This window comes from Caenorhabditis remanei, chromosome X (assembly GCF_010183535.1).
Source record: "Caenorhabditis remanei strain PX506 chromosome X, whole genome shotgun sequence".
In the NCBI taxonomy this organism is placed as follows: domain Eukaryota; kingdom Metazoa; phylum Nematoda; class Chromadorea; order Rhabditida; family Rhabditidae; genus Caenorhabditis; species Caenorhabditis remanei.
The window spans coordinates 2117635-2246511 of NC_071333.1; the positions used below are offsets into that span (position 1 = coordinate 2117635).

The following is a 128877-nucleotide window of genomic DNA, read 5'->3' on the forward strand; positions in this document are numbered from 1 at the left end:
TTTTTCAGTATTTCTTTTGACTTTAGACTAAAATCCGGGTAAAAATTTATAAATTTCCCATTTTTGCTGCTTTTTAGCTCTCGCCGCCCCGAAATATTCGATTTTTTTTGTGTAACCGCGAATTTCCAGTTTTCTGTCTTTTTCGTCGATTTTTTGCAGTATTTCTTCTGACTTTAGACTAAAATCCGGGTAAAAATTTATAAATTTCCCATTTTTGCTGCTTTTTAGCTCTCGCCGCCCCGAAATATTTGAATTTTTTCGTGAAACCGCGAATTTCCAGTTTTCTGTCTTTTTCGTCGATTTTTTGCAGTATTTCTTTTGACTTTGGACTAAAATCCTGGTAAAAATCAATTAATTTCCCATTTTCGTTGCTTTTCATTTGTCGCCGCCGCAAAATATGCGCATTTTTTCGTGTAATCGCGAATTTCCAGTTTTCTGTCTTTTTCGTCGATTTTTCGCTGTATTTCTTTTCACTTTAGACTAAAATACGGGTAAAAATCAATTAATTTCCCATTTTCGTTACTTTTTAGTTGTCGCCGCCGGCAAATACTTGAATTTTTTGTGTAATCGCGAATTTCCAGTTTTCTGTCTTTTAGGTCGATTTTTCGCAGTATTTCTTTTGACTTTAGATTAAAATCCGGGTAAAAATCAATTAATTTCCCATTTTTGTTGATTTTTAGTTGTCGCCGCCGCAAAATATGCGCAGTTTTTCGTGTAATCGCGAATTTCCAGTTTTCTGTCTTTTTCGTCGATTTTTCGCAGTATTTCTTTTGACTTTTGACTAAAATCCGGGTAAAAATCAATTAATTTCCCATTTTTGTTGATTTTTAGTTGTCGCCGCCGCAAAATATGCGCATTTTTTCGTGTTACCGCGAATTTCCAATTTTCTGTCATTTTCGTCGATTTTTCGCAGTTTTTGTATCAATTTTAACATATATGAAGTACCATCTCCAAGTCTCCCAGTGGAGAAGTCGGAGGCGGACAGCATGCATGAAGTACCAACTCAAATCTCCAAATGGAGAAGTCGGATGCAGACAACATGGATGGAGTACCGACACCAAGCCGGGTGGTTTTTTTTTACAAATATAAGTAGTTAAAACATCTGCTTGATAGGACAGAAGTTGAGCTTCTGTACTCATGCTCGAACCGAAGATGGGGGTAGAAGTACCTACCCCAAGCCTTCGACGGGAATCAACCGAAGATTTGGGTAGAAGTACCTACCCCAAGCCTTCGACGGGATATAACCGAAGATGTGGGTAGAAGTTCCTACCCCAAGCCTTCGACGGGAGTCAACCGAAGAGGGGGGTAGAAGTACCTACCCCAAGCCTTCGACGGGAGTCAACAGAAGATATGGGTAGAAGTTCCTACCCCAAGCCTTCGACGGGATATAACCGAAGATGTGGGTAGAAGTTCCTACACCAAGCCTTCGACGGGATATAACCGAAGATGTGGGTAGAAGTTCCTACCTCAAGCCTTCGACGGGAGTCAACAGAAGATATGGGTAGAAGTTCCTACCCCAAGCCTTCGACTGGAGTCAACAGAAGATATGGGTAGAAGTTCCTACCCCAAGCCTTCGACGGGAGTCAACAGAAGATGGGGGTAGAAGTACCTACCCCAAGCCTTCGACGGGAATCAACCGAAGATTTGGGTAGAAGTACCTACCCCAAGCCTTCGACGGGAGTCAACAGAAGATATGGGTAGAAGTTCCTACCCCAAGCCTTCGACGGGAGTCAACAGAAGATGTGGGTAGAAGTTCCTACCTCAAGCCTTCGACGGGAGTCAACAGAAGATTTGGGTAGAAGTACCTACCCCAAGCCTTCGACGGGAGTCAACCGAAAAGGGGGGTAGAAGTTCCTACCCCAAGCCTTCGACGGGAGTCAACAGAAGATATGGGTAGAAGTACCTACCCCAAGCCTTCGACGGGAGTCAACCGAAGAGGGGGGTAGAAGTACCTACCCCAAGCCTTCGACGGGAGTCAACCGAAGATGGGGGTAGAAGTACCTACCCCAAGCCTTCGACGGGAGTCAACCGAAGATGGGGGTAGAAGTACCTACCCCAAGCCTTCGATGGGAATCAACCGAAGATTTGGGTAGAAGTACCTACCCCAAGCCTTCGACGGGATATAACCGAAGATGTGGGTAGAAGTTCCTACCTCAAGCCTTCGACGGGATATAACCCAAGATGTGGGTAGAAGTTCCTACCTCAAGCCTTCGACGGGATTTAACCGAAGATGTGGGTAGAAGTTCCTACCTCAAGCCTTCGACGGGATATAACCCAAGATGTGGGTAGAAGTTCCTACCCCAAGCCTTCGACGGGAGTCAACCGAAAAGGGGGGTAGAAGTTCCTACACCAAGCCTTCGACGGGAGTCAACAGAAGATATGGGTAGAAGTACCTACCCCAAGCCTTCGACGGGAGTCAACCGAAGATGGGGGTAGAAGTACCTACCCCAAGCCTTCGACGGGAGTCAACCGAAGATGGGTGTAGAAGTACCTACCCCAAGCCTTCGACGGGAATCAACCGAAGATTTGGGTAGAAGTACCTACCCCAAGCCTTCGGCGGGAATCAACCGAAGATTTGGGTAGAAGTACCTACCCCAAGCCTTCGACGGGAGTCAACAGAAGATATGGGTAGAAGTTCCTACCCCAAGCCTTCGACGGGAGTCAACCGAAGACGGGGGTAGAAGTACCTACCCCAAGCCTTCGACGGGAGTCAACAGAAGATGGGGGTAGAAGTACCTACCCCAAGCCTTCGACGGGAATCAACCGAAGATGGGGGGTAGAAGTACCTACCCCAAGCCTTCGACGGGAGTCAACCGAAGATGGGGGTAGAAGTACCTACCTCAAGCCTTCGACGGGATATAACCCAAGATGTGGGTAGAAGTTCCTACCTCAAGCCTTCGACTGGATATAACCCAAGATAAGGGTAGAAGTTCCTACCCCAAGCCTTCGACGGGAGTCAACCGAAGATGGGGGTAGAAGTACCTACCCCAAGCCTTCGACGGGAGTCAACAGAAGATGGGGGTAGAAGTACCTACCCCAAGCCTTCGACGGGAATCAACCGAAGATGGGGGGTAGAAGTACCTACCCCAAGCCTTCGACGGGATTTAACCGAAGATGTGGGTAGAAGTTCCTACCTCAAGCCTTCGACGGGATATAACCCAAGATGTGGGTAGAAGTTCCTACCTCAAGCCTTCGACTGGATATAACCCAAGATAAGGGTAGAAGTTCCTACCTCAAGCCTTCGACTGGATATAACCCAAGATGTGGGTAGAAGTTCCTACACCAAGCCTTCGACGGGATATAACCGAAGATGTGGGTAGAAGTTCCTACCTCAAGCCTTCGACGGGAGTCAACAGAAGATATGGGTAGAAGTTCCTACCCCAAGCCTTCGACTGGAGTCAACAGAAGATATGGGTAGAAGTTCCTACCCCAAGCCTTCGACGGGAGTCAACAGAAGATGTGGGTAGAAGTTCCTACCTCAAGCCTTCGACGGGAGTCAACAGAAGATGTGGGTAGAAGTACCTACCTCAAGCCTTCGACGGGAGTCAACAGAAGATTTGGGTAGAAGTACCTACCCCAAGCCTTCGACGGGAGTCAACAGAAGATGTGGGTAGAAGTTCCTACCCCAAGCCTTCGACGGGAGTCAACAGAAGATATGGGTAGAAGTTCCTACCCCAAGCCTTCGACTGGAGTCAACAGAAGATATGGGTAGAAGTTCCTACCCCAAGCCTTCGACGGGAGTCAACAGAAGATGTGGGTAGAAGTACCTACCCCAAGCCTTCGACGGGAATCAACCGAAGATTTGGGTAGAAGTACCTACCCCAAGCCTTCGACGGGAGTCAACAGAAGATATGGGTAGAAGTTCCTACCCCAAGCCTTCGACGGGAGTCAACAGAAGATGTGGGTAGAAGTTCCTACCTCAAGCCTTCGACGGGAGTCAACAGAAGATTTGGGTAGAAGTACCTACCCCAAGCCTTCGACGGGAGTCAACCGAAAAGGGGGGTAGAAGTTCCTACCCCAAGCCTTCGACGGGAGTCAACAGAAGATATGGGTAGAAGTACCTACCCCAAGCCTTCGACGGGAGTCAACCGAAGAGGGGGGTAGAAGTACCTACCCCAAGCCTTCGACGGGAGTCAACCGAAGATGGGGGTAGAAGTACCTACCCCAAGCCTTCGACGGGAGTCAACCGAAGATGGGGGTAGAAGTACCTACCCCAAGCCTTCGATGGGAATCAACCGAAGATTTGGGTAGAAGTACCTACCCCAAGCCTTCGACGGGATATAACCGAAGATGTGGGTAGAAGTTCCTACCTCAAGCCTTCGACGGGATATAACCCAAGATGTGGGTAGAAGTTCCTACCTCAAGCCTTCGACGGGATTTAACCGAAGATGTGGGTAGAAGTTCCTACCTCAAGCCTTCGACGGGAGTCAACAGAAGATATGGGTAGAAGTTCCTACCCCAAGCCTTCGACGGGATTTAACCGAAGATGTGGGTAGAAGTTCCTACCTCAAGCCTTCGACGGGATATAACCCAAGATGTGGGTAGAAGTTCCTACCCCAAGCCTTCGACGGGAGTCAACCGAAAAGGGGGGTAGAAGTTCCTACACCAAGCCTTCGACGGGAGTCAACAGAAGATATGGGTAGAAGTACCTACCCCAAGCCTTCGACGGGAGTCAACCGAAGATGGGGGTAGAAGTACCTACCCCAAGCCTTCGACGGGAGTCAACCGAAGATGGGTGTAGAAGTACCTACCCCAAGCCTTCGACGGGAATCAACCGAAGATTTGGGTAGAAGTACCTACCCCAAGCCTTCGGCGGGAATCAACCGAAGATTTGGGTAGAAGTACCTACCCCAAGCCTTCGACGGGAGTCAACAGAAGATATGGGTAGAAGTTCCTACCCCAAGCCTTCGACGGGAGTCAACCGAAGACGGGGGTAGAAGTACCTACCCCAAGCCTTCGACGGGAGTCAACAGAAGATGGGGGTAGAAGTACCTACCCCAAGCCTTCGACGGGAATCAACCGAAGATGGGGGGTAGAAGTACCTACCCCAAGCCTTCGACGGGAGTCAACCGAAGATGGGGGTAGAAGTACCTACCTCAAGCCTTCGACGGGATATAACCCAAGATGTGGGTAGAAGTTCCTACCTCAAGCCTTCGACTGGATATAACCCAAGATAAGGGTAGAAGTTCCTACCCCAAGCCTTCGACGGGAGTCAACCGAAGATGGGGGTAGAAGTACCTACCCCAAGCCTTCGACGGGAGTCAACAGAAGATGGGGGTAGAAGTACCTACCCCAAGCCTTCGACGGGAATCAACCGAAGATGGGGGGTAGAAGTACCTACCCCAAGCCTTCGACGGGATTTAACCGAAGATGTGGGTAGAAGTTCCTACCTCAAGCCTTCGACGGGATATAACCCAAGATGTGGGTAGAAGTTCCTACCTCAAGCCTTCGACTGGATATAACCCAAGATAAGGGTAGAAGTTCCTACCTCAAGCCTTCGACTGGATATAACCCAAGATGTGGGTAGAAGTTCCTACACCAAGCCTTCGACGGGATATAACCGAAGATGTGGTAGAAGTTCCTACCTCAAGCCTTCGACGGGAGTCAACAGAAGATATGGGTAGAAGTTCCTACCCCAAGCCTTCGACTGGAGTCAACAGAAGATATGGGTAGAAGTTCCTACCCCAAGCCTTCGACGGGAGTCAACAGAAGATGTGGGTAGAAGTTCCTACCTCAAGCCTTCGACGGGAGTCAACAGAAGATGTGGGTAGAAGTACCTACCTCAAGCCTTCGACGGGAGTCAACAGAAGATTTGGGTAGAAGTACCTACCCCAAGCCTTCGACGGGAGTCAACAGAAGATGTGGGTAGAAGTTCCTACCCCAAGCCTTCGACGGGAGTCAACAGAAGATATGGGTAGAAGTTCCTACCCCAAGCCTTCGACTGGAGTCAACAGAAGATATGGGTAGAAGTTCCTACCCCAAGCCTTCGACGGGAGTCAACAGAAGATGTGGGTAGAAGTACCTACCCCAAGCCTTCGACGGGAATCAACCGAAGATTTGGGTAGAAGTACCTACCCCAAGCCTTCGACGGGAGTCAACAGAAGATATGGGTAGAAGTTCCTACCCCAAGCCTTCGACGGGAGTCAACAGAAGATGTGGGTAGAAGTTCCTACCTCAAGCCTTCGACGGGAGTCAACAGAAGATTTGGGTAGAAGTACCTACCCCAAGCCTTCGACGGGAGTCAACCGAAAAGGGGGGTAGAAGTTCCTACCCCAAGCCTTCGACGGGAGTCAACAGAAGATATGGGTAGAAGTACCTACCCCAAGCCTTCGACGGGAGTCAACCGAAGAGGGGGGTAGAAGTACCTACCCCAAGCCTTCGACGGGAGTCAACCGAAGATGGGGGTAGAAGTACCTACCCCAAGCCTTCGACGGGAGTCAACCGAAGATGGGGGTAGAAGTACCTACCCCAAGCCTTCGATGGGAATCAACCGAAGATTTGGGTAGAAGTACCTACCCCAAGCCTTCGACGGGATATAACCGAAGATGTGGGTAGAAGTTCCTACCTCAAGCCTTCGACGGGATATAACCCAAGATGTGGGTAGAAGTTCCTACCTCAAGCCTTCGACGGGATTTAACCGAAGATGTGGGTAGAAGTTCCTACCTCAAGCCTTCGACGGGAGTCAACAGAAGATATGGGTAGAAGTTCCTACCCCAAGCCTTCGACGGGAGTCAACAGAAGATATGGGTAGAAGTTCCTACCCCAAGCCTTCGACGGGAGTCAACAGAAGATATGGGTAGAAGTACCTACCCCAAGCCTTCGACGGGAGTCAACAGAAGATATGGGTAGAAGTACCTACCCCAAGCCTTCGACTGGATATAACCCAAGATAAGGGTAGAAGTTCCTACCTCAAGCCTTCGACGGGATTTAACCCAAGATGTGGGTAGAAGTTCCTACCCCAAGCCGTCGACGGGATATAACCGAAGATGTGGGTAGAAGTTCCTACCTCAAGCCTTCGACGGGATATAACCCAAGATGTGGGTAGAAGTTCCTACCTCAAGCCTTCGACGGGATTTAACCGAAGATGTGGGTAGAAGTTCCTACCTCAAGCCTTCGACGGGATATAACCCAAGATGTGGGTAGAAGTTCCTACCTCAAGCCTTCGACTGGATATAACCCAAGATGTGGGTAGAAGTTCCTACACCAAGCCTTCGACGGGATATAACCGAAGATGTGGGTAGAAGTTCCTACCTCAAGCCTTCGACGGGAGTCAACAGAAGATATGGGTAGAAGTTCCTACCCCAAGCCTTCGACTGGAGTCAACAGAAGATATGGGTAGAAGTTCCTACCCCAAGCCTTCGACGGGAGTCAACAGAAGATGGGGGTAGAAGTACCTACCCCAAGCCTTCGACGGGAGTCAACAGAAGATATGGGTAGAAGTTCCTACCCCAAGCCTTCGACGGGAGTCAACCGAAGATATGGGTAGAAGTACCTACCCCAAGCCTTCGACGGGAGTCAACAGAAGATGGGGGTAGAAGTACCTACCCCAAGCCTTCGACGGGATATAACCGAAGATGTGGGTAGAAGTTCCTACCTCAAGCCTTCGACGGGAGTCAACAGAAGATATGGGTAGAAGTTCCTACCCCAAGCCTTCGACTGGAGTCAACAGAAGATATGGGTAGAAGTTCCTACCCCAAGCCTTCGACGGGAGTCAACAGAAGATGGGGGTAGAAGTACCTACCCCAAGCCTTCGACGGGAATCAACCGAAGATTTGGGTAGAAGTACCTACCCCAAGCCTTCGACGGGAGTCAACAGAAGATATGGGTAGAAGTTCCTACCCCAAGCCTTCGACGGGAGTCAACAGAAGATGGGGGTAGAAGTACCTACCCCAAGCCTTCGACGGGAGTCAACAGAAGATATGGGTAGAAGTTCCTACCCCAAGCCTTCGACGGGAGTCAACAGAAGATGGGGGTAGAAGTACCTACCCCAAGCCTTCGACGGGAATCAACCGAAGATTTGGGTAGAAGTACCTACCCCAAGCCTTCGACGGGAGTCAACAGAAGATATGGGTAGAAGTACCTACCCCAAGCCTTCGACGAGAGTCAACCGAAGAGGGCGGTAGAAGTTCCTACCCCAAGCCTTCGACGGGAGTCAACAGAAGATGTGGGTAGAAGTTCCTACCCCAAGCCTTCGACGGGAATCAACCGAAGATTTGGGTAGAAGTACCTACCCCAAGCCTTCGACGGGAGTCAACCGAAACGGGGGGTAGAAGTTCCTACCCCAAGCCTTCGACGGGAGTCAACAGAAGATATGGGTAGAAGTACCTACCCCAAGCCTTCGACGGGAGTCAACCGAAGAGGGGGGTAGAAGTACCTACCCCAAGCCTTCGACGGGAGTCAACCGAAGATGGGGGTAGAAGTACCTACCCCAAGCCTTCGACGGGAATCAACCGAAGATTTGGGTAGAAGTACCTACCCCAAGCCTTCGGCGGGAATCAACCGAAGATTTGGGTAGAAGTACCTACCCCAAGCCTTCGACGGGAGTCAACCGAAGATGGGGGTAGAAGTACCTACCCCAAGCCTTCGACGGGAGTCAACCGAAGACGGGGGTAGAAGTACCTACCCCAAGCCTTCGACGGGAGTCAACAGAAGATTAGGTAGAAGTACCTACCCCAAGCCTTCGACGGGAATCAACCGAAGATTTGGGTAGAAGTACCTACCCCAAGCCTTCGATGGGAATCAACCGAAGATTTGGGTAGAAGTACCTACCCCAAGCCTTCGACGGGAGTCAACAGAAGATATGGGTAGAAGTTCCTACCCCAAGCCTTCGACGGGAGTCAACAGAAGATATGGGTAGAAGTTCCTACCCCAAGCCTTCGACGGGAGTCAACAGAAGATGGGGGTAGAAGTACCTACCCCAAGCCTTCGACGGGAGTCAACAGAAGATATGGGTAGAAGTTCCTACCCCAAGCCTTCGACGGGAGTCAACAGAAGATGGGGGTAGAAGTACCTACCCCAAGCCTTCGACGGGAGTCAACAGAAGATATGGGTAGAAGTTCCTACCCCAAGCCTTCGACGGGAGTCAACAGAAGATATGGGTAGAAGTTCCTACCCCAAGCTTTCGACGGGAGTCAACCGAAGAGGGGGGTAGAAGTACCTACCCCAAGCCTTCGACAGGATATAACCCAAGATGTGGGTAGAAGTTCCTACCCCAAGCCTTCGACGGGAGTCAACAGAAGATGGGGGTAGAAGTACCTACCCCAAGCCTTCGACGGGAATCAACCGAAGATTTGGGTAGAAGTACCTACCCCAAGCCTTCGACGGGAGTCAACAGAAGATATGGGTAGAAGTTCCTACCCCAAGCCTTCGACGGGAGTCAACAGAAGATATGGGTAGAAGTTCCTACCCCAAGCCTTCGACGGGAGTCAACAGAAGATGGGGGTAGAAGTTCCTACCCCAAGCCTTCGACGGGAATCAACCGAAGATTTGGGTAGAAGTACCTACCCCAAGCCTTCGACGGGAGTCAACAGAAGATATGGGTAGAAGTTCCTACCCCAAGCCTTCGACGGGAATCAACCGAAGATTTGGGTAGAAGTACCTACCTCAAGCCTTCGACGGGAGTCAACAGAAGATGGGGGTAGAAGTACCTACCCCAAGCCTTCGACGGGAATCAACCGAAGATTTGGGTAGAAGTACCTACCCCAAGCCTTCGACGGGAGTCAACAGAAGATATGGGTAGAAGTTCCTACCCCAAGCCTTCGACGGGAGTCAACAGAAGATATGGGTAGAAGTTCCTACCCCAAGCCTTCGACGGGAGTCAACAGAAGATATGGGTAGAAGTTCCTACCCCAAGCCTTCGACGGGAGTCAACAGAAGATGGGGGTAGAAGTTCCTACCCCAAGCCTTCGACGGGAATCAACCGAAGATTTGGGTAGAAGTACCTACCCCAAGCCTTCGACGGGAGTCAACAGAAGATATGGGTAGAAGTTCCTACCCCAAGCCTTCGACGGGAGTCAACAGAAGATATGGGTAGAAGTTCCTACCCCAAGCCTTCGACGGGAGTCAACCGAAGATGGGGGTAGAAGTACCTACCCCAAGCCTTCGACGGGAGTCAACCGAAGATGGGGGTAGAAGTACCTACCCCAAGCCTTCGACGGGAATCAACCGAAGATTTGGGTAGAAGTACCTACCCCAAGCCTTCGGCGGGAATCAACCGAAGATTTGGGTAGAAGTACCTACCCCAAGCCTTCGACGGGAGTCAACAGAAGATATGGGTAGAAGTTCCTACCCCAAGCCTTCGACGGGAGTCAACCGAAGACGGGGGTAGAAGTACCTACCCCAAGCCTTCGACGGGAGTCAACAGAAGATATGGGTAGAAGTTCCTACCCCAAGCCTTCGACGGGAGTCAACAGAAGATATGGGTAGAAGTTCCTACCCCAAGCCTTCGACGGGAGTCAACAGAAGATATGGGTAGAAGTTCCTACCCCAAGCCTTCGACGGGAGTCAACCGAAGAGGGGGGTAGAAGTACCTACCCCAAGCCTTCGACGGGATATAACCCAAGATGTGGGTAGAAGTTCCTACCCCAAGCCTTCGACGGGATATAACCGAAGATGGGGGTAGAAGTACCTACCCCAAGCCTTCGACGGGAGTCAACAGAAGATGGGGGTAGAAGTACCTACCCCAAGCCTTCGACGGGAGTCAACAGAAGATATGGGTAGAAGTTCCTACCCCAAGCCTTCGACGGGAGTCAACAGAAGATGGGGGTAGAAGTTCCTACCCCAAGCCTTCGACGGGAGTCAACAGAAGATATGGGTAGAAGTTCCTACCCCAAGCCTTCGACGGGAGTCAACAGAAGATATGGGTAGAAGTTCCTACCCCAAGCCTTCGACGGGAGTCAACCGAAGAGGGGGGTAGAAGTACCTACCCCAAGCCTTCGACGGGATATAACCCAAGATGTGGGTAGAAGTTCCTACCCCAAGCCTTCGACGGGATATAACCGAAGATGTGGGTAGAAGTTCCTACCACAAGCCTTCGACGGGATTTAACCGAAGATGTGGGTAGAAGTTCCTACCTCAAGCCTTCGACGGGATTTAACCGAAGATGTGGGTAGAAGTTCCTACCTCAAGCCTTCGACGGGATTTAACCGAAGATGTGGGTAGAAGTTCCTACCCCAAGCCTTCGACGGGATATAACCCAAGATGTGGGTAGAAGTTCCTACCTCAAGCCTTCGACGGGATTTAACCGAAGATGTGGGTAGAAGTTCCTACCTCAAGCCTTCGACGGGATTTAACCGAAGATGTGGGTAGAAGTTCCTACCTCAAGCCTTCGACGGGATATAACCCAAGATGTGGGTAGAAGTTCCTACCTCAAGCCTTCGACTGGATATAACCCAAGATAAGGGTAGAAGTTCCTACCCCAAGCCTTCGATGGGAATCAACCGAAGATTTGGGTAGAAGTACCTACCCCAAGCCTTCGACGGGAGTCAACAGAAGATATGGGTAGAAGTTCCTACCCCAAGCCTTCGACGGGAGTCAACAGAAGATGGGGGTAGAAGTACCTACCCCAAGCCTTCGACGGGAGTCAACAGAAGATATGGGTAGAAGTTCCTACCCCAAGCCTTCGACGGGAGTCAACAGAAGATGGGGGTAGAAGTACCTACCCCAAGCCTTCGACGGGAGTCAACAGAAGATATGGGTAGAAGTTCCTACCCCAAGCCTTCGACGGGAGTCAACAGAAGATGTGGGTAGAAGTTCCTACCCCAAGCCTTCGACGGGAATCAACCGAAGATTTGGGTAGAAGTACCTACCCCAAGCCTTCGACGGGAGTCAACAGAAGATATGGGTAGAAGTTCCTACCCCAAGCCTTCGACGGGAGTCAACAGAAGATATGGGTAGAAGTTCCTACCCCAAGCCTTCGACGGGAGTCAACCGAAGATGGGGGTAGAAGTACCTACCCCAAGCCTTCGACGGGAGTCAACCGAAGATGGGGGTAGAAGTACCTACCCCAAGCCTTCGACGGGAATCAACCGAAGATTTGGGTAGAAGTACCTACCCCAAGCCTTCGGCGGGAATCAACCGAAGATTTGGGTAGAAGTACCTACCCCAAGCCTTCGACGGGAGTCAACAGAAGATATGGGTAGAAGTTCCTACCCCAAGCCTTCGACGGGAGTCAACCGAAGACAGGGGTAGAAGTACCTACCCCAAGCCTTCGACGGGAGTCAACAGAAGATGGGGGTAGAAGTACCTACCCCAAGCCTTCGACGGGAATCAACCGAAGATGGGGGGTAGAAGTACCTACCAAAAGCCTTCGACGGGAGTCAACAGAAGATGGGGGTAGAAGTACCTACCCCAAGCCTTCGACGGGAGTCAACAGAAGATATGGGTAGAAGTTCCTACCCCAAGCCTTCGACGGGAGTCAACCGAAGATGGGGGTAGAAGTACCTACCCCAAGCCTTCGACGGGAGTCAACAGAAGATATGGGTAGAAGTTCCTACCCCAAGCCTTCGACGGGAGTCAACAGAAGATGGGGGTAGAAGTACCTACCCCAAGCCTTCGACGGGAGTCAACAGAAGATATGGGTAGAAGTTCCTACCCCAAGCCTTCGACGGGAGTCAACAGAAGATGTGGGTAGAAGTTCCTACCCCAAGCCTTCGACGGGAATCAACCGAAGATTTGGGTAGAAGTACCTACCCCAAGCCTTCGACGGGAGTCAACAGAAGATATGGGTAGAAGTTCCTACCCCAAGCCTTCGACGGGAGTCAACAGAAGATATGGGTAGAAGTTCCTACCCCAAGCCTTCGACGGGAGTCAACCGAAGATGGGGGTAGAAGTACCTACCCCAAGCCTTCGACGGGAGTCAACCGAAGATGGGGGTAGAAGTACCTACCCCAAGCCTTCGACGGGAATCAACCGAAGATTTGGGTAGAAGTACCTACCCCAAGCCTTCGGCGGGAATCAACCGAAGATTTGGGTAGAAGTACCTACCCCAAGCCTTCGACGGGAGTCAACAGAAGATATGGGTAGAAGTTCCTACCCCAAGCCTTCGACGGGAGTCAACCGAAGACGGGGGTAGAAGTACCTACCCCAAGCCTTCGACGGGAGTCAACAGAAGATGGGGGTAGAAGTACCTACCCCAAGCCTTCGACGGGAATCAACCGAAGATGGGGGGTAGAAGTACCTACCCCAAGCCTTCGACGGGAGTCAACAGAAGATATGGGTAGAAGTTCCTACCCCAAGCCTTCGACGGGAGTCAACAGAAGATATGGGTAGAAGTTCCTACCCCAAGCCTTCGACGGGAGTCAACCGAAGATGGGGGTAGAAGTACCTACCCCAAGCCTTCGACGGGAGTCAACAGAAGATATGGGTAGAAGTTCCTACCCCAAGCCTTCGACGGGAGTCAACAGAAGATGGGGGTAGAAGTACCTACCCCAAGCCTTCGACGGGAGTCAACAGAAGATATGGGTAGAAGTTCCTACCCCAAGCCTTCGACGGGAGTCAACAGAAGATATGGGTAGAAGTTCCTACCCCAAGCCTTCGACGGGAGTCAACCGAAGAGGGGGGTAGAAGTACCTACCCCAAGCCTTCGACGGGATATAACCCAAGATGTGGGTAGAAGTTCCTACCCCAAGCCTTCGACGGGATATAACCGAAGATGTGGGTAGAAGTTCCTACCTCAAGCCTTCGACGGGATATAACCCAAGATGTGGGTAGAAGTTCCTACCTCAAGCCTTCGACGGGATTTAACCGAAGATGTGGGTAGAAGTTCCTACCTCAAGCCTTCGACGGGATTTAACCGAAGATGTGGGTAGAAGTTCCTACCTCAAGCCTTCGACGGGATATAACCCAAGATGTGGGTAGAAGTTCCTACCTCAAGCCTTCGACTGGATATAACCCAAGATAAGGGTAGGAGTTCCTACCCCAAGCCTTCGACGGGAATCAACCGAAGATTTGGGTAGAAGTACCCACCCCAAGCGTTCGACGGGAGTCAACAGAAGATGTGGGTAGAAGTTCCTACCCCAAGCCTTCGACGGGAATCAACCGAAGATTTGGGTAGAAGTACCTACCCCAAGCCTTCGACGGGAGTCAACAGAAGATATGGGTAGAAGTTCCTACCCCAAGCCTTCGACGGGAGTCAACAGAAGATATGGGTAGAAGTTCCTACCCCAAGCCTTCGACGGGAGTCAACCGAAGATGGGGGTAGAAGTACCTACCCCAAGCCTTCGACGGGAATCAACCGAAGATGGGGGGTAGAAGTACCTACCCCAAGCCTTCGACGGGAGTCAACAGAAGATGGGGGTAGAAGTACCTACCCCAAGCCTTCGACGGGAATCAACCGAAGATGGGGGGTAGAAGTACCTACCCCAAGCCTTCGACGGGAGTCAACAGAAGATGGGGGTAGAAGTACCTACCCCAAGCCTTCGACGGGAGTCAACAGAAGATATGGGTAGAAGTACCTACCCCAAGCCTTCGACGGGAGTCAACAGAAGATGGGGGTAGAAGTACCTACCTTAAGCCTTCGACGGGAGTCAACAGAAGATATGGGTAGAAGTTCCTACCCCAAGCCTTCGACGGGAGTCAACAGAAGATGGGGGTAGAAGTACCTACCCCAAGCCTTCGACCGGAGTCAACAGAAGATATGGGTAGAAGTTCCTACCCCAAGCCTTCGACGGGAGTCAACAGAAGATATGGGTAGAAGTTCCTACCCCAAGCCTTCGACGGGAGTCAACCGAAGAGGGGGGTAGAAGTACCTACCCCAAGCCTTCGACGGGATATAACCCAAGATGTGGGTAGAAGTTCCTACCCCAAGCCTTCGACGGGATATAACCGAAGATGTGGGTAGAAGTTCCTACCTCAAGCCTTCGACGGGATATAACCCAAGATGTGGGTAGAAGTTCCTACCTCAAGCCTTCGACGGGATTTAACCGAAGACGTGGGTAGAAGTTCCTACCTCAAGCCTTCGGCGGGAATCAACCGAAGATTTGGGTAGAAGTCATTTTTTCTGCTTTTTAAATCAAAATACTTGCAAAAATCAATCGACACACACAAATGTGAAACCCCAGCATCAATTTCTACACCCAAACTCACTTTTGTTTTCAATAATACGCGATGAAATATTACATCCCAGTCAAGTTCTTTTGAGAAGATGATACATGTCTGGGTGTCTCACTGCTTTATTCAAAAACTGACTGTTATCAATATAAGAAAAGTTAGACAGAAAACTAAAAAAGACATTTAAAGATACATGGGAGGGCGGAGTCCACTAGGCGGAGTCAGCGTGTAGGAGCAGGAGCAGGAGCAACATTGAGTTGCGAGATCGAAGGCGAAATCTGAAATTGAATATTTTTTATCACTCAGTGTTATCAGTTGTTATTTAAAAACTTACTCGGCTCACATATTTGTCCGCAAACTTGCATGACGAAGTTGGCAACACTTCTACCACAGTGGCGACCACGAGGTCCTCCTGGAATTCTTTGATTCTTCACAGGACCTTGAGGTGCTCCTGGTCCTGAGCCATCATGTGATCTTGAGTAGCTTCCTAAAAACGCAAATCAGAACCCTCGCATTAATTTCTACATCCAAACTCACTTTTTCCACTAGTAAACGATGAAATGTTACATCCTACTCAAGATCTTGTGGAATAAATAAATAAAAAACTAGAATTCAATAAAAATATTGATACCAGACCACTTACACATTGTGATCGAAATATGATGTATACCTCTGACAACGGAGTTTATATACCTTTTCCATAGAAGGGCGGAGTCTTCTATATTTGATCATCAAAGCTCACCGAGCCACCCACCTGCGTATCTTTAACATTTTCAAATTATGATATCATGCATTTGGAATTTCTGGGAGTGTACTCATGGGGATTAGATTGGAGAAGAAGCATTGTGCAGTAAGAAGGAGACGCAGAACATAAACCCCGTATTAGGATTAAGAAGAAGGTGTAATTATTGAAGCGGATAATGTTAGTGAAAAGGGGATTTGATGTTGAGTCTCTAACATTTTCGAATAATGATATCACACGTTTGGAATTTCTGGGAGTGCAGTCATGCGGATTAGATTAGTAGAGAGACACTACGCGGGAGGAAGGAGACGCAGAGCATAAACGCTCGTATGAGGATTAGGAAGAAGACGTCATTAGAAAAGCGGGAAATGTGAGGGAAAAGGGGGATTTGAAAAGGATTTGAAGTTGATTGTCGGGAGTTGGGCATTCGTGCATGTAGTTAATAAAATTTTAGAGTAATCTAAGATAAAATATCTAAAAGATCAAAAGCTCATATTTCAAAACACTTGAATGACCATTGGCGAATTCATTCTAGTACACATCGGTGCGTTTTTCAAAATTTTGTTAGCATGCGTTAATTCTCTCTATTTTGTTCACTATTACTTTTTTTGTTTACTAGGGAAGGATCCCGAGTCAAGATGGAGTTACATGGCGAGAAAGATATCACTAGAACCAAAATTTTGCGTTGATTTCAAATCTGCATTTCAATTTTGCTAAACGATCTCGTGAAAAAAGTTATTGCCGTTTTTGTGGCTTCTCAGTGCAAAAATGAGCATTTTCAAGACTCCCAAAATTAACATTTTTCTTATTTTTTTTCAAATTTTTTTGTTTTGTACGTATGACTACGGATGTAAAAATGGTTTTGGCATAATTTGATTTCGGAATTTATTTTCAGAAAAAGTTTTGTGAAGTTTCTTAAATTTTCAAAAATGACGCATCTACAAAAAAATTGCCTGGAAATATTCTGAAGTTCCAACACAAACAATACAATTTACATGATTGGAACTGCACGTACAACACAAAAAATTTGAAAAAAATAAGAAAAACGTTATTTTTGGGAGTCTTGAAAATGCTCATTTTTGCACTGACTAAAATGTAGATGAACACAAGATAAAGAGAAGAGGAATGACCCTTCACTTCGGATTTTTGGGTTTCCTATGGTTAAGAAAATGGGGTCAGTGCTCAAACTTTGAGCTCATTTTTCTCCATTCCTAGAGGCGTTCTGCAAAATTTGAAAACAGTTTTGGAAGTTTCAAAGTTCAAGCTTTTCAACCATATAGGTCGTGACGCGAAACTTCATCTTGACTTGGGATCATTCCCTAGTGAGAAGCCACAAAAACTCGAATAACTTTTTTTACGAGATCGTTTAGCAAAATTGAAATACAGATTTAAAATCAGCGCAAAATTTTGGTTCTAGTGATATATATCTCGACCTGTAACTCCATCTTGACTCGGGATCCTTCCCTAGTTATAATATTTTCTCCAGTTCACTACGAAATAATTGTTTGCATCAATAATTAAGCAAAATGGATCCATAATGAAGCTCAAAACATTTTCCATAATTCTCAATGATGTGTCTTGATTGAAGGCTATCAATGTTCACATATTCCATAACGATATCTGAAAACATACAATTATTGATCAAGTAACTAATAAAATCACGATATATTTATGTATTCCTATCTTCCAACTTCCGTCTGTAGGTCTGTAGATGAGTGCAGAAATCCGAATTGTACACGAAAAAAATCCAGCACAAACAAAAGTAATAATTCAGAATAAATTTTTCCAGATGAAAATATCCGCTTGATTTTAATTCAAAAAAATAAATGGGAGTTTTAGAAAACTTTAAACTATCTGTAAAATTTACAAAAAGTTAACAAATCATGGCAGTTTTGGAATAATTGGTGAAAAACTGAAAGTAGACGTCAATATTCGTCATATTCAGACCAAAACATTATTCAATTTGAGAAATTGATTTCTTCATAATTTCAAACTACAATAGTCATAGCATTTTCTTGAAGACAAACCACCTCTTCCCACCAAAAATAATTTTTGAATGGTTTTTTTCACTCATTCGAATTTTCTATCTCCCATTACTCAAATACTTCATCTACTATACGAATCCCTATCACAAGTTCAAACTCAAAACTTTCAAATCCCTCTCTCACATACTTTGTGCTATTTTAATTATACCTTCTTCGTCTTTCAAATATGTAGAATTCGTGCTCTTAGTTTTTGTTTCTTCGAACTAACACACAACTTCCCGTTTCAAAAGCAGTCCTCTTTCCGTGAAGTGGTTTCCATGGAAACATGAAATATGGAAAACGTACGTACATACTTATTGCAAATATTTTTTTCTCTGTTGGAATCAGCATACAAACGGTATAAGGAAAAGTGTACATATGGTAGCAATTCTATTTAAAATTAAAAAAGATCGGAAATACAGTATCAACCAAAATGAGAAATTTTAATAAAGACTGAAATGTGATCAAAGAGTTTATGGTTCGAACTTTCTCATTTTTCGCAAAAATTTGATGGATTGAACGTGAAAACAGAGAACATTTCCTGCATGGTCAGGAAAACAAAAGAATTCTCCAAGAGAAATTTTCAGATATTTGTACTTATAAAAGGGCAAGCGCTCCATAGATTTGGCTTGGCTCTTTTTCACACGATTTTCTTTTTTTTCTTATTTATACATGGAGAATATAGCTAATTTTTGATCATTAGAACCGAGGGTTTTATTGTTTTGAGTCTCTGAATTGCTTTTAGCGTTTTTATTATGTTTGGAATGTTTTTGAATCCTGGCTACATGGCACAATTCCTGTTATTTCATATGTTTCCCACACGTTGAATCTGCAATCACCGGATATGAAGATGTAGTGGAGAGTAGGAGTCTGCATCTGATGTCGCCCGACTATTTCGTATGTAGTATGGTGTTTTCCAAATGAGAAACCTGAAAGTACACCTCAACCCCTAAATTATGTCTTGCGCTCTTTTTTCTGTTCCCAAATCTTGTCTGAAAAATCTATTACGTATTGGAATACGTGAAGATAGCCTAAACTGGAGAGACTCTGAAAAAAAGAAGATGATACACGTCTGGGTGTGTCACTGCTTTATTTAAAAACTGACTGTTATCAAAATAAGAAAAATAAGACAGAAAACTAAAAGAAACAGTTAAAGATACATGGGAGAACGGAGTCCACTAGGCGGAGTTGGCGTGTAGGAGAAGCAGCAAACCTTCTTGACAGTGTCGGCATCACATTTCTGAGAGCAGCACTGAGTCGCAAGCTCGTAGGCGAAATCTGAAATTGAATAGTTTTTATCACTCAGTGTTATCAGTTGTTAGTTAAAAACTTACTCGGCTCACATATTTGTCCGCAAACTTGCATGACGAAGGTGGCAACACGTCTGCCGCAGTGACGACCACGAGGTCCTCCTGGAATTCTTTGATTCTTCACAGGACCTTGAGGTGCTCCTGGTCCTGAGCCATCATGTGATCTTGAGTAGCTTCCTAAAAAACGCAAAATAGAACCCTTGCATTAATTTCTACACCCAACTAAACATACTTTTGAGCGGTACTGTACGTATAAGAGCCTATGGTATGCTGACACGCCCCGTCCTTCATCCCCCTCAAATTTCTATATATATATTTTTTTTTATAGAAACCAAAGAAACAGGCAAGTAAAATTTTTCAATCAAATACACATAAAGTAAAACCCCTCATCAATTTCCCCACCCAAACTCACTTTTTCCAATAGTAATCAAAATATGTCGGAATAAATAGATAAAAATACTAGTATTCAATAAAAATAGTGATACCTGACCTCTTACACATTGTGGTCGAAATATGATGTATACCTCTGACAACGGAGTTTATATACCTTTCCCACAGAAGGGCGGAGTCATCTATACTCGATGATCAAAGCTCACCGAGCCACCCACCTGCGTGCCTCTAACATTTTCGAATAATGATATCACATGTTTGGAATTTCTGAGAGCGCACACATGGGGATTAGATTAGTGGAGAAGCATTGCGCGGAAGGAAAGAGACGCAGAGCATAAACCCTCGTATTAGGATTAAGAAGAAGACATCATTAGAAAAGCGGGAAATGTGAGGGAAAGGGGGATTTGAAGGGGATTTGAAGTTGATTATCGGGAGTTGGGCATTCGTGCATTTAGTTAATAAAATTTTAGAGTAGTCGTAAATAAAATATGCAAAATTTGAAAAGCTCATGTTTCAAAACACTTGAATGATCATTGTCAAATTTGTTCTAGTGCACAGCGTGGTCACGGCGCCGTTTTCGTTCACTACTACTTTTTTTGTTTAGTTGTTTTCTGTAATTCACAACATGATAAATGTTATATTAATAATCAAACAAAAAGATTCATAATGAGGCTCAAAAGTTATCCTCATTTTTCGCATTTCACACTATTTCACACTAAATTTACACTAGTGGTCAAATTGACGTTTCTCAGTGAGTTTTTTGCTCAAAATATTTTCCATAATCCTCGATGATGTGTCTTGATTGAAGGATATCAATGTCTACATATTCCATAACGATATCTCAAAAAAATCATTTATCGATCAGTCAGATGACAAAATAACGTTCTATTTATGTATGCCTATCTTCCAACGTCTGTCTGTAGGTCTGTTGATGTGAACGGGCCTAAGAGTTGTTCACGCAGAAAATCCAGCACAAGAGAAAGTAATAATTCAGAATAAATTTTTTTTAAAGAAGACATCCACTTGATTACACTTCAAAAACATAAATGAGAGTTCTGGAAAAATTGGAATACATAATTGAGTGTATCATTCAACAGTTTTAAAGCATGATCTTGTGATTTTTTGTCTGATACTTTCAAAAGCCCAAGAAGCAATAGTCCTGTGAATGGACTCAGCATCAGTTATCACCATGACGGCACATTTGTTCCCTCAGGGCGGTGACTTTTCACTTATCTCACTGCAACTCCCGAAACTGTCCCACAGGATGATAACCCACTAATAAACTGCAGAAGCTTCACAGCTCATGACGCACATGTGTCAAAACTTTGTACCCTCATCACTCGGCTTGAACTCATTGTGCTGACTTTTTCAGACAGCAGAACAAAGATTTTATTTCAGTTTTATTATTATTATTTTGGAATTCCTTGATATCAATAATTACAGTTCAACAAATCTTAATTATTAATAGCCATTCGACCTCTGCTGCAAACGCAAATCTCCCTGCATTTGTGTCTATAAAGCTCATCCATAACCACATTATTGAAGTTTTCCGGCTATAATAGAAATCAATGTATTTTTGGACAGAAGAAAGTGACACCGACTACCTGTCAATTAGGATCCAGCATCGAATTCAAATGTCGTATGTATTTTGTTGCAAGTCGAGCATATTTGTATTGTGGAATTGGTTTGTCAATATTCCTGAGATACGGCATCGACCTGAAGTTGAATGTTTTTCGGAGAAACCTAAATCATACCCACACATAACGTCTTTGAATCTCTGATCTTCTTCTTCTTCAGTTTCTCTTGTTCAGCTTTTTCTATACCTCTCATGAACACTGTAATACAACACAATTAGAAAAAAATATAGAATTGATTTCCAGGAAACGAGGGGGACTACGAAGTCAAATCTGTAGATATAGATAACAATGAAATGAATGTAAGTAAGAAAGCGATGCTAACGCAAGCAGATGATGTGCATTCATCCGGATCCGTAAAACACAAGTTTTACAAGTTACAGGTTTTGGTTTGTCAATAATTCACTCATTTGATATCCCTGATTTTAATTGGAGACAATGATTGGGAATTGGGACGTTTTGGTATAGGTAAACTTCTCTCAAACAGATTGATCATTTAGAAACTAGGACGTTCTAGATAAGAATGTTTAAAACAAGGCAATTTCAAAACCAGCTGTTTTTGAACTGGTTTCCAAATCTAAAACTCAAAAAAAAACGGTAACAGGGCCCTCTCCTCACACGGTTTCTGAAATTTACACGAAGTCTACTCTAGACAGGATGCTCCAACCAGATTCACTCAAAAGTAAAACCCTACACCCTTCTTCCAGTCACAACTTACTCAATCCAATAGCTTTTTCCATCGATTTTGACATATCCAATCAAATCAGACCAAACAGGATTTTTAATATGCAGATAAGAATACTAGAATTCAATAAAAATAGTATAACCGGACCTCTTCTCACATTGTGGTCAAACTTGGTGTCCTCTCACAACGCGGGTTATATATACTTTCCATAGAAGGGCGGCGTCTTCTATATTCCAAGCCCAAATTTCACCCATTCGCCCACCTCCGTACCTCATTAAATCACCGGAAAAATATTGTGCAGGATGAAGGAGACGCAGAACACTAACTCCGCATATTTGAAATTGGAGGGAGGTATAATAAAGACAGCGTAAGGGAAAAGGGAAAAGAAAGGAGTAAAATTAGGAGGTTAACTTATTGTACTGAGTCCTGGGGGGGGGGGGGGTTGACATTCTTTGAGAGACAAACATCACTATCGAAGTAACTCATCGCAAAGGATAATGCGAGAAATGATGTTTGACAAGTTTTAATCAAAGAGAATTATTTGAAACCGATTTCTTTGTGTCGGCTAAGCGCGGAGAACCGAGAAATCATGAACAGGGTTAGTGAAAATAAAGTTGACGTATTTGCACATCCGACGGGCGCGACCCGGCTAGCGCGTTTCAGGTTTTGCGCGAGATGTTCTAATTTTGTTATTACTTGAAAGAGTTTGTATATTTATTATTATCTAATTGTTTACATGAAAAATCACAAAATGTGATGCAATAAATAGAAATAAATTTATTGATAAACAAAATCGCCTTTTCAAATTCTCGTCCTCTAGAACATGTGACTCGCAGTTGGTTGCAGTGCGACCATCGGCCCGTCGGATTGACTATCCGCAAGTGACTAGGCATGGTAACTCGTTGTGGCTGGAAATAGAGGAATTTGTGAGGAGGCTTTAGCATGGTGCATTTTCACAGCCAAATATCTCAATTGCTGAAAGTTTTTAATGGAAATAATATTCATTTTTAGGATCCTTATATTTGATTTAATGGTTTTCGCTTTTCTTAACTATTAGCGCTTACTATCAGCCGGAACTATGCAAGGTCGTTCTATTAGCAATGAAGCGCAGTTGGTGGTTAACAAACTCACTTTTTCAGTTTTCTGTTTACTCTATTACCCAATTCAGTGTACTTGATACCAGCCATAACATGTTCAGGAATAATTACCTTTTCTTGATGTACATCTTCTTCATCTTCATCTCCTCACCACTTGCTCCCTTCCATATTTTCAAGAACTCGTTGACTACAGTCGGCATGGTATTAGACTCTAGAAGAGTGACTGCATAGGCTTTCCGACTTAACGCATGCAACTGAGTCGGCCATTCTGCATTCCAATTGAGCAAATCGTCTACTTCGAAGTGAAGACGACAAATAGCAAATTGTTAGAATAAGTGGGAATAGAAGGAAAAGTACGACGTCTTCTTGCAGTGTTCCAGAAAATTTGGAGCGAATGTGGTGTTGACGATTGTTTTACGGACTGAAAATGCAAATTAGTTGTACTGTAAAGAAGTCACATTTCTCCGGAGTTGGGAAATTCCGGGCCGGGTCGACTGAAAAATTTTCCTCAGCCCGGCCCTACTGTAGAAATTTGAACTTTTTAAATCGAATTTTCGACTATGTTTGGGAATATCGATAAAAACTGAAGTGAACGAGAATTTTGGAGCATTTTGATTATTTTTTAATAAAAATTTCGAAAAATTATGTGAAAAAATTTTGCACATTTTTTGAATACGGGCCGGGCCGGCAAAAAATTTCTGTCAGCCCGGGATTTCCCAACCCTGCATTTTTCCACTCACTTTCTCTCTGGAACATTCCAATATGTTTTTCCACCGATTGTGACACATCCAGTCTCATCAAATAGCATTTGAAAAAAAAAACAAAATAGAATACTAGAATTCAAAGAAAATATTGTAACCGGGGGACCTCTTCACATAGTGGTCGAACGTTAAATGAAATAACCTCTCACGACGGGGGTTTATATGCGTTTTCCATAGAAGGGCGGAGTCTTTTTACTCCATGCTCAAATTTCACCCACCCGCACACTTTCGTATCTCAAAAGATTACGGGAAAAAATATTGAGCGGCAGGGAGGAGACGCAGAACACTCACACCTTAAATTTGAAATTGAACGAAGGTATAATAGCGTGAGGGGAAAGGGAAAGGAAAGGATTGAAACAATGAGGGAGAGTTGTTGAACTGGGAGGTGGGATAAGGCTTAACTTGAAATTCGAGAGGTTCGTTGAGTCAAAATCCCGGAATTATTGTTAAAAGTGTTGAGTGTCGACTGTTTTGTTTTGTTGTTTTCCTATTTTCTGTCATTTTCGTCGATTTTTCGCAGTTTTTGTTGTAATTGTATATTTAAGTCCAGGTAAAAATCGATAAATTTCCTATTTTTGTTTTTTTTACTTGCCGCCGCCGTTAAATTATCGCTCTTTTTCGAATAACAACGATTAGCCTATTTTCTGTCATTTTCGCCAATTTTTTCTATAATTTTAATCATGACATAATTGTTCTTGGCAGGAGAACACTCACGAAACATCCACCCAGCCTCCCACACTGATACCACATCACCATATGGGCAGCAATCCCAACCATGAGACTGCATAACACACTCAGTTACCCGAAATGACTGGTGAGTTCCAGCGATCGGCCCGGCTCTTGTAGAAATTTGGAATTTTTTGAAACAATTTTGAATTTTTTTGCAAAAAAAAAAAATATTTTTTTCGAGTATGTTTTGGAATATCAATAAAAACTGAGCAATGCACAAGGATGCCAAAACACAATCAATTCAAATTCTGAAAACAACGTGTTTCAAAAAATAGTAATACTGAATATCTTTAAATTCCGATAAAAATTACATTTAAAATGTGATTTTTTTCAAAACTTGACCATTTTTCCAAAATTTATCTGTCTCTGTGTCCAAATTTCCAAATGTTCAATTAATCAATTGGAAAAGATCTTTCCTCATCTTTCATCTGTCCGTGATACAAAGTTTGACAAAGTATATACTGATAGCGATCTATTTCTGTATACCTATCCTTCTATGTTTGTCTGTAGGTCTGTAGATATCTCCGGATGTCCACTCGGGGGAAACTTATCTGTAAACGAAGCTATGGATCCAGATGTCCAGGGTGACTCAAATAAAAGGTAGAAATATCTTTCTGTGTGTCCTAAGGTATCAAAGCGGAACGGTTGCGGCGGGCTTTGATACAGATGAGCTTTTCATTTCGGCGCAAATGATCACGTCAGAGTTTTTCACGAACTTAGCACATCTGTCACTTTTGCGGTAGTTCACACTTTCTCCAGCTGACATAACGTTATTTTCTTTTAAAATTCCATGTAAATTTTTTGAAATTTATTAAAACAAAATTACAACAAAATTCACGATTATGTAACATTATAAAAATTCATCCGCTTTACATCTTTTGGCTGCTTCACCTCCTTCCCATCTGTCTTTGCAAGACGTTCCAACTCCCAAATATCTCTCACCAGCGCTCTTTATACTTCCGGTTGTCTTCTTCAATGTTCTCTCGACTTTTGGCAAATAAGCAGTACTGAGTTAATAGCTTTCTAAACTTCTTCTTCCTTCTGCCAGATTGCTTCTGTGAAGTTCTCCTCTTCTCTGATTTTCCTCTTCTTTTTCTTGGCTCCTCATACTCCGCCTCTTCCTCCTCTGAGACTTCATCTTCCGTGTAGTCTTCTTCTGGGTTTTCTCGTTGTCCTCGAGTTTCAGACTCGATCTTTTTCTTCATCGATTCCTCCGTAACAAACAGACGGTACTTTCGAATCTGCAAAGTAAAAATTACAGAAAATTAAAATGTAAAGATGTATTTTACCTTTAAGAAGAACTCTTTCTTATCTTCGAAATTGTAGACGTAGTTTCCAATCGAGATGATTATGGTACCATCTTCCCTTGGTTTTGGAAACATGTTGAAAGGTTTTCCAGGGCATTGTGGTTGCTTTTCCTGCTCCTTCTCCCACTGTGCCACAATCTTTGATAGACGTTCCAATTCCCGAATGTCTATGACCAATCTCCTGAACTTCTCCTCTTTATATTTTCGGTTGTCTTCTTCGAGATTCTCCCGACTTCTGGCGAACACTTGGTACTGCTGAAACATGAGCTCAATTTTTAAAAACTTATGAATCAGAAGGGGTACTTACGTGATAAGGGAACTTGCTTATGAACTCCATTTCGTGGAATTGAAACTCCCGAATGACTTCCGATTCTTCTGTGTAGAGAGTGATGGTTGGAGTCCATCTTCTGTGGATTGCGAGCAGAATCTATAAGAAATAATTAAAGAATTGGAACGACAATTAGCACGACACACGTATGAACTTGACATACAGTACCGATCAATAGAGTATGAATTTTGGCAGTTTTCAATTAAACTTGTCCGATTTTGGGAAGGTGTCATTATAATATTGATTATTCCATCAAGTAAATTTTTGATGGATCATACAGATCAAAAGTAGAGCTCCCTTTTTGTAATTGACAACTTTTTTATACGGACAATCCCTAAAGAGTTATGGCCATTTTAAGACATTCACACTATTTTGAACTGAAATTGGTCGATTTGAGGAAGAAATTACTTTGCCGATACGTAACTTACTAGGAAGTATTCGTACAAAAAAGTTGCCAACTACAAAAATGAAGCTTTACTTACAATTTGTATGATTCATTAAAATCTACTTTATGGAAGTATCATAACTACCATGACACACTCTCAAAGTTAGACAGTTTCAATTGAAAACGGTCAAAGTTCATAACTGTAAGCAAGACCACTTACCACATTCGAACCCTTTGAAGTCTTGAGCCCAGAATAACATCCGGCAAAGCGCAATCCTCCAAAGTCGATTGATCTGTTCTCCAGGTCTCCTCCATATTGTAGCCTCATCCTGACTTCCATAGTGCTGACATGGTCGGGATGTACCACGTATGGCACCAACGATCCCATCTCATGATGGAAGGTGTAGGCTTCTTTCGGCTCCGCATTGAAACGTAGGCCCACAATGTATTGGGTCTCAGGTTTGAGTCCGGACACATTGAAGGAGTAGGAGTTCGATGGGCTGGAGAGGGGATATATATAGTGAGATGGTCGTGATGGTTTTTTTAAACTGGCTCAATCTTGATGTCATCGTATTCTAAAGGAAGGGAGGAACATACGTGGAAAACCAGAATTAACACTTTGTCGTGTTTTCAATTAAGACAAAGCGTGTTCAATTTTTGTAATTTGCTTATTTTGAAACTACAGTACCGCTCAAAGGAATATTAAGTTATGATTTTTTCAGTTGAAATGGTCCAACTTTGAGAGAGTCTCATAGTAAAACTAACTGTCTTAAAAATCATCTTTTTATGGCGTCATAGGGAACAAGAGTAAAACTCCATTTTTGTTGTTGGCAACTTTTTTGTACGGGCACTCCCTAGTAAGTTACGTATCGTCAAAGTAATTTCTTCCCCAAATCGACCCATTCCAGTGAAAAATAGTGCAATTTTTTGGCTGTTGTCAAAAAATGACCATAACTCACTAGGGAGTGTTTGTACAAAAAAGTTGTCAACAACAAAAATGAAGATCTACCTTTGTTCTGTATAATTCAATAAAAATCTACTTGATGGGACAATCAGTATTACCACTACACACTCTCAAAGTTGGACCTTTTCAACTGAAAAAGGCAAAACTAAACATACTTTTGAGCGGTACTGTACGTATAAGAGCCTATGGTATGCTGACACCGCCCGTCCTTCATCCCCCTCAAATTTCTATATATATATATATTTTTTTAATAGAAATTAAAGAAACAGGCAAGTAAAGTTTTTCTATCAAATACACGCAAAAGTAAAAACCCCTTATCTATTTCACCACCCAAACTCACTTTTTCCAATAGTAATCAAAATATGTCAGAATAAATAAATAAAAATACTAGTATTCAATAAAAATAGTGATACCTGACCTCTTACACATTGTGGTCGAAATATGATGTATACCTCTGACGACGGAGCTTATATACATTTTCCAGAGATGGGCGGAGTCTTCTCTACTCAATGCTCAGACCTCACCCACTCTCCTGCGTCTCTCAAAGGATTTGAAATTCAGATATTAATAGAATTTCTGGGAGTGCGGTCATGCGGATTAGATTAGTAGAGAGACACTACGCGGGAAGGAGGAGACGCAGGTCGTGCACGCCTCGTATTAGGATTAGGAAGAAGACGTCATTAGAAAAGCGGGAAATGTGAGGGAAAGGGGGATCTTGGAATGTGTGCATTTGCATAGTTAATGAAGTATATTAAATTTTCGAATGTGTAAGTTTCATCCAGGAAATGAGTAAAAGAATTGAAATATCTGAGAGTGCACTCATAGGTATTAGATTAGTGGAAAAACATTGCGCGTGAGTGAGACGTAGGATATGCACGCCTCGTATTAGGATTATCAAGAAGATGTAATTAGAAAAGCGGGAAATGTGAGGGAAAGGGGATTTCTACATTTGTATAGTTACTAATGTCTTGGAGTAATCTAAGATAGAATATCCGAAAGATCAAAATATCATGCTTCAAAAACGCTTGGATCATCATTGACGAAATAGTTTTAGTAAAAACCTTTCGATTTCATTACGACGTGTTTTTCTCTATTTCGTTTACTACTACTCTTATTCTTCAGTTATTTTTTTCCAATCCTCAAGAAAATAATTATTCATTTCAATAATATCAAACAAAAGAGACTCATAATAAAGCTCAAAATAATTTCCACAGTTTTTGATGATGTGTCTGGAGAAAATGAAATCTACTCCAAAACCACATCTGAATTTTTTTTAAATTGCAGTTGATTTGTACATTTGTAATTTTTATTGTTTTGTTCTATGCGACTGCACACAGAACTACTGCCGTAACAAAAACTTAAAGCACTGCTTTGAAACATAACACTTTTCCACATATCAGGACAAACTGTCTTGTGAAAAAAGAATTATATTCAAATCTCAGATGTCTTTTCTCACCCTCCAATATTCAAAGACATGTATCTCAAAAACGGGAGGAGCTATCAAAAAGTGGTCCACTACAAAAATGTGCAAAATTTTTTGAAGATCATTTTTGTAGTTGACAACATTTTCATAGCTCTTGCCGTTTTTGAGATATGCGCCTTTAAAAATGGCTGTTTAGAAACAGGAAAAGGAAGAAAAGAACGAGAGACGCAGAGAAACGAGACATTCTCCAATCTTTAAAGGCGCGTATCTCAAAAACGTGAGGAGCTATTAAAAAGTGGTTAACTACAAAAATGTGCAAATTGTTTTGAAGATCATTTTTGTAGTTGACAATATTTTCATAGCTCCCGCCATTTTTGAGATATGCGCCTTTAAAGATGGTAGTTTGGAGGTAGTAAGACGGAGAGAACGAGACAATTTCACCTTTTAACACGCCCCCCTACAATCTTTGAAGGCGTGTATTTTAAAAATGAGCGGAGCTATCGAAAAATGGTAAACTACAAAAATGTGCTGAATGTTTTGCAGCTCATTTTTGTAGTTGACACCATTTCTATCACTGCACTCCTTTTTCGGATATGCGCCTTTAAAGACACAGAGAAACGCTGGACGCGGAAAATATCTGTCACGCGTTTTGCTGCTGGGTGTTTACTTTTGTTTTTTCCAGATAAATTGGAACCCAAACGATCAAAAATCCGAATTATTTTGTTATTTTATACAGAGTAACTAAACATCTTGTTGTGAATAACAAATTTTTTATTCCAAGAATCCAAATCACCTTCAGTATTTTTTTTAACATAAATGAAAATAACAACTTGAAAAAAAAGAAAAAAAGTTATTTTCCACCGGCTCCATCTCGATGTCATCGTACATCGAATCATGATTTTCCTTCCATTTTTGATACCATGGGCTTGGATCTGTTGTCGTGAGAATTTTCATCTCGTTCTTCTCTTTGTACGGCAGGAATTTTGAGAGATCTGGAAAGTCAGGGATAGAGATAAATGGATACGCTATGACTCACCATTGTATTCCAGCTCTTATTCTTTTGGAGGATCGGGCGAAAGGATGACTTCTCTCGCTTCTTCGATGGCTTTCAAGAGTCGAGGAACGGCACGGGTCGAGTGCGTTTTCTTGTCGACTAGGTGCAGATTCATTGAGATCTGAAAATATATAAATTACGCTATCAGAGCAAGCTTTGCCTATTTCAACTCCTACAAAGAATGTCTACGTCACTTTCTCTACCCGTATCAGGCTACGTATAAGATCATATAGTATGCTGTCATCCGTAAAGTTTTTTAAATCAAATACACGCAAAATTAGAACCCCCGCATCAATTTCCCCACCCAAACTCACTTTTTCCAATAATAATCAAAATATGTCGGAATAAATAGATAAATATACTAGAATTCAATAAAAATAGTGATACCAGACCTCTTACACATAGTGGTCGAAATATGATCTATACCTCTGACAACGGAGTTTATATACACTTTCCAAAGATGGGCGGAGTCTTCTCTACTAGATGATCAATTCTCACCAAGCCACCCATATGCGTCACTCAAACATTTTGAAATTCTGCTATTAATAGAATTTCTGGGAGTGCACTCATGCGGAATAGATTAATAGAGGAGGAAAAGTAGAGGAGGAAAGAGACGGAGAACATGAAAACCGCGTAATACGATTAGGAAGAAAATGTAATTAGAAAAGAGGGAAATGTGAGGGAAAAAGGGACTGATGCATTTGTTTAGTCGATGAAGTCTTGGAGTCATCTAAGCTGTAATAAGATTAGATTAGTGAAGAAACATTGCGCGAAAAGAGGAGATGCAGCGCATGAATCCTCGTGTTAGGATTAGGAAGAAATGTAATTAGAAAAGAGGGAAATGTGAAGGAAAAGGGGTTTGAGCATACTTGCAACGGGCCGGGCCGGGCCGATTTGAGAATTTTTACCGCCCGGTCGGCCCGGGTCACAGTACAAAAATTTGAAAATTTGAATTTTTTTGAAAATTTTTTGATTTTTTCGCAAAAAAGTCGAATTTTTGACTATGTTTTTACATATCGATAAAACTCAAGTGTACATAGGATTTTTGACTATTTTTGATGAAAATTTCAAAAAATTTCGAAAAATGTTGTGAAAAAATTTTGCTCATTTTTTGACTCCGGGCCAACCCGACGGGCCGAGCCGGGCCGGGCCGATATTTTGCAAGTATGGGTTTGAGTGTTGAGATCTGTGCATTCGTATAGGTGATGAAGAGTTGGAATAATCTGAGATGAAATATCCAAAATAGCAGATGATCATGCTTCAAAACACTTCAATGAGTGTAGACAACTTACATGGAGTGTATTTTTACTGCCCCCTCCCTAAGGTACCAACCTTTTACCAATTCGATGAGAAGACATGAACCACAAATGGTTTTTCTGTGACGTGACTTGGTTTTTGAAAAATAAAACTTTTTCGGAAAAAAATTCAATTAAAAAAAATGTTTTTCCGGTCTACTCAAAAAATATGGGTTTTGCACATAATCGTGGAACATTTCATGTAGTTTAAGAAAAAAGTATAATACAAATGAAACAATTTTAGTCCTGAAAGGTGTGAAAATGCAATACTCTATCTTAGACTATTAAGAAACTTTCCACTATACAAATTCACAAATCCCATAATCCAACTTCAAATCCACTTTCCCTCACATTTCCCGCTTTTCTAATTACATATTCTTCCTAATCCTAATACGTGCACTTCCTGCGTCCTGCTCATTTCCTGCGTCCTCTTCCTATTATTAGTTCCATTTGCGCAGAATTTCCCGCCTTTCTAATTACATTTTCTTTCTAATCCTAGTACGAGTTCATGTTCTGCGTCTCCTTCCTCCCGCGTAAAGCTTCTCACTAATCTGATACCCTCGAGAGCACTCCCAGAATATCCAAATGTCAACTGACATAATTTGATCATCAAGTATAGATGACTCCGCATTTTTATAAAAAATGTATATAAACCTCATATTTTAAAGGTACAGTTTCCAAGCCGTCGAGTCTGCTGGAAATTGCTAGTCCCACCACTGCCCTGACGAGTTTATCGAAAAGCACTGCTGCAACAACAAATATTCTGTGAAAAGGTTTTCGGCCACTTGTGGTCGTTGGTCTCTTTCTAATCCTATCGCCCGAATATCCGTCATTCTTGTTGCACGTGCGTCATACATGGGCTCCACATGAGTGAGAGGGGCGAGGAAGGAAAAGACACGCGGTGTCACGTCTTTTCTTCAGAGTATTTCCGGTCTCTTCACGTAATCCGTTACGTAGGATTTTTCAAACAGCTAAAAGGAGAAAAAGGGGTTATGTCGTTTTCAGGGAATCCTAACAAAAAATATGAAATATAAGTATTCAAGATATTTTCCAGTTTCAGAATGGCTCTATCTTATTTTTCATAAGTTCCTACTGTAAAACGTTAAAAAAGGAGAAGATGTATCTTTATAATAATGTTAAGGTTTTTGAGAGGTGTTGCTTATTTTATTTCTTGTAATCCGGACAGAAATTGAGTAAGGACAACATAGGAAACAGGTGGTCAACTACAAAAATGAAGTTTTCTGTTGATCATTTTTGTAGTTGACATCAGTTTCATAACTTCACACACTATTGAGATATGTGTCTTTTAAGATCGTTGTTTGGAGACGGGAAGAGGGAAAGAAGAGTGGAGAGACGCAGAGAAACGAGACATTCTCCAATTTTTAAGTGTGCGTATCTCAAAAATGGGTGGAGCTATCAAAAAGTGGTCAATTACAAAAATGTGCAAAATGTTTTGTAGATCATTTTTGTAGTTGACAACATTTTAATAGCTCCCGCCGTTTTATAGATATGCGCCTTTAAAAATGGCTGTTTGGAAGCAAGAAAGGGGAGAAAAAAGGGAAGAGACGCACAGAAACGAGACATTCTCCAATCTTTAAAAGCGCGTATCTCGAAAATGGGTGGAGCTATCAAAAAGTGGTCAATTACAAAAATGTGCAAAATGTTTTGAGGATCATTTTTGTAGTTGTCAAAATTTTTATAACTCCACCTACTTTTAAGATACGCGCTTTCAAAGATGGTAGTTTGGAAACAGCAAGAAGGAAAGAAGAGGGGAGATTACAATGTAAAATGTGAGAAAGTGTAGTTTGACCTTAATGCTTCAAATTCTACAGCGCGGAACCGTCAGGCAGTTTTTATGGGAATTTGAACGTACGTTAATACAATATGCTGATCTCCTCTCCCTCTACTAGGACCAAGCAGCGAATGGAACTATCGAGAAGGTGGCAGTACGTTTGAACTGATTTAAATAATGTACCTTTATTATTATCAAACGTAACTATCTGTGTGTGTCCGGTTTTTAAATTCAAGAAGGATTTGGAGTAAGTCTACAAACTCAAAAACTTTTATTAAAATAAAATAGCAAAAATCAACAATATTAACAAAAAAACAATTCCAAACATCAGTCCTGTGAAATCGATTTGGCATTTCTCTAGGTAACTCCCGTATGTTTCTTCAAGTCTGACTTCCATTGAATTGAGACGCTGACAAAAGAACAAATCCTTAGGAAGCAACGCGTCGAGTGTTTCATTGAATGTACACTTACTTAGTCAGCTCAGAATCTCCGAAGAGAAGAAGTAGATGATTATTTGACCGTCTTCAGAATGTTTGAGGAAGATTCTGAAAGGCAGCTCCATGTCATCCGGCTGCAGTTCTGAGCCCGTCTCCCATCGCAATTGCAAGACATTTTTTTAAGTCGGGACAATCCCGAACGCGGCGCTGGTATTTCTTATCATGTTCGTTGCCAGAAATTGTAAAGGACAAATAGTAATATTTTTTAAATTAATCAGTATCAATTGTAAACATTGTTTGGTGAACTTCCAATAATGATTTGAGGTGTTTCCCGAATCAAAATCCAGCTGGTATACTTTTCAACTCACAGTATTCCTTTTAGTGATGGGGCATCCGGATCGGATTTCTTCTCAATTACATTCTCTTTCTAATCCTAATACGATTAATACAAATGGGTTTATGTTCTTTAGTCTTTCACTGGAAGAGCGAAAATGTAACAGACTTTTTTAACTATGCTAATGCACATATCCCAAATCCTAAATCCTCTTTTCCCTATTTTCTCCCGCTTTCTAATTACACCTTCTTTTATGTCCTAATACGTCTAAAACGAATGTAAAAATTCCCGTTTCCCTCACTTCCCCCTTTTTTCTAATGACGTCTTCTTCCTAATCCTAATACGAGGCATTCATTTTCTGCGTCTCCTCTTGTCCGCTCAATGTTTATCCACTAATCTAATCCCCTTGAGTGGGGCACTCTTAGAAACTCTTTACGTATTCCGTTACGTAGGATTTTTCTAATATGTCAAAAAGAAAAAAACGAGTTATATTATTTTCAGGGAACCCTAACAGAAAAATATGAATTTTAAGATGATCAAATATTTTCCAGTTTCATAGTTGTCCTATATTATTTTACATTACATCCTACTGTAAACTGTTGAAAAGAGGAAAATGCATTTTTATAATAGTTTTAAGGTTTTTGTGATATGTTGCCTCTTTCTCCTCTCACGTATTTCATTACGTGGGATTTTTCCAACATCTGAAGTTTAAAAGGAGTTAGACACCCTCAAAATTTTAAAGGCACGTATCTCAAAAGTGGTCGGAGCAATCAAAAAGAGGTTAATTACAAAATTGTGCTAAACTTAGCGTAGATAATTTTTGTAGTTGACAACATTTTTATAAATCCATTTTCTTTTGAGATACGCGCTTTCAAAGATGGTAGTTTGCAAGCAGCAAAAGGGAGGGAAGAAGGAGAGACGCAGAGTTTTATGGTTTTATTGAATTTTTATTATGAATCGAGATAAAGTTATACAACAAAATTTATTGCAGTTTTCAAAAAAAAAATAATAGAGACTCAATTTCATCACGTTTTTGATCCTCCGCCTCTCATATCCTCCTTATTTGTTTTTGTTTTGAAAATCCTTCTCCTTCTCAAGGCAGTTCCATGTCATCCGGCTGCGGGACCGCTCCCGTCTCCCATTGTCTGGCAATTCGAAGGCATTTCTTCAAGTCTGGATAATCGCGGACGTGCTTTTGATAGTCCTTATTATGCAACTCCTTCACGAATTCCGGCAACGCAGCTCGATTTTTACCAAAAATTCGGTATTGCTGAAATATATTTATTAACTGTTTTTGATGTCTACATTGATGACACTTACTGAGTACGTGTGTTTCAATTTTTTCCAGAGATGCTGACGATTGGGGTCCAATTTCGGCGAGTTTTCAGAAAATCTGAAAGATGTTTGTTTGAGAATTGAAAACTGGAAAAGTGCCAAGTTTTTTGAAAGCAGTAATGTAACAGATTAAAGTAGGAATAGTACACAGCACTAGCCATGAAGAATCCCCCTCTTATGTTCAGATGTAACATAAAAAACAGGGAAATTTAGTTTTTCAAAGAAATAAACGCAAAAGTGAAACCCCCGCATCAATTTCCATACCCAAACTCACTTGTTCCACTAGTAATCAAAATATGTCGGAATAAATAAATAAAAATACTAGTATTCAATAAAAATAGTGATACCTGACCTCTTACACATTGTGGTCGAAATATAACGTATACCTCTGACGACGGAGCTTATATACATTTTCCAGAGATGGGCGGAGTCTTCTCTACTCAATGCTCAGACCTCACCCACCCTCCTGCGTCTCTCAAAGGATTTGAAATTCAGATATTAATAGAATTTCTGGGAGTGCGGTCATGCGGATTAGATTAGTAGAGAGACACTACGCGGGAGAGAGGAGACGCAGGACATGCACGTCGCGTATTAGGATTAAGAAGAATGTGTAATTAGAAAAGCGAAAAATGTGAGGGAAAAAGGGAATTGTGCATTCGTATAATTAATTAAGTCTTGGAGTAATCTAAGATAGAAAATCCAAAAGACCAAAAACAATAATTTTTGGCAAATTACTAATAAGACACAGCATGGGTTTGCCGCGCTTTGAAGAATTTTATTAAGAGGCCTGGAAAATAAGGTGGTGATACTACATATCAATGGTAGCCGAGGTATGAACCGGAAAACCTTTTTTCAGCTTGAAAAGTTTTAGTTTTTTAGTGTTTTTTGAGTTTCGATTTTGAAGTTGAGTGAAGGAATTGGTGCATTCGTATTGTTGATTAAATCTTGGAGTTCTATATCTCAAAAGCGCATATCTCAAAAGTGTGGAGCTATAAAAATGTTGTCAACTACAAAAATGATCTGCAAAACATTCTGCACATTTTTGTAGTTGACCATGTTTTGATTGCTCCGCCCATTTTTGAGATACCCGTTTCAAGATTGAAAGATAAAAATGATAAAGTTTTTTTTCAAAACATCTTACATTTACATCCATGATTCCTTTTTATTGCTTTCCAGGAGCAGTTTTTGAGAAGAACTGTGAATTTTCAGTTGGTTGAGTGTGAGTCATTTTTGAAATTAAAACAACTTGGAACCTAATAAATGTTTCTCTCCATTTTCTTCAAATCGAATAATTACTGATGAGAATGACTACCCACGTTTATTTGGAATAGTCTATATGAAAAAACAAGAAGGAGGTATCTGTTATTGTATTGTATGGATTTCTATTAGCCCTCAATCTGTTGATCTGTGTCGTTTCATCAAGATGTCCTATCAATTTATAAGAATCCTTGAAGGAACTGATATAACGAATATTCAACCTTTTTCCGGGTAGGGTTATCTGGAGCCCTTGTTTTTTCAATATTACAGTCGGGGCTTTCTTTTGTTCGAATGTCTAATTAATCCCATGAAAAACGGGCTTTTTCTCATTTGTCCCTATTTTTTATTGTATTGTCACAATTTCAGATGTTTTGGTGTCAGAATATGGAAATTTGAAAATATATCGGGGGTTTATTAATTTCAAATATTCATTAGTTACAAAACATTTTTTAGTCCTTAACACAAAATATTGATGTAGAACTTTTTCCCTCTTACTTACCCCATACACAGTTACCTTCTAATGTTACTGACTGTATGCGTGTAAATTCAAAAACCATTTCATTTTCTCGTGTCAGTGGTTTCCGCCCTTCGATGAAATAAAGAAATTAAATTAAAATTTGAATTATGCACAATTATGTCTTATTGGACCACGCTAACAGAAAGGTAAAAGAGAAACAAGCCATGAGTCGCCCTCTTCATCGGTCATGTGTACGAATAGCATTGACACTGAATGACATTGGTTCTGGTCAACCTTGCTAACAAAACAGATCGACAGCCAGCAAATCACTCACTCCTCTTTCTGACTGTCTGCGTCTTCTATATTTTCTCTCTGTTAGTTGTCCTCCACTAACTTCAGTATACATCAAGACGACTATGTTGCTGTTGTCGACCCCTCTTTTCTGATTATTTTCAAATTCTAATTATCTTTTAATATTATATTTTATTTATTGGTTTCTCATGGAATCTGGGAATCCCTCAAACATCACTGGAGGTAAGCCACATTAAAATCGATTTCTGTTCGTCAAAACCATGTTTTTTTTCTGTCGCCAATTAAATGCCAACTTTTGACAGTAATTTGGTTCTTGTCGCATTTGAGTCGAAATGTTGAGATCTCCATAGGAAATTGAATGAAATTCATAGAAAAAGACTTCATCTTGTTTTCACAGTTTAGTTTTCGGCCGAACGGCTGAATTCAAAAAAGTTACGATGAGTCTATCGAGAACAACGAGAAATCATTGTTGAGCTAGGTTCATACAGATCACAGAAATATTTGTTAGCGCGTTTTTACCTAACTATTTGTAAACTTTAGTAGGTATCATGGGTAACATGTACCACTAAAAATTTATAACAAATCTATATTCGGACCTTATCCAGCAAATTGACTTCAGAATTAGAAGAAGAATCAAATGGCGAAGATCAAGAGGAAGTTGTTAAGAGCGGTGAGGGCCTTGTCTGCCATCGGCGAAGCTCGAGAAGGCAAATGGCTATGGCTAAGGCTCAAAATAATAAAAAAGATCAAAAGGAAAAGAAGAATGCAGTAGTAAAAGAAGAAGAAGAAGAAGAAGACAAAGAAGAAGCTCCAAAGCTCCAAGGCTATTTTGAAGCCGCCATGGCATGTTACCCAGGTCCACCAAAAGGTAAGCCTTATGACTGAAATGGACTAAAACTGTTTAATATCAATTGAGATCGGTTGAGATCGGCTAAAACCGATATTCTGAGCCTAAAACAGCAAAAAACTACATTATATTCAGCAAATTTTAGGTTAGAATCGGTTAAGGTCGGTTGAACTTTCAAAACTCGAGAATCAGATCAATAATCACTAAATTCTTATTTTTCCGCAGCAAGGTTAACATTTGGAAATTGCTAGATTCTAACCAGTTTCATATTCTCAGACTCCAAAATGAATTATTGGTATGAAGCATATCGCCAGGAGTACCAGACTTCGAATCGAGATCAGCCTGACACGTCATCAGGATTCGAATCAATTGAAATTGGATGCCGATTTTATGGACACCAGACCAGCTCGAGAAGATCTGAATCGAGATGGAGAGCAAATGGAAACCAGGAGAACAGAAACTTCGAAAATTAAGGTAAATTCTATTACAATTTGGTTACGGGAAAAGTCTGTTCAAAGCTAGTAATGCCAGAAAACTTAAGCTTAAGCCTTTTTCAAGTCCAATGTATTTTTATTTCAGCTTCCCAATCATCAGGAAGTTCGATAAGTTCGACGTGGAATTAAGAACAGAGCCAACAACATTAACGTCCACATCAGGAGCCACTCGACTCGAAATATCGCGAAAACTCCAGAAGTTACCACGAACAATATGAAGCATATATCCAGGGATTATAAATTTGTTTCTGTATATATGTGTATATTCGCAGTAGCCCTCTATATTTATTATTCTGATGTATGTATAATAAAAGAAGTAAAAAATACACTGAACTACACGTTCTCTGCTACTTCATCATACCGGGTTGATGGACATCTGGAAGGACATTTGAAGAGGACTTGAAATTAAGTGTAGGGTTTTTTAATGCATTTTTATAGTTGGTAAAGCCTTGGAGTTCTATATCTAAAAGCGCATATCTCAAAAGTGAATGGAGTTATAAAAATGTTTCAAGCTACAAAAATGATCTGCTAATCATTTTGCACACTTTTGTAGTTGATTACTTTTTAATAGCTACGCCCATTTTTGAGATACGCTCGTTTCAAGATTGAAAAGTAAGAGAGCGTGCTAAAAATGTGATAGTGTCTCGTTTCTCTGCATTTTTAAAGGCGCATATTGTCGAAATAAAAAAGTGCCGACATTTTTTTTCACGTCAGAATGCAGAATCAGTAGTAATTTTGCACTAAGTTCGCAATTGTAGTGAGAAAAAAAGTCGGAACTTTTTTGTTTTGACAATATCTCAAAATTATCTGCCGAACATTTTGCACATTTTTGTAGTTGACCACTTTTTGATTGCTCTCCATTACCTAAAAAGAATTGTGAATTTGCAAATGGTTGAGTGTGAGTCACTTTTGAAATTCAACCAACTTGGAACCTAATAAATGTTTCTCTCATTTTTCTTCAATTCAAACAATTTCTGATGAGAATGACTTCCCACTTATATATGGAAAAGTCTATATGAAAAACCAGGAAGAAAGTATCTGTTATTGCGTGTGTATTGTATGGATTTCTATTAGCACTCAATCTGTTGATCTGTGTCGTTTCATCCAGATGTCTCATCAACTTATGAGAATTCTTGAACCAACTAATACAACTTACATTTAGAATCAACATTCTTGCGTGTACGGTTTTCTTAATCTCTGTTAAATTTTGCTGTTTTTTCAATATTGCCGTCGGTGCTTTCTTTTATTCTAATTCTTAACAAATAATCCAAAAAAAACTGGCTTTTCTCACTTGCCTCTGATTTTTTTGGTACTGTCATAATTTTAGATGTTTTGGTGTCAGAATATGGAAATTTAAAAATTTGTTGGTGGTTTATTAATTTCAAATATTTTCCAGATACAAAACTTTTCTAAGTCCTTAACACAAAATATTGATGTAGGACGTTTTCCCTCTTTCTCACCCCCATACACAGTTACCTTCTAATGTTACGGGCTGTATGCACAATTATGACTTATTGGACAAAAGGAAGAGAGAAACATTAGAAAGCGTGTCGATGATTCACTCTCGTCATCTGGTGGGTGTCGAATTGCATTTAGACCGAGAGGCGTTGGTTCTGGTCAACCTTGCAAGCAAAAGAGATAAAGCGACAACCAGCAAATGACTCGCCCCTCTTTCACTGACTGTCTGCGTCTTCTTTGTTTTCTTTCTGTTAGTTGTTCTCCATTAACTTCAGTATATGTATACCAAGACGACTCGTGCTGTTGTCGACCCCTTCTATCTGATTATTTTAAAATTCTAATTATTTCTTCATATCATATTTCATTTATTGGTTCTGATGGGCTCTGGGAATTCCTCGAACATCACTGGAGGTAAGCCACATTAAAATTGATTTCTGCACATTTTTGGTTTGTATTTAGTAACGGGAGTGAAATTCGTGACGGTCTAAATACAGATACGTTACTGTTCTCGTAGTTTTTATTCATTTCGGACTCAAAAGTCACAAATTCAGGTCTAGGACGCATATATTGATATAAATGTTCGAAATTTTTTGTGTATGTGTCAGCCTGAGAAAACGTATGACAACAAAACGCGAAGAAAGATTGTGACACTTCTCTTCCTTCAATGAAGAAGGTTTTCACCTGACCACCAAAATATTATCGTGACGCTTCAGCCCAAAAACTAGTGAATACAGACCGCGTAGTCATTCATTCTGCCTTGATAGTCAAAAGTCTCTGATTTCACTGTGTTAGCTAATTAACCAATATGAAATACTGAGAAAATTTAAATTTTTGGGTCGGAAAATAGTTCTGAAACACTGTTCCATTTTTACAACAAAAAAAACCGACGATCTCATGATCTACGGTAGTACAGTATCCCATCAGAAACCATAACTTTGAAATTCGGCTCGTTGAGAGTTTTTCCGAAAGTATACTCAAGTTTAAGAACAACCTTTTATAAAAAAACGATTTTAAGTTTGAATTTTTTTTGAAAAACTGACTTCATCTAACAATTTCAACGGTAGAACTTCCGTAACCAGCGCTAAAGTAACTCAGGTTACCAAGAATATATTCATTTTGAATCGTATCAGACTTTTCATGAGGATTTTGGAACAATACATTAACCCGTCAAAAACTAAACATTTTTCAGACGGAAATTACAAGAGCTGAGCAATTGTGAGAAAAGTTGAGAAGTCAAACGACATCTGGAACTTCGACTCCAGCTCCCGCACAAACCAGCAACACCAATGGCAAACCTGGTGAGTTTTCTCGAGTTAACTTCCTTAAGCTCTGTCACAAAATCAGCTTTTATGTCCTTCTCAAATGGAATGTGTTTTGACCGCCCGAAAAATATATATTATGTACATATAATTGTAGCATATTATGTAGTTTTTGGAAAAAATATGAAATATTTTTCCAATTTCACCTTTTTCAGGACCAAAAAAACGTTTTTTAAATACATACTTTTCAAAAACCCACATGAAATTTGCTACAATTGTATGTGAAGCCTATTTCCTGAACAAAACAGAAAAAAATTACATTTTTTGAAAAATCTCAGTTAAAATACATTTCATGTCTGAGTCTATTGCCATGAAAAATGCCAGTTCTTTTTCAGGTGGGAAGTTGTCAAAAAGTGCCAAACGTCGTCTAAAAATGCAACGTAAAACAGTGGAGGCTTCAAAAATGGAGAAGAATGGAGAGCGACAAGGAAACCAGAACAATTGTAGGAGTGTGACCATGGACCGTGGCCAAGGACTTTCATCAAGCCGACACGATCAGGATTCCATAAGAGATCGAGAATGGTCCGAACCAAGGGATGGCTATCAAGACCACTATCCAACTGAGCCCGCATTTCATGGAGCTCCGTCAACTAGCAGATCAGAACCATATGAGTTTGGCTATAATGGAAATCAGGAGAATTGGTGGAATGACACAGAATATCGTCAAAACTTGGAAACATTTGGTCCCGGATTCTCACGAGAAGGATATCGGAACTCCAGAAATTATTGGGGAGATAACTACTATCAACATCAAGACCAATATGACACGAGGCGCCCAGAGTCAAATGATTATAAATATGTTTTTGTATATATATATATATGGCCAGTAGCCTTCTGTTTTACCTTATTCTAAATAAAAGATAATAAAAGAAGTAAAAAATCCACTCAACAGCACGCAACCTGCTACTTTATCATATCATCATTGTCGAAACGGGTTGTAGGACAGCTGGAAGAGGGATAAACGAGGAGCGGACGACGGGCGAGTAACTGTTGCGAAAGAGTGGGGTTTTCTTTCACGGTGGTCTCTTTTCGCGGTTGGAACATGGGTGTGCTTCAAAAAGTGTATTTGAATCATATTCGAAAGTATACTCACCTCTACTTTTCGTCAAAATTAGGATTTGCCACGAAAACTACGCTAACCCAAGAGCATGAGATTTAAAGTTACCCAACATTGCCTTTTATAGAAGTAAACTGCAGATAGACTCACCTCCTCCTCTTTCCATTTTTCAAAAACCGCAAAGTATATCAAGTGTGTGTGTGTGTGTGCGTGTGTGTGTCAAATGAAGAGAAGGGAAATGGAATCGTTTTTGTTGTGAAGAAAAAAAAGTTACAGAGGATTTCAAGAAAACGAAAAAGGACTCTATAGAGGAGATATGCAGACGTTTGGATAGATGTCAGTATGTTAGTTAGGTACTTCATGACTAAAATCTGAAATTTTGTATTATTTCATTTTACAACAAGTTTTTAGTTGAAAGACTTGAAATATGTACAGATTATTTATGAGAATTCTTGAACAAACTAATAGAACGAGAAGTCAACCTTCTTGCGTGTAGGGTTATCTTGATCTTTGTCAGCCTTTGTTTTTTTTTTCAATATTTCCGTCGCTGCTTTCATTTATTCTAATTCTTAACAAATTTTTTTTGTACTGTCATTATTTCAGATGTTTCGGTGGTATGGAAAATTTGAAATATGTTGGTGGCTTCTAATGTTACGGACTCTATGCACAATTACGACTTATTGGACCACGCAAATAGAAGGGTAGAAGAGAAACAGGCCATGAGTCGCCCTCTTCATCGGTTGGGTGTGCGAATAACATTAAAACTAAATGACATTGGTTCTGGTCAACCTTATGACTCACCCCTCCCTCCCTCTTTCTGATTGTCTGCGTCTTCTTCGTTTTCTCTCTGTTAGTTGTCCCCAATAACTTCAGTATGTGTATACCAAGACGACTCGTGCTGTTGTCGACCCCTTCTTTCTGATTATTTTTTAATTCTAATTATTTCTGAATATTATATTCCATTTACTGGTTCTTATGGACTCTGGGAAACCCTCGAACATCACTGGAGGTAAGCCACATTAAAAACGATTTCTGCATATTTTTGGCTTGTACTTACGTAAAATATTTTGGCTCTGTTTTGGAATCGGGTGCCGGCCATCAAAAATCGGGTGCCGGATCGGGTGCTATCTTGTTATCTCTGGTGACATCACTGTCAATGACGTCGTCGTTTCCGAGCCGCCCACAGAAGAAGAAGAACAGTAAAAATCTGTTTGATGTTGACTTGGTATTCTGATTTTTCGCAATAAACACGTGTATTAATATAACTTCATCTCAATGAACAAAAAGCAAAAAAAACAAAAAAGAAGAAATTCTTTGAAAAAAACGGCGGGCACCCGATTTTATGGGCACCCGATTTTTGGGCACCCGATTTTATGGGCACCCGATTTTTGGGCACCCGATTTTTTGAGCACCCGATTTTTGGGCACCCGATTTTTTTGACCGGCACCCGATTTTTTTAGGGCACCCAAGTTTTGATGGCCGGCACCCGATTCCAAAACAGAGCCAATATTTTTTCAGACAAAAGCTAGAAAAGAAAAGTTGAGAAGTCAAACGACTTCTGGAACGTTGACTCCAACTCCCACACAAACCAGCAGCATCAATGGCAAACTTGGTAAGTTATTTCGAGTTAATTTCAAAAATCTGAGTCACAAAATCGGTTTTTTGTCCTTCTCTTGGAATGTACTTAGACTTTCTCAGAAATTATGATTTACATATGATTGTAGCATATTTTATGTAGTGTTCGTAAATAGTATTAAACTTTTTTTGAAACTGTTTCAAATTTCAGTTTCAGAAAAATTTCGTGTGGTCCCTTATCAAAATTTTTACATTTTGTTCCCAACTCCATCACCTCCTGTCATGATTATACCTTATACACATTTGAAACCAGACAACCTTCTGAATTCACAAAAATCTCTTCAAAATTTTCAAATTTAACAAAATTTTCTTACAACCGATTTTTCAATGATAATGATCAAATGACACATTCTTGTCTCTTTCAGTCTCTCTCCTTTTTCGAGACGGCTTCTTTTATGACTCACGCCTACACAGAGAAAACAAACACAGCCTTCTGACAATTAAACATTTCGAAAACTATTCTCTTTTATTCTTTCATTTGAGGTGTTTGGCTTTGAGCTTTGTGGTAGAAAAATATGACAAGTACGTTTTTCAAGTTAGTACGTTAGAAGTGTAGCGATCTGTGAGGAGTGGACCTCAAAGATGAATTTTGAAAAGAATTAGTCATATTTTTAATTGTTATGTGCTTTCGAGCTCTGCTGTTCAGTTTTAGAAGATGTTATGATCAATTGGATTTCCACCACAAGAGAAAACTAGGAGTTTTTGAACGATAGGATGCAACTATAGTGCTAGGAAAATAATCCAGATCAGTTGTACTTTCTTATTCAGACGTTCTTGAAACAAAAATTTTTTTAGAAGAGTGTTACATTTTCATATTTTCAAGACCAAAAAAGGTTCTAAATAGATACTTTTCCAAAAACCACTTGCTACAATTGTATGTAAAGCCCATTTTCTGAACAGAACGGGAAAAAAACAAAACAATTCGTATTTTTTAAAAGATCTCAATTAAAACACATTTCATGTCTGAATCTACTGCCGTGAAAAACACCAGTTCTCTTTCAGCTGGCAAGTTGTCTAAATGTCGTCTAAAAATGCAACGTAAAACAGTGGAGGCTTCAAAAATGGAGAAGAATGGAGAGCGACAAGGAAACCAGAACAATTGTAGGAGTGTCGCCATGGACCGTGGCCAAGGACCTTCATCAAGCCGACACAATCAGGATTCCATAAGAGATCGAGAATGGTCCGGACCAAGGGATGGCTATCAAGACCACTATCCAACTGAGCCCGCATTCCATGGTGCTCCGTCGACTAGCAGATCAGAACCATATTATGAGTTTGGATGTAATGGAAATCAAGAGAATTGGTGGAATGACTCAAGATACCGTCATGAGTCAGCACCTCCCAGAAACAACAATGGGTACGATCGAGGAGATTGTCAGGATTCCAGAAGAAGCGAAGGAGTGAGGAACAACTACCAGGATCGTTCTTCTCAAGAACACGGGAGACCATATCAATTCAGAAATGGTTACAATGGAAATCATGAGTACTCAAGAGAGGAATCGAGATATTGCTACGATCCAAGAGAACAAGGTGAGACTTTGGAAATTGCTTCATTCTAAACAGTCTCATATTTTCAGACTCCAGAAAAAATCATTGGAATGAAGAATATAACCAGGAGTACCAGCCCTCGAATCGAGATCAGCATGCAACGTCATCAGAATTTGATTCAATTGTGATTGGATGCCGATTTGATGGACACCAGACCACCTCGAGAAGATATGAATCGAGAGGGAGAGCAAATGGAAACCAGCAGAACATGATGGATGACTCAAGAGGTCAGCAATAGCGATCGGAATTCTCACCGAGACTCTGGGAATGGTCAAGGATCTTGTCTGGCGTTACAAAAATTCCGAGATCACAGAAACTTCGAAAATGAAGGTGAATTTATTACCATTTGGTTAAGGGGAAAGTCTGTAAAAATCTAGTCATGCTCAGAAAGCGTACAGTTTTTTTCCAGTTAAATATATTTGTATTTCAGCTTACCAATCATCCGGAAGTTCGAACAATATGAAGCATATACCCAAGATTATAAATATGTTTTTGTGTATATATATATGGCCAGTAGCCTTCTGTTTTATCTTATTCTAAAGTAAATAAAGAGAGTAAAGAATCCACTGAACAGCACGCAACCTACTATTTCATCATACTTGTCACAACGGGTTGAAGGACAGGTGGAAGAGGGAGGAAAGAGGAAACGGACGACGGGCGAGTAACTGTTGCGAAAGAGTGGGGTTTGCTTTCACCGTGATCTCTTTTCGCATTAGGAACATGAAGGTCTATGAGTTGTTGGGAGTGATTCAAAAAGTGTATTTGGTTCATTTATTTTCGGGGCTTCTCTGTTATCAGTTCCCGAAGGAAAGCAATTATTCCGATTCTTGTTTTTTTCAACCCAGAAAGTGGACCTCTCTTCGTCTCTTTTTTGCATGCCAATTGAAGAAAATTTGAAAATGATAGTAACAGGGCAGCCGGAACATCTACCACTCGCTCGGTCTTTTCTCTCTATCCCTTTTGTGGTAACTTCTACAACTATCGCGAAAAAAGAGAGAAGAAAAAGGGAAACTGACCGGATTGAGGGAGGAAAACTACGATCTCCTGATCTACGGTAGTACAGTATCCTATCAGAAACCATAACTTTTGAATTCAGCTCGTTGAGAACATAGTCGAAAGTATACTCATCTCTACTTTTTGTCAAAATTAGGTTTTGCCACGAAAACTACCGTAACCCATGAGCGTAAGATTTAAAGTTACCCAACATCACCTTTTGTAGAAGTAAACAACAAATAGACTCACCTCCTCTTCCTTTTTCAGTTTTTTTAAATAGTTCCAATTTTGATATTTTTTGATAATCGATTTTTCCTCATCGTGATTTGAAAATTCGAAAAAAAAACTTTTTGTTTTTCTCTTGGAGTTATTGAGTATTTAATGCAAAACACTCAAATAAACAAAAAATTATGTTGAAGCGGCATTCTATTTTATGAGCATCAAATCAATCAAAACATGTACCAAAAGATGTGTCTTAAGCTTTTCTACAAACAAACATCAAAAAGTTACATTTTTAGACAAAAAAATTTCTAATTTTTTTCACTCAAAAATGTTTTGATTCCCATTTTTTCTTAATTTTCGATATTTTCTCGCTATAAAACGAACAAAGGATACACGTATGTGTTTTATTATCTGTGATGAAGCATTTTGTATCCAGTTTGTAAGAGGTATGTTCGTTTTATAGCGAGAGAATATCGAAAATTAGGAAAAAATGGGAATCAAAACATTTTTGAGTGAAAAAAATTAGAAACATTTTTTTTCTAAAAATGTAACTTTTTGATGTTTGTTTGTAGAAAAACTTAAGACACATCTTTTGGTACATGTTTCGATTAATTTGGAACATTTTTGATGAGTTATGATGATTTTCCCAAGGGCGCCACTTGTATATCAAAAACATGAAGAGTTCATCAAGGAAAGAAATCATATCAACTACATATAGGAGTGTGTGTTCAATGGAAAATTGAGAAAGACAGGTAGTGTTTCTGTTTCAAATGGAGAGAAGGGAAATTGAATCGTTTTTTTTTTTGTTAAAAAGAAGAAAAAATTACAGAAGTTTTCAGGAAAACGAAGAGGGACGCTATAAAGCAGATATGCAGACATTTTGATAGATGTCAGTATGTTAATTAGGTACTTCCGGACTAAAATCTGAAATTTTAGATTAGTCCATTTTAAAAACGTTTTTGGTTGAAAGACTTGAAATATGTAGAGATTGAAAAAAAAAACGTTTTGAATTTTCGCTAAAAGTTGACAATTTTTAAGCACTTATAATTTGAATCCAAAAACTTTAAATTTTTCAAAAACATATTTTGTTTATTTTCCCAATCTAGGTCCTAATTTTTGTTGTTATTAATAGTTCAGTAGAAGCTCTCCCTAGTCAGGTACACCGAATAGAAGTTGCGACCGCGGAGGTTTTTGTCACAGAGTGTTGCAACTTTGACAGGTGATATTTCATCAGACTACAGGGTGGCTAATAAGTATACAACGCTCTTACTTTTTGGATATTCGGCGGGAAAACGCTTGAATCAACAAAAAAACGTTATTAATAGTTGGAATGTTCAAAATAGATTTAGTATACGAAAGGAATTCGAAGTTGGATACTTTGCCTTTGATACAGGCCATCAGACGTAAGACGCCAAAATCGCCTGTGCGCCGCAGGTAGTCAACGTCGACTTCGTCTCATATCTTCTGAAGGGCGGTCTTGAGAGCAACGGCCGTGTTGTAGGAGATTCCTGATAACTCGCTCTCCAAATATTCCCATACGACAAAATCCATCGGATTGAGATCCGCCGACGAGGAAGGCCTAAAGACGTTGTTCCAGCAGCCAGGAAAATGAGAGAGATGATGAATTTTGTTGATTTGGAACTGTGGGACGTAGCCCAATCTTGTTGAAAGATGAAAAAGAGTCCAGTAGAGTGTTGAGCTGTACAGAGGAACAAAACATCCTTCAAAGCCAAGTTTTGGAAGACCCCGAGTTAATTTTCGCATTTAAAAAAATAAAAACTAACGAAGTTCTACCGTAAGATGTCACCGCGGCCCAGACCATCACAGTTTTAGAAAAAAAGTAATTAGGGGCCTGGTAACGTTAAGGGGGCCTACTATCACCTTTTGATAACAAAAGTTTCTGCTTTTGACGGTTGGAAAAAGGTTCAATAATACAATGTTTATCATAAGTCCAGATCACGCCCGATACGCGGCGCACAGGCGATTTTGGCGTCTTACGTCTGATGGCCTGTATCAAAGGCAAAGTATCCAACTTCGAATTCCTTTCGTATACTAAATCTATTTTGAACATTCCAGCTATTAATAACGTTTTTTTGTTGATTCAAGCGTTTTCCCGCCGAATATCCAAGAATTAAGAGCGTTGTATACTTATTAGCCACCCTGTATACAATCACAAAAAAGTTGTCTACTATGAAAATGAAGATTTTGTTTTGTTCTATAATGTTGCACAAGATAATCAAAATTTGACCATCGGTAGTTCCGGAGTCACCGTTCAACATTTCCAATTTTTGTGTCTCAATCACTACTAAACGATAATAATTTTTTTTCTAAGTCCAGATATGAATTCCTTTCCTTTACCTCAGTTCCTTCACTTTTCAATTATATTTGGCTATTGGATTATTCTGGTTTTTTACAGAATTAGTCTAGAAATGGAATTGATGAAAGGGAGGTACCGTCTTAGGTTACATTGTGTTCCATGAGTTGGCAATAAAAAAACTAAAAGAGTCGCTTTTTCTTATCTCGGTTCTAAACGACCTTGCATACAAACAAAATGAGAGACTGCTATCGACTGACTGATTCATCTTTCTCTGTCTTGGACTGTCTGCGTCTACTTTGATTTCTCTCTGTTAGTTGTCCCACACTAACTTCAGTATATACCAAGATGACTCGTGTTGTTGTCGACCCCTTTTTTCTGATTTTTTAAAAATTCTAATTATTGCTTTATATTATATTTCATTTATTGCTTTTTATGAATTCTGTCAATCCCTCGATGGGAATTCTATCAGAGGAGGTAAGCCATTTTAAAATCGATTTTTGCACATTTTGGCAGGTATCTGGTAACGGGAATAAAAATCTTGACGATCTAAATACGGATACGTTATTTTTCCCATAGCCATACGAGAAATGAGCACTCTGCAAGTAGTGCTAATCAAAAGAGGTCGCTTTCCCCTTTTTGCATTACTTAATCAAATGAAGAAATAGAGCCTCCTCGACACGGAGGCAACAGATGCTATTAGATAATAAGGGGGAGAGAGAAGGGGTGTCGCATTGCATCTGTTGTTGTCTCTATGTTCCCCCATTAGAGCAGATGGATGGAAATGAGACGAGGGGTCATTTCTCTTATTATTTATTCTCTTTGAGGGGGAATGTTCTTTTGGAAGCGTATGTGGTGGAAGAAGAGATGGAAGTGTAGGGATGTTTTAAAATTTGGTAGGGAAATAGATGGGATTTGACGTTATACAAAAGTTTTCTGGAAGAATTCTGTTGGGGGAAATTCTAATGAGTATAAAAATTTAATGTCATTATCCTGAAAACCGAGATACTTTAAATTCAAATTCTTGCAAAGTCTAATTCAAAAACACAGCGTTAGTGAAAGATGAAATTTTGTTCCACTGTGAAATTAGTAGATTTTGAGAGTTTGCCACGATTTCAAGGCTTATTAGAATAAATATTTCAAGGCTTATTAGAAAAAAAAACAATTTTGTTACATATTTTTTCAATTGACCACTTTTCCACGAAAAACCTCTCCGGTTAGTTATAGGCGCTAGAAGTGGCAAACTTCACACCCCAGAATTTGCGCACGTTTTGATTCAAGGAGGTTTCTTGCCATGGGACACACAGAAAAAATGTTGGATTCAAAAATAGAAAATTGGGGATTTTTGAATACAAGGTATATAAATTCAAAATAACAACGGAATAGTTTTGACATCGCGATTCCCTATCAAAATTGGAAGTTCCTATTTCATATAGAGAAACTCGATTTTAAAACCGTGTCCTTTTCCAGATCAAAACCTGCAAGAAGCTCACCGTTATTGCGACTTCAGATGACTTCCCATCAGTCAACCAACTTCTTCGTCTCCGAAATCAACACCTCCAATTAGAACATTGTTTGTGAAGGTAAGGGTGTCTAATTTGGAACAAAATTGAATCGATTCAATTTCAGGATTGGATTACCACTGGCCGTGAAATTGGGACACACTTCAGTTGTGAGAAGAATCGATGCAAGGACGTTGTTGACATTCTGAAGCATTTGAGGGCGCATTTTGATGCTGTTGAAGCGGGATCAACACTTGAGTATTACTTCTCCGACAAAATAATTTATGGTAGTATTATAACTCTCAAAATGGGGTAAGATATTTTCTATTTAAAAAGAGAATGGCAGTGTGTCAACTCCTGATGTCTTAATTTTTGTATTTTTCTTCTCTTTCAATAAAGAATCTGTAGTATAATTGTTTGCACAATCATTCACTTATTGGTGAATTAAGTTGGATTAGGCACGTTTCAAAACCAGAAACTGAAACATCTTTATACCAGTCATTTCGGAAACAAACTACAAAAATGTAAGTATATATCTACAAGAATATATGCATTTTCAAAAATTGAGAATCAGTGAGAGCACTGTGACGGGCTCTCAAAGCTAGCTTATAGTCACTGGCGTGTTGTTGACGCGTTTTTGATTAGAAAAATCTACGATATCAGGATGCAATCACGCTCTACTGATAAGTAACTGTTCTATAAATTGTCAATGGAGCACAATTTTTCTTAACTAAATATATATTTAATTTAATTATAGAACTTGAAATTGTTACAATTATTAAAATCGGTACTTAGGGAAAAATCGGAAAATAACAAAAATTTATTATATTTTCAACGACTTCTGAATTACCGCCACTTTTCTGGGAAACATGTCGCCAAGACGACCATTACATTCACTGCAGTTATCAGGAAAGAGACAAAAAAAGCGATTGAGCCGGAGATGAGATACCAGCAGACGTTGATGTGACGAACACTGTGCCAAATCAGGTACACCCGACAACCGATTGAGGTTGGCAACCCCATAGGTCTTTGTCACAGAGTGTTACTACTTGGACAGGTCATATCTCCGTTGTCTGTACAATGACAAAAAAGTTTTCAACTATGAAAGGGAAGGTTTTGTTTTGTTCTGTAACATGACGCAAAATTATCAAAATCTGGCTATCATTGGTGCCGGGAGAAATGGTCCAATATTTGTCCATCTAGGTACCTTCCCTGATAAGGTTGCGTTGTGCTCCATGGGCTGTCAATAAGAAATAAGACAGGTTGAGGGATGTCAATTTGTATCCAATCTTCCAAATTCTTCAGGACATCGAGGGTCTGCAATTGGCTGACAATCTCATTATGGTTGGCCTTGCAAACAAATAAATCAAGAGACAGCTATCAACAGACCCACGTTTCTTTCCCTCTCTTTTACTGTCTGCGTCTACTTTGATCTCTCTCGAATACGTGTCCCTGCCTAACTTCATTATTCACCAAGATAACTAAGTGAGCTGTTGTTAACCCTTTTTCCTGATTATTTTGAAATTCTAAATATTGTTTTTTATTTTATTCACTGTTTTTTTAGCACCAGGTAAATACTTGTTTTTCACTGTAGAAATATATTATTTGTCCTTGAAAAGCAACCCTTCACAATATAATTTCAGCCATTACCAACGAGACATGTCCGACTTTTACGACCGAGATAGGAAACAGCGGCTTCTACAAACTTCATTGTGGACACAGTGTTTGCCGATTGTGCGTCAATGTGATGATCAAGAATGAAGAAATGGTAAGAAAACAATATAATCATAAAATGTTTTTATTTATTCTGCTTTTCAGGATATTGTTCTTGGTGACTCGCGAAAAATTCGGGATTTCGACACTATGAAGCTGGAGGAACTTGTGATGAAAATGAAAAATGCTGTCATCAACAACAGTCATCTGAATCTCAAGCCGTGCCCAACACCAGACTGTCTCGGATTTATTTCGGAATCGAACGAAGCCAGCGAAGAGCCCAAACAATGCAACAATCGCGGCATAAGGAAGACGCTGGTTCCAAAAATTGTCCAAATTAAAACCACTTGGCCAACAAAACGGACGGTTGCAATCACATCCAGTGCCAGTGCAAGACTCACATGCAAGAGGTACGCGGTGGCCACGAAGGAAATTATGATAATTTTTATTTTTTTACATACGTGTTTTCCAAAATTTTTTCCCAAAAAGAGCAAAATAAAAAGTTTTTTTTTCAAATTCTCAAATCAAGATCAGGGAAAATTGATTATGATCGGACCGGCAGAAAATTTCAGTACTGGAAAAAACAACTTTTTTCGAAAATTTTCCGATTTTTTCAGAAAAAAATCAAAATTCTTCAACGGGGAAACAACTACGGTGCGCGTCATAAGTATAGCGCCCCCCTCCATTTTGGCGTTTCTGGAATTCCCGCAATCGGCATAAGAAAATGGTTGATGCCATTCGATCCGGCGTCTCAAAAAACTATAATGAGAAGTTTTTTTTCGAAAATTTCAAATCATGTCCCCAACTCAGTCACAGGTTTTCTGAAAATCAGCCGCGTCAAAAGTATAGCGTGTTTTTGGATTTTGTGGCTGGGAGCGCTGGAAATCGAAAAAAGATGGATTTGATTATAATTAGTTGTCGCTGACTCATTTCTGTTATTTCCTATCAAAATTCATCCGAAAAACTGACTTTCTCCGGCTGAAACTGCTCAATTTACCAAACTATCCTATTTGAGACATATCCTGGATTGTTATCGATTGGTAATTTTGTAAAACGTTTCCATCTACCTGGCTCGATCAGCGTGGCTCCTTGAGATCTGTTTAAGGAATCAGATGTGAACATAGGCTCATAGCGGAACATATTCATGATTTTTAATTTTCAAAAAAATTCGAAAAATAAACATTCATGAATGCATTTCGCGTACAGACAAGAAGAATTTCTATTGAAATGTACAGAAAAACTGCATGACGAGAAGCGATTTTTGGTATTTTGCTGTCTCATAACTCGCTTTAGACTGATTTTTCAGATATACCTGGCAAAAATATGGGAAATTTTCTGAAAAAAATTATTCACAAGTTCAAATCGTTCTTCAGTTTTTTACATTTTTTATTGAAAAATGACGTATTCTTCCGATTCTCGTCTTCTTTCAACCCAGCCAGTGGGCCTCTCTTCGTATCTTTTTTGCATGCCGATTGGAGAAGGTTTGAAAAGGATAGAAAAAGGGCAGCGCGAACATTCGTCTTTTTTTTTCTATCCCTTTCGTGTTACCTTCTCCAACTAAATACAAAATACAAAAAATACAAAAAAACATACAAAATACAAAAATACAAAAAAACAGAGAAGCAGAGAGGGCAGGGCAGTTGTCCGAATGGAGGGAAGGGGAGACTCAAAAGAACAGCGGTCTTCTCTTTTTCTTTCTCTCCCCCTATCTGCTACCCAAAATAAAAGATAACTTCGTTTTTCGGGGGTGAAGACGGAGAGAAAATTTGAAAAACAAAAATAGGAGTGATTTGTTGATAAAAACGTTTATACCTGGCGAGAGTTTGGAGGAAAGCATTTTTTAAGAGGGTGTGACTACCAGAGCTATATTTGCAACATGGTAAACTACAGTACTAAAACGACAACGTTTTTAAACAGTGTTTGATTATCTACAAAAAAATTGAGAGCTTTCCCAAAAAGTATACTCATTTCCACTTTCCTCCAAAGTTGGGTTTTCCACAAAAGCTACCGTAACCCGACCGCATGAAGTTCCATACTAACCACCATCAACAAGTGTAGATGTACTCTCATTTTCCCTTTCTTCTTGAAAATCGTGAATCGCGAAGGAAAGAGAAAATGTGTTTTTCCCTTGAAAGAAATTATATAAATTTGTAAGGAAATTGAGTTTCTTTGCCTTTCTTTCCGTTGTTATCAGTATCAAAAATAGTCCAGTGTTATCATTTTTTCTTTTTTATTATCATTTCCTCTGGAGATCGAATGTAGTGGGAAGATGAGGAGTATGTAAGAGAAAATAGTTCATTGTGTGCGTGTGTTCGATAGAAAAACGGATACCTACATGTGATGTTTCTGTTTCAAATGGAAAGTGGATTTTATGTTTTTGTGATGAAGATAAAGAGTAATGAAATTTTTTGAAAGAAGAAAGAGGGACTCTAGAGAAGGAATACGCAGTTTTTCGGATAGATATCAATATATCAATTGGGTACATTCGGAATAAATAAGTTGGAAGTTTTTTTGGTCTTCTAATCATCTTTTCTTTTTTATCATCATTTCAACTGGTGATCGAATGCAGTGGGGAAAAGGAGAGTAAGAGAAAGAGACATAGTTCAATGTGTGTGTCTATTTGATAAAAAAATAAGAAAGACAAATATTGATTTAAAAAAGTTTTGGTAAAAATTGGCCAATTTTAAGCGCTTATAATTTGAATCCAGAAATTTTAAAATTTTCAAAAAATGCTTTTCCTGTTGCACCAATTTAGAATTTTATTTTTGTAGTTGTGAATAATTCAGTGGAAACTCTCCCTAATCAGGTATACCCAATTGAAGATGCAACCCTGAAAGTCTTTGTCGCAGAGTGTTACTACTTTGACAGGTCATATTTCCCTAGACTGTACAATTACAAAAAGGTTGTCAACTATGAAAAGGAAGGGCTTGCTTTGTTCTATAACATACCACAAAGTGATCAAAATCTGACTGTCGATGGTGCCGGGAGACACGATCCAATAATTTCGATTTTCGCGTTTTAACCACCACATGACTGACTTTCACCATTTAGATTTTAAAAGCGTTCTCCAGTTTTAAAATAAAAATTTTTGAAGAAAAAAAGAAAAAGCGGTTTGACAAGTCGCTTTTTTTATCGGTTGGCGTACGCACTAAATGACGTTGGTTCTGGTCGACCTTGCACACAAAGAGAGATAGCTATCGGTCGACTGACCCACTCCTCTTTCCATTTTTCCCTCTTACTGTCTGCGCCTACTTTGTTTTCTCTCTGTTAGTTGGTCCGTCACTAACTTCAGTTTTTACCGAGATGACATGTGTTGTTGTCGACCCCTTGTTTTCTGATTATTATTGAATTAATTAATGCTATATATTATATTTTATTGACTGTTTTTTGTGGGTTCCGTGAATCCTTCGATTGGATCTCTAGCAGAGGAGGTAAGCCACATTGAAATTGGTTTTTTTTGAAATTTTTGGTTATTATTTGGTAAAAAGAATAGAGCCAATTTCAGTTGAAAATGCCCAACTTTGAAAGCCTGTCATATTAAAACTAACTGTCCCACAAAATAACTTTTTTATGAGATCAAAGAGACTAGAACTCCATTTTTGTAGTTGGCAAATTTTTTGTGCGGACGCTCCGTAGCGAGTTACATTACGACAAAGTAATTTCACCCTTAAATCGACCTATTATATTTCAGTGCAAAATAGTGCGATTTTTGACCTGTTGACTTAAAATGACTATAACTCCTTAGGAAGTGTCCGCACAAAAAAGTTGTCAATGTTTAAAAAAAAGTACTGTATATCTTTTTTTTTTCGTTTTGTTAATAATTTTCTTAAACAACGTTCTTCTAATATAACATTTTCAGACATCAACCAACATCGGAATGAATTCCCTCAAAGTTGTGAAAATCGAGGTCTCAACCAAAAGGAAACCAGTTCAAATCCCAGCAAGACGTTACCCAATCACCAACGTGGGATACACAGAGAATCAAAAAAACCGACGTGTGATGTCGGGAAGGACATCAAGGTGAACGGGGTTCGGAAGGAAAGCCAGAGATTTGGAAGCACGCGGCACGAGCGGAATACGGTGCATGGGACAGTGTTGGAATCGAAGTTTAGGAGAGAAAGTCCGTTTTCCCTTAGATCCAGACTCATTTTACAATTTGTATATCTTTTCAGTTATCCACCTCCGTCGAGTGTTCACACTCTGCAAATCAAGCGTCAAAAGGAAACCAAAATTTGGACACTCTGCGAACCGAGACAGCAATGTGGAGTTTGCCATACTACGGTGAGTTCAAATACTATCGGGTAAGTCTGGAAAGTTATAAAAAACCAAAAATAAAATTCAATTAATTGGATTCGGCTTACATGAAGAAAAAAAACAATTTAGCGCGAAAGACTTTTGAATACTACTTTTTAGTCACTCATCCTGTCTTAAGAGTCAGAAATCTGTGATTTCATTGTGTTAGCAATTTGCACGACATGAAATACTGAGAAAACAGAAATTTTCGGGTGGGAAATATTGAAATTGAGCTTTTCACCCCGCATTGTTTTACATTTTTCAGTTTTCAGTCCTCTAGTCTTTCCGGTTGAAATTTCGCAGCTTGAAAGTGTGTGCGAATAGAGTAATATCTACTTTTGATTAACAAAGTTGCAAAATACTCGATCAATGTTGACATTTTTGACTAAACATAGACAAGTAGTCAAAAACCTGGAAATGTAGAACATATACAATTTGAAAAGTCATACTTCCTTTTTTTCCCTTTTTCTGTAGAATCTTGCCCATAAAACACCGGCAAATCTTCTTTTTTCTCAAAAAACTTTTTAATCAGGTTCTAAAGAGACTAAACAGATTCAAAATCTCGCATCTCTTCTCTTGACCATACACTCTTCCAAAAAAAAAAACATTCACCCTCAAAGAGAGCAAAAAAAAGAAATGACACCCTCGTCCCACTTTTATTTCAATCTTTTCTGATGCGGGAGCGTAGGGACAACCACAGATATATTGCCCCGCTGAGAGAAAAAAAAGAGAGAGTAGCCGCTGTTCTTTGGAGTCTCTCCCTCCCTCAATCAAACCAACTGACCTCTTTTCTTCTCTATTTTCGCGCAATAGTTGGAGAAGGTTTCGCGAAACGGATAGAGAAAAAAAGAGGAGGGATAGAAAGGGTGTCGAATTACATCTGTGGTTGTCTCTATGTTCCCCCCATTGAAACAGATAGAAATGAAAGTGAGGCGAGTGGACGTTTCTCTTCTTTTTGATTCTCTTTGATGTGAGGGGAAATGAATTTTCGGAAATGTATGTGGTCAGAAGAAGATATGGGAGGTTTGAAAGGGTGTTGTGAAAATAGGGAATGTAGGGGTGTTTGATAATTTGGTAGGGAGAAGGATTGGATTGTTTCAATTTTTATTTTAAGGTTTACTTACATGTTATTTCTTCTCAGAGAACCTCCCCACGGATGGAATATTCCAAGACCGAGACCAGACCAAGAACAATATTTGGTGGATAAAGAAGAGCAACCAGTGGGAGTAAAAGAAGAGATAGAACCGGTAAGAGTTTTCGTTTAGAAAGGAAATTTGGAAAAGAATAGAAGTATTCAAATCGATACAAATCCATTTTAAAATGAAATCGGCGAACTTGAAAAGCTCGCCACGTTCCCATGAAAAGTTCGATCATTCTTATTTCCTGTTACGTTATAGAAATGATATAGGTCTTTATTTTTGTAATTGAAAACTTTTTTGTCTGATCCCTCGCCAAACAATTGTAGGTCAATGAAATAGATGTGCCATGTGAGCCAAGTAACAATTTTATTATTAATAATTTTAACATTTTCAGAGAGCTAAAAAACATCCCTGCAAGAGAAGACACCTACTGTAGATAGAGAGTGAAGGACGTTGATGATTTTGGAATCCAGTGGAAGATCGTCGATGAGAGATACGATGAGATTGAAAGAAGCGGAAAATATTAATATAATTGTTTGCATGTACATTTTTAGTTCAGAATTTTGTATGTTTTTACGGCTACATGAATATATTTTTTAATTTATCTAAATTTACAGAATGGTATTTGAAAAATGCATGTTTTAAGAAGTGACATATGGGTGGGTAGAAAAATAAATAATTTGATAGAAATCGAGAATATGTGGACATCCGGACAAACTGATAAATTGACACAAATTTGGAGCGTTTTCTAAAGGAATTCAAAACCAACTGGCGCACCTTTTACGCGTTTTCCAGTAAATATTAGACCTCCTGGTGCACCTTTGACGCTTTTTAGTGGATTTCAGAGCAAGCTGGCGCACTTTTTACGCATTTTTTGAAAATTTCAGAGCAAAATGATGCACCTTTGACGCGTTTTTTAGTGATTATTAGAGGTATCTGGCGCATCTTTCACGCGATTTCTGGAGAATTTGAAAGCAAACTGACGTACCACGGAGAACTGAAAATGGTAGAAAAAACCACGATTATTATGTTCTGTTTAATCATTAACTAGGAGATCGTCATATTGTTAGCTTTCTCTATCAAGAATAATCAAAATTTATCTTTGTTTTTGAACTTATGAAAAATCAGTGAATTTTTCAGAGAATCGAATATTTTGTGATAGTACAACTGAATCTGTTTCGGCCATTAATCTTGGACAGTTAAGTCAAAAGTAGGTTTTTAAAATGAAAGAGGGGCTGGCCTCGTCAGCAAGATACCCTTCTTTCAATAAAATTGCGGTAATGCACTTTACTAAAAAAAGGTTCTAATTTCTGTTTTTAGTTTTAGGGCAAAAGTTAAAGAGTATTCTCACGGATATTTAGTACATTTTGTTGTTAATTACTCACTTATTCTGCATCTTCTCATCCACTTCTTATCTGATTGCCAACCCTCCGACATCGTTTGCTAGTCTTATTATCCGTTTTTTCCCATTGCAATACCACCTCATCCACATGATCCCTCAAGCAATATCGACACTTTCGCCAGCTTTAGAAGCCCTCAGCTCTATAATTGAAGGATTGTGTACTCCCTTCAAGACTCGATGAGTACTGTATTCGTATGAGCGAGCATCCATTAATCTATTGGTTCCAGTAGGGAAAAATCGGGTTTTTTGGTTGATATTCTGAGCGTCCTGATGCAACTTTCCAATAAGTGCATCCATTTGTTGAAGTGTCATCGACTCCTCCTGCTTTGTTAGTCCTTCATACTGACCAAGTCCCGGGTGAACATCCAAAGTTGGGCATTGTCCGGAGCACTCGGAGTAGAAGTGCGGGCTACTGGCGCCGTGCCATTCTTCTTAGGGGTCACTGGCCTTGTCGGTGGCCCCGTATCACTCTCCAGATGTTCTTCTTCTTTTTCTACAGCCACCACCTTCTTATTGTTTTCTTCTTACTCCTGGCAGATCGAACCTCTCCTTCTCTCATTCAATTTTCTCTTTTTGTATCGAAATTTCCTCGAGAATCTTGTCAATCTCCGTAGCAACGTTACGAAAAGATAATCGAAGCTTTTTATTCACCGGTTAGGTGGTTGGGAGACTTTGATTCCTCGTTTTGCCTTGTCCACCAAGAATAGACACATCATTTTGCTGAAGTTTTCACGGTCGAGACTCATTTCACCGCCGCCTTGACGAAACCTGGAAAAAAGGTGTAACTTTAGAGAACTGGTACAGGAACCAAAGGCGCCAATCACCTAAACTCTATTGTCCTAGCTTAAAGACAATAAAGATGCACTTAAAAAAAACTTCTGTAGCTTAGGCTTACCGAAAGTGATTCACAAGTACAGTGCCCGAACTACAGTGTCCTCAATACTCACGAAATCAATTTTGTTACGGATACATACAGAAAATGACGTTGAAGCTACAGTAACCGACACGTTTGTAAACTTGACTGTCGAACTATCGTGTCAATGATCCTGACAGCAATGACTTACTGTAACCTAGGCTACAATAACCTCAGCTAGAGTATCCATTTATGGATTCAACTTTAGACAACAGTGACCTTAACAATATCCAGGCCACGCTATTCTTGGCTACAGCAACCCAAAAATTCTTCAAACTACAGTAACCCCTATCTCTACAAAACTCCCGCTTATTTCTTCTTGTTTTCCACTCCGGGAAACTCCTACTGCAATCTCAATAGTTTTCAACTGCAAAAACTCGTCGGTCTTTTCACGATCGTCAACCGATCGAGCACACCACGCTTTCAGCTTTACCTGATGTTTTGTGTAAACTCACCAATTCCTAGAACATATCCAACGTTTTGCACGTATTCATGAATTATCAGAGCGTCTGCGAATCCCTCTCTCTCACTTTACACTCATCCACTCCACTCAACGTCATTTGACTATTCACTTGCTCCTCCCCAAAATCATCGTTGAGCTTGATAGGGTCCAGTGGCTGATCCTACTTCTCGATTTTTGGTGGCTTTCTTCTTCTAAAACAGGTGAAGACGTCGACGCCACTAAAACTTTCGGAGCTAGTTTCTGACCGTTGAGTCTCGCTGATTCCTTGTTCACGTAATTTTCTGTGAACATGGCAAATTCTTTCTCCTGACGTGTCTTATCTGCTTCTGTTTTCTCCGAAACAATAAATTGTCCAAGGACTGGGCGGGTGGTGAAGAAGAAGTTGTCACTCGTGATGTAGTGGACGCCAAATTTTGTCAGGTACTGAAAAATTGAGATGTTTGGAATGAGAAAATCATGTTTGTTCGGGTGTCCAGCATCTTAATTCTTCAAATAACAGATACTTCGAAAACTGGTTCCTTTAAATTTCGAAATTTCATGAATTAAAAAGTTAGGTTTTGAAAATGTATCTGCGTGTCTGTCCAGACGTCCAGATTGTATGTTTTCAAAATGTTTGAAGACTCTATTGTTAGTTTTTTCTAAATGTTCAGAATTGAGAAAGTCTCTTTATGATTTTGAGTTTTCTCGAATCTTTTGTCTGTATATCCGTGTGTCTGTTTATCCGGATGCCCCTATGTCCTCATTTGTTGATTTTTTAATTTTATGGCCTATTTATATGTAAAGAATACAATTTCCAGAATCACAAATGTCTGTGTATGTTTGTATGTCTCTATGTCCAGATGTCCACAAAAAAGGCATCTGGACAAACGGGCACATTGATAGACGCTGACATAAAAAGTGTTTTTCGATTTGTCTGTTTTCCTGTACACCTGGATGCCCAGACAGGCACTCCAAACTCTGCTTTGGTTGAATTTTTACTGGTAAAAGCTTTTAATTAAGAATAAACATTTTTGAGAATGCGCATTCTGAAAAACGCAACAAAAACATGTTTTCAAAACACTTTCCGGAAAATTTTTTGCATTCTCCAAAATTCTCCGGTTCTCCGAAAAAAAGTCGGAAAAAATTTCGGATCAGGGTTGGGAAATTCCGGGCCGGCCGGGCCGACTGAAAAATTTTTTTCGGCCCGGCCCGGTCGGCCCGGCTCCTGTAGAAATTTGAAATTTTCTGAAAAAAACTTGAATTTTTTTTGATTTTTTTTGCAAAAAAGTGGATTTTTCGACTGTGTTTTAGAACATCGGTAAAAGCCTTAGCGTTCGAGAAATTTTGAATTTTTTTTAATGAAAATTTTGCAGAAATTTGTGAAAAAATGGTGCACATTTTTTGAATCCGGGCCGACCGGGCCGGGCCGGAAGAATTTTTGTCAGCCCGGCCCGGCCCGGCCCGGAATTTCCCAACCCTGTTTCGGATATCCGATACATTTTTTCCAAACAAGCCGGTGCTCACCTACGAAATTCTAGTTTTTCTAATATCAACTCACCTGACAACCTCCGCTCAACTTCTTTCCATACGGTGTAAAATAGGAGTTTTGGTTCTAGAAGCACTGATACTCCGGACACACGCTGACGTCTCTATCCCATCTCGAGAGGCAGTAGAAGCATAGCCACCGTCGTCCAATTTCCCTCCTCGGGATCTTCTGATTTGAGTGCAACCCTGTGTGCTGCAATGACTTTTGCGAGTGCCGCTTGCTTTTCTGGCTTCTTTTGATGCATTTTTTACCAACTGATCCATGTAAACATAGTTTTAAAACATTCCTAATTTGGAAGAATGTACAATTGTACACGTGATAGTTCAAATCGAATCAACTCCCACGATTCAGCCGTTGAAGGCGTTTTTTGAAGTTGTCTTTTTGTTGTTTTCGTCGTTTTTGGAAGAACTTGTTGTGACTGATTCCCACACGACCGATATCCGATTAGACAATGTTGAATTGATGACAATGGGCAAACATAGGTTCGACATCTTCGGCAAAGTCTTCTGGGAAGTCGTATCTGAAAATGGGGAGTTGACCCATTGTATTCTTTAACTGTGGAACTTTGGAAAATGGTCGGATTAAAAATGTTCTGAAACTGTGAATTATGTCTCCCTAGGTTTCTAGAACTCCTGGCTTCAATGTTTTTTTTTCCAAAATAGTCTTCTCTGTGAGTCTGTGAGTTCGGATGTCCAGTTTTCCAAGTGTTTGACTGTATGTCCATTTATTTCTGGGTTTGAAAAAACATCTGAATTACCTTATGGGTATTCTTTCAGTACGGTTTTCCTATACAACTTTTATGCGTTCATTTAGAAATCCGGATATCACATTACGTGCCTGTCAAACTATCGGTTAGTCCAAATGTCAAGGTATATAGACGTCCAAATATTTAGTTTAGTTTTTCAATACTCTGTTCCTTCTTGACAAGAATTTTGCGGGTTCGTCTGTCTGTCTGTATGTCACACTGTCCAGGCGACCGAATTTTGAATTGTCTGTCTTTCTGCTTTTGTTGCCAAATTTTTCGATGTCCGGTTCCACAAAATAAATGTAGATTGCCTAAAATTGAGGCTATTGTTTAAAAGATTGTTCATTTTTTATACTTCTATCTGTCCAGATGTCCGGATGTCCCATTTTTTGTCTAAATAATTTAGGCAGTGATATTTAAATCTCCTCCCCTTTTCTAGACTCCGCCCTACCCACCCGAAACCAAAAACTCACGTCAATGTATCATTCTTCTTCCGAATCGTCTTCAAGTTCATCGGCTTCATAATCACCATTTTGCACTCTAGCACGTATTTCGGATTGACTGGCTCCTGTTGCTGCTTCTCTTCTGCTAGCTCTCGTTTTTCTAATTCACTACTCAACAAGATTTGTTTCATAAAACGTATCTGTTTGTCATCTTGACAGTGTTTGCATCCATCATACACATACGTCTTCCAGGCCTCGTATAGTTGACTTGTGCTCTCATCGAAGGGGATTCTGAATTTCGGATCCACCATTTCAGATGTTTCAATTATCATGCGTCGGACAAACAGTTTATCTAGATTTTCCAGAATCATATCCGTCTTTCCGATGGCTTCTGAATTTATCGATTGCACATCCCATACAGGAACGGAGGGATTCGATGGAGCCTCTGGAAAAAAAGAAAGGGTTGAGACGGGAATTATTACTTAGAAACTGTGAGTACTTTCTATGTACTATTTTCTGTATCTCCTACTAATCTTTTCCAGAAATAACTTTTTTTGAACGAAAACTAGAATTTGAACACATACAAACCTCAACAAAGCATGAAAAAACGCATTCTTAGAAAAACTTTATCAAAAACTTGATAAAACGAAAATCCGAGGTGACTTGACGAATTATTGGAGATTATTCTAAACTGATTTTCGTTCTTTCTTAGTTAAAGATTTATTCGAATCATCCAAAATGTTTGATTTAGTAGAATTAAAAACGTTGGCTACTCGTTGAAATCGCATTTTTGGTAAAAAAAACGAAAACATACCATTTTTTAAATTGCGTTCTTTCTTTACGATTTGAAGAATTGAATAACTCCGTCGTTATTAGTGAAAATAGCGAATACTTTCATTATCTCCATGACGAATTCCACTTGTCGTGCCGAGACCCAGATTAGCAGGTGCGATGCGGTCGCAACGCGGTCTTATGTTGGCAGAGAAGAGAAAAGGGCCGAAAATGCGCACATAAAGATGAGAGGGATTCAATATGCCGTGGAGGCTACGGAGAACGAGAGGAAATGGAAGGACGCTCTTGGGGCGGTGTGCGATGGATAAGAAAGGAGGAGGAAGAGGGGGAGAAATGGAACGAGGGAAAATGAGAAAATAAGAAAAAGTGGTTTGAAATTAATGTGGAAGGTTTTTGACAGTCGAGTGCGTAGTTTTTACGTCGATTTTCTAAAGGGAAGTTGCAGGTGTGCTGGATCCACGATCGTCTTCATTTCGGTGGCTGAAATTAGGTTTCAGGGGTAAAAATGATGTGTTTTAATAGGGAAAGCTCTCTTAAATTCGTTTTTTAACAGGAAAATGCATTGAAACACGACAAAAACCATTGAAATCAATTAAAACTTGAACAAGTTTAGTTGAAAATCACGATTTTTCTATGAATAAGCTGAAAATTGAAGTTTTACTTATGAGAATACTGAAAGTGCGATGTTTTCAACGTTAAAATCAGTTGAAACTTGAAATATAGAAAGTTTTGGCAAAAAAATTTACAACAAACGTTATTTCCACTCTCGAAAATCAAACAATCTTCTAGTTTTCACCAATTTTTTGCAAAAATTCAAAGTTGTTCAACCTTTCTCGCTGAATAACTCACAAGTAAGGGTGATAGTCACTCCGGCGGGCGTCAACGAATTGATTCTGGCAAAAAGCTCTTTATAGAATGAGTCCACCGCACCATGAGTGTCCTTATACAAAAACTACAAATTTCTTCTACAGTCTACAGTACTCCGCTTGTCGCCAGTCGCCGATCCGTTCTGACTCGATTCGGCAATGCTCTATTTCTTCAATCCTTTCAGTTCATTCGCATTCTCCTCCGCATTAAAGTTTTTCGCCTGTTTTTTATCAAATCCAATTCCTTCTGCTTCTGTTGTTTTTTGAGTCCTTCTTTTCGTGTTGAGTCGACGATTCGACCGCTAATTTCGTTTTGTCCGTTGCGTGGTTTTTATGTCTATTCCCTATCAAAAGTTCTGCAGGATCCAGGATAGCCTTCATTCCGGTGGCTGGAATTAGGTTTTAGGGGTGAAAATGCTGGATTTTGATAGGGAAAACTGCCTAAAATGTGTTTTTGTTCAGTGGAATGCATTAAAACGCGTCAAAAACTATCGAAATCGATAAAGTTTCTGTGGAACACGTCATTTTTGATATAAATCGCAAAACAAACTACATCGGAATCGGCAAACGGTTGTTAAAACATCCCAATGCAAACGTTTGTCGCTCAAAAAAAAATGCAAAAATGCAAAATTATTCAATAAAAAGAAATATTAAGTCACTAAAATTTGAACAAAATCGGTCGAAAAACACGATTTTCTGCGAAGAAGCTAAAAATTAATCTTTTTTTAAATGAAACTTTCTAAAATTCAATTTTTCTCGCTGAATAACTCACAAGTAAAGATGATAGCCACTCCGACGGGCGTCAGGAAGTCGGTTCTGGCAAAAAGCTTCTTTCCGTCGGGATGTAGGGCAATTACACGTTCTCCGATCTGTGAATATAAAAAATTGGTATGATTTCGTAGGGAAAATGCAAAAATCCGGTGAAAACCCAACAACACAAGATTTTTTCCGTATTTTCGCTGAAAAGTCAATAATTTAACGTACCGTTCATTTATGAATGACTTGTGGTGCTGCCACTGCCTTTTGTGGTGACTCTTCCTTGTCTTCTTTTTGAAGATCCTCCTGAAAACTTTAATAATGAATTTTTTGCTGAAAAACTCGAAAAATTCAAGAAAACATTTCAATTTTCACTAAAAATCACGACTACCTGCAACGAAATGATATTGGTCAGATTCTCCTTCAACTGATGCAACATCGTGTTGTCTGAATCACCGATATGTGCCGCCTCGACTGTGGCGAGTTCGTCTTCAATTTTCTCGGCTGAAAATTTGTATTTTTGAGAGATTTTTATTGGAAATTGGAGAAAATGCCCGAAACTATAATAACAACACAAAAAGAACAAAGAAAATCGGTAAAAAACGGAAGAAAATAAAGGAAAATATTAAAGAAAGGTTTTTTTAAGTGAAAAACGAGAAATGCGTCAGGATGTCACGAGTTTTGCGTCAAGACTCGTGTTGACGCGTTTCTCGATTTTTGCAATGACGTCATCAGAATTTGCACAACTAGCACAATTTTGAGCAGAAACCATTAAAAACCATAAATTAGGATATAACCAATAAATCAACTGGAAACTACAAAAATCTGTTTCAAAATTTATTGAAAATGAAGATAATCGCGACAATTGTTACGTTTAGAAAATCGTATCGAAAAGATTTTTTCAAAGCGGATGAACATTTTCTATATGTAAGGTCATTTTTGAATTCAGCTCATCGAGGCGGTTCAAATGAGTATAATGATGACTAGGTTTCATGCTATTTGGGTCGGTAGATTTCGTCACTTTGCAGAAGCTATCTGTGACCATGATTTCATGATCCAAGCTGAAATTTCGGTAAAAAGATTATCAAAAGTTTCGATTCTAAAACTTAGAAAGAGCCCTGCTCATAAACAATCAGAGTTCCGCATCAATGGTGTCAAAATGTTTGGTGTCGAGATGTCAGATGTCGAAATGTTGCGGTGTCGATTTCAGAAATGCAGGAGTTTTGAGACGGGGTATATGAGTCGAAATAAAGAAAATATGGCGAAAATAGAAAATATATGGACATCCGGAAGTGGAAAATTTTGGAGAAACGGTCCCGCCGGAATATGGAGGATTCCAGACAGACGAGAAACAAATCTACAGTAATATATTACACATGAACAGTTGCCAACTTTGGAAATTCGGATGAGCAGACACAGTTACAGACAGCTACCATCTGGACACATTGAACTACAGACAAACACACTGATGTACAGCACCGGTCAAAAAGATATCATATTTTGCCTTTTTAAGTTGAAACTGTACAGTTTTGAGAGTGTCCCATAGTAAAACTGTTTCTCCAACAAAATACATTTTTATGGGATTGAATAGACCAAGAGTAGAACTCTATTTTTCATAGTTGTTTGGATTCCGGATTCCGGATTCCAAAATTCCGGAATTCTGGGTTTTTTTAAACATTCCGGTTCCGGTTCCGGATTCCGGAAAATGATAATTTTCATTCCGGTTCCGGATTCTGGATTCCGGTTTTCTGAGTTTCCTTTTTCCGAAATCCAGAAGTTGAAATTTTAAAAATTGTTTGGGTTAAAAAAACAACTAAAGTACTTCTTTTTTGGTTTTGATCCTCGAAATTCAGACTTGTCAAAAATCGGGCCGGCCCGGGCCGGGCCTCGGGCCGGCCCGTGACAAGTCTGTCGAAATTAGTTTTAAACTTCATTAGTTTTTAAACTTCCCCATTAGTTTTTAAACTTCCCCGGATCGTAATATTTTTTTCAGATTTTTGTAAATATCTCAGCGAGTTTGCGACAGATTTATTTCAAATTTTGGCTATAGAATATTTCCACTAAAAAACCCTTATGGTCCAAAAAGAAAATTCAGAATTCATGAATTTTCAGCATAAATAATCATGACTGGAAATTTCGTAATATTTTTTCAGATTATTATAAATATCTCAACGAGTTTGCGACAGATTTATTTCAAATTTTGACTATAGAATATTTCTACCAAAAGAACCTTGATGGTTCAAAAAGAGGGCACGACGCTAATTGGTTACAGCTGTTCCTCCCTATTGAATCCGGCTTCTCTGCGTCTCTCACTTTGACTAGAAAGGGACACGCAGACGGTTAGGGTGTGTCCCGACAGGGTGGTAGAGTGCTGTGAAGTGACGCGGTTGTGCGTTGCGTGTTTGCTTGTTTTGCGGGGGGTTTTATTGATTCTATTGCCTGTTTAGAGGGGTCCTGTTCTTTATTAAGACTGATTTTTGACATTCAGCAGTGACTTGTCTTGATAATTCTCTACTTTTCTCTTCATACCTTTTTGTTATTTTTGAGTTTATTTCCCTCCTTATGTTCTCAATTTGACGTATGATTTTTTAATTCTTTTCAATCAACGTTTCCAATCAACTTCTGTTTTCAGGTAATCTGGCCATAACAACCGTACAGCATGGCACGTGTGTATCTCCTCGACTCAGCCATAAGTGCAGTTTCCTGGCTGCCAGAATGAGACATTCATGAAGTGTGCTGTCAGCGCCAAAAACGGAAATTTTGCAATTGGAACAATGACTCCTGACAAAAACTACACACCTGTATACATATTCGACATCCGCAAGCTGTCTACTCCAGAGTTTCGTGTCGTGAGTTTTTTCACGTATTCAAAACATTCACTCTAATTTTACACTTTTTAGCCTGCAAGATCTTCTCGTCTCACAGCGATGAACTTCTCTAGCCAAGGAATTTTGCACATTGGCTACTTGGACGGAGGAATTGCTATTGCAAAGCCAGATAAATGCGTGAAACAATGGAAAATAAACAACTGGAACCACACAGAAATAAAGTTGATTGTATCGACTAAGGACAATAAGCCCATCGTACATCAGGAAAGCAGCATCACCTTGTTCAAAGGAGTCACGAGCCTGGACTCAGAGTTCGTTCCGAAACGAAGTGCCACGTGAGTCATCTAGGAATGAATTCACAATTGCAACCTGCTTTTTCCAGACTGTTTTATGATTCAAAAAGATATTGGTATGGATGTCTTTTTGAAGGTAAATTGGATGAATCCCCATTCATTGCGATTCGTGGGCCAAGAGACAGAAACTCGTCAAAGGTATCTAGTTTGTTAACTTTAATATCCAACATAGTAACGTTTCAGATACAGTTTGTCCGACATTCCAAAAACTTCAAGGACGAGGCAGCCATATACGAAAATGGTCTTGCCACTTCCGTTATTTTCGAGACCTGGAAGAACAAAGTGAAGAACAAAAACGGATGTAGTGTCTATAAATATATTTCATATTATTATATTATTATATTAATATATTTTATAACATGTATAGAACAAAAATAAATATATAAATATATACAAACTCTTTTTTTAAATAAAATTTATAAAAATGAAATATATGAACTAGGAAAATAAAAAATAAGTAAAAATAATGTTCATTTAATTTTATATATTTTATTTTATTTCATATTCAAAGGAGCTAAACTTAAAATTTTTCTATCAAATCGTAGAAGCCCAATTTTTTCATTGTTGTTTATAGATGTTTGTTATAGTTTTTTTTCGAAGTTTCAAAAAATTGCATCAAAAGTTATCGTGTTATTTGCAAAAATCCAATTTTTAAATGAACAAATAAAACACCGTTCATAGCGAGATGACTCGAGCTTTTTTATTCAAAATTGGGTAAAATTTTTCAAAAGCAACAGCTCAGAAACAGAATTGAACACAAAGTTCTGCAAAATGAATGGTTTATTGATTAAAAATAGGTAATGGTTAAGGTAGAATAAAGTTCGTAAATAAAATGTGGGGGAAGAAAAAGGGAGGAAAGCTGAGAGGGGCGGGAACTCGTCTCCAAAAATGGGACTAGTCCCATAGCCGCCTTAATGCTAGGGGAAACAAAACTGGCGAGATGAGAAATCGGAGAACATTGAAAAAATAGAAAAGTAGAAAAGACTTCGTCGCCAAAATGGGACCGGTCATTGTCTCCTTATTCAGCAAAGCACGTGAAAATGGCGAAATTGGATGATGGAGAACATTAAAAATAAATTGGAAGAGAGGAAATTGGGAAGTTGGGAGGGGATAAGGGGGAAGCACGAATTGCATAACTCTGAAAGGGGCGGGACCTTGTCGCCAAAACAGGGACCGGTCCCATAGCCTCCTTATTTCTTGAAGAAAGAAATACATAGCAAGATAAAAAGACGGTGAATATTAAGGTGAATAAAGAAAGATCTCGAGTCGAGATGGAGTTACGTTTCATTACCACGAATGTTTTGCCAAACTATCTCATAAGAAAAGTTAGCTTCTCAATGCAAAATGAGCATTTTCAAGAATCACAAAATTAACTTTTATAATTTTTCAAACTTTTTTTGTTGTTCGTGTATCTCAAACTATGTATACAATATTGCTCATGCTGGAACTTTTGAAAATTTTAGAAAAATTTTAAGGATTATATCATTTTTGAAATAATAAGAAACTACACAAATGTTTTTCTGAACGAAAATACTTTCGTATTCGCTCGTACAATACAAAAAAGTTATAAAAAAATGACGAAAACAATAATTGTTCGAGTCATGTAAATGCTCATTTTTTGTTTAATCTTTGGTCAATAACTTTTTTTAAAAGATCGTTCAGCAAAAACAAAGTACATATTTAAAACCAGCGCAAAATTTGTGTCCTATTGATTTATAATTCGGCCTGTAACTCTATCTCGTCTCGGTATTTTCCCTAGTTAGTTTTCTCAAAGGATGAAAAATAGCGAGAGAGAATAGTAAAGAATAGGGAAGTGGTGGAAGCTTATTTGAAGAAAATTATATAAATACTCGATTGTGCATCTCATGATCTGCTTTATGGTGCTGACCCCCCCTCGTTCAAGGATTCCCTTATGATCCTGTCGAAAAATTGAAGTACTTCTTTTTCATATCTGAAAATCGATTGTTCGGTTCTTGTTGTTTTTTTTTCCCTCCAATAATTTATCAATTCTGATATTTATGAAAACAACTTACTTTTCATACACCGTGTGTTTGGAAAGTTTCTTTTCCGAACAATCGCTCATCTCGCAGAGAAAATGAAGCTCGCCATTTTCCTTTTTGACGGATTTTATTTTCTTGAAAGCCACATTTCCAGAACGTCGGGGGACTGGAGAGGTCGCAGTTTCAGTTGTTGCAAGTGGGCGTTTCACCGATTTTCTCGGCAATTCTGGTTTCTATAATTTTTTAAAGTTTAAAATAATTGGCAAAATTTGAATTCTTACTGGAGCTCCACTATTATCCTCCTCATATTTTTGCACAAGTTTCGGGCAGTTCAAATTTCTAATTGGCTCCCATGTATTCGCCGATAAAGAGTATCCCTGGAAATAAATATTCATTGTTTTTTTTTCAAAAATAATTTTTAGCATTAGAAAATTCTAAACTTTTAAGACACATTCTCTGTGAAACTCAAGCACCAAGCTGTTAGCCACTGTACAGAAAAAAGTCAAACCGGTTTTTGTGGGTTGGTATCATGCATAGCGGGTACCTAGACAACTAATAACACAATGGTCCATGTTTCATTTGGCTCCGCCCCCTACCGTCTAAAATAGCCCATATGAAGAGTAAAAATTCTTTAAAAAATCTGAAAGTTTTTTCAATTAAATTTTGACGGAAACAAATAAAAAACGTTATTTTATGCATTTTTGGTGTTTTGACCATATTTTTAGCGCCTCATTTTAACCGAGAAAAAGTGTCATTTTTGTAAAATTTTCGGGTTTTTTTCAAACTTTTGCTTATATCTCAAAAAAACATTATTTGTTTAGATGAGATCTTTTCAGATTCGGAATTCACATTAAATTTGGAGTAATATAGGTAGTGTCTAGTCAAAAATCTCGGGGCACGTATTTTCGCTAAAGAGCAAAATATGCGATTTTTTGAAAAAATTCAACGTATCCCTACTCATGAAGCAAAAATTCAATGTCACCAAATCGTCTGAGATTTTGTCAGAAAACTACACTATATGCGATCTATTCGTTCCCAGAGTTTCAGCTCACACGGTTTGATCTCCGCCTCTCGGAGTTGTAGGATTTTTTTCGGTTGTAACATTGAAAACTGACACACGGATTTTCAAAAAAGCTGCGGATTGAAAAGTATGAGCTGAAACTCTGGGAACGAATAGATCACATATAGTGTAGTTTTCTGACAAACTCTCAGACGATTTGGTGACATTGAATTTTGCTTCATGAGTAGGGATACGTTGAACTTTTTCAAAAAATCGCCTATTTTGCTCTGTAGCAAAAATACGTGCCCCGAGATTTTTGACTAGACGCTGCCTATATTACTCCAAATTTAATGTAGATTCCGAATCTGAAAAGATCTCATCTAAACAAATAATGTTTTTTGGAGTTATAAGCAAAAGTTTGAAAAAACCCGAAAATTTTACAAAAATGACACTTTTTCTCAGTTAAAATGAGGAGCTAAAAATATGGTCAAAAGACAAAAAATGCATAAAATAACGTTTTTTATTTGTTTCCGTCCAAATTTAATTGAAAAAACTTTCAGAGTTTTTTAAAGAATTTTTAGCCTTCATATGGGCTATTTTAGACGGTAGGGGGCGGAGTCAAATGAAATATGGACCATTGTGTTATTAGTTGTCTAGGTACACACTATGCATAAAACCGACCCATAAAAACCGGTTTGACTTTTTTCTGTACATCGCCATGGTCGAGTTTCACAGAGAGTGTGTCTTAAAATACTTACCTCCCACTTAATTAAATACTCCGTTCCTTTGTCTCCGGCTCTCTTTCCAACTATTTTCTCTACGTTGTAGTCGTTTCTCGCAGACTGAATTCAATCGTTTTATTAGTTTTAATCAATTAAAAATGTTAACTTACGGCTTTGTTTGGAGCTTTTTCTTTCGTTTTCGCCTCTTTTTCAAATTTAGCCACGAGTCTGGGGCAGTTGATGTGTGAGATGGGCTCCCAGGTGTTGGAGGAAGGTGCCCAGCCCTGGAAATCAATATTCACTTTGTTTTTGCATTAAAAAAACTTGTTGAACATTAAAAAGTTGCAAAATTTTAAAATACTTACTTCCCACTTTACTAAGTACTCTACGCCGTAGGTTCCGGATCGTTTCGCGAGGATTTTCTCGACCACATACTGAATTTAACCATTTAATTTACTTCAGTCAATACAACTATTAACTTACTTCATTTTTCGATGCTTTGGTTGGAGCCATTTTAGAAATTGGTGAACTGAAAAAAAGGAAGTAGAACACGAAAAAAGTAGAAAAAACGAAGAAGCTAAGAAACGAAGAAACCAAGAGAGGGAAAGAAAAAAGAGGCGAATAAGTGTTTGTGTCACTGCCATCGTTTTTTTGACCTAACGCACACACCCTCTCTTTTTTTGAGGCAGACAAAAAGAGAGCGAGAGAGATAGAGAGTGTGAGAGAGAATAGAGTGAGAGAGGAGTGACCTCCGCTCGGAGAATTATTTGCTGTGTGTGCGAAGAAAAAGAAAATGAATGAGGGGGGAGTCTCTTGACCTCGTCTAGGTGGACAGATGTCATTTAAAAAAAGGGACCTCACGGAACAAATAGAACGTGATGATGAATTAGGGATTTCTTTGAGTACGTTCGAAAAAATATTCGTTTTAAAAATAGAGTACACCACAATCACAGACTTGTGATAATTAATATATGTACTGAGCATAATTTTCAGTACTGCAAAACAGATATTAAAAATTTCAAATTCGAAAACTTGCTCATTGACATTTCTCAATTTTTCGAATGAAAACGTTTTGTTAAAATTTTATATTATCTGGCGCACCTTTGACGCATTTTACAATAAAGTTCAATGCTGACTGAGGCACCTATGACGCGTTTAGAAAAAGTTACCTATCAATCGGATACAGAAAATCAATAACAATTTTGAGATAGGCTAACAATTCAGACATTTTATGAAACACCAGACGGGAAAAGACCGGATAAAAATATCGTCTGCACTGGGCAGAGATGGAGGGAATAATGAAGAGAATGGAGGGTTGGAAATGTGGATAAAGAGAAATTAGTACGTATTTTGTTTGAATGACCTAGTTGGTGAACACCGTATGGTGCACCCCTGTCGTCCTCATAGGTGTGCAACGGCTGAGATAAATGATTCCATCTGTCACTCTCTGGGAAATTAGTGACGTCATCGCTACATTTTGTATTTGCAACAGTTTTTCAAAAAAAATTCCAAAAAAATCTGCTGTTTGCTTCGATTCAATCTTTTGAGTTTCAATACTTCTTATATAAAATATTAAGCCCAGTGTTCAAATATTCTGAAATACGTCATGAACAATCAAAAAATTTGGCGAAATAATTTATTGTTAAAATTGATAGAAAAGAGTAAAATAGACATAAAAATAGAAAATCCCACTGGGGGATCTAGTTCGAATGTTCTGAAAAAACCAAGAACAATAAAACAATTTCGCAAAACCATTATTTTGGATAGTTGGTAAAAATGAATTTACACCAAATTGAAAATAAGAATTATCATTTTTTCGACTTCTTGTAAGAAGGCGAAAAATCAAAAAAAAAATTTACCAAAAAAATTTTTTGATCGAAATGAGGTATAAACAAATATTTGAATGAAATCATATCTCAATTAGGTTGTTCTCGCCTTCTTACTGTCAACGGGATTAACTTCGCTTCCTTCTCTCTTCTGTTCTCTTGTCGATACAACTTTGAGAATGATTTGTTGCTCTTTGTCGTCTTCGAACACACAAAAACTGACTGCTGCATCAGCAATTGGAATAATAAAAAGGGGAGATGTACGAGTCCAATTGTAGCTGAAAATTAGAGCAATGTACTATTGACCTGGTTGTTTATACTAACTTTTTGTTCTTGTATTTATTGAGTGTTTCCTTCAATTCAGGCAACTTAGACATTTCTTCGTCTTCTTCATAATCGAGAAACTTGAACGTAGTTTCTAATTTTTTTCCATTTTTCTCCCATCTTCTCAATAAGTTCAAAATATCCAGAACTGGAACTACATCAGAGAGAAAGGTCACATGTTTGCATGGGGTCTTTTCATCTATGAGTTGGAGCATTCCATCAAATCCCTCTTGTACTTCAAGTTTCTCAAGTGATTGTAAAGCTAGATGGTTCAGATGAGCAGGCTCAGTGAGTTTGGCTCGCAGATATTTCAGAGGAAAACCTCTGGGATCTAATAGTGAAAGGTACTCTTCAAAATGATTCCCGTAAGTTTCAATTCCTTTGGTCGATACTTTGAAGTCGTCAGGTAGAGATAGTTTCAAGAATGGGTTGCGAAAAATGACAGACGCTGAGTAAAAATTTGACCTTCCCCCCAAATATAAATGTTTCATCTTCCGAGTTTTTTCTTCCGTCGTTAACTCCAACGGGATCGAACGGATCCAACTTTTTCTATGGTATAATTCTCCTCTCAATCTAAACTCTATTTCACCAGTTGCAATAAATGATACTACCATGTCATTTAGCCATAAACTGTCGGATTCAATGAACAAAGTCTCAACCCGAATAGGTATCGATTTTTCATATGGTTGCAAAGAAGCACTTCGAGCAGTGATGTGAAAACTGGAAAACAGTCATGGTTGGTGTGATTTTGAAAGCGGGATATAACTAACCGTTTGATTGGATCCAGAAACTCGAGAATAACTTTTTTTTTCAGGATAAGATAGTGATTCGGTCATTTTGTCCGAAAAAGGATTTGAGAGGAGAGAAAAGGATGCCTGCTCTGAACAGAGCGTAAAGGAGTAATGAAGAGAGTGGAGGGTTGGCAGTGTGGACAAACAGCGATTAGCACGTATTCTGTTTGAGTGGCCTTGTTGGAGAACAGCAGTATGGCGAACCCAAACAAGTATTCCGCCGGGAAAAACATATATTATCCACCATCCACAGTAGATCAGCGCTTGCTTTAATTAATAAACGGCTTAAATGTAGGTCTACAATTCCCCATCTATCTATTGGCTCAGACCTCATTACTTCAGATTCCTCCAAAGCGTCCATATTTGCTGCCGAATTCCTCTCTAACTACAACACTAGCCCCCACACTCCACCTTCCTCGGTTCCCAATAACCCCTCTTCTTCCGCCCACCCGCAGTCTTCCAGAGACACTTTCTCCCCTTGAGTAATTAAGCAAGTCATCTCCAAAATCCCTCCAAAATGTGGGTTCTCCCTTCACCTAGCCAATTACTTTATAATCAAAAACTGCGCCACCAGCCTTGCCCTACCTCTCTCCATTATTTATTCTGAATCCCTCGAGTCCTCTGTTGTCCCCAGCGCTTGGAAACATGGGACTATTATCCCAGTTTTCAAAAAAGGAAGCCCCTCATCCCCGCAAAACTATCGCCCCATCACGCTCACCGATCCATTCGCCCGCATTTTTGAAAGAATTCTTTGCCGTCAAATTAGAACGGACCTAGGTCACCGATTCTCCATCCACCAGCACGGATTTCTTGCTCGCCGTTCCTGCCCTAGTTCTCTGGTCTACTCCACCGCAAACTATAAAAGAATCCTGAAAACTCACCATTCTCTAGACGTTGTCTTCTTTGACTTTAGGAAAGCATTTGATAAGGTAGATCACATTATTTTGATCAAAAAACTTGCTAACTTTGGTCTGCCAAACCTTTACATCTCCTGGGTAGAAGCTTTCCTCAATGAACGCACCTTCTGAGTAATGGTTAACGGATCCCTAGACAATAAAATCTCTCCTATTCCCTCGGGTGTTCCGCAAGGAACTGTATCAGGTCCCTTTTTATTCCTAATCTACATTAACGACCTACTCCTGAAACTCCCACCAAACATTCATTTTGCCGCTTTTGCTGATGATATTAAACTGTATTCCCACGACCCAGTTCTCCTCCAACACGGTATAAACCTAGTATCCAATTGGGCCTCCGCCAACGCTCTCCCGCTAGCCCACACCAAAACCTCTCTTCTTAGGCTAGGTCCCGAAAACTCTCGTCACCCATTTCATGTAAACTCCATCCCCATCTCCGAATCTACAGTAGTACGGGATCTGGGTCTATTAACCGACTCAGATCTCAAATTCGACCTTCACATTTCCAAATTATCCTCTTTAGCTTTACTCCGTTGTAATCAACTGCTGAAAGCCTTCAAGTCTAGATCTATATCACTCTACAGGCATCTTTTCAACACCTATGTTCTTCCCTTGCTTGAATATTGCTCTGTTGTTTACTCTCCTACACCTTCTAGCATTCTATCTCAAAAACTTGAAAAACCACTCAGATTATTCACTAGAAAAGTTCTACAACGATGCAACATCCCTTATTCTTCTTACCTCGACCGTCTCGAAATTCTCGATATTTACTCAGCCCGCCATCGCAGACTTAAATCACAATTAATCTTACTTTATAAATTTATATGCGGCGCAGCGTATTTTCCAAATATCCAATCGTTTGTCAGACTGTCCAATTCGGCTAGACGACCCATGACTTTAATTTGTGTTAGGCCTGACGTTAATGACTTCTTCTCTACTACTATTCCCATATGGAATTCTATCCTATGTAATACCCATGACTTCCTCCCCCCCCCCCCCGGTAAATTTGTCTCCCTGCTCAATAATTCAATTAATAGACTATGATCTCCCCCCTGTGAATTTGCTTTTCACCTTGCCCCCTCTCCCCCTTTTCGGTTATTTCATCCATTTCATTCATATCTTCTCTCCTCATGTCAATTAATTCTCGTTCCCCATTTTTCCCCATTCTTTCGGACTTAATATCTTGCTTTCTCTTTATTTCGCCCTCCTACCAGGTCTATAGCCTCGTGAGGGGCATGATCTGGTCTCCTGTTTAATATTCATGATTTATATTCTAGTCAATAAATAAATTAAATTAAAAAACAGTTTTCCAAGAAAAATGCCAAAAAGTTGCCAGAGTACCGAATTTCTGGAAAATAGAAATTATTAAGCGTAGTTCCATTATAGAGATTGAGCAACTTTACCGAAGTGAAATTTCTTGAAAATTCTCGCTGACCAAACTTTCCGTTGGTTTTTTTTCAGTATTCTGCTATTTCTGGCGCTATTTTCGATAGTTTTTAGTGTTTTCTATCAATATTTGCAGTATTCTATCAAATTTATTGAAGAAATACAACAAAAATTATAGAAAATACCGTTAAAATTAACAAAAATCAACGATTCCAAAGTCGATTTTCTAGGCCACGGCCACCACCTTTCTTTATCTCAATGACCAAACTTTCCGGCGCTCGCTCTCAGCGGGTTGTGGACCGAATTTTAAAATTCTTGAACTATGAAAATGAACGAAAAAACGCAAAAAACGATTTCTGGCCATTGGAAAAAAAGAACTGTGAAATCGCCCCCGTTCTCCCTCCGTTTCAAAAAAACACCGACATTGAAACTGCTTCCTTTCCCATAGCATATCTGGGAAACAGTCGCAATTCCCATGTGTTTCCCACATAAAAGCATGTGGTGTTTAGAATGAAACTGTCCATTTTGTCTCAAATAATGTGGTCGACCACATCTGTCGTCTTTATATTTGCCATATTTGGCGCCACTGCTTCTTTGGCGAATGGTTACCGTTATCAGAAACCGAGCGCCAACACAGTCGTCACAAGTTTTCAAAAAAAGTTTTTGGATACATTCATAGCGGGAGATCAGGAAGCTCTGTCGGAAATGTTCATGGATGCTTATTTTGCTCATAATTGTGAAGGACTCATCAAGAAAGGTAAGACAAAGATAAAATTGAATTTCAACTAAAGGAAATGTGTAATTTTCAGATGAGGCTGTTAGAGAAATGATGAAAGCACGCGAGAAGTATGCGGAAACCGAAGAAAAACTGAAATTTCCAATTGGAGACACCCATGATAACGGTAATTTCATAATATTTCTCCATAAGTCGCCAGTTAGTAAACGTTTGACGGCATGGGCGTTGGACAGAAAAACCATGCAACTTCAGTCTTCAGTCGAGCTATGTGGAATTTATTAATTTTTTTGAAGAGATTTCCGGATATGCAAATAAAAGTTGAGTATTCTAAAAAGGTTTGTTGGAACATACATCAAAACCAATAGGACCATTGTCGTGCTATACCTCTGTTATGTGACTTCGAAAACAATGTATAGCTAAAACACAGGAAACATCTGTTGGTTACTAATTTCTTTTGAGATTCGCGGGGAGAGAGTGAGTAGGAAGTGTGTACTTTTCATAACGTGAAATTGATGCAAGAGCACTCGGAAAAAACATAGGTATATTTTTTTTTGATTTTTGATCACTGTACTGCTTTTCTTGAAAGCCATCTTCTCAAACGAAAGCCAAATAGAAAAATATATTCTTGATTTAAATAAACATTTATTCATCACCTGGAAGATGAACGTAATAAATGGCTACACTTATTCAACTAATACTGAGCAAGTTGAATTTAAGAGAAAATGGAGAATATTAAGAATCTCAAAAGTAGATCAAATAATTAGAGATGACTGAAACCTACTTCAAATTAATTTACTTGATTGATGGTTTAGACATACAGAAACAGTGACTGGAGGTCGGGTGAGGTTTTTCACGAGACTAAAATTGATAAAGAAAAAATTTATGCTGAAAATTCATAAATTCTGAGTTTTCTTTTTGGACCATAAAGGTTCTTTTGGTAGAAATATTCTACAGCCAAAATTTGAAATAAATCTGTCGCAAACTCGCTGAGATATTTTTAAAAATCTGAAAAAATATTACGAAATTTCCAGTCATGATTATTTATGCTGAAAATTCATGAATTCTGAATTTTCTTTTTGGACCATAAGGGTTTTTTAGTGGAAATATTCTATAGCCAAAATTTGAAATAAATCTGTCGCAAACTCGCTGAGATATTTACAAAAATCTGAAAAAAATATTACGATCCGGGGAAGAGAGAAATCTGGAAAATAAAAATATCAGGAAAAAGAAGTGTTTGCTGGGCACGCCAGTGCCATGTCCATATGTTTGTCCAGATGTCTGCACTCAACGGAGAAAAATAAAATCCCGGAAATAAGAAATTTGAAAATACGGGATGTTCAGTTTTTTCAATAATACATGTTTATTACAGGTGTTTAATGTAAAATAAAAATTTAACAATTTAACAAAATGAGTATATTTATAAATATAACAATTAATTAAAAATTAAAATCGCAATACCCATTTGCTTGAGATCGTCATCCAAGTAGATGACGCCATTGCCATAATCGGGCTGAAAATGAAGAAAAATAAAGAAATCGCTATGATAAAACTGAAAACCCCCGTAAAACTGAATTTTGAGTCAAAAATGTTCCAAAACTTTTTGCGCTGGACGAGATTTTCAGTTTTTGTGTTTCTAGGCCACGCAAAATTCCACCACCCGCCTGCGCATTGTTTTTCCAGATGGATAATCTGTTACCTCTTAAAACAAGAAAAAATTCAAGAATTATAGCAAAATGGACGGGGAAGTACTCTCCGTGGCCGTGAAACACAAAAAAAAATACTTCGGCCAAGGCAATGACCAATCACAACCAGTATACTGTTTTTGTAGTTGACAATATCTTGGTAAGAAGCATTCCCTAGAATTTTATAAGCCTTATAACTTTCCAGGGAGGACTGGTACAAAGAATTGGTCAACAATAGAAATATAGCTCTTCAATTTGAGTTTCCAATTAATGTGACTTACAATGAATTCCATAATTTCCTCAGAGGCCATTGGCGGTGTATCCTTTCCGTGCTGAAAATTCAGAAAATCAGTTTTTAAAAAAAAATTCTTGATTATTTAAAAACTGTCGTATTGATCCCAGTATTTTGTCGGCAAAAAAAAATAAAAAATTTAGGTCCTGTCACGAAAACTACAGTAACCTATCACTACAGTAGACTTACTAATCAGCGATTTCGTCAGTGGGGGTCTTGTGCCAAAAAATACAACAATACTTACGACTACTATAGTTTCACTTATGAAAGGCAAGGTTAGTGGAATCTTGTTACAATAGCTACAGCAACCAAATTCTACAATTCACAGTAGCCTAACGAATCAGTGACTTGGTTTCCAAAGTTTTTTCACGATAGTAACAGCAACCAAAAGAGCTACAGTAAGTTATCACATTTACAAAAAATCGTATAATAGGGACAATCAATTTTTTCATAAAATCTTCATTAAAATTGCCCCTAAACAGGAAAATTCAAGAAAATTCATTACCTTCACAGAAGTTTCTTCATTGGTGGACTCGTCTTGATATTCCCTATTGTGATTATTGTAGTTACTGTGGCAAAAAATTATTGTAGCTATCGTGACAAGACCCAGCGTACCTAATCCTTGCTTTCCAAGACTATTTGCGTTTTTGGGTTACTGTAAATATCTGGGTTACTGTAACTTAAGTAACAAGAACTAAATAAGCCAGCCAGTTAGTAAGAATACTGTAGTTTTATGGGTTACTGTAGTTATTGTGACAAGACATAGCCAAAGTTCACAACTTTTTGGCCGGTACTGTAACTCCCCAAGGACCGCCTGTGCAAAAATGGTCAACTACAATAGCGAAGCTTTAGGTGTGATCTACAATATATTATGACTAGTGGACCACTAAGAATACCGTGAACCTTATAACTTACCGTCAGGGTTCCTACATCCTCTTGGTTTTGGGCTGGAAGTGGTGTGGAGTTCTGAAAAAACAATTGTATTTTAATTGATTTGAACTATTATAACTTACCAGCGCCATCCAGAGACAGGCGAGAAGACCAAGCCGGACCGAACGGGCCGGGCGGAGCGGGCCTGAATAAGATAAATCTGGGTTTGGCATAGTCCTCCTTATTTTAAGACATTTATGACTATTGTCACTAATAGCGACTCACTATTTTACATCATAATGAACCAAACTCACCTTAACAGTCCATTCGCCGCCAAAATTCGTAGTATCGATAAAAAAATAGTTAGAATTCAAAAAAAATCAAGTTTATGTTGTCGAAGCTTATTCAGTAAAGCCTCTAAAAGGTCCCATAATAATTGGAGAAGACAAGGGAACGTCTTCTCCAATTTTTGTGAGAATGAAGGGAAATGAGAAAATGAGGAAAGAGGGATTAGGAGGCGGAGCAAAGAAACGGGACTCACATATCTTATCTGCTTAATTTCTCTTCTTTTTTTACAATGTCTAGTTTGTGCATCATTTGGCGCAAATATACGCAGTAATATTTTGCAATTGTTCTAAGGAAATACGAGTGTCACCTGACTCTTTCTCGTTCTCCTCGGGTTCTATCTCTCAAGTGAGAAGATTAATTACAATCGGTTCCGCTAGTTGTAAACAGCCATGGGTTGCTCGACGCGTTTCCTCTTACACATACACACGAGGGGGGGGGGGGGAAGAGTTTCCTCAAGTCTCTCTTTTTTATACCTGCAAAGAAACTATTGCAATCATACATGAATGTTGCCGTAAACAGACAGAAATATTGAAAATACAGAGCAGACACTCATTAGCATTTTATACGAATAATATCGTCGTGAAAAATAAAATATTTCCGATACGGTATCAATTATAAAAAACTGCGGGAATAAAAACATTTTTTCAAGTTTTAAAAAGTGCAACTCGTTATGGAAAACTTTTGAAAAAAGAGTGGGGGAAAAGAAACAAAATTGACTATACACTATCTTTCTAAACTTTTGGTACTTTTCAAGAGCGTGTCACGGTGTCAAGAATAAATTCACAGTATCAATGCTTATAGTGAATGTTGACAGAACTTAGAGATCCACTTTTGTAGTTGACAAATTTTTTCTACAAACCCTCCCGTTAAAAATACGGATCAGCAGAGTGAAACGATCTTTATATTTTCAATTTCACAGTTGTACTGTTTGAAATGTTGCTAACTTTCCAGAGGGAATTTGTTCAAAAAATTTATTAACAATACTGATACTGTTGGCCTGTTGGCACACTGTCAAGCTCTCAGCAATGTCAGTTCTTTATAAAAAAACATGCGGAAGTCAGGTCGGCCGGTTTCTGCACAATATATCGAGAACGGGCAATTATTAATTAGCAGAATGAAGTACATTTGGAACGTATAGGAAAACAGTACAGTATGATACTTGTTTCAAACGCGGTAGGAAAAAATACAAAGCAAAGACTGAGTCAATTTTATTGTAATAAATGCAACACAGTGCTGACTAAATATTTGAAGTTTTTAGACAATAAGAAATGTTACGGGAATAATGCATTTTAATACAAAACGGAATATACATAAGTATAGCAAAAAAAATCGACTGACTTGAATTTTGAACAGTGTAGCTGAAAATGGTACCAGGATTAGTTACATAAAAGTTTGCTCCACAAATTTGGGAAAAAAAGCTAACTAGCAGTAAGCAGCACAAAATCTAAGCGAGTACTGTATGAAAGGCAAGATATTAATCGAATTCAGGTTTGCACCGACAAGTGCACACAAAAATTAGATATTTCTTTACAGTAATCATCTCCTTGCAAAGTATTTTAGCATGTTCGTTGATAGTATTATTCATTTCCGTCATCTTTTTCTTCACCGATTCCTCGTTGCTCTTCTCACACATGTCACCAAACTTCGCCATGAAATTGGCCCGCTCCCTTCCACTAACAGGATCCTCGGGATGATTTTGGCGCCAATGAGTTACAAATAGAGCTTCTTTTTGTTGAAGAATTTCCTCTTTCTGAATTTCGAGAAGAGAGACATAATGAGGTATGATTTTTGATTTCAAGTAATTTCCCGCGTTTCTCTGAAAACAAAAATGGAATTTTCAAGTTGGAACTGTTGAACTCACTCGGAACGTCTCTCCTTCAACTGTATGTATGTAAATGTTTTCATCGAGTTTGCTAGTCTCACAAACCAAACATGGAGTAACTTGTAAGAGATAGTTTGCCACAAGTTGAATTTTGTATTCATTGAGTATACGGTTCCTTTCTTGAGCCAACACGTCATCAATTTCTTGTGATGAAAAACGGATAGTGAAGATGGCTTTGTGGGTCTAAAAAATAATAGGTCAGTTTTACGCACATACTTTGTACGAGCTGCAAAAGAAATATCTGATTTAAATTTTGAATGCAACTCTTTTTTTTATGGACCAATTCTGGGGCAGCAAAAAATAGTTTTTTGTTTATTTTTTGCTATTCAGAAAGTAGCAAAAAAAGCAAAAAACTCCTCGTTTGGAGGTATTTTTGCTTGACCTTTTCTAGGCCAGCCCGCGATTTTCTAGGCCATTCGCTGCAAGACCTGTGCTTGGTGTAGATTTACGGGAGATTTTTTTGGGATTTTTTCAGCAAAGTTCGGAAAAAAAATTATTAAACGATTACAAAGCATGAAATAAATCAATAAAATTAAGAATTCAGTTCAAAAGTAGCGATAAAGTACATCGATGCTAAAAAAATCACAAAAAATTCTCCCGCAAATCTACATATGGACTAAATATCCGCGGGCTGGCCTAGAAAGGTCAAGCAAAAAATACCTCCAAACCAGGAGTTTTTGCTTTTTTTGCTACTTTCTGAATAGCAAAAAATAAGCAAAAAACAATTTTTTGCTACCCCAGAATAGGTCCATTAGGATTGGGACCACGGCTCTGCAAAAGAAAGTTTCCGAAACATTTTTCGAAAAACCTTTTTTTCGAAAGCTTAGTACCGAAAAACCGAAAAACTTTTTTTCGAAAACTTCGAACCGAAAAAAATTGAAAAACTTTTTTTCGACAAATTTTTATCAAAAAAACCGAAAAATTTGGAAAAAAACAATTCCAGAAAACTGTCTGAAAAATGTGTTTTTCGGTGGCAAAAATCTTGCATTTGTATGAAAACTGTAAGTATTTCAAAGAAAGACATATTGAAACCTGTTTTTGAGTACAAAATTAGAAAAAATTCAGCAAATCAAATTCCGGCAAAAATTAAAAAATCACCATTTCTGTTACTTAATTTTTGAAAACTTCAGAAGAAATTTCCAAATTTTTTTGCACGCTTTTTCCAAAAATTATTCAAAACTTTTTCGTCCGAAAAAACATTTCGCGCAGCGCTGATTGGGGCTGAGATTAGCAAAGTAAGAACCAGTCAAATACTTTATTCTTGTAGTTGACCAGGTTTTGGTGTATGATTGCTGCTCAAGTTCCAAAAACACTCACCTCAATAGTACTTTTGCCTGTTGCACGAGCACATTGTTCAATATGATCCTCAATCAAATAGTTACGACGTTTGTGATGACAGAATGGGCATTCGCGGTCTATTTAACAAAAAGTTAGATAAGCCACAACTGTTTTTCAACTCACTATCCACCGAATTGATGCATTCTTGTCTATGTTTCAGTTGAACCACTGGACTTTTATAGTCACAGATCAAGCAGTGAAAGGTGAACTCTTTTGGCTCGAGCGTGTTTCCGTTGGCATCAATTGCAGTGGATTGTTGAGAGTTGTTGTTTGAAAAGTTGAGATAAAGATTTCTGGTTGGACTATCCGAATTTTTTGCAGCCAAACTCTTTGTTTGAAACAGCTTGAAAACCGCACTCATGGGTAGAATCGACGTTATTGAAATGATGTCTGAAAAATAATAATAATGAATTATGCAAAAAAAAACATTGTTCTGAGAAGTTTCAATATCTGATTTCAAACTGATTCAATTTACTTTTAAACAGACCGAAAATATTTGAAAGGAAAAAAGCCAAAAAAACCTTAATTTGGTAAGAAAGCACCAAAATTAAATGAAGAGCTATTGAGAAAAAGTGTGAAAAGTGAGAGAAAAAAGGAAGACAAGGAAGAAAAAAGAGGGAAAACATATCGGTTCAAATTTTTCATTTTTCGGTGGCTCTGGATGCACCATTCCTCATTTTTTCGATTTCGTTTTGGGTCCCAAGACAGAAAAAAAAGACAAATGAGGATTCGAGACAGGTGACATGATTGACAAGTTATTTTTGCAAGAAATTCTCTCATTAATCAGATCCCCACTAGATTCAAACATCAAAAATCGGGTGAGACCTCAAATAGCAGTTATTGTTATTACAGTGTATCACAGATTTTTAAAACAATGAAGCTACCGACCTACAGAAGCGTGGTATAATATACACAATTTTGGTTTTTTAGTGCAACATGTCCTACTTTGAGAGTGTGTCATGGGGTAAAAGATTTTCATAGTTGTCAAGAATTGGCGCGAAAGTCAAATTTTCAAATTTTTGGAATTTTTTCGCGAAAAAGTCAAATTTTCGACTGTCATTCAGAATTAGAAGAAATTCTGAAAAATAGTCAAAAATGGTCACATTTCCGATGAAAAATTTAAAAGCTTTCGAAAAAAAATTGGAAAAAAAGGATCATTTTTTGAAGCCAGGCCAACCTTGAAAATTTTCTACCAGCTCTGCCCGGCCCGGCCCGGGACTTATTTGAAAACTATGCAGATTTTCCTACGAAATACACATTCTTGAAATTGTTCAGATCGAAGGTAGAGCTACAGCATTAATCTTTGAAGCACTTGAATAGAAAAGTTGTCAACTACAGAAATGAAGTCGTAAGCCTGTTGACCAATATCTCTGAAAAAAGGTTGTGATTGTTGTCTTTTTTCAGTAAATGTCAGCCAATTTGGCGAATTTTCTGGATACCGCACAAAAAACCGTTTACAGCTTCCTGCACGACACAACTTGAGTGAACCTTCAGTGAATTTTTCCCGTTTTTCACTATTATTCCAATATTTGGCTTATTATCTATTCTCGGTTTCACCTTTTCCGGCTTCTTTGGGGAAAAACGAATTTCAAAAAATTGAGTATTGGTTTCAAACATGCAATTTTACAAATATTTTCAAATGTAATTCGTTTCTCTTAATTTTAATTGCAGTGATTATTTTTCAATACTGATTTTTTCAGTATCAATTGTTGATCAAAATTTAAATTTTTGTTCAAATAAATAATTCACCCAGTGTCTGTCTGTGAATTTTTATCATCTATGTGAAATTTTCACCAGGAAACAATTAAGCCACTGATAACTCGGTCAGTTCTGAATAATAATGAGAAGTATATGAATTTTTCAAAAATTCATTCAAGCTGCACTATTTTAAGCATGCAATTTGTCCTATTTGGAGCAAAAACTTCACAAAATTTGTTTTGAAATCACCAGCGCTACCAAAATTTGTGGTCATCTCTTCTCTTCTCTATTCTTCCCTTCTCTTCCTCTTTCAGTTTCCTCCTCCCTTCTCTATTTCTTCGGTGCGGCGACTCTTCGTGCCGTCGATAGCTCAGTTGGTAGAGCGGAGGACTGTAGAGTCAGTGGGTATCCTTAGGTCGCTGGTTCGAATCCGGCTCGACGGATTTCTTTTTTTCTTGTTCGACTAATTTTAAAAACATCATGACTGAGTGAGGATGGGGGCGGGGTCATTCATTGAATTGGTACATAAAAACCGGAAATTGATTCTATACGAACATTTATTTCGTAAACAAAATTTTTTTAAACTATCATCATATTGGGCAAGATTGTCTCTATCAAGGTAAAAGATAACTTCTCCATATCCTGTCGCCTTGGGGATCGGAATCAACTGGGTCTCTGGCTGGGGCGGCATCTTCTTGGCCAGCTGAAATAACGGAAAATGAGAAAATAATTATCTGTGCATTTTTATTACAACTGCGCCCAACAGCAAACGAAATTTCTCGTGCCGACACAGATTTTCACAGTTTTTATTCTATTTTAGCTGTTTTCCATGATAATTTACAAAAAACAGCGGACATAGGTCTAAAACTGTGAAAATCTGTATCGGCGCGAGAAAAAACTCTGCGTCTCTCTCGCCGATACTCTCTCGTTGGCGGTGGGGCGCAGTTGCAAGAGGTTTGGAATGCTATTAGTTTAGAAAGGAAGTTTTCGACATACATATTTATTCAGCGCCTCATTCATCTCTTCCAGAATATCCACCTTCTCCTTCTTTATACCAGTCGAATTCTGGCTCCATTTCCTTGTCGAGATCCAGCGACTCGAGACATTTGTGCAGGTCATTGGCAATAATATAGGTGCCAAATGCTAGTCGAGGATCTGGAAAAAGAAATTTATAAATTGAAACCGAAATTATTGGGAAACTCACTCTTCAAATTCATGAGCAAAACTTCATCGGCGTATTTCCACATTACATTGTAGAAGCAGCGGAACATGTTGCTCCGAACAATCACGTCGAGTTCCACACTTGTTTTTTCCATTTCAGTGAACCTGGAATTGGATTTAGAAAAAACGAAAATTCCAGATAATCATGGCTAGGAACAAATTGGGTCTCATCCCAAGTATGCACCTTTAAATTGGGGGGATACTGATCATCTTCAAATCCATACTGATCATCTTAAAATCCATACTGATCTATATCTGATTTCAATCCTCCATTCTTGTTGTCTCGTTTAGCAGAATCCGGATAACAGCCATGTGGATATTCTTTGAAAGGACCAATTGTATATTCCATGTCATCAATCTAAAATGAGTACTCCTTTGGCTCAAAACAATCAATTGTCAGAGGGACTGTTTTGTGGAACGAAGGATTCCCAGAGTCAATATTTCCTTGAACTTCTTGAAAATCTAGTTGTGAGGAAAACTTACACTTTGAGATCAATTGTTTTCCAATCGGACTAATAGAAAATCCATAACAGCAATAAAAAAATAATTCAATTAAAATCAGAATACATAGGGCGACCAGCCATACAGTAGGCAGTCTAGAGTGAAGGAATAATGATTTCTCGTTGGTTCTTTTATACCGTTTTTGCGCGCGAACGACCCTGCGTATTGAGTGCCCACTCCGGTTCGCCCCGCCCACCGCCCGCATTCGGATCGATAAAATTCCTATCTTAATGTTTGGACCGTAGCAATGAAGCGGAAAATTGAAGAAGGAGAAGAATAGAGAGAAAACATGTTGTAAAGTGAAAACAAACAATATGAAAAGCAAGGGCATATAAAATAACTTCTAAAAAAAATTAACAAAAAATCAAACAAAAAGCATCAACTCAATATATTTCCTGGCACATGCAAAAGTTATATCGATGGTTTCGGAAAAAGCTTTCATAATATTTTCTCAAAAGAACAGAGATACACTACTTTTTGGAACTTTCCAATTTCTCAGCAACCGCAACAGCCTTATACAGTATCAAAATATTTTGTGAACTATGAAGTGATAAATTTAAACTTATGAGATTCTCTTTGATTGTTTTTCGACCTAAGTTACCAGAATAATATTCTGAAAGCATGCGTCAGCAAACAAGGTATTCGAAAACATAAAACACAGCATCTTTGTTTTTTTTTTTTCATTTTTCAATGCTCTCAATTTTCAAATCTGAATAGTTTTGTATTAATATCCCCCGCATGAAATTAATGTACAAGATTAGTGGTGATCGGAGACCATTTTTGAAAAGTACTAGACAAAGGTCATAAATTCCTGTCGACGTACTCTTTGTTTAACCTCGGAAAGCGGTAACCTGTTTGATGTTTGAATGGTAGACAGATAGAGAGAGAGAAATTTAGTTTGGAGCAGGCTGGTTCGGAAAAAAAGTCGGAAAAAGTCGGAAAAAAACTCGTGTAACTCTGCGCACTCAATTTCTCAGAATCAGTCGCTTATCTACAATTTGTAGATATTAACGAGTTGAACACTTTCACACTTTATTTACCGTTTTCAGTCGCGTTTATAAGAAGTTATAAAACTTTTTTGCGACTTTTTTTCGGAAAAAATTCGGAAAAAAAATTTCGGAAAAAACCGCCATAACTCAAGGGACACTTTTTTGATTCAGACAAAGTGTGGGTAAAAATCAATAACTCAGTGATGTACACCCAAAAGTAACACTCTTGAAATTTGAATGTCATTCCCGACTATACATTCCATCAAAAGCAAAACTTAATTTTTGTAGTTGACTATTTTTTTGTACGACCACTCTCTAGCAAATTACAGATTCGGCCAATTTATTTTTTCTTTTTGAATTAAAGGAGGTGAGAACTCAAAAAAAATGTTGGCTCAAAATTCGGTAATTGCTTGCTCTGTGGGACCCGAACACATGACCGAATGGGTGCAAAACCGCAACCGGCTGAGCTACACGCTCGAGAACGCAGCCGCCCACTCGGGGCTGTGATAAATGTGGGCGCTTCTCAATCACAATTTCGATCACAATTTTTTTGCGTTCTCACCTCCTTTAACATATTTGAGTGCAAAGTAGTGCGATCCTGGACAAGTGTTCTTCAAATTGACAGTAACTTGCTTCTCATTGAGTTTTCCATTCCGGTCGTTTTCCCATCCACGATTTTATTATAAAACATCATCGTTGCTCATGTTGCCCATTTTGTCTCCCAATTTGGATATCTCCTCAATATTAATTATTTTCAATTTTCTTCCAGCACCAACATGTTCACTGTTAATAAATCTATAACATGTTTCCTGTTCTTTTTTCCTTGTTCAATTTTTCCCGGCATTTTCTTTCTAACATGGCTAGTCTATCTAATATGGTAAAATGTTAAGTTTAACCTTCATTAGTGTTGCTCATTCTTATTCATTCTTTGTATAGAAATAATAAAATGACTAACACTACATTTGATTGCTTCATTTTTATTGTAGTCGTTCGATATCATCATCACATTTAATGATGGGAAATCTGACGGATTACTCATCAATTCATCAATTCCAATGTGACATTCACACTCATTTTCTGTCAAGAAAGACTACCTGTCATGAAAATGTGTTAATGAATAAAATATGGTGGAGGTAATGTGGTAAAATGTGGTGATTGACTACAATAAAAATAAACCAATTGAACGTACTGTTAATAAAATATAAAAGCAAACTGGACTATGTTAGTTACTAGATGGGACTTAAATTCGCTCGGGACAGATTAAAAAAGATGCATATTTAGTTAAAGCATTTCAGATATTGTAATCGAGAAAAGGTGAAAGAAATTATGATTTATACAGATGAGATATATTGGACGACGGGGAAAAGGAGGTTAGCTTGAGGTAGACATCAAGATTAGGAAAATAGGAGGCGCTAGTTATGAAGTTATATAAAAGGAGTAGTTGCGCTATGAGCCTATGGGGGGCGCACACCGGCTAACTGCCATTTCACGGCTAACTCCCGAAATTTGTTACTAACTCCTATATACCTGCCGACTTTGTGCCAAAAATTACCTGAGTTTTAAATTCTGCCATCTTCCTCTTTAGTGAGCAAGATGACAAATTTCCTGCGGGAAAAATTTCGAAAAACGTTTGCATTTACAAAACGCTGCGATGACGTCACTTTTTTTCCCAGAGAGTGACAGATGGTATGGATTATCTCCGTCGTTTTACACCTATGACGACTACAAGGGTGTATCATACTGGTCATCACCATACGGTGTTCCCCAATTAGGCCATTCAAACAGAATACGTGCAAATCGCCCTCTAACCACATTGCCAACCTTTCATTCTCTTCATTATTCTCTCCCTCTCTGCTCAGTGCAGACTATATTCTTATCCTGTTTTCTCCCATCAAGTTTTTCATAAAATGTCTCAACCGTTAACTTATCCTGCTCTAAAAATTGTTCTAGAATATCTGGAACTGATGAAAAGGTCAGTTTTTCTTTAAATTCAAGATCTGATAAATCATCATTAATATTTAGATTTCACATAACAAAACGCAGTTCTTCTCTAAAAAGAATCGAAAAATTAGTACCCATTAGGGTTAAGGAGCTGTCAATATCTGAAACTTATCTGTTTTTAAACGACGAGCAAATATCAATCGATACAGCACCTGAAATGGACTTCTATTTAGCAGGAAGACAGAATTATGTCTGTGACAAAGTTACTCTTGGTGGACCGTTCACAGATATCACTCTTCCTCCAGATTTCAAGATATTAACCAAAGAGCTAATTTCTCAGATGAGATACTTTGTAACGTACTTACCAGTAATAGATCCAAGAAGTTTTCCATTGAGAAAACTTTTCACTCAAATCGAAGAACCTGCACACTTTGACCATCCCATTCTACGATCAGTTGACGAACTCGAAATAGAAGATGGATACGATGGAATGCTTCCGTTCATTGATGAAAATATCACGAGTAAAACGGTGGTTTTTTCTTCTTGTGATGTTCCACATGATGATGTTTTGAAATTGATAAGAAACTGGGAGAAGAACGGTAAAGAGTTGGGAACAACGTACAAATTCGACGACTACAAAGCTGGTTCTCAAATGTCTACAATGTGTCAATTGAAGAAAAAGCTCAGTGAATTCAAAAACAAACGGTTAGTGTTATTACCACAAGTCAAAAAGTCATCAAGTAAATTTTCAGATACAATGGAACCACAGAATCTCCATTTCTAATCATCCCAATCGATAACACAACTTCCTGTATTAATGTATACAGTACCGGACAAACTGAAGAATTTGAAACCATACTCAAAGTGGAACATGCGAAACAAAAAAGACAAAAAAAACAAAGAAGTGAAGATGCGCCTGTTACTTGCAAGAAGGCAAAAAGATGAGATTCTTCGTGAAACGGGAGGCAGAAGAAAAAGAAGCCCTTACTTGTGTGTATTTGTATTTGTATATGTAACAGTATTTGTGTGCAACATTTGCTGTGGCAGCAATCGTTGTATAGGTCGTTGATTCCCAAAAGATAATTTCTGAACAATCCTTCTTGTTTTTCCTCATTTATTTCTTATACTCTCTCTATTCACCTTACTCCAATAAATCTGTTGTTTTACTGCTACTAAACTCAGAAGATCTAGGTCCAACAAACATTTCCTGTTTTGTTTTCAATTTGTTAAGTCAATAGCTACTACAAATTCTCTAACAATTAGTAGCAATTACGAGCAAATATAACGAGAAAACACACAAAACGAAGGAGAGACGAATAATCAAGATAAAATTAATCTAACGGTTGGGGCTGGGCCGGGCCTGGGATTACCCAACCCTGATCTGACCTATGTCAAACCACTTTTAACATGAACTAGAACCTGAAACGCGCACAAAAAAACAAAACACAGTTTTTTCGAAGGAGTAACCAATTTATTCACAGCCAAACGGCTTTAAAATGCAATAGAATAAATTAATATAACATAAATGATTAATAATAACCCAATAGGAGGTAAAACAGAAAAAACGGCACCTGAATTGCGCCAATCTTTTCATAGAGGAGTACTTGGAGTGTTTTGGACTTTGCGAGAGAATTTAATTGTCTTTTTAAAGAAAATACTACAAATAACAGAATATTCCGGTGAAGGGCAATTTTTATCAATTATCCCAATCTCTGTGTTCTCTGTGAAATTTGAGCACCGAGCTGTTACCCACTGTACAGAAATAAGTTTAATCGGTTTTTATGGGTTGATGTTATCCATTACAGTGATTGAACCAGAGAAATTGGACCATGACTCAAAAGATGCTCAAGAGAGGGAACCAAGAAGTTGTATTGCCCTTCAACTTTAGATTGCTACGATTCTGAATTCTATGAATTATCCAAATGACGGTGACCCGTCGTCAGGATTTGTGCTCATGTTTCAATATTTATCTGAATTGTTTCTACAAAGAAGCAAATATTCCCATTTGTGTAATCGGAAGAGTGTGCGGAAGTTTTGAGAAATACGACCAGAAAATGTGAAAACATGTAAGATTCCATGACAAAGGTTATTCAAAATAATTTCGATTTTTTCAGTGTGACGGCAAACGCGGTTGTATGGTATATGTCAGACACCTTTGTTCTCATTACTTGTGGAATGATGTCAATTGAGTTTAAACAACACGCAAATTATAACGTGAGTCAGATTAGCTTCGGCTGAAATACATCGGTGGACAACGTTACTTCAAGAATGGATACCCACAAATGAGAAAAGGCCAGTAGGAAGACCACCAATGCGATGGGCCGACTCCCTGAAGAAAGAAATCTCAGTGCGACAAGGGACTCAATTGGTCGAACCTTGGAGCACAATCGTCAAGGATCGAAAAAATGGATAGCTGTGATACGCGCCTACACCAACTGGCGCGAAGAACGAATCGACTAAGTAACTAAGTAAGTAAGTTCATTGAATCGGTACATCCACTACTCAATAGAGCGCATTTGCTGTGTACACAAAGATTACGGACAGGCGAATACCGTCTCCTCGAGTGGGTATGCCACGTCATACGCGGTCTTACGCGGATTACTGTAGTTTTCTTCGCGAGACCTTGAATGCGTACAAAGTCAACAAGCATTATTCCCAGCGGCAGAGAAACTGGCGCGCTCAATACTGCCCTTCTCCCACCTGTCTCCTTTTCTCAGATTGCCCATTTACACAGAATATTCATTCATTCCTCCTTTTTTTCCTATCATGTCTAATCCCATTTCTTCGGAGTTTTTCGAGCTTTTCGATGAATCCCTCAGCTCCAAAGTATTCGATAACCCCTATCTACTCGAAATCATTGTCTGCCATCTAACCTGGAATTGTGAGAGTAATTTGAGCACCCGATTAATCAATAAATCATTCAATTCCATATTTCTTCAAATAATTAGAAGAAATCATCGGAAAGTGAAAATAGAGTTTATCGGAAGAGCAGAGAGATGTGAGGAAACTGCAAAAGATTGGATTTTCATCAACTATCGGAAAATGAGAAAATCAATAATTCCCGGATATTTCAAGTGAGTTTTTTATTAATTTTTTGTGATTTGTATCAAAAAATTTTCAGTTTTCTCAACAAAGTGGCCGGTGTGAAAGTGGAAGAAATCATTACAAAGAACTTATGGAAACCTGAAGAGATGTTTGCTCGATATCTCCATAAAATCATTCATTCGGATTTAATTGGAGGGAATCGTAAGTTTACAGGGTCATACTATATTTTAAAAAAAACTAAAGTTCTATATGTTTCTAGCTTCATGTTCCAATTCTTCTTAAAGTTTTAAGAAACTTTGATCATTGGCGTCTATGCTAAAAATCGCTCCAAGAGTTGTTCATCATATTACAGGAGGAAGTGTCCGCAAACTGATCGGACTGGAAGAAGTGTGTGAAGGATGTGAGAGGTGTATGGATATGGCGAAACAATGTGTGGAGTATGGACCAATCAGGTTTCGAGTGTTGAAAAGGATTAAGAATCCAATTCATTACAAAAAACTGCATATTTCTGATAAGTGAGTGTGAACTTTCAGTGAGTGTGAACTTTCATTAATTGATATTAATTCAGGTTACTTGAAATGGTTGCCAATGAATGTACACTGAAATCGATTACAAAAGGGATGTGTTTCAAGCAGTTAGATGACATCATACGGCCCTATATTTCATGCGAAACACTGGTTCTATGGATATGCGAAATGCGATTATACTACGTTGACGGAGTCAAGATAAATGCTCATGTCGCGATGCCACGAGAAGTGTTGGATCTTATAATCAGGAAATGGAGTGTAAAAACAATACGAATGAATATGATTGCATGCACCAGTGAGATGAACCTCCATGAGAAATGGATAGATGCCGGATACTTCACAAAGATCAAGGTGGACGATCCGTACTGGAAAACTGGTAAATCCGATGACTTGAAACTCCACCATGTTTCCGTCAGAGCATCGGATTCCTACGATTGTGCTGGTGGCCTGATGTACAGTAACCCGGAAACAGTTCACGAAAAGAGTTTCGAGAACTACATTGCAAATCTACGAAGACTATTTCGAATGGACAAATTATCGATTGATTTCGGTCACTGGAGACATAAATGCATCTTTAGTTTGGAAGAATTCATGAGGAATATGTTGAGAGTGATTCAACTGGAGAAACAACGGAAACTCGAAGTGAATATTCAGTTTTTCGCCGAGATTTCCAGTTTTCACGTGGGAAATTCTGAAGAGTTCGCTGGAATTCCATCAGAATACTCATTGCTTAGTGATCGAGTGGAATGTATTCGGAAGTCTGTCCCATTAGATGTTGTCGAACGTGGTCCAGAAAGATTGCATATGATTAAATGGATTGGGAGACGATTCCAGGTGAAGGATATGGATAATCATTTCACACTCAACTTGAATATTTATGTGAAGGAAACCGAATTAAGGGAGTTGGATAAGGGATTGATGGATAGACATCCGAATAGCTTGATTAGAGTGTTCCGTCCAAGCTTGTGACAACTTTTCTAAAAATTGGTTGGTTTTCTTAATAACTTTGGTGTAAAGGCGTTTTTTCGACATTCTGGAGATGTTGTTTGTCTTTTTGTTTTGTAACTACTGAAAGGTCTCACAAGAAGATTTCGAGACCTTTGGTTTTGTCGCTGACCAACTTACACTGACCAAATTACTACAGTGATAAAATTTTCTTGTGTTATTAACAATTCTTGTGAAAAGAAGTCGGAAACACCGTGCTCTAAACCAAGCAGATAAAAGATGATCAATGGATCAAGTTTGATTGAAGTGTTCTTGCTTGTGGTAACATAACATTCCCTGAAATTGGCTGGGCTTCTTCATAACTTTGTTGTAAAGGCGTTTCCTGAGGAGTTGTCATGACTATTGTAAGCCTCAATTCGTCACTCTAGAGCTGACTCTTAAATGACTCTCCTTTTTTAAGTGCATTTCCACTTTTAAATGTATCCCGCTTTATTTATGTATTCCGCTTTCTAATGTATTTTCCATTTTTCAATGTATACTCCATTCTTTTCAAATTTTTGAGAAGCGAAGTATTTTCATGTTTCTGTTTTTCAAAAACTACATGAAGATTTTCACAATTATGTATTTTCTAATAAAAAAATTTGTTTCAAAATTTTTCGAATAGTCTTAACAAATTCTAGGTCACTTTACAGAAAATTCCGCGGTAGTTCTGGTATTCTACGAAAAACTCATTTAATGAACAAATATAGTCGCAACAAGTTCAATGTGAGAGACCATGATCATCCACCATCCGACTAAAATCTCTAAAAGGTGATCGGAGTAGGGATGCGAAGTAGCTTTAGGATTCTCACAGCAATCCACTGCGACATTTCGTGTAAGGCTACAGCACCCGATAGCGACGGCATCACAACTCTCAGAATAGCTACGATGTTAGGTCGGCCGCTGCCAGGCTTTCCCTTCAAACGGTTAAAATGATTGTCCATGACGTTGCCTTACCTTCTTCCTGTGAAATACTCTCATATCTATCTCTTTGCAATCTCATTGGTGGTCTGGTACAAAATCTCTCCATGTCTACGCCTCATGACTTTCTATCTTTTCTACTCTCTATCTTATCTTTATTCTCTGTCTTATCTTGTTTAACTCTTCTGCCAAAATTGTATTGCTCATATTCTACTTAGCCTCCTCTCTCACGGTGTCACTCTTCGGATATTCCTTTATACTGAAGTAGCATGAATAGCATGCCCCTCCTACAATGGAATACGACTATGAAAAAAATTATTCGGTAGAGCGCAGTTGTGAAAATCGTGCTGCACATATAGAGTACTAACTATAGAGTACTAATATAGAGATCTAACTATGTCAATCAAGCAATGACAACTAGGAAAATCTGAAATAATGGGTGTCTATGGTACTGTAGTAAACTGAAAAACTTAAACATCTTGTTTTAAAATTTATTTATTTATAAGGAAATATCAAACAAAAAACAGTATGTAACGTTGTAGGCGTCAATGTAGAAAATACTCTTGAAGTGTTGAGTGAGATCTTCCATAAGTTTTAGATCAGCTGCCATTGTGTTACCACCAATCTCAAATTCCTCCGGATTCTTTCGTTTTCTCATAGCTGACGGCGCTTTCACTCCGTTGATAGTTCTCACATAGTCCTGCTTGATACTCTCGTCTTCCAAAATGTAAACATTGAAATTCTGCTTTTTCTCATCATTTCGGAATGTCAATGTTACAGTCATGTAAAAGCAATTGAGCTTCATGATTTACTTCGGGCTTTGCCTCTTCAACTTCTTCGGCACCTGGCTGTCTGTCTTCGACTTGATCTGTTCCAATCTTCACCTCACACAATTCTTCATTATTTGTCTGATCTCCATCATTACTGTCGTCTTCTGACCAATTTGAACAAATAGTCGCATTGAAGTCTCAATGATCCATCGTTCGATTGGAACTCCATAAGGTAACCTTTTTCAATTGATGAGATTCCGATCAGGGCTGTGCGAAAAATTTTTCGGACGAAAATTTTTTTCGGTTTTTTCGGTGGTTTTCGAAAAATTTTAGGACGAAAAATTTTTCGGTGCAAACTTTTCGAAAAAAATTTTCGGATAGTTTTCGAAAAAACCGTTCGGGAAATTTTGAGAATTTCTCCTGAAATCTTAAAAAATTAAGTAACATAAGTAGTGATTTTTTGAATTTCCTGACGTTTTGTACTCAAAAACAGGTTTCTGAGTGTCTGTCATCGAAAAACTTACAGTTTTCATAGAATTTCAAGATTTTTGTCTTCGAAAAACTCATTTTTTCCGACAGTTTTTTGAAACTTTTGTCTTTCGAATTTTTCGGTTTTTTTCGGTCAAAACTTTTCGAAAAAAAAGTTTTTCGATTTTTTTCGGTCCGAAGTTTTCGAAAAAATAATGTTTTTCGGTTTTTTCGGTACAAAATTTTCGAAAAAAAAGTTTTTCGATAATTTTTCGGAAAAGTTTTTCGCACAGCCCTGATTCCGATGCCATCCAACTTTTGAGAAAATTGCTCGGCTTTGCAGTGGTCAAAATCTTTGTATTGACATAGAGCTGAGAAGCATTCAAACTGAGAAATTTTTGGTAAGAGGGCGACCAGCCATCCAGTAGGCAGTCTTGAGTAAAGGAATAATCATTGCCCGTTGGTCCTTAATTGCAGAACATCCACAGAGGCCCCGGGCCGGCTAAAACTGCTGTCGGCCCGGCCCGGGGCCTCTGTGGATCTTCATGGAAGTTTGTTTTGCTTTTGTATGATGACAGGTCGAAATACTCATCTTTTGAGCTATTAACCAACCCGATATAATTTTTTTAAGGAAAGTTATTCAATAAAAACCGTCGGCCCGGATCGGCCCGGATTGCAAGTATGCTAGTCATACTGTAACAGGCTCATAAAACTCAGATCCTTATCGACAGATTTGAGTTGGTTGATTTGATGAGTCTCAATATTTAATTTGTGTTATTGTCTATAGATTTCTAGTGTGCAGTCTATGTTTTCAAATAATAAGACAGATGGTGAGCAGAGGTCAGCCAAATAGTCATGTCGTATGAGAACATCTCATTCGCTTGCTCATTCACTATTCCGAGGTCGACACATACGCCTCTCTTTCCCCTATTCTTATTTCGTCGTTTCCTTCTCACTTTACCATGTCCACATTACTTCCGATTTATTCACTCTCTCCAGACGCACGTTTGCAGGCAGCGGAACTGTTCAAATCAATAGCAAACGTTTGAACCTTTTTTACACCGTTTTTGCTTGATTTCTACTCCTATTTCTTCATTTTAATTGTTTCCTACTCGTTAATAATTTTAGTATACTATATTTATTATCTTTAATATAAATTTCCCTCCTTGTTTCGTAGCAAATTGTGAAAATTTGAATTAATCGCTGGATAACGCAAATTTCATCAGTTATTTTGTGTGCGCTTTGAATCAAATCCCGCGCTCGTTTCCTTTCATTCAAATTTTTGTCTTCAGAGTTCTTTCATAGAAAAAATGCTTATATTTCTCGTTTCCTTTCGTTTAGTCTTGCGTTATTTTCAATATTCTTTCTCATTTTTTCAGTGTCACTACTTGGGAACATGTCTTTTGAAAACCAGGAGAACCAAACCAACCAAGTTATATCTCCAAAAGGTACATAATTCATATAGTTCTAGATGAAAAAAAATTCTTTTTTCAGCTTCCTCAAATAAAACTGAAAGCCACAATCCTGTTCAATGTCGTCTCAGCGAGCTGTCCTCTACAGAGCCAGTACCGAAGAAGATCAAGCCCAATCCAACAAAGGAATCAAACTTTAAGGTATATTTATTTCTAAGTGTGTTCTTCTTTAAAAGCAAAGCGTTTTACTGAAAATAAGTTACATTGAATTTTTTTCAGACCACAAAATGCTGCAATCTCAATGATCTACGATATGGGACCTCGTACAAAATTTGCATGGCCGAGGAGTGTCGCATTCCACCCGGAGCCAAATATATGTGCTCCAAGGCGGAAGTGGGGAAAGAAGTTCAAAATTATTGTCTGAAGTGTTTTGAGGATGCTGATTTAGATGTGAATGATTGGGAACAAAAGGAAAACACGAACCCAGCACTCGAGGAAATCGAGGAATGTGGAATATGCAGAGAGCTGTTTCACAGAGTATGCGAATTGAACATCAGAAGCAAATCGTCTTTCATCTGTACAACATGTTCACCACTGCGACTACTCAACATGATGAGAGAAGTTGGAACCGTCAACAAAGATGCATGCGCAAAGTTCATGACGAAGAAGCTCAACGAGTTCATTGTGGCGAATAACCAGGAAGAGAGGCACCAACAACCAGTAACTGTCGTCAGCTTCAGCGAACAGAAGGAAGTTGACACAAGTGAAATGTGTCCAGAACTTGACGCTTCCGATTTCACCACTAAATATTCCGAAACTGTGAAATTTGTGTATCGTGCAATCTACGTGTACTACAGGATCGATGGGATCGATGTTCCATTTTTCTCCATGTTTGTTTCTGAATACCCATCACATGCTGGACAAAGCTGGTGTATCATCAATTATCTGGACACGGTGCCGTATTTCAAATCGGAAGGTATCAAAAGAGGCGCAATGCACGGAGAAATAATACTTATATATATCGATTATATGAAGTCTATCGGATATGAAAATGCTCATATTTGGTCGAATCCACCTGAACAAGGCAATGATTACATTTTTAATTTACATCCGGACTATCAAAATTTCCTGGGTCAAAATGGATTGAACGACTGGTACATTCGAATTCTCCAGAAAGGAAAAGACGATGGAATTATTCAATCATTCAAAACTTTTGAAGAGAAAATGGGAGAAAACGCATTCAAAAGTTGTGTTGACATTCCAATTTTTCCGGAATCGTTGTGGTCTAATGTCATGATAGAGGCAAATTTTGAAACATCCTACAAGAAATGCTTCATGAAGAAACTGCAAGTCCTATACAAGAAACATGCCGTCGACAATTTCTGGATCAAGTTGAACAAATCAAGCGGCCCCCAACCGACTATTCCGGCACTCTACCCACATTCGATAATGGGCGATCGAATGATGTTCCTGGACAAATGCGCGGAAATGAATCTGGAATTCTCCACTCTCCGAAGAGCAAAGTTTTCATCTGTATATCTCATTGAACTTATGCATGATGCTGATTATTTTTAACAGTTGTACAAATATTTTGTGATTTTAGTTATTTTTTCAATAAAAAGTCAATGAATAAATAGTTAATGCTCAAAAAATCAATTTCATTAAAGTTCAGAGCCAGTTACACAGAAATTTAAAAAATAATTTTATTTTAAAAACTCTTGAAATTCCTTCTCTTGAATATCAATAGTAGAGTATGAAATTCTTTTTAATGCTCAGCCATTGCATAATTCTGCCAAGATCATTTCGATTTTATCAGTATTTCAATGGGTATTGTCTCTTGACTAGGGTGCTCCACCAATACTTCAGAAGCGATTAAAATCGGTTACTGGCAAAAAACCGGAAAATATTCGCAGGTCTGAAGAAAAATATATCGGTTTTTCTCCAGGGAAAACCGGTAAATAATCTATTATCTTCGATTGTGTTTTGAAAAAATCGTTTTTTCAATTCTCATCGGTTTAGAAACCGATCAAAACACCGACTATTCTTCGATTTTTATCGATTTTCATCGGTTTTTGTTTCTGAAAAATCAGGTTCTACTGTAGATTCTTCATAATTTCTTCATAGATAGCTTCAGACGGAAATATGAGAACGAAGAATCCGTCCTTTCGTATGTATTTCTGTCTAAATTTCTGCTAGTAGTTGTTTTCTCTCTGAGCCGGTCTGTATGTTCATTCATTCGGATGTCCCATGGAGGAGGCAAGAGGGGGAAGATGCAGCAAATCAATGGTAAGAATGATAAGTTTTCAAATAGAAATTTCAGACACACTGGTCACGGGAGCATCGTTTGAAAGTTGCTTTAGAGGCTTTTGAAAAATCCTCTTTCGACCTGTATAGTCGTTTTTGCTGGAAATAAAAACCACTTTAAAAGTTCCCTTGTTAGTCAACTGACTGTTAAATGGAAACAGTTTCATTACAATTAAATTAGGTGGTTATTCATCATTTGTTGGTTTTTAGAACTTGCAGGACTTCAGAATTTTTTCGAGACAACAAAGATCAACTGTTTCTTTGTGAATGCTTCTTATTCAAAGAAGGAAGAAAAATCGAATTTCAATTTTTTTATATGCCCTCCGTTTTTTTTGCTGCCTCACCGGAAAAGCCATAAAATATGGTTTCAAAAATCCTATTTTATTGCTGGGAATTCCCATGACGCCCACAAACATAAAAATTTTACGACCCTGAACCCCTATAAATATGTATTCTCGCTGCTCTGTTTTCACCACGTTTTCTTCATTCTCTCCTCACCGGTAATGAAAATCATCCGGAATATTCTTCTGCTTCTTTGCCTTTTGGCATCGTTCGCAATCGGCAAAAACCCGTTCTTCATCCATTTGAGATTCTACTGCGGTCCACAGGTCGGCCCATGGTGCGGAACTCTATTTGTTTATGTGTGGAACCTTTTGTAAGTTTCAGAAGAAAAACTCCTGATGATAACATGAAACGAAATTTTAGGGGTGATCATAAATTGAAGGTCTCAGATCGGTTCTGCACAACAGGTGATATCAAGAAATTAGATTATGATATTTATTATGAAGGAAAAACTGAATGTGAATATATGGTAACAAAAAACTACTCCGGAAGAATTCAATTTTTTTTAATCTCAGAGATACAACTGGAACTATATGTTGGGTCACAACTGCTCCTCAGATGGACAAAAATATTGTCTCCACCCAAACAAGACAGTGAGTAGTCCTATGAAACCATTGTGAGTCAAATGATATTTAATTAACTTTCCATAACACTGAATATTCCAGAAGCGATGTTTACTTCGAAGCGGAAGTCTTGGATGCTGAACACCTCGATAACGAATGCGACGATCCGTCCAAGTATCCGAGTTCCGATTAATAATATGTTAACTGCAATAAAATATTTGAAGAGCATCACGGTGTTTTTTTACAAGTAAAACTGATAAATATATGCACAGCCAACTTTTTCTCTCTGAGTAAGATTTCTTGAAAACCGATTTTGTCATTCGGTTCAAAAAATTTCAGAAGTTTAGAGGAATTCACAAGCAATGATTCTGTTTTCTCTTTCTCGGGTGTCATTCTTATTTTCGTCGTTGCGTCACCCACTTCTGTCAGTAGCGGATTGTCGTTCTCTTCTTTTTCTTGATTATTTTCGAAGGCGGATTTCGGTAGAGCGCAGTTGTAAAAACCGTGCTACACACATAGAGTACTGGTTCCAACTATATCAATCAATCAATAAGAACTTGGATAATCTGAAATTGTGGGTGTCGTACTACACTGCAGTACTGCAGAGAACTGAACAACTCGGAAATCTTGTTTAAAATTATTTATTTATAAGCAACGACTCAAAACAAACAAAACAAGAGCCAAAAAAACAAAACCCACAATTAAGTTTAAAAATTAATTTCTCATCAAATTATCAACCACCTTCCACAGCAACGCGGCGAGGTTTTCTACAAAGGGACTGGCGAGACAACAGAGAAACTGTGACTCCCCAATTTTCACAGTATTCTTAAACTTCGGTCCTTCAAGTGTTACAGTCCATCCATCATCGGTTTTCACAGCCGCGTTCTTTACAAGAAAATTGATTTTCCAAGATGTTATGTCCTTTGGTGGAGGAGAAGGGAATTATAAAACCATTTATTTACATGGTGAGAATCAACAACTAAGAGTTCTCTACATCTTATATAGGCAGATCTTCTTGCCACGTGTGACCTCGGGGTTGGACGTTCACTAGGCTAGGCCATGCTAGTTCACGCCACAACACCTCCCTTTCTTTAATGAAAGTTCGTTTGTCTACTGTCTTGCATCTTCGGTTCTTCCACGACAGCCGCTGCCTAGACTCCACAGCATTTCTTCTTTTGGACCCATGTCCGCATCATGGCTTCGATCTTCTGATCTTCAGCCAACGATCTTCAGCAGATGTCATTTCGCTATGCATCTCACAGCTTCCACACGAAATCTACCATTCGAAATCGTTGAACACGAGTACCTCGATCCATCTTCACTCGGTGCTGCTGCTGCTGGTTCTTCAACGGTGTCTTCCTTCCGGGTGATACCATGATCTCGAGCTCGTCACTCTCCAACCCTTCTTACCGCTGGTTTGTTGTCGATGTTGTCCACCGGCTAATCCATTGGGGTTTCCCCGCGTGAGTTCGAATCTCATCCTGATCGCCACTGTTATGTCCTTTGGTGGAGGAGAAGGGAATTATAAAACCATTTATTTACATGGTGAGAATCAACAACTAAGAGTTCTCTACATCTTATATAGGCAGATCTTCTTGCCACGTGTGACCTCGGGGTTGGACGTTCACTAGGCTAGGCCATGCTAGTTCACGCCACAACACATTTTTCTTTTGCTGACGGTAGTTCTGGTCATCATGAAGTTGTCCCGTTGCAGATGATGCTGAACTAATAACAGATCAGAAAAATAATGAGAATGGTTAAAAGGGATTCACATAGAAAAAAAACTTCGAAGCGCTCGATAAAACATCAAATGGAAAACGATCAGCACTATAAAGAATGTCAAAAGTTGGCACACGTTTGATCTGCTCTAGATGAGAAATTTTGTGGAATGAATCACCGGTACGTTCCCAAGACAAACTGATTGATTGAAACTTTTCTTAAAATAGGAAAATGTTTCAAAAGATTAGTGAGATGGTTCCAACTAACCGGACTTCAAATATGACAACAGTGTTATAGTCTGATTTTAGTTGCGGCAAAATATGTATCAAATATAATTTGGTATATTACTGTTACTAAAATTGAATTGTCTAAGAGGCGTCTTACAAATTTTTCTAATTTTCGTGGTAGGATTACAAAACCTAGAAATAATCAAAATTTCCTCAAACTTCTAGAAAATCTATTTTCGATAATAACTTACACAATGACATCAATTTTATCCGAATTGAACTGATAGATAACAATAGCAAAAAAACTCTAAAAGAATCAGAGAGTAGAGGATGAGAGGTGCTTCCGTGAGAGGTGCTTCAGGGCTTTCGAGTAAATCACCATTACAATCATAAAAGTCAACAATTGAATTTTGAAGTTTTTAGTGATAATCACGTGCATCGGTACCCGTTCAGCTAATATTTTGAACTTACTGAAAACATTTTTCTCAAAAACACAACATTTTTGTTAAAAACACACTTATTGAATAAACTTTTCTAGAAAACCCAGTTTCTTCAGTCTTCATATCAGCTAAAGTAGGTCATTGACCTAATTCTAGTAGTTCAACTTCTCATATTCGATTTCTCTCCAAAAACAAGTCTCATTATGAAGTTTGAGATGAAATGATAGCTAACTGAAAATCTAGGTCAACACAAATTGTGGTTTATTGACCGCGGCCCCGAATACAGAACGCCACGTTTGCCACGTGTCGCTGTCCAAGTAGGGGCAAATTGTCATCAAAAGCTCAGTCTTCTCTGTTTTCGCCTTTGAGAATGGTCAGTTCTTCAAAAGCTCGCCCTTCTGGACAAACCGCAGTGAGTTTTTTGTCACTTTTTTGAGTGGGATAACTGGTTTTTGGTCAAAGCTTGAATTAAAACCATTTGTCACGGAAACTCCCTTTTTGTGACCAGATCATTGAAATTCTATTTTAGAACATATTTGTTGCCGCCAGTTTGTAGAGAAAAATAAGGACATTCTATTGGTATATAATTCTTCCTGATCCGTTTAAAATTGACAAGGGCAGCTGGCCCGCGACTCCCGGAGCCTCGTTCTCTGCCTCCTCCTTGATGGAGGGGCGGAGACTCGGCACGTGTCTTTCCCGCCTAGAAGTTCCCGGCGTGTCACAATATGATCGAAAATCAAAAGTTTAAAATTTCTGAATATGTTCAAAAATTTTAAAATTTGTATTCTGATGTGAATTTCTTTTGTACATTATTTACGTTTAAAAAATTCTTCTTAATATTCAATCTCGATTATCGAAAAATAGAGAATTTTTTTTTCAATTTTTGCAACAACACTCCGTTATTCCGCTCTCGCGCTTTGTTTAGCAAAGAGTTTTTTCATTATTTTTTCTTCGCCGAAATTGTTTTTCTCACATTTTTCGCTATTATTCGTTATTTTTTCAATATAATTTGTGAGTAGGAAGTTGATCATATCAATCTTTATTATTTTAATGTGATTTCCTTCTTTTTTTTCGATTTTTAGCCTTTTCGATTGGTTTTTTGTTTTTGCAACGACACTCCGTTATTCCGCTCTCGCGCTTTGTTTAGCAAAAAGTTTTTTCATAATTTTTTCTTCGCCGAAATCTTTTTTTTTCATTTTTCTCGAGTTTTTGTTTTTTTTTCTTAATTTTCCGATACAATTTGTGAGTGGAAAGTTTTTCTATCAATCTATACTATTTTAACGTGATTTCTCGTTTTTTTTTCCAATTTTTAGCGTTTTCGATCGGTTTTTTTTGTTTTTTTTTCTCTCCGTCGGCACTCCGTTCTGATTTTCCTTTTTTTCTTGCGTTTTTTCCCTCTTTTATCCTGAATTAAATTCACAATTGCAACATGCGTTTTCCAGGTTGACATTTGACTCGTACAAGTACTGGTATGGATGCCTCTTCGAAGGAAAGACGGCTAAAGCCCCGATCATAGCGATTCGTGTGCCGAAAGACAGGAAATCCTCGAAGGTATCTATTTTGTTATTTTTAATATCCAACATATACATACAATTAACACATTGTGATTTTTCTGAGCTAATAAACATGTGCATGTATTATTTCAGGCACGACGACCTCTACTGCCATATGCAAAAATGGTCTCGCCACTTCAGATACTTCCGAGACGTGGAAGAACAAAGAGAGGAACAAAAGAGGATGGTGTGTCTGGAGCATCGACGCTGGAAGTCCGGAAGACCGCCTTCATTCTCAATTCACAGAGGAAAATCTGACGCTCTCAGAACAAATAGGAAAAGGAGCGTTCGGAGCAGTTTTCATTGGTCAAACGAGTGCGAACACCGCTATACTTATCACGGGCCGGGCCGGGCCGGCCCGATTTTTGATAAGTATGAACACCATCAAAGTTGCTGTGAAAAAAATGCCAACTTCGGCAGCTACTCTCAAGCTCTGGGCAAAGTGACAATCAAGACTGAGCAAGTTACAACTCGTAACGTCCAAAGCGTGGACCCGTCATTTAGGAACGAAATCAAACTTGAGACCATTGACAATGGAAAGGGCGACTCGAGTACAGTCAACAGAAGACCGACGTTGAGGAAGAAACAACAAATTGATTACAAAAAATAATTGTTTCGATCATTTATTGGGTTGTTACCGTTTGTTCCATCCATTTCTCAAGCTTGTAAAGAAGTTCAGTCCTGAAAAAACTCAATGTTTTTATTTTGGAAAATTTTCCGATTTGTTTTGGTAGGTTTTGAAAATTTTTGAAGAACATACTTGACATAAATGTGGAACATTTTCAAAAAAATCGTAGCAACAAAAATTCTAGTGAAAAAAATTCAAAAATTCAAATCAGGGCCAGCCCGACGGTCCAATCTTTAAACGTGCGTATCTCAAAAATGAACGGAACTATCAAAAAGTGGTAAACGACAATAATGTGCTAAATGTTTTTTTGATTATTTTTGTAGTTGGCAACATTTTTATAGCTCTACCGTCTTTTGAGATATGCGCCTTTAAAGAATGTGGTTCAAAAGCAGCAATAGGGAGAGAAATGCGGAGAGACGCCGAGAAACGAGACACTTTCCTCTTTTCGCACGCTCTGGGGGTGTGAGAACCACCCTCCAATATTTAAACGAGCGTATCTTAAAAGTGGGCGGAGCTATCAAAAAGTGGTCAACTACAAAAATGTGCTAATTTTTTGGTGGATTATTTTTGTAGTTGACAGTATTCTTACAAAAACTTTCCACTTTTGAGATATGCGTCTTTGAAAATGGTAATTTGGAGTCAGCAAGGGAGAGAGGAAGTAGAGATACAGAGAAACAAGACATTTTTCTCTTTTCCCACGTTTTCTCATCCTCCAATTTTAGTTTTTTGAACATTTTAGTTCCGAAGAGCACTCGGTGCCAACCGTACAAATTAAAAAAAGACACATAAAATATACTTTAAAAAATTTATTTAGTTTGTTAAAATAAAATAAATTATGCTGCTTTTCGCGGGCACTTTTTCTAAGCCCTTCTGCTAGAGAAACCTTAAAAAATAAGTTTTACAAACGATTTTTGGAAATTGAACTACCTGCGGCTTCTCATCGTCCATCTCCTGATCGTTCTCCACATTGTCCTCTTGATCTTCGTTTTGCAGAGGAGCCATATCATCGTTTTCCTCCGTTGGCTCTTTTTGGACCACTTCCAGTTGCTCTGGTTGCTCTTCCAAGTGTGGCAGAGCAGTCACTTACTGAAAAAAACGCATTTTCTCATTAAAAAACATTATATTAGAAAATTACCTATGTGTGACCAGCAGATGACATCTAGACGGAACCTTCCTTGCCGCTAACACCGCAGCCATCGCCATCGTCATTGACTTGCCACTCCCGAACGGACCACTTCCGATTATAATCGGATGCCACTTAAGGATCTGGTCGACATAGTGAAGTTGTTCAGCGTTCAGCTGCACAGATCTGATTTTTGACATGATCTGGATACCTCGTATGTTGAGAGTGAACTCCGGTGGGATTTTGGAGCCGCCGTAGAAGGCGCTGATGACTTTCTTGGCGTTGCAATCTTCCTGCATGGAGGTGAAGAAGCGGGAGTGGAGATATATGGGGATGGGTTTTTCGGCTTCGAATATCATGTGGTCTTGGCCATTTGAGAATTCAAATTGGCGAGAATTTGGGGAAAGTCTCGCGGTGATTATAATTTTGAATTGTTCTTCCTTTGCACTCTCAATCCTTGCATATCCAGTTGTCTTCCCACAAATCACGATATTCGTTCCAGATTTCCAGTTTTTTGGGATCTCTGGTTTTCCAACCGTCTGGGATATAGTGAGCTCCAATATTAGCCCGCGAGACCAGCATAGAGAATAATAGAGAAAATAATAGAGAATAATTAGAATTCACTAAAAATCAGTAAAGACACGTAACCAGACACGTATCGATGGTGGATTTACATAAGAAATGGAAATGAAAAGAAAGCGATCGAAGAGGGAAGGCGTTTCTCTGCTTCTCTATCGCTCTGTTCAATACACACACTATTTTCTTATTTATATTGAGACGCTTGTTCTCTGTGTCTCACTGTTCTCATTCACTCTCGGTGGAGACAGAAGCCCGTGGAGAAGGTCAGTTGTGTTTTTGGCTGTCGACATTCATAAGAAGGGGACCGATTCGTGAAACAGATTGTGAAAAGAAGGAAACACAATGATTCATCAGGATTCCCTCGGTTTTTGTTTTTGTTTTTGATATTTTGGTATAAATTTAATAATCAAAAATCAGAATTTCTCCGAAGTTCAGTACTGAAAAAAACTTAATTTTTCCTAGTATTTTCCGATTATTTTTGGAAAAAAACCAAAAAATGCTAGTGCAATAATTTCAAACCTTCAAATCCGGGCCAGCCCGACGGTCCAATCTTTAAACGTGCGTATCTCAAAAATGGGCGGAGTTATCAAAAAGTGGTAAACTACAATAATGTGCTAAAGAAGGGGGGAGGGGGATTGTGAAATAGAAGAAAACACAATAAGTCTGCTGGAGGACTTTTTGTTACCGTTTTTGATACTGTGGTTTTCATTTAAGAACTAGAAATCAGAATTTTCTCCGACCCACACGTTTCTCAAAAGTGGGCAAAGCTTTCGAAAAATAGTGAACTACAATGAGGTGCTGCATACTTACAACGTGCCGGGCCGAGCCGGGCCAATTTGAGAATTTTCACCGGCCCGGCCCGGTCGGCCCGGGTCACAGAATAAAAATTCGAAATTTTGAATTTTTTGAAAATTTTTTCGATTTTTTGTGTTTGTTTTTACATTTCGATAAAATACAAGTTTACATAAAATTTTTTGACTATTTTCGATAAAAAATTTTTTAAAGTTCGAAAAATTTTGTGTAAAAATCGTGCACATTTTTTGGCTCCGGGCCGATATTTTGCAAGTCTGAGGTGCTGAATGTTTTTTGATTATTATTATTGTAGTGATCATCGTTTTTATTACTCTTCCCACTTTTGAGATACGCGATGCGCCTTTGAAGATGGTGGTTCGGAGGCAGCAAGAGGAAGAGAAGAGGGAAGAGACGCAGAAAAACGAGACACTTTTCTTTTTTGCACGCTCTCTCACCTTCCATTATAAACGCGCGTTTGACTTCCTTTTTTTTGCAAAATTCTGTTCCGAAGAGCACACGGTGCCAGCCTTACAAAAAAAACACATGTAATTTAATTTTTTTCAAATTTATTCAGTTGGTTAAAATAAAATATATTATAAAGGTATAAACAGATAGCGTGGGGGTGGCTCCTGGTGGCGCGGCTGGTGGGCTCTCTCCTTGATCCGTGTATGGAGACATCTGCTCTCGTTCCATTCCAGCTCCTGGAAATTGAGAAACATAGCTTTTTGATGACGATTTTCTTCTTATCCAAAATATGTTGAAAAGTATTCAACCTTTTTGAAAGGATAAATTACCTTCATCTTCCTCTTGTTCTTCCATTTTTTCTTCTTCTTGTGGAGCATCAATATCTATTTCCAAATCTTGATCCGTTGGTGGCGACCCAGAAGGCTCTTGATTGACCTCTTTTGCTTCTTCAAGTGCTTTTTTGAGAAGCTTGATTTCTTCATCTGAAAATGATTGATTTTATAACTTAAATTCAAAATTGATGAGACATTAGACACTCACTTTGTTCCTCTAGAAGCCTTTCCAACTCCTCGTTCCTTCAGCCTTTTGATTTCCGCATCCTCCATATTGTCCGTTTGTGTGGACTTTTCAGCGTTTTCTGAAATGAGAATTTAATCTTCCATTGAGAATAGTTACAAGGAAATACCTTCAGCTGTAGGAGCTGCACCAGCCACGACCTCCATTTGATTCTCCACTAGCTTTAACACGACTGGGATGACTGCAAATTGGATTTACAATTTTCACTTGCTATCATACTTCTCATTTCACGACCCGGGCCGAGAGAAAGATTTTCTAGCCGGTACGATCGTCCCAGGTGGAAAAACAAGCACTTTTAATCACTAAATCCACTCTAGAATTACTTAAATTATCCTATTCAGTTTAATTTTTGCACAAAATGCTCCAAAAACTACTTTTCCAAAAATAACTGCTGAACATGTTTTTCGGGATAAACTCGCTTCACCCGAGCCGGTGAAAATTTGGAAATCGGCACGGCCCGGCCGGGTATGCTTGCTATCAAAAGTTTTTGAATCCAAAACTGTTTTTATTCTTTAAAAATACTCACCTGGCAGTCCTACTTGAGCGAGAAGGGATTGTGCGGCCAACACGAGGTTCTGGATGTCCTCCTCCGACACTCCGCTCACCGGTTTGACCGGAGGGTCCGCTGCCGGTTCCTTCCACTCCAGTTTGAATACATCTGCAAAAAACGGAATATGTTGAAGAAACAGTGCACCGGTTACTTACGCCTCTTGGTCGTCACCGGCTTGAAGGCCGATCCGCTTCCATCCTGGAGAGGAGTGGCTGGTTCCGAGCCCCTCTCTCCCAACTCTTTGACTGCTTCAATCTCATTCGATTCGCCTTAACAAAAAAAAACGTGTTTTTATTCTCTAAATTTCACAACTCACGTCTTTCCTGATTTGCCAAGACTGTTTGGACGACGTTGTCGATGGTCCAGAAGTTGATGGTGGTGATGACGTTCTCCATGATTGTTTTCTGGAAGTTACAAGTTTTTAAAACAGAGAAAGCGTCAAGAAATTTTGAGTTTTTAGATAAAAAGAATACGATTTTTTGTTTTACTGACGTACTCTACCCCGGCGCTAGCAGCCAGGTGCCGTTACAGGTGAGCAGAAAATGAATTGAGAGGTTTTAACCAAAAAAAACGGAAATGTGAAGGATTTTAAGACGAAAAAAGTGGAAATCTGACGGATTTCGAGTCGAAAAAGTTGAAATTTTACGGATTTTAGGCCAAATACTTCAGATTTTGATGAATTTTCAGTCAAAAAAGTTGGAGTTTGATGGATTGTAAGCCAAAAACTCAAAATTAGAGACATTTTTAGCAAAAAAGGTGGTATTTGGCGGATTTTCAGACAAAAAAAGTCGAAAGCGAATAAAATTGGAATGACTGCATGATCAAATAAAGCATCAAAAAAATTTTCCAATCAATTCAAAGGATCGTGGATCGCTGCAAAATGTAGTAAAGCTATTCTAACCAATTTTTTTGTTTTTATGGATTCTACGATCTGTATTACACGTTTCCTTATTAATCATTAATAACTCTATGCTATGAAATACCAAGCCACTCACCTTCATCTGCCCACGACACCAGCATACCAGCAAAATAATAGAAAAAAGTTAGACTTCAATAAAAATCAATAAAAAAGTAGACAGCTCAACCAGAAGAGCGTCATCGTAACGAATGAATTGGAGAGGAAAGGAAGCGGTCGAGAGAGGAAGCAAGTACTCTGCTTCTCAGCGCTCTCTCCAATACATACACACTCTTTCCGTGTTTATTCAAATGTTTGTTCTCTGCCGTCTCACTGTTCTCTGCCATTCGGTGGAGAAAGAGACCCGTGGAGAAGGTCAATTATGGTTGAGAGGAAAGAAGCGGTTGAGGAGGGAAGGCGTTTCTCTGTTTCTCCAATGCACACACTCTTTCCGTATTTCTTCGTACGCGTGGTTTTTGCCGGCTCACTTCTCTCATCCAGTTGGTGGAGATAGAGGACCATGGAGAAGGATGGTAGAATTAAGTAGAGGCCCGTGGAAAAGTTGGCAGTCGAAATTCATGAAAAGGTGGGCCGAATAGTGAAACAGATGGTGAAATTGTAGAAAACACAATGATTCAGCAGGATTTCCTTGGTTTTTGTTTCTGTTTTTGATACTTTGGTTCTACTTTGAGAATCAGAAAAAAAAGAATAGTTTTTTTCAATTGAAGAATTGGAATCTTTCTGACCAGGAAGTTCAAAACTGAAATTTTTTTTTTTTTTTTGTTCGAACATGTTCAGATTTTTTGAAAAAAAACTTCTTAAGACTGATTTTTGAATGTTTTTAAAGTTTTTGAGAAACAGACGTGACATAGATATACAAAATTTTCAAAAGAAAAACATTTAAAAAAATTCTAGTGATCAAAGTTTAAAAATTTAGACTAGTTAATCCCCTTTCCCAATTCCTTTCAAAAATTATTCCCTTCGTCTTTTTCTTTTTTTTTAATAATAAACATCTGGGTTTTTCCTTCTCAGGTTAAGTCTTGTACCTGACCTCCTGACACTTTTTACTGTATACTAAATAATTAAATATAATTAAATAAATATCTAAAAATCTTACTTTTGTCTTCTTTTAATCTTCCTTTTTCAAAAAAACCAACTAATAAAAATGATTTCTTTTTCGGCCCCTCTTCTTAAATCGCCTATGGACAGGCGTGCCGATTTGGAGTGGGCGGAGCTTGTGGTAAAAAAAATGTCCACAAAAACGTCCGCACTCATTTTTCTTAATAACTCTCTTTGTTCTCAACTTTTTCAAAAAATTCTTTTTTGAGGTGATACAAAAACTTGGGGCGCCGGTGGCGACCGCCAGGGGTTGGGTTTGGAGCATTCGCGAAAAAGTTATGAGCACAAAAGTAAGAGCAACTTTTTTCACTCAAAAAAATGGCTTGAGAAATTCACGATTTTTGCCTTTTCTTGCTTCGTACGGCGCCAGTTTTGAACATTTCGGGGGGATATTCTGGACTTAAGATCTCTGAACATCTGGCTATCGAGACATGTAAAAATTATCTGGAAATATAAAAAAATATGATTTATGGCCATAAAAGAAAGGGAACTACTTTTTTTTCCAAATTTTTTACTTTCCTCTCGATATCTCGCGTTGTATTAAACCGAAAGCTTTGAAATTTGGTACAGTTATGAAACTTGGCATGGGGAAGGTGACTAAAAAAACAGATTTTAATTTGGAAGTGATGCAATCGAGTTATACTCAAAAAACAGTCAAAAAATGAGCGATTATCGATCGATCCCCCTTTTTTCGCCTAAAACTTTGACCGGCTGTAACTCGCTCAGTTTTGAGAAATTTCAAGATCCGAAAAAAAGGAAATGTGTGGAAAAAAAATCTCTATCGATCCATGTAAAATTCAATATACTTTTAGCTGAAAACCCATTCAGAAAACCGAATTTTGTGATTTTCGTGGTTTTTCGGTCATGTTGGGATTTTTTCTATTCGCTGTCCTGGGCACTGGATCCACTGAATCGCTCTGAATTTTTGACACCGATCTAAACTTTTGGAGATCTAATGGAACCAAAAAGTCCGATCAAAAAATATTGATATCGGACGATTCTGTGGAGAAACCTGAATCTACACTGACATTTTTTCGAATACACTGACCATTTTGTCATTGTATGTGTCATTGTACAGCTGCGAGGATCTCCCCTCTTTTCTATTCTCTCCATGACCTCGGTTTTCTGTGCACAAATGGCGCAGTGGGAGAGGGCGGGGGTGATAATCGGTGTGGTGGGGGTTCGAAACCTTCTTATTCGTTTTTTTGTTGTTTTTTTTTGTATGAACTTTCTAAATGAATATGAAAGGAAATATTGTAAAAAGTTCGAACGAATACGGGGAAAATAGGATCAGTCGGTGTGTCTGTTTTGAATTCAAAAGCTGGTCGTTCTTCCATTTTCCTTCAAATCGAGCAATCTAATTTTTGAATGTAAAACTTGCTAATCACCGCGCACGGGGCGATGCCCCGTCTTGCGGAGCCCGCCGGGAGGCGGGGGACGCTAGTCAGTGAATCTCAAATGTCACAACATCTGCTAGGGGATTATTGCAATTTTAAAATTTTAATATAACGCGGCCCTGCTCTTATCCGTTACCTCAAAAAGAGCAAATGCCGGTTGGTTCGATTAGGAGAAGAGGGAGGATTTGCGCCGTTTTGCTCATGTAGACTTTGAAATATGATAAAGATGGGGATTTGGGCTCATTTTCCTCATTTTCATTCGATAATTTTTTAATTTCCACAGAAAATGTCATACTATAGGTTTCTTATAAAGGAATTAAAATATAATCTAATAAAAATTGTTCTTTTTCTTAGAAAACATACAAATTACTTCATTTCCAGCTGGAAAAATTCGTTTTTGCTTATTTTTTTCCCGAAAATTTCAAAAGCAATTTTTTTGTTAAAAAACCGAGATCTGGACGGCAGGCCTTACAGATAGACACAAAAATTTAACTTTTTACAGTCAAAAATGATAGATTTCAGACCTATGTGGACATCTGGACGCCAGGATACACATATTTTCCCATTTTCGACATTTTCTCATCTATAACGTCATTTTCACCCAAATTTCAGCGTTTTCAGCACAAAAATGGCTTAAAAACGTTATTTTCAACAATTTTCACGGAAGATACCTATCTGGCGCTCCTTTGGCGCTTTCGAAAAACCTTGAGTCTCGAACTATGTAAATTAACTGAAACAGCGTCTTTTTTGCCCAAATTTCAGCGTTTTTCAAAATAAAAATGATCAAAAACCGTGATTTTTCAGGTTTTTTTTTCACAAAACTTTTGCTGGCGTTCCTTTGGCCCACACTACACGAGTTTTTGACCTTATCATCACGGCTTGCGTTCCTTTAACGCTCTCTAGAATTTTTTGAGTCGGAGACAAATTTCAGCGTTTTTCAGCACAAAAATGATCAGAAAACGTTATTTTCTACGGTTGATGCATAGCTGGCGCTTCTTCTTTGCTTTCGAGTCTTGTTTCCCGAATTTTAGTGTTTTTCAACAACATAAAAATGGACAAAAACGGTATTTCCAACGATTTTTCACGAAAGATGCATAGCTGGCGTTTCTTTTGCGCTTTCGAGTCTTGTTTACTCAAATTTCAGCATTTTTCAGCACAAAAATGGTCCAAAAAGCTCCATTATCACTGATAATATAGGTTTGAACTCCAAAGTTATATTCTGAGACAAAAAAATCTTGTTCAAGAGAATTTTTTTCAAAATTTGAAATAAAGAATCAGGATCGTAGAACAGCCACTCCAAATCGAATGATGGGGGCTCAAAGTGCTAGGGTTTGACCTCCCGATTTTGCCGTCAGAGTTTTGAAAAATCCAAATTTAGGAAATCCAAATTTTAAGCCTAGGAAATCCAAATTTTAAGTCATCACGCGTTTTTGAACACGTTTTACCCATTTTCCATATACCCTGACCCCTACTATAAATTTGTACATGAACAAACAAGCAGCACACGTCTTAATCGAATATTGACATGTCAACCAATTGTCACATTGTCTTACTTGATCTATTGTGTCGGCCATTTCTGTTAACATATGACCACCTGTCAACTTATCTTCTTGTGAAATCCGACCAAGGCCCCGCCCATGACTAGATGAGGTTGGATGAGTGGAATGAGTTATCCCTTTCACTCCCTCACCGAGTAGTCCTTTCTTCTTGGGCTCTCTCTGTTTCTCTTTGCATTCTACCTACCTGTCAGAGCGGAATTCCGCCTTCCGCTTTCCGCCGTTTTAAGATATTTTTTTCCGCCTTCCGCCTGAAGGATATTAGCTTGAAAAATTTGATCGCTTACTCAAATTTACTGATATTTTTCGAGTTTTTTTGATGCAAAACTAACAATTTTTACCAAAAAACGAAATTTAATACAGATTTAACCATTTATAAAAATTTTTTGCAACTAAGACCATCTTTTGCCAATTTTTTCATTCCGCCTTCCGCTTTCCGCCGAAAAATTTCGCTTCTGCCTTCCGCCAAATCACATTCCGCTCAACTCTACTACCTATGTTTCCAAATCTCTAAACTTTTTTCTTAATTTCTTAGATTTCTCAATTTCCCCGGGCGGTACAACAAACAGCAGATGTTTCAATCCAACAGGTCAACGAACTCACACATTGTCATCATCTATCTGATTTCCCATCAAGATAAGTGACAGGTGCGAGTGTTTGTGACAAAGTAACACAGGCCGATGTCTTCATTTACATTATTTGAATTCTTCTGGGACAAATTTTATTAAACCCCATCTAGAAGAGATAACAGTCATGTAGGGTGTGAAACACGGAAGTCAATCATGTGAAGAAATCTGCCTGTGTTCTTTTTTCTTTTTCTTTTTTTCTGCCGCATATTCTCACACCTGTCACTTATCACCCTGGGAAATCGGATAGATGATGACAACTACGCCACGCCCCCAACCCAGAAGAGGTCAGCCAGGTGGATTATAGCCAGTTGTCCCTTTCACTTTCATACCGAGCAGTCCTCTCTTTTTGGGCTATTTATTCTCATTCCTTTCTACCCTCCGTTGATAATTCTCTAGATATCGTTTTGGCTTTATTAGATTTCTCATTGATTAATTTTTAGCCACCACCAACCACTACAACGATCGACTGCCGCAATATACCAATGGACCAACAAAAAGGATGGAGACAAAAATAAGGTGAGTAACAGACACTTCCGCGCGGATTTGAATTAAATTCATTAAATTAAATTCTAAGAATTTTCAAAGTTCATATTAAATTTATTAGGGATAGAAATTTGAGTCCCATGAGCGAGGAATGCACTCGCGTCCTCCGAACATGCCTTTTCCTCAAAATTCTTAAAATTCTTAATATTCTAAAAATTCTTATTAACTTTATTAGGTATAGGAATTGGAGTCCCATGAGCGAGGAATGCACTCGCGTCTTCCGAACATGCCTTTTCCTCAAAATTCTTAAAATTCTTAATATTCTAAAAATTCTTATTAACTTTATTAGGTATAGGAATTTGAGTCCCATGAGCGAGGAATGCACTCGCGTCCTCCGAACATGCCTTTTCATCAAAATTCTTAAAATTCTTAATATTCTAAAAATTCTTATTAACTTTATTAGGTATAGGAATTGGAGTCCCATGAGCGAGGACTGCACTCGCGTCCTCCGAACATGCCTTTTCCTCAAAATTCTTGAAATTCTTAAAGTTCTAAAAATTCTTATTAACTTTATTAGGTATAGGAATTGGAGTCCCATGAGCGAGGAATGCACTCGCGTCCTCCGAACATGCCTTTTCCTGAAAATTCTTAAAATTCTTAATATTCATAAAATTCTTATTAACTTTATTAGGTATAGGAATTGGAGTCCCATGAGCGAGGAATGCACTCGCGTCCTCCGAACATGCCTTTTCCTCAAAATTATTAAAATTCTTAATATTCTAAAAATTCTTATTAACTTTATTAGGTATAGGAATTGGAGTCCCATGAGCGAGGAATGCACTCGCGTCCTCCGAACATGCCTTTTCCTGAAAATTCTTAAAATTCTTAATATTCTAAAAATTCTTATTAACTTTATTAGGTATAGGAATTGGAGTCCCATGAGCGAGGAATGCACTCGCGTCCTCCGAACATGCGTTTTCCTGAAAATTATTAAAATTCTTAATATTCTAAAAATTCTTATTAACTTTATTAGGTATAGGAATTTGAGTCCCATGAGCGAGGAATGCACTCGCGTCCTCCGAACATGCCTTTTCCTCAAAATTCTTAAAATTCTTAATATTCTAAAAATTCTTATTAACTTTATTAGGTATAGGAATTGGAGTCCCATGAGCGAGGACTGCACTCGCGTCCTCCGAACATGCGTTTTCCTGAAAATTATTAAAATTCTTAATATTCATAAAATTCTTATTAACTTTATTAGGTATAGGAATTGGAGTCCCATGAGCGAGGAATGCACTCGCGTCCTCCGAACATGCGTTTTCCTGAAAATTATTAAAATTCTTAATATTCATAAAATTCTTATTAACTTTATTAGGTATAGGAATTGGAGTCCCATGAGCGAGGAATGCACTCGCGTCTTCCGAACATGCCTTTTCCTCAAAATTCTTAAAATTCTTAATATTCTAAAAATTCTTATTAACTTTATTAGGTATAGGAATTGGAGTCCCATGAGCGAGGAATGCACTCGCGTCCTCCGAACATGCGTTTTCCTGAAAATTATTAAAATTCTTAATATTCTAAAAATTCTTATTAACTTTATTAGGTATAGGAATTTGAGTCCCATGAGCGAGGAATGCACTCGCGTCCTCCGAACATGCCTTTTCCTCAAAATTCTTAAAATTCTTAATATTCTAAAAATTCTTATTAACTTTATTAGGTATAGGAATTGGAGTCCCATGAGCGAGGACTGCACTCGCGTCCTCCGAACATGCGTTTTCCTGAAAATTATTAAAATTCTTAATATTCATAAAATTCTTATTAACTTTATTAGGTATAGGAATTGGAGTCCCATGAGCGAGGAATGCACTCGCGTCCTCCGAACATGCGTTTTCCTGAAAATTATTAAAATTCTTAATATTCATAAAATTCTTATTAACTTTATTAGGTATAGGAATTTGAGTCCCATGAGCGAGGAATGCACTCGCGTCCTCCGAACATGCCTTTTCCTCAAAATTCTTAAAATTCTTAATATTCTAAAAATTCTTATTAACTTTATTAGGTATAGGAATTGGAGTCCCATGAGCGAGGACTGCACTCGCGTCCTCCGAACATGCCTTTTCCTGAAAATTCTTAAAATTCTTAATATTCATAAAATTCTTATTAACTTTATTAGGTATAGGAATTGGAGTCCCATGAGCGAGGAATGCACTCGCGTCCTCCGAACATGCGTTTTCCTGAAAATTATTAAAATTCTTAATATTCATAAAATTCTTATTAACTTTATTAGGTATAGGAATTGGAGTCCCATGAGCGAGGAATGCACTCGCGTCTTCCGAACATGCCTTTTCCTCAAAATTCTTAAAATTCTTAATATTCTAAAAATTCTTATTAACTTTATTAGGTATAGGAATTTGAGTCCCATGAGCGAGGAATGCACTCGCGTCCTCCGAACATGCCTTTTCCTCAAAATTCTTGAAATTCTTAATATTCTAAAAATTCTTATTAACTTTATTAGGTATAGGAATTGGAGTCCCATGAGCGAGGAATGCACTCGCGTCCTCCGAACATGCCTTTTCCTCAAAATTCTTGAAATTCTTAAAGTTCTAAAAATTCTTATTAACTTTATTTGGTATAGGAATTGGAGTCCCATGAGCGAGGACTGCACTCGCGTCCTCCGAACATGCCTTTTCCTGAAAATTCTTAAAATTCTTAATATTCATAAAATTCTTATTAACTTTATTAGGTATAGGAATTGGAGTCCCATGAGCGAGGAATGCACTCGCGTCCTCCGAACATGCCTTTTCCTCAAAATTCTTAAAATTCTTAATATTCTAAAAATTCTTATTAACTTTATTAGGTATAGGAATTGGAGTCCCATGAGCGAGGACTGCACTCGCGTCCTCCGAACATGCCTTTTCCTCAAAATTCTTGAAATTCTTAAAGTTCTAAAAATTCTTATTAACTTTATTAGGTATAGGAATTGGAGTCCCATGAGCGAGGAATGCACTCGCGTCCTCCGAACATGCGTTTTCCTGAAAATTATTAAAATTCTTAATATTCATAAAATTCTTATTAACTTTATTAGGTATAGGAATTGGAGTCCCATGAGCGAGGAATGCACTCGCGTCCTCCGAACATGCCTTTTCCTGAAAATTCTTAAAATTCTTAATATTCATAAAATTCTTATTAACTTTATTAGGTATAGGAATTGGAGTCCCATGAGCGAGGAATGCACTCGCGTCCTCCGAACATGCCTTTTCCTCAAAATTCTTAAAATTCTTAATATTCATAAAATTCTTATTAACTTTATTAGGTATAGGAATTGGAGTCCCATGAGCGAGGAATGCACTCGCGTCCTCCGAACATGCCTTTTCCTCAAAATTCTTGAAATTCTTAAAGTTCTAAAAATTCTTATTAGTTTTATTAGGTATAGGAATTGGAGTCCCATGAGCGAGGAATGCACTCGCGTCCTCCGAACATGCCTTTTCCTGAAAATTCTTAAAATTCTTAATATTCATAAAATTCTTATTAACTTTATTAGGTATAGGAATTGGAGTCCCATGAGCGAGGAATGCACTCGCGTCCTCCGAACATGCCTTTTCCTCAAAATTCTTAAAATTCTTAATATTCATAAAATTCTTATTAACTTTATTAGGTATAGGAATTGGAGTCCCATGAGCGAGGAATGCACTCGCGTCCTCCGAACATGCCTTTTCCTCAAAATTCTTAAAATTCTTAATATTCATAAAATTCTTATTAACTTTATTAGGTATAGGAATTGGAGTCCCATGAGCGAGGAATGCACTCGCGTCCTCCGAACATGCCTTTTCCTCAAAATTCTTAAAATTCTTAATATTCATAAAATTCTTATTAACTTTATTAGGTATAGGAATTGGAGTCCCATGAGCGAGGAATGCACTCGCGTCCTCCGAACATGCCTTTTCCTCAAAATTCTTAAAATTCTTAATATTCATAAAATTCTTTTTAACTTTATTAGGTATAGGAATTGGAGTCCCATGAGCGAGGAATACACTCGCGTCTTCCGAACATGCCTTTTCCTCAAAATTCTTAAAATTCTTAAAGTTCTAAAAATTCTTATTAACTTTATTAGGTATAGGAATTGGAGTCCCATGAGCGAGGAATGCACTCGCGTCCTCCGAACATGCCTTTTCCTCAAAATTCTTAAAATTCTTAATATTCTAAAAATTCTTATTAACTTTATTAGGTATAGGAATTGGAGTCCCATGAGCGAGGAATGCACTCGCGTCCTCCGAACATGCCTTTTCCTGAAAATTCTTGAAATTCTTAATATTCATAAAATTCTTATTAACTTTATTAGGTATAGGAATTGGAGTCCCATGAGCGAGGACTGCACTCGCGTCTTCCGAACATGCCTTTTCCTCAAAATTCTTAAAATTCTTAATATTCTAAAAATTCTTATTAACTTTATTAGGTATAGGAATTGGAGTCCCATGAGCGAGGAATGCACTCGCGTCCTCCGAACATGCCTTTTCCTGAAAATTCTTGAAATTCTTAATATTCATAAAATTCTTATTAACTTTATTAGGTATAGGAATTGGAGTCCCATGAGCGAGGAATGCACTCGCGTCCTCCGAACATGCCTTTTCCTGAAAATTCTTGAAATTCTTAATATTCATAAAATTCTTATTAACTTTATTAGGTATAGGAATTGGAGTCCCATGAGCGAGGAATGCACTCGCGTCCTCCGAACATGCCTTTTCCTCAAAATTCTTAAAATTCTTAATATTCTAAAAATTCTTATTAACTTTATTAGGTATAGGAATTGGAGTCCCATGAGCGAGGAATGCACTCGCGTCCTCCGAACATGCCTTTTCCTGAAAATTCTTGAAATTCTTAATATTCATAAAATTCTTATTAACTTTATTAGGTATAGGAATTGGAGTCCCATGAGCGAGGAATGCACTCGCGTCCTCCGAACATGCCTTTTCCTGAAAATTCTTGAAATTCTTAATATTCATAAAATTCTTATTAACTTTATTAGGTATAGGAATTGGAGTCCCATGAGCGAGGAATGCACTCGCGTCCTCCGAACATGCCTTTTCCTGAAAATTCTTGAAATTCTTAATATTCTAAAAATTCTTATTAACTTTATTAGGTATAGGAATTGGAGTCCCATGAGCGAGGAATGCACTCGCGTCCTCCGAACATGCCTTTTCCTCAAAATTCTTAAAATTCTTAATATTCTAAAAATTCTTATTAACTTTATTAGGTATAGGAATTGGAGTCCCATGAGCGAGGAATGCACTCGCGTCCTCCGAACATGCCTTTTCCTGAAAATTCTTGAAATTCTTAATATTCATAAAATTCTTATTAACTTTATTAGGTATAGGAATTGGAGTCCCATGAGCGAGGAATGCACTCGCGTCCTCCGAACATGCCTTTTCCTGAAAATTCTTGAAATTCTTAATATTCATAAAATTCTTATTAACTTTATTAGGTATAGGAATTGGAGTCCCATGAGCGAGGAATGCACTCGCGTCCTCCGAACATGCCTTTTCCTCAAAATTCTTAAAATTCTTAATATTCTAAAAATTCTTATTAACTTTATTAGGTATAGGAATTGGAGTCCCATGAGCGAGGAATGCACTCGCGTCCTCCGAACATGCCTTTTCCTCAAAATTCTTAAAATTCTTAATATTCTAAAAATTCTTATTAACTTTATTAGGTATAGGAATTGGAGTCCCATGAGCGAGGAATGCACTCGCGTCCTCCGAACATGCCTTTTCCTCAAAATTCTTAAAATTCTTAATATTCATAAAATTCTTATTAACTTTATTAGGTATAGGAATTGGAGTCCCATGAGCGAGGAATGCACTCGCGTCCTCCGAACATGCGTTTTCCTGAAAATTATTAAAATTCTTAATATTCATAAAATTCTTATTAACTTTATTAGGTATAGGAATTGGAGTCCCATGAGCGAGGAATGCACTCGCGTCCTCCGAACATGCGTTTTCCTGAAAATTATTAAAATTCTTAATATTCATAAAATTCTTATTAACTTTATTAGGTATAGGAATTGGAGTCCCATGAGCGAGGAATGCACTCGCGTCCTCCGAACATGCCTTTTCCTCAAAATTCTTAAAATTCTTAATATTCATAAAATTCTTATTAACTTTATTAGGTATAGGAATTGGAGTCCCATGAGCGAGGACTGCACTCGCGTCTTCCGAACATGCCTTTTCCTCAAAATTCTTAAAATTCTTAAAGTTCTAAAAATTCTTATTAACTTTATTAGGTATAGGAATTGGAGTCCCATGAGCGAGGAATGCACTCGCGTCCTCCGAACATGCCTTTTCCTGGTAATTCTTAAAATTCTTAAAGTTCTAAAAATTCTTATTAACTTTATTAGGTATAGGAATTGGAGTCCCATGAGCAAGGAATGCACTCGCGTCCTCCGAACATGCCTTTTCCTGAAAATTCTTAAAATTCTTAATATTCATAAAATTCTTATTAACTTTATTAGGTATAGGAATTGGAGTCCCATGAGCAAGGAATGCACTCGCGTCCTCCGAACATGCCTTTTCCTGAAAATTCTTAAAATTCTTAATATTCATAAAATTCTTATTAACTTTATTAGGTATAGGAATTGGAGTCCCATGAGCGAGGAATGCACTCGCGTCCTCCGAACATGCCTTTTCCTCAAAATTCTTAAAATTCTTAATATTCGTAAAATTCTTTTTAACTTTATTAGGTATAGGAATTGGAGTCCCATGAGCGAGGAATGCACTCGCGTCCTCCGAACATGCCTTTTCCTCAAAATTCTTAAAATTCTTAATATTCATAAAATTCTTTTTAACTTTATTAGGTATAGGAATTGGAGTCCCATGAGCGAGGACTGCACTCGCGTCCTCCGAACATGCCTTTTCCTCAAAATTCTTAAAATTCTTAATATTCATAAAATTCTTTTTAACTTTATTAGGTATAGGAATTGGAGTCCCATGAGCGAGGAATGCACTCGCGTCCTCCGAACATGCCTTTTCCTCAAAATTCTTAAAATTCTTAATATTCATAAAATTCTTTTTAACTTTATTAGGTATAGGAATTGGAGTCCCATGAGCGAGGACTGCACTCGCGTCCTCCGAACATGCCTTTTCCTCAAAATTCTTAAAATTCTTAATATTCATAAAATTCTTTTTAACTTTATTAGGTATAGGAATTGGAGTCCCATGAGCGAGGAATGCACTCGCGTCCTCCGAACATGCCTTTTCCTCAAAATTCTTAAAATTCTTAATATTCATAAAATTCTTTTTAACTTTATTAGGTATAGGAATTGGAGTCCCATGAGCGAGGAATACACTCGCGTCTTCCGAACATGCCTTTTCCTCAAAATTCTTAAAATTCTTAAAGTTCTAAAAATTCTTATTAACTTTATTAGGTATAGGAATTGGAGTCCCATGAGCGAGGAATACACTCGCGTCTTCCGAACATGCCTTTTCCTCAAAATTCTTAAAATTCTTAAAGTTCTAAAAATTCTTATTAACTTTATTAGGTATAGGAATTGGAGTCCCATGAGCGAGGAATGCACTCGCGTCCTCCGAACATGCCTTTTCCTCAAAATTCTTAAAATTCTTAATATTCTAAAAATTCTTTTTAACTTTATTAGGTATAGGAATTGGAGTCCCATGAGCGAGGAATGCACTCGCGTCCTCCGAACATGCCTTTTCCTCAAAATTCTTAAAATTCTTAATATTCATAAATTCTTTTTAACTTTATTAGGTATAGGAATTGGAGTCCCATGAGCGAGGAATGCACTCGCGTCCTCCGAACATGCCTTTTCCTGAAAATTCTTGAAATTCTTAATATTCATAAAATTCTTATTAACTTTATTAGGTATAGGAATTGGAGTCCCATGAGCGAGGAATGCACTCGCGTCCTCCGAACATGCCTTTTCCTGGTAATTCTTAACATTCTTAAAGTTCTAAAAATTCTTATTAACTTTATTAGGTATAGGAATTGGAGTCCCATGAGCAAGGAATGCACTCGCGTCCTCCGAACATGCCTTTTCCTGAAAATTCTTAAAATTCTTAATATTCATAAAATTCTTATTAACTTTATTAGGTATAGGAATTGGAGTCCCATGAGCAAGGAATGCACTCGCGTCCTCCGAACATGCCTTTTCCTGAAAATTCTTAAAATTCTTAATATTCATAAAATTCTTATTAACTTTATTAGGTATAGGAATTGGAGTCCCATGAGCGAGGAATGCACTCGCGTCCTCCGAACATGCCTTTTCCTCAAAATTCTTAAAATTCTTAATATTCGTAAAATTCTTTTTAACTTTATTAGGTATAGGAATTGGAGTCCCATGAGCGAGGAATGCACTCGCGTCCTCCGAACATGCCTTTTCCTCAAAATTCTTAAAATTCTTAATATTCATAAAATTCTTTTTAACTTTATTAGGTATAGGAATTGGAGTCCCATGAGCGAGGACTGCACTCGCGTCCTCCGAACATGCCTTTTCCTCAAAATTCTTAAAATTCTTAATATTCATAAAATTCTTTTTAACTTTATTAGGTATAGGAATTGGAGTCCCATGAGCGAGGAATGCACTCGCGTCCTCCGAACATGCCTTTTCCTCAAAATTCTTAAAATTCTTAATATTCATAAAATTCTTTTTAACTTTATTAGGTATAGGAATTGGAGTCCCATGAGCGAGGACTGCACTCGCGTCCTCCGAACATGCCTTTTCCTCAAAATTCTTAAAATTCTTAATATTCATAAAATTCTTTTAACTTTATTAGGTATAGGAATTGGAGTCCCATGAGCGAGGAATGCACTCGCGTCCTCCGAACATGCCTTTTCCTCAAAATTCTTAAAATTCTTAATATTCATAAAATTCTTTTTAACTTTATTAGGTATAGGAATTGGAGTCCCATGAGCGAGGAATACACTCGCGTCTTCCGAACATGCCTTTTCCTCAAAATTCTTAAAATTCTTAAAGTTCTAAAAATTCTTATTAACTTTATTAGGTATAGGAATTGGAGTCCCATGAGCGAGGAATACACTCGCGTCTTCCGAACATGCCTTTTCCTCAAAATTCTTAAAATTCTTAAAGTTCTAAAAATTCTTATTAACTTTATTAGGTTAGGAATTGGAGTCCCATGAGCGAGGAATGCACTCGCGTCCTCCGAACATGCCTTTCCTCAAAATTCTTAAAATTCTTAATATTCTAAAAATTCTTTTTAACTTTATTAGGTATAGGAATTGGAGTCCCATGAGCGAGGAATGCACTCGTCGTCCTCCGAACATGCCTTTTCCTCAAAATTCTTAAAATTCTTAATATTCATAAAATTCTTTTAACTTTATTAGGTAGGAATTGAGTCCCATGAGCGAGGAATGCACTCGCGTCCTCCGAACATGCCTTTTCCTCAAAATTCTTGTTTAAATATCTTAAATATATAAATTCTTATTAACTTTATTAGGTATAGGAATTGGAGTCCCATGAGCGAGGATGCACTCGCGTCCTCCGAACATGCCTTTTCCTCAAAATTCTTAAAATTCTTAATCTAAAAATTCTTATTAACTTTATTAGGTATAGGAATTGGAGTCCCATGAGCGAGGAATGCACTCGCGTCCTCCGAACATGCCTTTTCCTGAAAATTCTTAAAATTCTTAAAGTTCTAAAAATTCTTGTTAACTTTATTAGGTATAGGAATTGGAGTCCCATGAGCGAGGAATGCACTCGCGTCCTCCGAACATGCCTTTTCCTGTAATTCTTAACATTCTTAAAGTTCTAAAAATTCTTATTAACTTTATTAGGTATAGGAATTGGAGTCCCATGAGCGAGGAATGCACTCGCGTCCTCCGAACATGCCTTTTCCTCAAATTCTTAACATTCTTAAAGTTCTAAAAATTCTTATTAACTTTATTAGGTATAGGAATTGGAGTCCCATGAGCGAGGAATGCACTCGCGTCCTCCGAACATGCCTTTTCCTGGTAAATTCTTAACATTCTTAAAGTTCTAAAAATTCTTATTAACTTTATTAGGTATAGGAATTGGAGTCCCATGAGCAAGGAATGCACTCGCGTCCTCCGAACATGCCTTTTCCTCAAAATTCTTAACATTCTTAAAGTTCTAAAAATTCTTATTAACTTTATTAGGTATAGGAATTGGAGTCCCATGAGCAAGGAATGCACTCGCGTCCTCCGAACATGCCTTTTCCTCAAAATTCTTAACATTCTTAAAGTTCTAAAAATTCTTATTAACTTTATTAGGTATAGGAATTGGAGTCCCATGAGCGAGGAATGCACTCGCGTCCTCCGAACATGCCTTTTCCTGGTAAATTCTTAACATTCTTAAAGTTCTAAAATTCTTATTAACTTTATTAGGTATAGGAATTGGAGTCCCATGAGCAAGGAATGCACTCGCGTCCTCCGAACATGCCTTTTCCTGAAATTCTTAAAATTCTTAATATTCATAAAATTCTTATTAACTTTATTAGGTATAGGAATTGGAGTCCCATGAGCGAGGAATGCACTCGCGTCCTCCGAACATGCCTTTTCCTCAAAATTCTTAAAATTCTTAATATTCATAAAATTCTTATTAACTTTATTAGGTATAGGAATTGAGTCCCATGAGCGAGGAATGCACTCGCGTCCTCCGAACATGCCTTTTCCTCAAATTCTTAAAATTCTTAATATTCATAAAATTCTTATTAACTTTATTAGGTATAGGAATTGGAGTCCCATGAGCGAGGAATGCACTCGCGTCCTCCGAACATGCCTTTTCCTCAAAATTCTTAAAATTCTTAATATTCTAAAAATTCTTATTAACTTTATTAGGTATAGGAATTGAGTCCCATGAGCGAGGAATGCACTCGCGTCCTCCGAACATGCCTTTTCCTCAAAATTCTTAAAATTCTTAAAGTTCTAAAATTCTTATTAACTTATTAGGTATAGGAATTGGAGTCCCATGAGCGAGGAATGCACTCGCGTCCTCCGAACATGCCTTTTCCTGAAAATTCTTAAAATTCTTAATAGTTCTAAAAATTCTTATTAACTTTATTAGGTATAGGAATTGAGTCCCATGAGCGAGGAATGCACTCGCGTCCTCCGAACATGCCTTTTCCTCAAAATTCTTAAAATTCTTATATTCTAAAATTCTATTAACTTTATTAGGTATAGGAATTGGAGTCCCATGAGCGAGGAATGCAACTCGCGTCCTCCGAAAATGCCTTTTCCTCAAAATTCTTAAAATTCTTAATATTCATAAAATTCTTATTAACTTTATTAGGTATAGGAATTGGAGTCCCATGAGCGAGGAATGCACTCGCGTCCGAACATGCCTTTCCTCAAATTCTTAAAATTCTTAATATTCTAAAATTCTTATTAACTTATTAGGTATAGGAATTGGCGTCCATGAGCGAGGAATGCACTCGCGTCCTCCGAACATGCCTTTCCTCAAAATTCTTAAAATCTTAATATCATAAAATTCTTATTAACTTTATTAGGTATAGGAATTGGAGTCCCATGAGCGAGGAATGCACTCGCGTCCTCCGAACATGCCTTTTCCTCAAAATTCTTAAAATTCTTAATATTCATAAATTCTTATTAACTTATTAGGTATAGGAATTGAGTCCCATGAGCG

The 128877-nt window shown here is 38.4% G+C and overlaps 20 protein-coding genes and 1 pseudogene across 21 annotated transcripts; 8 read left to right on the plus strand and 13 right to left on the minus strand.

The window, feature by feature from the left end:
- Positions 1-18964: 18964 nt before the first annotated feature.
- GCK72_022436 (uncharacterized protein) lies at positions 18965-21900 on the minus strand (the record flags this gene model as incomplete). Its single annotated transcript, XM_053734824.1, has 4 exons — positions 18965-19092; positions 19149-19301; positions 21269-21349; positions 21867-21900. 4 exons carry the CDS (start codon positions 21898-21900, stop codon positions 18965-18967), a joined length of 396 nt encoding a protein of 131 aa, XP_053578390.1.
- Positions 21901-25358: 3458 nt separating this feature from the next.
- Positions 25359-27009, minus strand: GCK72_022437 (uncharacterized protein; the record flags this gene model as incomplete). Its single annotated transcript, XM_053734825.1, has 5 exons — positions 25359-25661; positions 25710-25982; positions 26035-26154; positions 26661-26940; positions 26990-27009. The coding sequence occupies 5 exons, from the start codon at positions 27007-27009 to the stop codon at positions 25359-25361; spliced, it is 996 nt and encodes a 331-aa protein (XP_053578391.1).
- Positions 27010-34832: 7823 nt separating this feature from the next.
- Positions 34833-36835, minus strand: GCK72_022438 (uncharacterized protein; the record flags this gene model as incomplete). The annotated part of the gene is made up of 3 exons (XM_053734826.1): positions 34833-35009; positions 35060-35132; positions 36831-36835. 3 exons carry the CDS (start codon positions 36833-36835, stop codon positions 34833-34835), a joined length of 255 nt encoding a protein of 84 aa, XP_053578392.1.
- A 3441-nt stretch (positions 36836-40276) lies between these two features.
- GCK72_022439 (uncharacterized protein) lies at positions 40277-45696 on the plus strand (the record flags this gene model as incomplete). Its single annotated transcript, XM_053734827.1, has 5 exons — positions 40277-40310; positions 41554-42023; positions 43794-43887; positions 44913-45440; positions 45488-45696. 5 exons carry the CDS (start codon positions 40277-40279, stop codon positions 45694-45696), a joined length of 1335 nt encoding a protein of 444 aa, XP_053578393.1.
- A 4603-nt stretch (positions 45697-50299) lies between these two features.
- GCK72_022440 (uncharacterized protein) lies at positions 50300-59266 on the plus strand (the record flags this gene model as incomplete). The annotated part of the gene is made up of 9 exons (XM_053734828.1): positions 50300-50343; positions 50513-50570; positions 50617-50776; positions 52133-52257; positions 52308-52568; positions 56062-56222; positions 56375-56503; positions 57610-57742; positions 59189-59266. The coding sequence occupies 9 exons, from the start codon at positions 50300-50302 to the stop codon at positions 59264-59266; spliced, it is 1149 nt and encodes a 382-aa protein (XP_053578394.1).
- On the minus strand, positions 59133-62181 carry GCK72_022441 (uncharacterized protein; the record flags this gene model as incomplete). Its single annotated transcript, XM_053734829.1, has 3 exons — positions 59133-59371; positions 60577-60835; positions 62077-62181. The coding sequence occupies 3 exons, from the start codon at positions 62179-62181 to the stop codon at positions 59133-59135; spliced, it is 603 nt and encodes a 200-aa protein (XP_053578395.1).
- Positions 62182-62381: 200 nt separating this feature from the next.
- On the minus strand, positions 62382-65978 carry GCK72_022442 (annotated as a pseudogene). Its single transcript has 5 exons — positions 65931-65978; positions 65786-65845; positions 65556-65652; positions 63156-63570; positions 62382-62457 (listed from the first exon to the last, which is right to left on the minus strand). Coding segments are annotated over exons 1-5 (696 nt in total).
- Positions 65979-68313: 2335 nt separating this feature from the next.
- GCK72_022443 (uncharacterized protein) lies at positions 68314-69098 on the plus strand (the record flags this gene model as incomplete). Its single annotated transcript, XM_003096647.2, has 4 exons — positions 68314-68388; positions 68440-68702; positions 68750-68858; positions 68904-69098. The coding sequence occupies 4 exons, from the start codon at positions 68314-68316 to the stop codon at positions 69096-69098; spliced, it is 642 nt and encodes a 213-aa protein (XP_003096695.2).
- A 1651-nt stretch (positions 69099-70749) lies between these two features.
- Positions 70750-72955, minus strand: GCK72_022444 (uncharacterized protein; the record flags this gene model as incomplete). Its single annotated transcript, XM_053734830.1, has 6 exons — positions 70750-70953; positions 71002-71097; positions 72479-72562; positions 72613-72726; positions 72808-72876; positions 72926-72955. 6 exons carry the CDS (start codon positions 72953-72955, stop codon positions 70750-70752), a joined length of 597 nt encoding a protein of 198 aa, XP_053578396.1.
- Positions 72956-74362: 1407 nt separating this feature from the next.
- Positions 74363-74645, minus strand: GCK72_022445 (uncharacterized protein; the record flags this gene model as incomplete). Its single annotated transcript, XM_053734831.1, has 2 exons — positions 74363-74546; positions 74593-74645. The coding sequence occupies 2 exons, from the start codon at positions 74643-74645 to the stop codon at positions 74363-74365; spliced, it is 237 nt and encodes a 78-aa protein (XP_053578397.1).
- Positions 74646-78220: 3575 nt separating this feature from the next.
- Positions 78221-78701, plus strand: GCK72_022446 (uncharacterized protein; the record flags this gene model as incomplete). The annotated part of the gene is made up of 2 exons (XM_003096669.2): positions 78221-78440; positions 78493-78701. The coding sequence occupies 2 exons, from the start codon at positions 78221-78223 to the stop codon at positions 78699-78701; spliced, it is 429 nt and encodes a 142-aa protein (XP_003096717.2).
- Positions 78702-79851: 1150 nt separating this feature from the next.
- On the minus strand, positions 79852-81496 carry GCK72_022447 (uncharacterized protein; the record flags this gene model as incomplete). The annotated part of the gene is made up of 4 exons (XM_003096645.2): positions 79852-79929; positions 80383-80433; positions 81309-81359; positions 81407-81496. The coding sequence occupies 4 exons, from the start codon at positions 81494-81496 to the stop codon at positions 79852-79854; spliced, it is 270 nt and encodes an 89-aa protein (XP_003096693.2).
- A 1589-nt stretch (positions 81497-83085) lies between these two features.
- GCK72_022448 (uncharacterized protein) lies at positions 83086-85192 on the minus strand (the record flags this gene model as incomplete). Its single annotated transcript, XM_003096659.2, has 4 exons — positions 83086-83427; positions 83473-83676; positions 84811-84908; positions 84955-85192. 4 exons carry the CDS (start codon positions 85190-85192, stop codon positions 83086-83088), a joined length of 882 nt encoding a protein of 293 aa, XP_003096707.2.
- Positions 85193-87541: 2349 nt separating this feature from the next.
- On the minus strand, positions 87542-88099 carry GCK72_022449 (uncharacterized protein; the record flags this gene model as incomplete). The annotated part of the gene is made up of 3 exons (XM_003096662.2): positions 87542-87684; positions 87734-87855; positions 87996-88099. The coding sequence occupies 3 exons, from the start codon at positions 88097-88099 to the stop codon at positions 87542-87544; spliced, it is 369 nt and encodes a 122-aa protein (XP_003096710.2).
- Positions 88100-91398: 3299 nt separating this feature from the next.
- Positions 91399-92126, plus strand: GCK72_022450 (uncharacterized protein; the record flags this gene model as incomplete). Its single annotated transcript, XM_003096686.2, has 2 exons — positions 91399-91886; positions 91934-92126. The coding sequence occupies 2 exons, from the start codon at positions 91399-91401 to the stop codon at positions 92124-92126; spliced, it is 681 nt and encodes a 226-aa protein (XP_003096734.2).
- Positions 92127-94223: 2097 nt separating this feature from the next.
- Positions 94224-95722, plus strand: GCK72_022451 (uncharacterized protein; the record flags this gene model as incomplete). The annotated part of the gene is made up of 4 exons (XM_003096646.2): positions 94224-94255; positions 94303-94427; positions 94579-94741; positions 94795-95722. The coding sequence occupies 4 exons, from the start codon at positions 94224-94226 to the stop codon at positions 95720-95722; spliced, it is 1248 nt and encodes a 415-aa protein (XP_003096694.2).
- Positions 95723-97157: 1435 nt separating this feature from the next.
- On the minus strand, positions 97158-97463 carry GCK72_022452 (uncharacterized protein; the record flags this gene model as incomplete). Its single annotated transcript, XM_053734832.1, has 1 exon — positions 97158-97463. The coding sequence occupies one exon, from the start codon at positions 97461-97463 to the stop codon at positions 97158-97160; it is 306 nt and encodes a 101-aa protein (XP_053578398.1).
- Positions 97464-99292: 1829 nt separating this feature from the next.
- GCK72_022453 (uncharacterized protein) lies at positions 99293-100883 on the plus strand (the record flags this gene model as incomplete). The annotated part of the gene is made up of 3 exons (XM_053734833.1): positions 99293-99344; positions 99391-99509; positions 99588-100883. 3 exons carry the CDS (start codon positions 99293-99295, stop codon positions 100881-100883), a joined length of 1467 nt encoding a protein of 488 aa, XP_053578399.1.
- Positions 100884-102115: 1232 nt separating this feature from the next.
- GCK72_022454 (uncharacterized protein) lies at positions 102116-102710 on the plus strand (the record flags this gene model as incomplete). The annotated part of the gene is made up of 4 exons (XM_003096674.2): positions 102116-102267; positions 102318-102423; positions 102470-102570; positions 102620-102710. The coding sequence occupies 4 exons, from the start codon at positions 102116-102118 to the stop codon at positions 102708-102710; spliced, it is 450 nt and encodes a 149-aa protein (XP_003096722.2).
- Positions 102711-107079: 4369 nt separating this feature from the next.
- Positions 107080-110397, minus strand: GCK72_022455 (uncharacterized protein; the record flags this gene model as incomplete). The annotated part of the gene is made up of 4 exons (XM_053734834.1): positions 107080-107137; positions 108220-108746; positions 110188-110279; positions 110373-110397. The coding sequence occupies 4 exons, from the start codon at positions 110395-110397 to the stop codon at positions 107080-107082; spliced, it is 702 nt and encodes a 233-aa protein (XP_053578400.1).
- Positions 110398-110521: 124 nt separating this feature from the next.
- On the minus strand, positions 110522-111564 carry GCK72_022456 (uncharacterized protein; the record flags this gene model as incomplete). Its single annotated transcript, XM_053734835.1, has 6 exons — positions 110522-110525; positions 110584-110680; positions 110729-110800; positions 111146-111277; positions 111325-111438; positions 111486-111564. 6 exons carry the CDS (start codon positions 111562-111564, stop codon positions 110522-110524), a joined length of 498 nt encoding a protein of 165 aa, XP_053578401.1.
- Between the last annotated feature and the right edge of the window lie 17313 nt (positions 111565-128877).